Raw genomic sequence first — 144,179 nt, forward strand, 5'->3', positions numbered from 1 at the left:
GCTGCTAGAGGTGGTAGGCAGTGTAACTGCTATTGTCAAGAGTTCACTTCAGGAAGTGGTCTTTCTTGTGGTAACAACAATGAGGTTGGTAGGAAAACCTCACCACCTGGGAAAAGCAGAGCAAGGAGTCAGAAGACCAGGATTCTAGTCTTTTTTTTTTTGTTGTTGAGAAAAACGGGTCTTTATTTACAATATTCCAACCTTGGGGGTGGGTGGGAGCACTTTAGCTTGGAGCCCTGTTTTCCCATGAGACTCAGCACTTCCCTTGCTCCCCAAAAGGCTATAAACCAAAACCACGCTCAATAGTTTCTCATTTCTTATCTATCAGTTCTCTCCTTCAGGATCTGGGGTATGTTGTCATTAGCCTCTGTATAATAGTCCAGGAAATCATGTGCAGTGTTACACTAGGTCATGGTGAAGTCCAGGAAAGGCACAAGTCCTAAGAGAGTGTCCTTTCCATATGTCCCGAGCTCTAAGAGTCCAGATAGAGTCCAGGTCTGCAAGGAGGATTCCAGTCTTGATTTTGTTATTAGAACTTGAGCAAGTCCGAAATCCTCATTCAGCAAGCATTTAACCCAAATAAGACAATGCATGCCAAACTGTTTCTGTAAAATGCTACACACAAACAAGATGCTATTACAAAAATTGGGAAACTTTCATTAGGAGGGCAATTCTTGTACATGAGAGAATGTCTTTCTGAGGCACAGTGCTGCTGCTTTACACTTGAACATTTAAAAGCAGGCACTTGAGGGATTTATCTGCATGCTTTGCTCCAAAGTAACTTGCAGGCAACTCAGTCAATTCTTCCTTTCCAGGCACAGCAAATGTTGGTGGCAGTTATTTCTGGGTAGCAGAATTAAGAGTTGATTCTTATTTTATTGTTATAGGGTTCTGCATTAAAAAAATAACAAAGTCATGGACATGTGACATAGTGGAGAGGGTTTGGGGAAACAGAAGAGGTCTGGTGTGGCTGGAAGGTGGGGTGTATGTGGAAGTGATAGATGGGGCAGGAACTCAATGATGGCCACAATGGAATGTTGCTCATGGAGTCCTTTTATCAAAGGCTATTAAACCATTCTGTTCCATGTTTAAAGCCTGAGCTAACAAAGTGTGGTGCCCAGACTAGCAGGATTGACCACACCTGGGAACTTGTTATAAATGCAAAACTTTATCCAAGACATATTTGCATTAGAAAATATGAGGGTAAAGCCCACATCTATTTTAATAAACTCATCAGGTGACTTTGATGCATGTTGAAGCCTGAAAATAACTGATTAAAAGTGTTCCCAAGCTGGCCTTGACTGGTGTGGTTTGGTTGAACATCATTCCACAAAGGGAAAGGTCATTCAGTCAATTCCTGGTCAGGGCACATGCCTGGGTTGCAGGTTTGGCCCCTGGTCAGTGTGCATTTGAGAGGTAACTGCTGTTTCTGTCCCTTCCTTTCTCTCTCTCTTCTGCCCTCTCTAAAAATTAAAAAAAAAAAAATTGTTGTCAAGTTGGGACAATGCTCCCTGCCCCCAGTGAGCAAGCAAAAACATGGCCTCAATTATCTATTAGCCCGCCCTCTTGTGTGGGGTTCCCTGGGTTGGTTCTCGAAGCCCAAGAGAAGTCCTTTTCTCTGACGTAATGGCAATGAGGCGAGGACTTGCCTCTGAATGATTAGTTGGAATTTTATTACAGGCAGAGAAGCAGCTGAGAGGGGCAGACTTCACAGTCTTTGCTCAAATCTAGTTGATTCTCTCTTTAGGTTAAAAAGATCTGGAAATAAGCCAAAAGAAGTTCTCAGAAGGCACTGGGTCATCTAGTTCTGGGGTGTTACAATGTGTCCCTTGCTGGTTCATCAGACTTTGTGGCTGCCCTGCTTGTTCCCATTATCCAAGGACACAGCCTCCCACCTGGGCATCCCACAGAACAAGGAGGCCAAGGGTACATTGAATCTGACTCTCAGATTCCTTACCAGAAGCCATCTCCACTTCACCTGCACTTCCTCTACACTCAGACTACCTGGAATTACAGCCATGCCTGTATGCCTTGTCTTCCTTACAGTTTAAAGTGCTCAGCATATACTAAAGAGCTCAATACATGATAGTTTTATATTCTTATTATTTTGTTCTAAACAGGGGAGAAGAGGTAAAGGGCATCCTAATTGGGGAACAGGAGGGTTGGCTACATAATTTTGGGGCCTGGTGCATAGTGAAAATGTGAGGCCTGGTTAGGGAGCTAAGATATCAAACTTCTTCCCACGGGCCCACTACCCCAACCCATGTCTGATGAGCAATGTCAAGAGATCACAACCTCATGCAGGGATATCAGTTGGGTGGGCGAGAGGCCCCTACTGACTCACTTGCCAAAGACCATCACCAAGACCCTGCCAGCCCAGGGCAGGGATCACTGCCACAATGTCCTACAGGGAGGATGCCCAACCCTGACCTTCCCTACTCATGCAAGCCCTGGCTGGACTGGAGTGCAATGAAGGAATGACCAGTTGTCGCCCAGGCAGAGAGTAGCAACTGTCATGGTGTGGGAATGGGGATAACCAATAGGCAAAAGAAAAGCCACAAAACTTATTTATGTTAAAATATAGTAACATAATTTATATAGAAAAATTTGAAATACTCAACCATATTAGTTCTAGAGCTGCTATAACAAATAACCACAAACTGACCTAAAGCAGCAGAAATTTCTTCTCTCATAGTTCAGGAGGCCAGAAGTCCAAAAATCAAGGTGTTGTCAGGCTTGGTTCCTTTTGGAGTCTCTGAGGGAAAAACCATCTGATGCCTCCCTTCTAGCTTCTCCTAGCTTTCTAGTTGTCAGCAATCCATGGCATTTCTTGGCTTACAGATGTATCACTCCAATCTCTGCATCTGTCTTCACATCACCTCCCACTCTGTGTTTCAGCCTTCCCTTTCTATAAGTATACCAGTCATTGGATTTAGGACCCACCCTAAATCCAAGATGATTTCATCTCAAGATATATAATTATATCTGTGAAGACTTTTCCAAATAAGATCACATTCTGAGGTTCTAACTAGATGTAAATTTTGGAAGGGCACTATTTAACTCACTATAGGATAGTAAAAGGAAGAAGAATAAACCACCCATGTTTCTGCTACCTGGAGCAAACATTGGATAATACCTTAGGGTATCCTTCCAGTGTTTTTCATGCATAGATTTAGCTTAGGTATTTATTTTACTTGATGATGATCTTTAGATATATACAATTTTCTGAAAGAAAAATTTAATTTAGAAAGATGATCTGCTCAAATACAAGGTGTTGGAGCAGTTTGTCCTGGCTCCCAAGAGGAGACTATGCCCATTTCATCTCAACTTCCTGTTCAGTGACCTTATGTTGGTAGCTTGAAATCAGCTGTGGTGGGAGTGTTTACACTATAGAAATTGGCACAGGCTACAGATCAGGGTTTATTTGTTTATTTTTAGAAGAGCCCATTTACAAGCACATCAGTGTATTCTTACCTGGCAGAAAAGAGAGAGAAGACTATTCTAGTCAGAGAATATAAGACACAAGGCAGGTTGACATGAAGGGCCTGGCTTGTTTGGGAAAGCCAGCCCTTGACTGTCCTAAAGAGGGACTGACTGGGCAGTGGTAGATGCTAAGGCTGGAGTGAAGGATGGAAGGCTGCATTATGGGGGTTGGGGGCCTGCATTGGGGGGTTGGAGGGGTAAGCCCTCCAAAGGTACTGCCGGTTGTATTTTAGAAAGATAATAGTTTGGTAGCAGAGTAGTTGGTAGATGGGTAGGCAGTGGGACTGAGAACAGGGAGACTAGTTAGGAGGTACCTGTAAGAATACAGGTGACAACCATAGAGTCTTGACAGAGCATCTCCCAGTCTCAGTTTGTGCTGATCTCAAGACCATTCTAACAGCAAGATTTTCTCTGGACCTGAGCCCAGCTAGTCTCATCAGACCTTAAGTAAATGAACAGTACAATTCATGCTAATAATTTAAAACTTCAAATATCTGTTACACTAAGAAGTCAAGTTCCATTTCAACATATCTCTGGAACCGTGCTTATAGTAAACAAACCTCTTTATAGCCTGAATCTCTATAAAAACAAAAAGACAAACAAAATTTGGTTCTCTCTGGAGAGTACAAGGCTGTTTATTCACCAGCTCCCATCTAGAGGGTGGAAGAAGGTTGTCAGAATTTATCTAGCATCTTGTTGCTCTTCTTCCCCAATTTTCCTCCATTCTCTTCTAAAACACTTTCTCCTTCATGGCAGTACCAGTTTTCTTACCAATCAGCTCTGTGGGTCTTCTTCCTAATCCTTGATGTCCTAAGGACCCAGATCACAGTGTTTTTGCCCAACCCAATTTCTGTGTTATCCCGGACAACTTCAACTATGAGGTTGATCCACCCTTTATCTGTATTCAAAGTTTCCTGATCCCATGATTGAGTTAATAGATCTGTATTAAATTTGTATCCTTTAGAGAATACACTATATCTTCCAGCACTCCTGGGATATTTACCAGGAAGCAGAAGTTATTACTATTCTCTAAAATCTTTGCTAACACATCGCTCTTCCACTGTCTCTTTTATTTTTCAGAAATGGGCTCTTTTGAGGACCATGCCATCTGATGATGACATTTTGTCTCATCTATGAGACAGATGTGGTTCAAGGGTGTGTGACCAGGGTAGTAACACAGGGGCCCACACTCAGAAGGGCTCTGAACTTGGTTTAATGCTCTGCTGTTGTCATCTTTAAAGTCTCGATAATTCTGTCTTTGAACTTGTGTTTAATAAGTGAAATCCAATGGGACAAATGGAGCATGCATGTGAACAGAGGAGATATATGCCACATCTGTATTGCACTTATGGTGCCCCCATAGCACAGAATTCTGGTGGACTCATGATGTATGGAAGTTCAGTGGACATTAAGTGGTACAAGGTAAGTGTGTTATGTTTATGACTGAGTAAGTGATGGCATTTATAGCCCCACAAACCACACTTTTCTGATTAACAATGTGTTTTAAGTACAGAAAGAAGGCATTTAAAAAAAGAAAAACAATCAAGGAAGCCTATCATATCTTTTATAACTGTATCAGCCAACCAGTTACTCTGAAAATGATAACATGGAAGGAAAGGGAACGATTGGGCAACTCATAGTTTCTTTCCTTTCACTTCTCCTTTACTCATCAGTAAACCTACAGTAAAGAGTGTTGGCAGAAATAAAAATCAGATGAATTAGTTTTATTTTGGTAAGAATGAGACACATATGTCCACGGCAGTTACAAAATACAAATTCTGTGATTTCAGGGAATCTGTGTATGAGTTAAATGTTTTTATGTGCATTTATAACTGGCATCGCACAACATAAACAATAAAACTCATGATAGCAATTTAAAATCTTGATTTTTCTATATGCAGAACATTCAATAGCAAATTTAAAATATCATGGCAAATTAAGAGAAAGAACGTATAAGAAAGAAAGAAAGCTTTATAGACTTTCTCCACCCATGACCCACAGACTTCTTCTCCACCCCAAGACCTGGTATCATGCACTGCAATTTCAACATTCATGTGATTGATCCACAGCCCAGAGATATATGTTTTAGAAAACACAATGTATTGTCTTAAGATATAATGTTGTATATACATGAAATACTCAGAAAAAAAAAAGATTCTATTTTAGATGAGGATGTTTATTTCAATACTTCTTAAAATTTGACATAATATATATGAAATATAATGGAATGCAATGTCAACTCTTCCCTGAGTCTTCAACCTGTTGGCCTGCCCTGCAGATTATTGACTTGCCAGCCCCTCTGTTGCCTGAGCCAATTTCTTAAAATAAATCCCTCACTTTATACATACACATCTTATTGATTCTGTTTCTCTGGGGAACCCTGAGTAATACAAGGTCCTTCCTACACTATTCTTCACTTGTCCATTTCTATGATCACATCTGAACCAGGTCACAATCAGAACCTCACCACCTCTAAAATCTTACACCCACACGGAACCTCACATGCCACTCTCAGACTCTTACACCTACATCTAAATCTTTCTTCAGTCTCATTGAGAGTTCCAGACTGTTGTCCTTCCATTTTCATACTATCCATCAACCCTCTTCTGTCCTTCTCACCCAGATTAAGCTTCTACAATCCATTTTCTCAATCACCCTCATGCCCCAAATTTCTACTCCCTTCCCCTTCTCTTTTTGCTTCAACTGTCCTGACAATCTCCAACTCTGGGTCAGCCTGGCCAACTGCTGTCTTCACTTCTATTGCCTCATGATTGATGTGTTAGTCAGGGTTCTCCAGAGAGGCAGAATTCTTCTACATCAGGGAGATGTAATTTTTTTCTCTCTTGGGACGTCTGTTAATTGATTATGAAAAATCATTAGCTTTACTCAAAGCCTATTGACTTTTAGATGTAGTATTGCATCTAAAAAATAATTTGACCAAATATTTGTGCACTATAGGCTAAGCAACTTGACATGTAAAATTAAATATCACAGCTGAGTAGTTGGAGAAACCCAAATTTTCACTTAGAAAATATTTAGTGAACACCTAGAATGACTGTGATGAGAACACAAGGATGGATACAACCTACTCTTTTTCCCTCCAAGGAACTCATCATCAGAGTGAGGTGAAAACAAAAGTAAACATTTATAATACAAGGTGATGAGAGCAGTGATGGTAGGCTATGTATTATCTGCCTATAAGATACACAATTTGATATGAATCTATCAAATCAACAATCAGATCAAGAAATTTTGGGTCCAGACTTAGAATGAGTCAACCACATGGTTAGAGTTGTACAAGATGAAACAGAACTTGGGTTGAACAAGAAGTTGACAATTGAACTGCATCTTAAAGAACAAGTAAGAATTGGGTAGGTAAAAAAGGCAGAAGAGGGCTTCCGGCCAAGATGGAGGCATAGACAGACATGCTGCGTCTCCCTCCACAACTAAGAAGAAATACAACTACCTCAAAACTAGAAACAACCAGAAGTTCCAGAAAATCAAACTGCATGGAAGTCCAGCAAACAAAGAAATAAAAGAAGAAATACTCATCCAGGCAGGTAGGAAGGGCGGAGAGGACATGGTGTGGTGGTGGCAGCAGCGGTGGCAGTGGCAGGCCAGCAGAAAGCAGTTACATGTTTTAAAAAGTCAGGAGGGACACCTGGGGAGCATTCCCAGCTCCTCACCAGACCTTGCAGCTTACATCCCAGCACCAGGGAAAATCAAGCCTCATTGCTTCTGACTGTGCAGACCAGTAGGGGTTGGGGTGGAGGCAGAACTGCTGGTCTCTCAGCAGAATCTGTTTGTTTAAAGGGCCCCATATGATACTAGAATGTCCTCAGACCCACCCACTCTGGGAGTGATGGCCAGGACAGCAGCTGGAGGGGCGCCAGTCCAGTGTGGAAGTGGGAGAGGTGCTTGGAAAAGGGGCGAGTGCTGGGCAGGTGGCATCGTTTCCTCTTGGACCCCTCACCCACATACAGTGCCACAACGTGATGAAACAGGTTACCCCGTACTGATGAATCCCTAAGGCTCCACCCCTTACAACATAACAGGAGTGACAGCTCTACCTGGGACACGGAGGCAAACAAACACAGGAGCCTGTAAGAATGAGGGGACAGAGAAGTATGGCCCAAAATGGGAAATGGATCAAGGTTCCAGTGGGAGAACTAAGCGACGAGGAGATAGACAACCTAACAGATGAGGGGATAGACAACCTAACAGATGCAGAATTCAAAACACTGGTGATAAAGATGCTCACAGGCTTGACAGATATGCTTGAGTATGGCAGACACCTAAGAGAAGAAGTGAAGGCTATGCTAAGTGAAACGAAGGAAAGTTCACACAAAACCAGTGGTGAAGGGAAGGAAACGGGTTCAAATCAATGGTTTGGACATAAGGAAGAAGAAAAAAACAGTCAACCAGTGCAGAATGAGGAAGCAAGAATTGAAAAAAATGAGGAAAACTTCCCAAATTTTGCAAAGGAGATGGACATACAGGTCCAGGAAGCACGAAAGGTCCCAGGTGAGCTGTACCCAGAGGGGACCAACCCAGGATGCATCATAATTGAAATGCCAAAGGTGAAAGATAAAGACAGAGTTCTGGGGGCAGCAAGAGAGAGGCGGAGAGTTGCCTACAGGGGGGTGCCTATAGGACTATCAGCTGATTTCTCAGAGGACACTTTGCAGGCAGGAAGGGACTGGCAAGCAGTATTCAATGTGATAAAAAGCAACCTACAACTAAGATTACTCTATCCAGCAAAGCTATCATTTGGAATGGAAGGGTAGATAAAGTGCTTCCCAGACAAGGTGAAGCTAAAGGAGCTTATCATCATTAAGCCATTATTATATGAAATGTCAAAGGGACTTACTTAAGAAAAAGAAGATCAAAACTATGAATACTAAAATGACAAAAAACTCAGAAGCATCAACAACTGAATCTAAAAAATAAAAACAAAATCCAACTAAGCAAACCAGACTCAGAACAGAATCATAGGTAATGGGGATCATTTGGAGGTTTATCAGCTGGGAAGAGGGAGGGGGAGAACTGGGGAAATGGTGCAGGGATTAAGAAGCATAATTGGTTGGTACAAAATAGGGGCATGTTAAGAATAATATAGGAAAGGGTGAAGCCAAAGAACTTATATGCATGACCCATGGACATGAACTAATGGGGGTGTGATTGCTGGAGGGAAGTGGGGTACTGGGCAGAGGGGAGCAAAGGGGTAAAAAAATTGAAACTACTGTAACAACATAATCAATGAAATATACTTTAAAAATTAAAAAAAAAAGGGCAGAAGAGGACAGGGCATTTCTGGTTGGAGAGTGGGTTGATGGGGTAGAACATAACACTAGTTAAGAATCAGAGATAATGTGGTACATCAGGAATTTATATTATTGAGTGAAAAGGTGGGGAAAACAGAAGGAATGATTCTTGAGTTCCATAAAGCAAGATATATTTACTGGGAATGTGCTATTGCCGGGTTCTAAGCCTGTGTACGGGTGTTAGTGGAGAGAGGGTGCAATGCTGGGCAGAGTGAGGTGTTTCTGCCTTCACAGAGTGAACAGGCTGGGGACACACACATGTGCACACACACACGCTCACACACTGGGGGTTGTCTTTTTTAGTTATATGTGTCATGTGTTTGCAGTGCTGGGGGAGGGGAAGGCCAGAGTGAAGGAGGACAGCAGAGAGGAAAGGTGCAGCCATAATGTAAACAAAGGTTCAAAGGAGGCTCATGGGAACCCAGTTTCCATTATATTAGGAAGAGACCAAACTTGCTGGATGGCAGAGTTTGTGTCAGGAAGAAGACTAGGATGTGGTGAAATAGGGAGAGTGATGAATACAAAGGTAAGTAACTTGGACTTGATCCTGTGTGCAGTGAGGCTTGATCAAAGAAGTAATATTGTAAAAAAGAAAACTTTAGGTGATATGTATGGGTGTAGGAAGAGTGTCTGAAATGTAGAGCTTCTGAGGGTGGGGGGGAAGATTAGGGGATGGGGCCATATTATGACAGGCTTTGAATGATAAACTTAAGGTTTGGCATTTATCTTTCAGGCTAGCATTTAAAAAATGTTTTAAAGTAGTGGAACTCTTTGTTTAAAATAATCTTAGCAGAAGTCCAAAATATCCAATCGATAAAAGCAGCTATCAGGCTTGCCTGACTTAAAAAGCCCCTGTTGAAGGTGATGGGGATATGAGAAAGTTGTCCACTCCATTGGCCATGTAGAATCTAGATTGGCAGGGGGGAGGGTGGAAGCAGGGAGCAGGGTTAGAAAGAGATGGCAGGAGTGTGTGGGTTGTGGAGGGAACAACAAAGAGGAAAAAGCAGGTGGATTTGAAGGATTTTGAAAGGAGAAGCAACAGGGAGGGGAGAGAAGGAGGGTGGAAGGAGAGCTCTTGTTGGTAGTAGTGGGGTCAGGTTTTGGCTGCCATCAGGGAGAGGAACTTGAAAACATCTGGCCCAGTTGTGTGACCATTGTCAGAGATGGTCATTACTGCCTGTCCCTTAAACTTTGTTCAGTGCTGGGACTTTTGGGAAGAACTGTAAGAAGCTTCCAAATTTAGTCTCATAAAAATTGTAATACTATGCTCTTATTCATACAGTGTGACAATCTGAAGTAAAAGAACTCCGCCTGGCTATTAGGGAATTTAATTTTATTTTAAAGATCCAACACAGTTTTTAATATTGCTAACACTGTTCTTGAGCCCTGTGCTAACATTACCCATAGAGGTTTCTGACTGTTAAGAATTGTGAAGGGTTTGAGATTTTATGCTACTTGCAAGCTAATAATCTTGCGTCATGAATGCTGGCAGAAGACACAAAATTTCTGTGTCAGAGGAAAAGGACAGCTTTATAACAGCAATAGCAGTAGCTAGAGTGATACCATCTTTGCATTGGTTTCTCAAACCTCAGTTTCCACAGGGCGACACAAAAAGTCAGGCAATACATACACAACTAGTTGGAGAAACCTCCAGTTTAGGGAACTTGAGTCATTTCTAATGGACACTAAGCCTACCTTAGCTTTGGCCTGAAGGGATACACTATCTCTATTATACTAAATAGTAAACAAACTTGCTCATGCTTTAGAGGAATATACTATCTCTATCTTCCCAGGCTGTTTGCTATACTGACATTCTTGAAAACATAGTTTGGAATAAAGGCACAGTGGTGTCTGTCTCCAAGATATGCAGAAATGCCAGAGAAATGTGGAGAATTGCCTCTTACCGTGACTCGATTCTGATAATGGTGACAATTTCCTTCACTTCATTTTTTCTCCATTGGATCCATAATGCACAGGTGACTTTTCCAGTTGATAGAAAAAGTCAAATCTTCTAGTACACTGACATTCTTTTAAATGTCTCAAAAATCTGACTGCTAGCTATCTGAAGAGCTTAAGGGAAGTTTGACTTGTGTGTACACAGTTAGTTTAATGATTCTTCACTGATTGGGTCTTCAAGTTACTTTGATTTGTTTTACCTCAAAATTCTTAGGTCCCTTACTAGGTTGAAATTTTATAAAATTAGATCAGTCTTATTTACTTGGTCCCAAATGCCGAACTCATAATTAAGAGAGGTATGAAGAATGTTCAGAAACTCTCTTAAAATTTTTTCTCAGATTTGAGAGAAATAAAATGCACGTACAAGCTTTACAGGTAAGACTTGTAAAATAGAACAGCTGACATACCCAGATGAAAGGTTTTATGAGGCAGTGAAAGAGAGTAAGATTCCACATCTTGAAGGTCCTTCTAAGTTACCAGTCTTGTTACATTATAATCTCACCAGACTGCAGATTCACAGTCTGGCACCTTCAGATGAAGATGAGTTGTAGCAACAGCCTCAAAGAAGGGATCAGGCAAAGTCAATGCTCTAAAGAGGGGTAGGTATATCCTCAGCCTTTTTTGAGGTAGAAGGGCTCAGGTGGAGGCTCTATTCTGTTGTAGTGGCCAGAGACTGTACATTGAGTGAAATTTACCTTGTTTCCGTTATACTGACTGACTGAATGGGGGATCATTATCCAGACCAAAGGCAGCTAAGTGGAGATAAAACATCATGAAGCTCAACCCATTGAGAGATGGGTTGGAGAAAAACTTAACTTATTACAGGGGAGCCATATTGGGTGGGACAAACAAGCTCAACCAATCCTTTCTGCTGAAGAGTACAAATGTCAGATCCACAGAGAGATGTTGGCATGCCCCTAGTAAGCAAAACTGTTGGTGTTTCAGTTCTCCTTGAGCCCAGCATATGTTGGAACACAGACAAACTGGAGTTAAGAAGAATAAACATCCTATATGCTTTCACATTCCTTGTTCTGAACCCATCCTGAAATCTTAGATTATAAGATTATTAAACCCTGAAACAAATAAAGGGTCTTTGAATCAACATGTGCCTAGACACAGAATCAGAGGTTGAGAATAAATCGAGGATTTGCCCATGCTTGAGAGCTGAGAGCCAGGGAAACAAGTCATTCTACTCCAGCCCAGGACACCACAAACACCAGCAGACACTGGTAAAGAGTGAAATTGTCTTCGCTATCTCTTCTGTTAAAGACGGAGGTGAGGACTTGTTTCCAGCTGCTCTGGAAAAACTTTATGTGGTATGATCCACATGTGTGGGAGACTGAAAAATTTCAAACACATTTGAAAATAAAGCTTCTTTGTCCACCTCCTCACCCGCCCGCCACCCCCCCCCCCCAACTTGGAGATCTCATCCTTTCCCAGGACTTTAAATGCAACCTTATGCTGACTACTCCTGTATTTTATCTCCAGCCAGATCTCTGATACCAACAAAAATTCATAAAACCAGATGTTTACTTGTCATCTCCACTTAAATTATCACAAGCATTGCAATTTAGCATGTTGAAAATGTAACTCTGGATCTACCCACTTCTGTTATCCCTTATTTCCCTGTCCCAATAAATGGTACTACCCACTGACTTAAGCCAGAAACCTGGGTCATTCTTCACCACTCACACCCAATCTACCAGCAGTTATTTTCAGTTCAGTCTGAAAATGTGTCTTGATTCCATCCATTTTTCTCTTTCTGCAGCCCCTATCATTTGCCAAGTCACCTTCATTTTTGGTCTGGTTAACTCAGTGGCCTCCTAACTGGTTACCACATCTTATTCTGCTTTCTTTTAACCCATGCTCCAGACAGTGTCTTAAATATATGTATACATTGAACCATGTCACTCACCTGCCTAGTACACTGGAATCTTCCCATTGAATTTAGAATAGAAATCTCATCCTCCTCTCACGGCCTTCCACAGTCTCCATGAACCTGAGCCTCATCTCATACCCCACCCCTTCCTTTATGCTGCCTCTATTTTGTACTTCTAGTAGTGGCTTCTCCTTGCCAAAATGTTTCCTACTCCAGAGCATTTGAGCATGCCTTTTCCTCTTCTGGAAGTCTTTGTGGGCCCCACTCTGCCTGGCTAGCATCTGGGGGTACCATGTTTGCACCTGGGGCTGTGCATCGAGACACCCTTTGTTCCTGACCACACAGTCTGAAATGAGCTGCTGGCTTTATACTCGCAAGGCACCTTTTTTTTTTTTCATAGCATGTAACATAATTTGTATTATATATTTACTTGGGTTTATACTTTTCAACTGTCTGTCTTCTCCCTAAACCATCAGCTCCATGGGGGTAGTAGGATCACACACCTGTCATGTTAACCACTTGTCTCTCTGGGCTTGATACAGTGCCTGGCATGATAGGTAGTCAGTGAATTCTCATCAAACGAAAGAAAGAAAGAAAGAAAGAAAGAAAGAAAGAAAGAAAGAAAGAAAGAAAGAAAGAAAGAAAGAAAGAAAGAAAGAAAGAAAGAAAAGAAAGAAAGAAAGAGAAAAAGAAATAAAGAAAAAGAATAACAAATATCTAAAGGAGACAGGGTCATAAAAGGCTGGGTAAGGAAGAATGAAACAGTAGCACAGCATCAATATTGAGAAAACTCAAAGCTTGACCTCCTGGGTGTTTCTCTGAAAAGTCCCATCTGTCAAAGCTCTTAGAAGAACTGTGTGCTGAGTGTTCTCTAAGTGGGGATAAATATTAACACACTATTGTTACCCTGAATGTAAACTCAACCTGTACTGTACAAGTTGAAGGCCTTATCTCTTGATGTGAAAACCAGACAAGCAAAATAGAGATTGGTAGGCTCTACCTCAGCCAGGCTGAAACACTGCCTTTCTCTCTTCTCTTATTTTCCTACTTTTGCCCTTTCAAGCTGAAGTGTTCTGCCTCTGCTACTTATTTATTTTTTGGGTGCTCCCTTCTCCATGCCAGAAGGCTGCTCTTTCTTTTTGGTCCCTGTGTTCCAGAGGGGTCTCAGGCATTCTGGCCCTTGACTGAGGGCATGACTGTGAAATCAACAACTGCTGTACTCACATCTTTCTCCCTGGCCTTGCTGACTGTCTTGGTTAGAGACCCCAAACTGCCTGCCTGCCCCCAACCCCAACCTGCACTGGGTCTCACCGATCAATATGTCATCTTTGAGACCTGAAGCCCACTCTCTGAGGCCACACGTAGCTCTCTCTCAAGAGGGAGGGAGAGCCATTTCTCACGCTCCTGTGGTCTGAAAAAGCAGGCATTACTTCATCACTAAGTGCCTAGAAAAACCAAACCCCAGAATAAAAACAGACCTCTCTATAGTCTCTTTCTACTTCCTTTTTAAACTTTTCTGTGTTGTTTGTTTGTATATACAGTCAACAAAATTTAGAACCATATTCAGTGGACACCAAAGTTTCTGCTGGAAAAACTGGTAACATTTGATAATATTTATTATTGTTATTTAAAATTTTACTTTATTTTATAATGATGCATATACTTAAATATTCAATGGGTATAAAAATGTAAACAGGAAATGTTAGGTCTCCGTCTCATGCCCATACTTTCCTCACTTCCCCTCTGCAAGTTTCTTGCATAACCTTCCTGAGATCTTCTAGGCACTTGAAACATGCATATGTTTTCACTCTCCTTTGCCCCCCACCCCCATTTACATTGTTCTGCATCTAGCTCTTTTCTCTGAACATTTCTGCATTAATAATCCAAAAACTTTACAGCTTTTTGTAGCTGCATAGTGCTGCTTTATTTGGACAAACTACAATTCACATTAATGAAATGATATATGTAATTTCACAAATATTGTATTTGTGAGTACATTCTTAGAAATCTAATGGTATGCTCATTTCAAATTTGATAAAGATTTTCAATTGCTTACTGGAGAAATTTATGAGAGTGCCTGTTTCCATACATTTTTGTCAGTATATTTTCTAAAATCTTTTAATGTTGTCCATCTGTGAGTTTAACAATGTATTGCTGTTGTAATTTTAATTTTTCTCATTATAAGGGGTCTCGAGTATATTTTCATGTTTAGAGCATTTATATTTTCTTCTCTATGAACTCTTCATATTCTTGCCCGTTGTTGTTTCCAAATGGGACAATGATCTTTTTCTTAGTGATTTGTAGTTTTATTTTAAGGAAGTTTGTTTGTGATGAGTTTATCTTGAGGAATTAAAAAAATTTTTAATGTAGCTAAATTCATCTTTCTTTGGAGTCATCTGGGTTTTTGCGTGATGCTTAGAAAAACTTTAATTGGAAGTTATTACCAAAATTATCCCATGACTTTTTCAAATAATTTAACTTCTTTACATATAAATTTTTGCCTTATTTGGAATTTATTTTGTTATAAGCAGTAAGACAAGAATCCAAATTAATTTTTCTTCCCAGATGGCCACCCTGATGTTCCAACACCATTTATTAGTTAATCCATCTTTTCCTTGCTGATTTGAAAAACTACCTTCGGCATATACTAAACCCCTATGTATCTCTGGGTCTATTTCTGGACCTTTTACTCTGCTCACTGATCTATACAATAAAATCTGGCTGAATGTTTTAAACTCTTTAATGTCTATCATATATCAAAGGGGTTATAACAAGATTTTAAGCTAGTGTTAGGGATGCTTTTGATATCTGGCAAAATGAACTGGGCCATATGGAGACTAAATCCTTAATCCTGACCCAAATCAGTCTTCATTCAGCCCTTTGCTAACCACAACGAAAGCGGTTCCGACACCTAAGGAGCAATGGGCCAGAGAAGTCTAGACACCACATCCTGCTCTCAGTTAAGCCTCACAACCACCCCATGAGGTAGTAGTTCCTTGGGTTATTTTTGTTGCAAGAAACAGAGGCTCACTGGGGCTGGTCAAATAATAAGGGGTGCATTGTTCTCCTATAGAAATAAGGAGACATGGATTGCAGTCATCTTGTCAGGAGAAGCCCCACAAGGCTCACAGGAAGGTCTTTTTTTTTTTTTTTTTTTTAATAAATATTTTATTGTTCTATTACAGTTGTCCCAATGTTTTCCCCTTTGCTCTCCTCATCCCAGCCCTCTCCCTGCTCCCACAGTCAATCCCCACCCTGTTGTCCATGTCTGTGGGTCATTCATACATGTTCCTTGACTAGTCCCTTTACCTTCTTTCCACCCATATCCCCCTCCCTGCTCCCTGCTCCCCTCTTTGTTCTGGTCACTGCCAGTCTGTTTCTCTGTTTCCATGCTTCTGGTTCTATTTTGCTCATTTGTGGTTTTGTTCATTAGGTTCCTCTTATAGGTGAGATCATATTTGCACTACTTTATGTACTTTAAAAACATAAGCATATTTTACAAGGGTGAATACATGTATATTTGAGGACCGTTATCAAAGATATTAGAATGCTGGCCTATGACAAGGGCTGGGAAGAAAAAAGTTGCAGGTATCAGGGTTGAATGGTTTAAAAAAATAAAAATGAAAAGAAACTACAAGTAGAGGGACCTTTCATGGTGGGCGAGTATGTGCTGTGCATTAAAGAACAGCAAACCATTTATATCTGAGATCCTTTAAAAAATCAAAAGTCAAAATGTAAGAGACCAGGCAGAACCCACAGTTAACTGGACTCCTTGAGACAGGTCTCTGGTTGTTGGGCATGTTCCTTGGGGATTGATTAGAACTCAAAAAGGTAGCAGTGGGCCCTTCTCATAGGAAGGATAGAAAGTACAGGGCAGCTGGGTCTCATGGACACTTAGCTCCTGTGATTCAAAGTAAGGACTATGGATTAGAGGCATGGCCAGTACCTGGGAGCTTGTTAGAAATGCATTCTCAGGTCTCCAGACCTGCTTATGCAGAGTCAGCCTTTTAACAATATCCCCAGATGATTAGAATAAATTATTAAAATTTGAGGACCTCTGCTCTAGGATATATATAATCTGGAAAGTGGAAGGTTGCTTAGGATCCAGTGTAGCTCGGCCTACACAGCCATCTCATTGCCCCTTAACAGTGGTTATCACAGCTTTGACTCTAGAACGGAAGCAGTTCTGAGTGGTGACAAGGTTTAGGATGTTGCCTCAGAGACAGTGGCCAGAGCACAAAGAGGGTAAAGGTCACTGGATTTGAAATAGTCAAGAAGCTGTGAGGCCATGGTGTTTGGCAGTGATCCATAATGCCACTGAAGTCACCCAGGATTCTTCAGGACTCAGAGAAGAGAGGAAAATTATGATCTAGGTACCCAGGGGGCAATTAAAGAGAAGGAGTGACCAGACATCAATAAAATGAGAAAGGACCTGGGGTGATCTGGCTGGAGGTCATGAGTCTTAAAGGACTCTTACATAAGTACCGAAGCAGCGTTGACCTGGGAATACCAATCTCACGTCCCAGCCGTCATGGTGGAGGTTTGTGGGAGGAGAAACCTCTAGCGGAGAGCCAGGACACAGATGAGGCCCAGGAATGAAGAACACATTCTGTGGAGAAGCTGAGCATACATGGGGATTTCTGGGGCTCAAAACTGGGGCTCCAGAAGGAACACTGTAAATATTGTGATATGAAAAGAGAAGGTGGAAATTAGATGGAGGAAAGCAAAGTTGGAGCAACCCAGGGAGGACATATAGGAAGAAACAGAAGACTGGAGGGATGCCAACATTTTGAGAATTGTGTCAGCTGGGATAAAATAGGTTATAGTGCTGTAATAAATGACCCCAAATCTTAGTGGCTTAAACCTACTTCAAAGGTTATTTCTTGCTTATACTACTTGTCCATTATAGATTGATGGAGACTCTGCTTCATTTCACCCTCAGTTAGGGATCCAGGTTGACAGAGACTCTGTGTCTGTGCTTCTATGTAACCAAAGCTCAACATTTGTGTGCATTTACTGGAGTTTTCATTGACCAAAGCAAGTCATGTGACCATATCTGAATTCAAAGGGACAGAGTTATGCAATCATACCATGAACTTAGAGGGAGAACTAGAAATATTTTGTGGCTAGAACTAATGATTACAACAGGTAGTAACTATAACTTATAAGGATGTGAGCCATAGGGTGAATTAACCCTAATTTAAGTTTTAGAACAGAATTCTGGGACAGGGTCATGTTGGTATGGAAACCAGCTGCCATCCAGGGGAAGTGGATGACACCAGTCTATGCCTGTTCTGGAAGGTTTTCAAGATATTTCCAGAGGCCTAGTAACCAGAAATCTACACAGATACGCAGTTCCCAGGATGGCATGTCAACCCTGCTTTTTGCCATAATAAGTTGGTCTTTGTAATTAATGGTTTTGTTATTAGGTCAAAGAAATATTGTATAAATAGCTATCTCAGCAAAAACCAAAGAACAGAGGTATATTGTTCTTCTGGATGTTTTAGCTGATACTTTAATCTTGACTTCCTGAACTCCCATGTAGCCTTGAGATACCCAGCAATGTTGCAAGCGGGAGCAGCCAACCTCCCATTTTCCCCTGTGGTTAAAATCCTACCACACTTCTCTCTCTGTTAAGATTTAGAGAAGCATATTTGTAATGTTCTCAGACTGATCAGTGAACAATGTCCTATGGTCCTTTTGAGTGCCAGCCTTCTAGTTCTGCAGAAATATAACTATTAAATAAAAAATGTTAGCCCCACTGGGTTCTGAAACTGAAGTATGTAATTGATTGTGATTAGACCACCAATTTGTAATTGCCCCACTTGGATTACTCTGCAGGAGGCAGATGCTAGACCCCAGCATCCATGAAATAGTAATGTAGGGGACATTGTTGGCTGCCTACCTCATCCCTTCTTCTCCCTGAAAAAAACCTGATACAGTTTGGGATCCACCAAATGGTCAGAGGAAGGTGACCCTGTCCTCAGATCTAGGAGTGAGTCCTGATTAGTCTAAACCAGGGTGTCTCCGTCTTGGCACTCTTGACATTTTGGGTTGGATAGTTCTTTGTTGAGGAGGTGTCTTGCGTATTATAGGATGTTGTGTCATATTTCTGCCAGTAGCACCCCTGACTCCAGATGAAACAACCAAAAATGTCTCTAGATATTGTCAGACATCTCCTGGGAGGCAAAATCCCTCCCAGTTGAAAAATCACAGTGTAAGCCAACCACAATAATCCCATTCTTCTTTCTAGGTAACTGTTTTAATGGGTACGTAACAATTTGGCTAATGAGATCAAGGGGAAAGAAGACAACTGGGGAGTTTTAGGAAATATTTTTTCCTTATGTGGAAGAGACCCAGGAAGAGATACTTCCTTTTCCTTTCTCTGGATCCTATAGTTTGTGGATGAAATCTAGACACATTGTGGCCTTCTCATTATCGGCATGAAAATGAAGCCAACTCATGAGCAAGGCAGGGTCAGGAGATTCTTAGGAAAGCAGGGCCATAGCCCTGACACACCTAGTCTGGAGCCTGGCCCACCACCAGGCAGCTTTTTTTATTTGAAACAACAATTATCTTTATTGTTGGATCCAGAGTGTTCTGTTCCTTGCACCTGAAACCACCTGAACTGAAGTTATCAGGAGAGTGTGGCACAGAGAGGCAGGGCCCTCACTAATTCCTGCTAGGACAAGTGCCCTCTTTATTATAAGTACTGTAATACATTTCCCATAACTGAAGTATTAAAGTGACAAGAGGTGAGGAAGTTTAGTTGGGTTTTTGGCAAGTTTATAAAAAGAAAGCTGAGCTCCTGCTGTTGAGAGGGGAGGAAGGAGGCCACTACAGAAATAAGAATCAGCTCTGGCTAGTGTGGCTCAGTGCATTGAGCACCAGCCTACAAACTGAAAGGTTGCCAGTTCAATTCCCAGTCAGAGCACATGCCTGTGTTGCAGACCAGGTCCCCGGTTTGTGATGTGCAAGAGGCAACCACACATTGATGTTTATCTCCCTCTCTTTCTCTCACTTTCCCTCTCTCTAAAAATAAATAAATAAAATCTTAAAAAAAAAAAAAAGGACCAGATGCTGCTGAGTCAGGAACAGTAAAAAGATCAAAGAAGTGCAAGGGGAAAGCTGGTCATAGCAGGAGGAAGAGTCAAATTTAGATGTCCAGACTGACACAGGTTAATCCCCGAGACTGAAGCCCAAACACCTAGAGTCACACCATAGCTGTGATTTCTATCATTGGAATCACAATGGAATCACCGGGGGAGCTTTAGAAAACACTGATACCTGAGTCCTACCCCGAGACATACTGATGTAAGGCATACTGATGTAATTGGACTGGGGTGTGGCTTGGGCATCATTTCAAAGTAATAAGAAAAAGAAATCAAGAACCTGTTAAGCCTCCTTACTTTAGTCATCTGAGTTCCTTGTACATTTAATTTCCTAGACATTTTGTCTTTTTGTTCACTATTATAATAGAAGAAAAGATACTATGAATGTTTCTTGATTGTTTACATGGCATTAGAATTTGTAAAAGCTCTCCAGCTGACTCTAATATAGTGGCTATATAAGGGCAGGAAGGGGGGATGCAGGGATGGCCTCTGGCTGTCGTCCAGGAAGACCTGTTTTGTCACTGGCATTGTTTACAGTTGCCAGCTCATGGTGATAATAAAAAACCGTGACAACGGAAGGTTTTATTATTGTTTATAATTTCTCTATAGCAAGGCACTCCTTATAGCCTGAAACCAGGGCCAACCGCCTCACCCCTGATACACCACTCTTTAAAAGAACAGCCAAGGATGAGAACCATTGTCTTGGAGTCTTTTCTGTCCCTACCCCTCACATTCAATCATTTATCAAGTCCTGTTTGGGATACGTACCTCTTACTTTTCTCAGTTCTTTCACTTCTCTGTCCTGCTCTAAGCCTAGTAAAGACTTTCAGGATCCTTCTCCAGGACTTGGTCTCAGTCCCCACCAACCTGTCATACACTTTGCATCCAGCCCAGGTGCTGTGCTAATGGGATTCTGTCACTTTCCTTTTTGCTAAGCCTTCCCTGCTTGCCTGCCCATCCTCCCTCCTGCCAGTCCTTTCAAATCATCTCTCTAGACCAGAGCACTGCAGGTCATTGGGAACAAAGCAATCTCTTCCATGTTCCGGAGACTCTGTTAAGCCTCCTTATTTACTCTAGTTATCTGAGTTCCTTGTATATTTAAATTCCTAGATATTTTGTCTTTTTGTTCACTATTACAATAGAAGAAAAGATACTATTAATGTTTCTTGATTGTTCACATGGCATTAGGATTTGTAAAAGCTCTCCAGCTGACTCTAATATAGTGACTATATAAAGGCAGGAAGTGGGGGATGCAGTTTTTCTGTTTTTGACATCTGGAATTTTCTTTAACCACTGAGTTCTTATTGTGTAGAAGACTTGATATCATGAATGATGTGTTTAGGAAACTGGTATTCAGGGTCTATTATGTACCAGACTCTGAACTAAAGGCTTTGCATATTCATCTCATGATCTCTACTTTGCAGAAGAGGAAACTGGGGCTCAGAAAGGCCCAAGGCCACACAGTGTTCCCATGCCAATTTCAGCATGCCACCATGCTCTTCTCAAATGAACTGTTTGGGTGATACATGGCCCTGTGGCCCTCAGAATGAAAGAATCAGACAAGATAGCCCTCAGTGTTTGGAATGGCATTGGAGGGGAGCCTCCTGGCAGTATTTCACAGTGATCTTTTTTTTCATTTACTGTGACACTGACTACCTCTGGACAGGGAGTGTATTTCAGAATTTGTGTAGAGAGGCTTTAATCATGTAGCCCATGTCAATTCATCGATAGTACATTTTCCTGGTGTCATTTAGCCTATTGACTACTTTCTCCTTAGAGTATCTCCCAATGACAACAGATGTCCTATTTTTAAAGCTTTTTGATATATTTGGGAATTTTAGGAAACCAATTTGTCTAAAGGCACTTGAAACTTTCCGATGCAGCATATTCAGTGACTACTGGGTGTTAGAAACAAGGACATAGTGACTCCCAAACCAGTAAAAAGTCATTAGTAACAAAGGGCAAATGTAATTAAAGGGTCTTAAGGGCAAATGTAATTAGAGGGTCTCTGAGAAGGGAGCTGACAGCACTGGCATATCTACAAACCACAGAAGGGGCATTTAGATAACCATGTTAGATTGTAATTCCGGAGTAACCAGTAATGGAGAAACGGGGAAGAAGGAGAGGGGAGGGGGAGCTAATTGCGTTAGGGCGGGGAAGCTAATCACTCTCACTTTAGGGCAAAGAAGATAATCACTTTAGGGTGGCAATTTTAGGGTGGAGAAGATAATCACTTTAGGGTGGCAATTTCAGGGTGGAAAAGATAATCAATCACTTTAGGGTGGCAATTTCAGGGTGGGGAAGCTAAGACTATGAAACCAGTTTCCTTTGTCTACTTGGCGTGCACATTCTCCTGGCTGTGAGGGTGCGCCCGGCTCTGCAGACTCGCGAATAAAGGCCTCGCTTTACTGCTCAAGTCCTGTGTCCCAGTTTTTATTGTGAGCGTTTCTCACACTGGGTATGGTGGATGTTTGTCAAACTCTGGGCTTGCCCAGTCCCTTTGAACACACTTCTTACATTTGAGGACTTCTCTAAGTTATGACTCCTGACTTCCTGGGCCTGCTGTTCTGGATCCCTTGCAGCTAGGGCACAATCATGTGGTGCAGGCTCTGGCAACCAGCTGCAGAATGTCAGTTTGGAAGCAAATACCATAAAGAAGGAGGTGCTGTGCAGAATTCCTTCTAGCAAGGATGCTGACAGAATCCAGCTGTTAAAGGTGGTCGTGGCATGTCCTGGCTATAAAACCCTGTGCCCTGCATCATAAGTGTGGGCAGAGATTCCTAAGCCCAGGGGCCATAGCACTAGCATTTTCACTGGTGGAATTTAATGGTATAACTTGGACATCACTCTTGGATAGCTATTCTCTAAGCATGATTCCCTGGCTCTCCTGAAGACCCTGAAAAGGACTAAATACTCTTCTGTAAACTCCCTTTCTGCTTAAACTAGCTTGAGTGGGTTCTGTTTGCAAATCCGACTGATAAAATGAGGTTGTTGCATATCCTATGGCTTCAGTTTTTCCATTTTAACTGCTTTTCAATGCCTTTCTTTCCCAATCTTCCAAATTAATACATTATAATGAAACTATGAAACACAAGAGATTATGAAGATCACTGGGGCTCAATATTAAAGACAACATAATGTAAGGAGTCCTAAGTGTTTATATTTAGGGCAGGCTCACCCTCAGTCTTCAAATTCTCTACATAATTCCACAATTATAAGATGCTGCAAACTTGATAAATCCTAATGAGAAAAAAAAAAAAGAAAAGAAAAGAAAAAAAGAATATTTGGCAAGTGGAGGTCTTTTAGTAAAGAGAACCTTCCCAGGACAGCTCCCCGAAGCCTAGTTGCCAGGCTCAGGTCAGTCCCATGTGAAGCCAGACCCAGCCTGGTATAAAGGTTAGCACTTTTTTTTAAATAAAGATTTTCTTTATTTATTTTAGAGAGAAGGGAAGGGTGGGAGATAGAGAGGGCAAGAAACATCAATGTGTGGTTGCCTTTCACTCACCCCCAACTGAAAACCTGGCCTGCAACCCAGGCATGTGCCCTAACTGGGAATTGAACCAGCAACCCTTTGGTTCACAGGCCTGTGCTCAATCCACTGAGCCACACCAGCCAGCGCTAAAGGTTAGCCCTTTTATCCATCAGACCATCCTTGGCTGACTTTAGCCTGTGCCTCTGTCTTTTCCTCCTTCAAAACTCTATCACATACAGAGAAACACACACATTTAGTTCTCAATGACAGACTTTTCCATTCTGCAATCATTGTTTTTATGTATGGATTTTATACCTTTGATTAAAGAGTTAATCCTCTAGGGACAAGAGTCACATATTGTTTTTATTTTGCATTTCTCACAGCACTGAGCAGACTGTCTAAACATTGTAAGGGTTTGTTTAATAAATACTTGCTGATTTCTTTCTTTCTTGGGGCTATGGAGTCTAAATTACATGGATATCTCATCAGTCTTCAATGAGAGAGTGAGAGAGAAAGATCAATAAATAATAAACTCCAGGCATGAAGTTTGGAGCCAGAAAAGTTGAAGATACAAATCTCAGCCTTGTGTGAGTAACACACCTTAGTTTGTCATGTATGAATTGGGCTAAAACAATACTGACTCTAACCACCTCCCGGGACTGGGAGGTTCTTCTAATTTTTATTTTTTTAATATGTTTTATTGATTATGCTGTTACAGTTGTCCCAATTTCTTTTCCCTTTGTTCCCCTCCACCCAGTGACCCCCTCCCTCCGGTTGTCCCCCCCTCCTCAGTCCATGCCCATTGGTTGTGCATATAGTTCTTCTCAACACCTTCCTATCTACTCCACTCACTCCTACTATGCCTCATAATTCCTGTACCATCACCCTCCCTTACCCTCCTCCCCCCTCACAGCTGACCTCCCCCCAAAATGTTCCCCATACCTATAATTCTTTTCCCACTCTCGTTGCCTACTTAGTTTGCCTTTGTTTTGATTCCCTAGCTTCTGTTGTTGGTTGTTGTGATACAGTTTCCATTTTAATGTTCATAGTTTTGATCCTCTTTCTCCTAAACAAGTCCCTTTAACACAGCGGTTCTAAACCTGTGGGTCGCAAACCCTTCGGGGGTCGAACGACCCTTTCACAGGGGTTGCCTAAGACCATCGGAAAACACATATATAATTACATATTGTTTTTGTGATTAATCACTATGCTTTAATTATGTTCAATTTGTAACAATGAAAATACAGCCTGCATATCAGATATTTACATTACGATTCATAACAGTAACAAAATTACAGTTATGAAGTAGCAACAAAAATAATTTTATGGTTGAGGGTCTCCACAACATGAGGAACCGTATTAAAGGGTCGCCGCATTAGGAAGGTTGAGAACCACTGCTTTAACATTTCATATTACAATGGTTTGGATCTGATGAACTTCTTCAGTTTTACTTTGTCCTGGAAGCACTTTCTCTGCTCTTATATTCTTAACGACAGCTTCGCTGGATAGAGTAATCGTGGTTGTAGGGTTTTGTTTTTCATTGCTTTGAATATTTCTTGCCAGTCCCTTCTTGCCTGCAGAGTTTCTTTTGAGAAATCAGCCGATAGTCTTATTGGGACCCCTTTGTCTGTCATTCACTTCTTCTCTCTTGCTGCTTTTAAGATTCTCTCTTTATCCTTAATTTTTGACATTTTGATTATAATGTGTCTTGGGGTGGTTCTCTCTGCCCTGGGTCCAGTTTTTTTTGAACTCTCTGTGCTTCCTGGACCTGTAAGTCTATTTCCTTCCCCAAGTTAGAGAACTTCTGCTTCATTAATTTTTCACATAACTTTTCAATTTCTAGTTCTTCTTCACCTTCTGGAAACCCTATGATTCAGATGTTGGCCCGCTTATAGCTGTCCCATAGGTTTCTGAGCCTCTCCTCCTTTTCCTCACTTTTCATTTCCTTTTTCTGCACTGGTTGACTGTTTGTTCCCTATGTTCCGATTTGTTGATTTGATCCCTGGTTTTCTTTCCCTCACCGCTAGATTCGTATGTATTTTTGTTCATTTCAGCAGGACTAGCCTTCATTCATTTTCTGTCTTATTTAAGATCTGCTGTTAGGTCTGTAAGCATTTGTATAACCAAAGCTCTGAACTGTGCCTCAGAAAGATTTCCTATCTGCTAATCTGTTAGATTAGAAATTTGCTGTCTGGTCAACTTTGTCACTGGGATCTCTATCATGATCTGTGCCATCCTGACAGTTTTGTGTTTACCTTTGCTTCCTGGGCGGGGCTGTCACACCTGCTATGCTATAGGGTGCAGAGCCCCGTGCACTTGTCAGTACTAGGTGACCCTTCTCACCACGCCGTGGCGTTTTTTGTGTGGGCGGGGGTCCAAGATGTATTCCTGCTGTTCACTCTCTGCTGAGAACTTGGGAGTCTCCTCCTCCATCCCCACTCCCTCTGGGCCTCACAGTCCAAGGTAACGGGGGTCTGCCTTCCCCAGCATTGGAATCGCGAGCTGACGGGTCTGGTCTGCAGCAGGGGGTGCTTCCCAGGTGCTTCTTGCCTCCCCTTAAATACGGGTATCTGTGCTTACCTCCATCCCACGAGTGTCGCTGAAGCTGCTGCTGCCAGCACAGCTTGACCCCTCTGCCCCAGCTTCGCCCCTCCTACCCATCCAGATGAGCACCACTTCTTTATAACTTCATATGTTGGACTACCATGTAGCTTTATTTTCTGGAACTTCTGGTTATTTTTGGTTTTGCATTAGTTGTGGAGGGAGATGCAATGTGTCAGTCTAGGCCTCCATCTTGACTGGAAGTCAGGGAGATTTTTAAGAGATAATGTACACTTAAAGTATATTGTGATTATTATCTGGTCTACAGAAAATGGGACCAGAGAAGGAAGTGGAGAAGAAACTCTAAAACTTACTGTGTAGAGAATCGATCATAGCTGACATGACCTATTGGGTTTGCTTCCTCCTTCCTGGGTCCAACTGGTTTCACTGGACTATTGGGTTCCCAAGTATATTAAGGAGCATGCATCCTCCTCTTCATCAACACTCCTAACCAAAGCTATCAATTCTACCTCAGACTTAAAAATATCTAAACTCATAGCCCGATGCCTTGTTGCACCCTCCCCTGGGTTCAGGCCCTGGTCTTCTCTTACAGTTTTAGCTGATTTCTGCCTCTGGCCCCTCATCCACATGGAAACATTTCTTGCTCTAAAAAAAGCAAAGCTGATCATCTTAACTCTCTAAGCTCTGTTGCATATCTAGATTTATATATCGATGATGTTTCTATATCTAAAGGGGGAAGCCCAGTTATGAGGCTGTTGCAATCAAATGAGAGATGCTAGGTGTGTGAACTAGAGTAGCTGGAGAAGCTGGAAAAGATTTGAGAAATAATATATAAAATGATAAACTAGCTCTCTCTCTGTATTGTTAAACAAACTGTGAATCGTGGTTATCTCTAAGATTTCTTCTATTCCTTCATCCAACAAGTATTTATTGCAAGCCTACCTACCATGTGACAGACACCATTCTAGGCACTATAAATATGAAGGGACCACCTAGAAACAGATCCTGCCCTCTTGTAGCTGGCAGTCTAGTGAGAAGAGAGAGAATATATAGAAAATCAATGGGAAAGCAACGTGTGCCATGTGCTAGTGACCTGGGGATCTACTTGAGATAAACTGGTCAGGGGAAAGTCCTCTGAGGAGGTGATACTTCAGCTGAACCTCAATGAGGAGGAAGAGTGAGCTGGACACAGAACTGGAGAAAAATATTTCAGACAGAAGAAAAAGGAAGAGCAAAGGCCCTTGGGTGAGAGTTTGGCATTTTAGAGGAAGACATGCCAGTGTGAGCACCAAGCAGAGTACTGGAAAAGTAGTATGGGATGGAGTGAAGAGTGACACAGGAACAATTTCTATATAAAGACTTAGTGGTCCTTGTCAGTGGTTTAAATTTTCTTCTAAGATTGGAAGCCATTAAGTGGCTTTGAGCCAGGAAGAGACATGGAATGGTTTATACATTAAATAGTTCACTTTGACTCCTGAGTGAAGGAGAGACTATTGAAGCCAGAGTAGAGGCAGATATGAATGGATGTAAGGGGCAAGGTAGGACGGTGTGGTATTGGTTCTGGCTAAGTTGTTGCTAGCTTGACTAGGAAGTGTCCAAGGACACAGAGAAAAGTGGTCAATTGTAGGATTTATTTTATGGGTTAAATTGACTGCTTGTTGATGGAATGACTAGATACGAGGGTGAGTGGCAGGAAGGAATCAAGGATGACTTAGGGTGGATTGTGATGCCCTTTGCTGAGACAACTGGGAAAAGAATAGACTTGGGAAGAAAAGCTGAGTTCAACTTTGGATATGTTAAGTATGAGATGCTAGCCACTTCAGTGGAGATGACAGATTTTGTCATCTGGAGCTCTTGGGGAGGTCCTCACTGTAGATTTACATGTGTGAGTCATCAGCATGTAGATGATATAACAGTCATGGGGCTGGGAGGGATTACCAGGGAGGGTATAACTACATCAGAGAAGAGGGAGGAGGATAGTGCTCCTTCTGAGTTGCTTGGAGAGTGAGGTTAGAGGGAAAGCAGGAGAGTGGAGCTTCCAGGCTCCAACAGAGGAAGGTGTGTCCAGATGGAGAATGCTGTCAACTGTATCCCTGAGAGGCAGAGGAAGACAATAGCAGAAAAGTGATGAGAACACAGGATTTGGTAACATGTAGGTCATTATGGTGACCATGACAAAAGCATTTTGGGATCCAAACTGCACTGGAATACAGAGAAGAAGGGGTGAGAAAATACAGCTGGCAAGGATATATAGCTTTTAAGAAATTTTGCTAATATGCTGGATCAGGGATGCTTTTGCTTTTCCCGTTTGTATGTTTTTATTTTCCAACAACGACCATTTATTATTCTATAATATGCACATTGCAGGTAGCACTCCATTTGTGAGAAGGAGAAATTCCAGTAGAACATGACAGAACTTCATTTTCCATCCACTGGAACCTCTCCATCTCCAGGCTTGCTATTCTTCACAAGCGCCAATGTCTTGTCTGTTGCAGTGATTATTTCATTCTTACCAGCTTTCACCATATATAAAATTTTGGAGACTGGTGCCAGGCATCAGCTGTGACTGGGGCTCCCGCTACTCTCAGCATCTGTAAGCCACCCCACCCCACTCTGCACATGTCCGGGATCATTCAGTTACCCACTTACCACCCACCCAGTTTCACAGCTGCAGACAAAGCTCATTTCCTCCTCCCTTCTACTTTCCAGGCTGGCTGGTAGAGCGGCAGGATGCGGTAACAGGGAAAAGATTAGGGGCTCAAAGTCAGACGCACACGGGTTCCTTCCTCCATCTGCCATTTATTATCAGTGTGACCTTGGGCAAGTCTCTCAATGGCCCTGTGCCTCAGTTTCCTCACCTATAAACGAGGTTAGTAAAAGCCACATCCTTTCAGTTTTAGGAAAGAAGCAGCTGCGGCGGCTCCCTTTGCATCAGCGTAGCAAGGATAATTGAGCCAAAATAGGTGAGAACTAAGATGCTTCAGAAATGTGACCCGCCAGTGGAGCCCCTCACATGACCGCGAGTTGCCATACAGTATTTCCCAGCACAGGGCGTGTGCTGGTCGGGTGACCCGTCTTTCCAGTCGCCCCACACACCAGGTTTGTTATCACGCGGCCCCCCCCCGCCCCCCCCCCCCCCCCCCATAGCTGAGCCTGACGCCGGCGGCGGGTCATGCGCCTTTCCTCCCTAGCCTCTCGCCACGGACCACACGTCCCATCCCTGCCTCTCCGCCCCGCCCTCAGCCCCGGGCGCGCCCCTCCGGCTCGCGGGCTCCGGTGTCTGAGCCGCCGCGCCCACGGGCCGTGCGCGCTGATTGGCTGAGCTGAGGCGGCGGCCGGCCCGGGGGCACACACACCCTCTTCGTGCAGCCAATGGGCGTGCGCGCGTCATTGACTGGGCGGCCCGCGAGCCGGCAGCCCCTCAATAAGCCACATTGTTGCAAGAAACTCTAGCGCAGGAGTCCCGGGCCGCCGCTGGCAACGACGAGTCACCAAGTCCATTAAGATCCGCGGGCGAGAGCAGCGAGCGTGTGAGCTGGAGAGGTCTGATCACCCTAGTGAAGCCGGGCTGCGATTGTTCCCAAGTTGAGCCTTAGTGACCCTGTGACCGAAGTTAGCGCCTTGACAGCAGGGCAACCCGACACGTCGTCGGGAGTGATTTTTGGGAGCCTTCTAGCAGTTGTGACTCCCAAAACCTGTTTCTAGAGACCTGGGACCCTTCGTCCAGGCGCGCCATCGCTGTTAGACTTATAGTGGGCTGCTCAGCCTCACCGCTCCCGGTCGCGCCGCCAAATCCGGGTATAAAGCTCTCTGACCGCTGCGCCCTCCTTCCCCACACGCGCTCCAGCCTTGGTTTCCCAACTCCGCGCTTCGGGCCGTGGCAAAATGATTGCCTCTCATCTGCTCGCTTACTTCTTCACGGAGCTCAACCATGACCAAGTGCAGAAGGTAAGTAAGCGCGGGCAGGGGTGGCTGGCTCGCTTCTGACAAAGTTGCGTGGTCCCCGGACCTCTCTGTTTCTCAGCCGAAACTCTCCTTCACCCTGCGGGGACACTCTTCTTCCCCATTCGGGGAGGAGGACGTGGAAAAAGTTTGGGCGGCTGGGAAACTCCTGGGTACAAGGAGTCAAGTCCGCTAGGCAAGGGCAGGCAGGTGTGGGCGTGCGAGGCTCCAGGGATGGGGCTCCCCACCGCTCTCCGTTCCTACCTGCTACTCAGAGTGCGCTCGCGGTTTTTTTTTTTTTTCCCCTGGAGGGGTGGGTCACCTGGTTAATAGTCTTAGACTGATGGGCCCACGTGGGAGGATCCCCTGTTTAGCAGTCCGAGTTCCGGCGAGAGCACGTGGGGAGAATCGTGGCTGTGGGAAGAGGCTCCGCTGCTGCGTGTAGGGGAGTAGGGGGGTGGGGAAAGGAGACTCCCGCGCTAAAGGACAGCGTTTTGGGGAAGTGCGGTTCACTTTGGAGTTCCACAGCCTTGTGGGAGTGAGCTTGGGGTGAGGCCGACCCGGGGAGGAGCTGGGAAAGAGACGGAGGAACTCCGCCCGCCGCGCCCCCTCCCCGGAACTGAGGTGCCCGGAACTGAGGCTCCGCGAGGGGCGTATATCTCCCCCCACCTCGTCTGCCTCGGAACCTCCCCGTCCGGGGCCCCCAGGGCCCGCCTCCAAGTGGGGGGTGAACTTGGGATGTTACTGCTGGCACGCCTATGTTACTCGGAGAGGACCAACTACCCCCCAAGCCCATTCCTCCCGTCTCACTTGAGATTTTTGTCGTTCCAAAGACGAGCTTTTTCTGCCCTTGGCCCTGACCTGTCTGTGCCCACCTTGCTCTCAGTAGCTACTCCCGGCCACCACCAGCTCTATCTTAGGCCGGGTCATTTACATAAGAAAGAGCCTCTGGCCCGGCCGGGAGCCTAGCTCTCCGCGCCTCCGGGTATGGGGTGGGGGTGGGGCCTCGCTGGACCCGAGGCGCTCTCTCTGGGGAGAATTTTCTGAAGTGCTCAGGATTTCAGGATTGCCTCCTGCCACGGGGTTCAGCTAGGGTTTAACAAGAGAGGATGGGCTGGGGCGGGAGTGGGGGTGGGGGGTGTCCTGTGCTGCGAGGCAATGACGGAGCATTGCTCAATTACATACTTGAAGTTTCTGGGAAACTTCATTTTTTCGAAAAATGTCTGGACATCATTTGGTGGGACAACCAGCTCGTACTCCCATTCTGCGATCCTGAGAGCAAAGGATAGAATGGTGGGGTTACTGTCTTGGTGTTTGGTGGCAGATGAACCCCCAAATAAAAGCATGACATTTCATTACTCAGGCTCAGAGTAGGGAGCAGAGGGTGGCTGTCTGAGTTGAGGTTTACTCTGTTTATCGTCAGCTGTTACTCTCATTCCTGGGATGTGGCCCTGCTCTGCACTTTAGTTCAGTTTATTTAAGAACATGTCTGTGAGCTGGCAGCATTTTGGCAACCTCTTTGGGCTTCTCTGCCCAAGAAGTGAGTTAACACTTGCTAGACTGTCATCTCTTGGCAAGTCCTAAAATACGCAGCTGTAGTATCTTGAATCCAAACTGAGGATCTTCTCTGTTGGGCGAATATTGGCCCAGGACATTTTATTATTTTACAAATTCACTCTTTCCCAATCCAGAGGAAGGAGGTTAGGACGACAACTGTGGAGCTGTACCGCCCTCCTGGCCTGGAAGGGGGGTCATCTCTTTGGAGAGAGAATTAGGCAGGGTATCTGGAAATGAGTTTTAATCTCTGTTTTGTGGGGTTTTTTTTTTTTTTTTGTTTGTTTGTTTGTTTTTTAACCACAGGACCCTGAGCACATCACTTTGCCTCTTTGTACTGTCAGTTTCTTTTTGTAAACTGACATGACAATAGTGACCTTGTCCACTTTATGGAGTTGTGATGATTAAGCACAGCAATGAGAAAACGTCCCTCTTGTAGGTTTCTTGATCCTTGCAGCTCCCTTTCTGTCTGTGAAGTGTCTGGGGGACACTTGGGTGTATTTTCTCTAAATTTCCAAAGGGGGCAGAGGTGAGTCAGGTCATTAACTCCTCAGGTGTCAGAACCTGGGACTTTGCCTCCTGGCTTAGGTGTGTACAGCTGATTCCAGCTGCAATTACATAGGAAGTAGGAAGAGAATCAGAGAGAATATTTTGGAAGCATCTTTTCACGTTGCTGCTGGAAGGAAGAATTAGGAGAGAAGGAAGACACTTGCTTAATTTTGGAGTCTTTTCAAAAGGCCTTGATTTGATCTCTCAGAAATCCCAATCTCACATCTTCTGGGTTATAGTCTGAGGCATGGAAAATGTAGGTTCACTTGTCCAGAACTAGCCCCATCAGAGTCACTTGTCTCTTGATGGACAAGTCCAGTGTTTTGTGCCATTAAAAGAGGAGTAAGGGTTATTTGTTCCTTTTTGCCGATTGAAACTTTGAAACTCAAACACGTCACAGCATCTATTGTGTACCAGAAACTGTTTTAAGCTCTTTACATATGTTAATTCATTAACATTACCAACAACTCCATGAAGTAGGTACAATTTTAGTTAGTCCTCACGTAATGATAGGCTCTATGACTTTAAGTTAAATGATGTATTATGTAAAGAGAGACAATTTGTCTTATTTGTTCAACTTGTAACCTAATATTTGGTATCCCAATACTGTCTCTTCCCTGCTCAGAAGATAACTGATGGTAGAAGGAATATTTTGTAGCTTTTGTAAGGTTTCACTTGTTTTGTATTGTCAAACTTCTGTGTCAGAGAGCTTTAGGAAGCACTTTTTCTCTTTATCCTGAATGAATTAAAATTCCCTCAGAGGCTCCTCAGACAAAGCGAATATATTTTTTAAAAAACATTTTTACTTTTCAGCACCCCAAGGAGTTTGAGGGCAGTTAGGGGCCCTTTTCCAGGGGGAATCAAAACAACACAAACCACAACAGTTTTCTTGAAAAACCTGGCAGTCAGAATAGGGAGATATAATGTACTAAGAACTGAAGAACCCCAGAAAACTGGCTTTCTTTGTTCACATACTTCTGGTTTAAAAGACAACTCTTGATAACAGGTTTCTCATTATCATTGTGGAGTTTTGAAGTCAGCAAGTTTGGTTTGTTTTCCAACACTGTGTGTTGTCTGTCTTTGCCTTTCCAAAGCAGTGGGGGTGGGGAGTGGCAAATCATATCCCAGAGTTCATTGGCTATGTCTTAACAGCACACTCCATGGGTCACAGGGCATGCTTCCTTGCACTCCAGTGGCTGTTTCTGTTAACTTCTAAAGCAGGTCTCTCCACCTCAGCACATTGACTTTTTTTGGATAAATTATCCAATGTGAGGGACTATCCCAGCCTATCTTAAAAAGCAAGAATTCCACTCTACCCAAATTTACAGGGGCAAAACCTATTTTGTTTTTACTCTTCCTTTAGAGCATTAGTTTTCAGCTATTAGTGATCCACCTGCCATTCCCCCCAAGTGGATGTTCATGATGTTTGAGGACAATTTCTGTTATCACAAGGCAGGTGGGTGGTAATGTGTTATTGCATCTAGTCAGTGGAGGCAAGGGGTGCAGCTAAACATCCTGCAATGCACAGGACAGCCCCTCCATAGTAGACTTTTCTGGCCCAAAATATGTATAGGTTGAGAAGCTGCATTAGAAGAACATGGCCCACCCATCCTCTTTCCTCCATTCCCTTCCAGTTTTACAGTGGTTGCACAGCCAGTTAGGAGCATAGCTGTTGGTTCTCAGTGTGCCATATCATAGGCGGTCATGGTGGGAGCGGCTTTTTACAGAAGATGAATTTAAGGTGAGGTCTGCAGATCCATAGCAGTCAGTGGATGTCCATTACTCCTGGCTGAATGGTGGGTTACCTGGGTTACAGGTTTTCTGTCCTCAGCCGGAAGAATGTGAGCAATATAAGCATTCCCAAGAAGCCAGTGGGAGAGAAGTCTTCTCAGTTGTCCCCAGGAGAGTCTCACCCTCCTATTGCTGGGGTTTCCATGGAGGCCAGGCATCCGCTAGGTTTCTGAACAAGGCAGCTATGTGCATTGGATGAACATGAGCTCTGCTGCTGACACCCAGAGAGGGACAGTTCAGCCGTCACTGGGAGAGGCTGAGTGGTGAGGTATAAAACTAGGCTCCCTGGGATCAAATCCTGACTCACTATCGAATCAGCTGGTTAATTTAACCTCTCTAGGCATATTTCTTCTTCTTGTAAAATAGAGAGCACTTGGATAACACCTTAATAGGGTTGTTGTAAGGATTAAGGAGAGTTAACATATGTGAAGCTCTTAGACTGTGCCTGACACATGATCAATACTTTGTGTTCAATAGTAGTACATAAAGAAAGATGCTGAGATACCCTACTGTGCTAATCCATCTGGACAGGAGCAGAAGAGACCCTGCTTTTTCCCCAAGGGCTTTTAAGGCATAAAGGTTCTGACCCATTTTAGGTTCTGTTTGATGTCAGATTGGAGTGAGGTTCTGACCCACTGACGCTCTCTGTCTGATGTCAGATTGGGACAGAGGACAGGGAGGGCAGAAGACTGGAAAGTTCCTAAAGCCAAGATATAAGGAAGTGTCCTCATTGTCCTTCGACTTCTGAAACTTTCCCTTTTCTGGACAGAGGAGATCCACCTTTAGCTCTTCTTCCAACTGCTTTCCTTCTTGTCCTCTGGGGAAATAGCACCCCTACTGAGGAGTCTCTGGGACACCTTGATTATCGATGCACCTCAGGTTGAAGTGTCCTCCCTGGGAAGCTATGAGAGACACAGCTGCACTGAAGAATCACAGCATTAGTTCAACCCTTTCTCACTGTAGAAACCTAATCCCCTCCTCAGTGCCTGCCCCAGAGGGCAGAAGGACAGAGGCTCTTAGGGCAGCTGCTGAGGCCTCTTTTGCTGGAATTGGCCAGTGAGACACTTGGCTCATCCCTCTTCACATCTGCCCCAGACTTTGGTTTCCCATGGGAGAAATTGCTTGAGCAGCCCTGTGCTGTCATAGGTAGGTCATGGGAGGTTTTGCTCTCATTGACTCCCTAGGGTTTCACTGGAGGAAACAGTCATTCCCACATTCTTCTGGCACATTGGGTGGAGGGTCCCTGGCCATTTTGGGCCTCAGCAGAGATTTTTGCCCCTCATATATATATTCTTGGCTGCCCCTCCTGACACAGGGATACCTGGGGTTCTTGACAAAGTCAAGGGGACCCCTTGAGTGGAACCCACACTGCCCTCATCACTGTGCAGCCTTTGTCTTGTCTAAACCCTGTGGGGAGTCTTGGCTTTGTTCCCTTGGGAACAGGAGCCAGAGAATCCTGGTTCCCCTTGAGTGCTGCCCTCTTTCAATGGTGGCCGTGCTTTTGCACTTTCATCTGTGGATCTCTAGGCATTTTCTTTGACATTGCTTCTTAGAAGTTACTTGAATCAAGACTGAGAACTTGGCCTTGGGAGCCCCTTGTACCCACTCTCCTAGCCTTCCTCCCCACCCCTCCTCACCCTCAGCTCTGTAGTCCCTCCCCAGAGGCTGTCCCTGGTCTTGAAAGGCATTCCTAACCTCTTTATTCTGGTATTTGCATATTGTCTGATACAGGAATTAAGTCAGATAAGACATCTTAAATTAGGGTTAAATGAGGGCATTTGAAGCTGCCACTTATCCTGTTTCCCATTTGAGGGACTTTCCCCTCCAGCTACCTGCTTCCTCCCCAATTTTCCTGAATCAACCCCTCCCAATGAAGCCTTCCAGCCATGTCCCATCAGTTCCTTTTCCCCCCTCAATTCCCAAAGGTCTTAGAACTTCTTACTAAGTGCTGGGCCCTGCCTATGTGCTTTACTGTAACCCAGGCCTTCCTCAAGCAGCCCTCCAGGGTAGACATTATTATTATTACTTTTTTTCACAGTAGACATTATTATAACCTGTTATTCAGATGAAGACACCAAGGCACAGAAAGTGACAGTAACTTGCTCAAGGACAAATGAGAATTCATCCCCAGACTGGCTGACTCCAGAGCCCAGGTCCTGAACCCCAGCATGGGGCTCCCCAGGACAACTGGAGATGGCCAACTGTGTTTTGGTTTCACAGAGTTATGAGCAAGGTGACAGTTGAGAAGGGAGACTTTTGGGATAATTAGTCCAATTCTTCATTTTATAGATGATTAAAAATAGTCCCTTAGTGCTGTGTATTTGGGGGCCAGCCCAAGTTTACATAGGACAAGCTCCAGAGCAAGAACCTAGTTGCTTGATCCCCATCCTGTTTCCTTTCAGCACCATTTGTCCATCATGAGCTCTTCTTGTCCATCATTCATTCAGGTGTGGGCTTCCCAAGAACAGAGGCAGAATATGCTTTGTGGCCTGTACCTTGGATGACCCTATAATTTATTGTCCAAACTCAGCCACTGTTGGGAGTGAAAGGGGGGCTATTAATAGTTATGCTGCTACAACAGTGTAAACTGAGATTGTCCTCGGCAAATGGGACCTATGGTTACCCTGCCTATGGTGGATGTAATTGTGGGGTTGGTAGGGCAGACTAGGAAGGTCTAGGGTTGAACGTGGTGCAGAAGCACAGATCCAAAGGGATTAAGTCTAGCAAGTGGACAGTGGGCACTAAATGGGAGTGGGGGATATCCAGGGGATGCAGAATCTGATCCTTAGGGGACCAAGGGTACTAGTCAGGACAGACAGGTAGATGTAGAGGAAATTGTGCTGCTGCCAGGATCATGGGCAGCAAAGACTCAGGCTGAAGAACAAGGTCAAGGTCAGAGCCCCTGGGCAGTCTGGAGTAGCCAGTTCTTTCCCTTCACCCAAGTTACTGTCCTCCTTTCTTTGGCACTCCATGACCCCTTGTATGTAACCATAACAAATATGTCTTGAGGCACTTCTGGCCAAGATGGAGGCATAAGTAGACACACTTTGCTTCCTTGTACAACCATAAGAAGGATTATATCTACCTCAAAAAAAAAAGCAACCAAAACTACCAGAAAGTAGAACTGCATAGAAGTCCAACAAACAAAGATATAAAAAAGTAATAATCATCCAGACAGTGCCACAAGGCTGTGAAACTGGTCACCCAGCACTGATGAATACCCAAGACTCTGCCCCTTACAATGTAACAGGTGTGACAGCTCTACCTAATACACAGAGGCAAACATTGGAGCCTGTCAAGTTGAGGAGACAGAAGCATGGCTCAAAAGAGTGAGCAGATCAAGACTCCAGAGGGAGAACTAAGCAAGGAGGAGATAGCCGACCTAACAGATGCAGAGTGTAAAACACTGGTGATAACAATGCTCACAGAAATGATTGAGTTTGGCAAATGCATATAGGAAGAGGTGAAGGCTACACTAAGTGAAATGAAAAAAAAATCCACATGAAACCAATAGTGAAGGGAAGGAAGCCAGGGTTCAAATCAGTGTATTGGAACATAAGGAAGAAATAGTCAACCAGTATAGAATGAAGAAATAAGAATTGAAAAAAATGAGGAGAGGTTTAGGAACCTCTGGGACAACTTTAAACATACCAACATCTGAATCATAGGGACACCAGCAGGAGAACAGGAAGAGCAAGAAATTAATAACTTATTTGAAAAAATAATGAAGGAAAACTTTCCCTATTTGGTGAAAGAAATAGACGTACAAGTCCGGGAAGCACAGAGAGTCCCAAACAATTGGACCCAAAAAGGACTACACCAAGACACATCACAAATAAAATTCTAAAGGTTCAAGATAAACAGAACCTTAAAAGCCACAAGAGAAGATAGTTATCTATAAAGGAGTTCCCATAAGACTATCAGCGATTTCTTGAAAAAAATTTTTGCAAGCAAAGAAGGAACTGGCAAGAAGTATTCAAAGTGATGAAAAGCAAGGACCTACAACCACAACCAAGATTACTCTATCCAGCAAAGCTATCATTTAGAATGGAAGGGCAGATAAAGTGCTTCCCACACAAGGTAAAGCTAAAGGAGTTCATCATCACCAAGCCATTATTATATGAAATGTTAAAGGGACTTATTTAAGAAAAAGAAGATCAAAACTATGAACATTAAAATGACAACAAACTCACAGCTATCAACAAATGAATTTAAAAAACAAAAACTAAGCAAACAACTAGAACAGGAACAGAACCATAGATATGGAGATCATATGGAGGGTTATTAGTGGGGAGGGAGAAGGGGAAGAATGGGGGAAAAGGTGCAGGGCTCAAGAAGAATAACTGGTAAGTAAAAAATAGACAGGGGGACATTAAGAATAGTAAAGTAAATGGAGAAGCCAAGGAACTTAAATGCATGACCCTTGGACATGAACTAAGGGAATTGCTGGAGGGAAGGGAGGTATTGAGCAGAGGAGGGCAAAGGGGAAAAAATTGGGACAACTGTAATAGCATAATCAATAAAACACACTTAAAAAATAAAAAGTAAACAAAAAAACCCCAAATATGTCTTAAGCACCTACTATATCTCAGTACTGAGATAGCTGCTAGCCTCACACATATGAAGTTGGGAACATGTAGTCAGTGCCTTTAGTCCTCTGGTACCAGTGAGGGTGAGAGACACAAGGTGTCAAAAGTACATTGACCTCTTGGGAATTTGGGAAAGCATTTGTGGAGAGGCCATTTGTGCTGGGCCCTGAAAAGGCAAGTGAGGGTTTGTTAGGCCAGAGGAGGAGGGTGTTCTAGGCATAAGGTCAGCACATCCACCTGTTTCTAATTTTTGCAAGACAAACATTCCTTAGAACTGTACTGATGTGTGTGATTTTAGTTATTATAAATCAGTATTTTATTACAGTGAAAGAAACTCTCTGCTCTCTGCCCCTTCCCTTCAGTTTGGAATTATTTGCTGACATATTTATGCCTCCCACCAATAGACGGAGCCCCTTACAGGCAAACGGTGGGGCCTTCTTGATGCCAGTATCCTAAGTGCTTGTCCCTGGCACATTCAATTTAGTTTTCTGTCAATATGTGTGGATAAATGAACCGTGCCAGGAGTCATGCATACCTGGGACATATTATTTTTTTTTTGCACTTCTTTGCCACACTCAGAACAAAATGAAGACAGAAGGGTCCTGGGATGGGTATCCCAAATGCCCATCTCCTGGACTGATGACAGGTGCTGCTGCCTGAGGTCTATCTGGCTGTGTGCAGCTTCGAGCAAGAACTGGAAGAACCGGAAACCCTGTGACTCACAATGGTGCAACAGGATCCTGGAGGAGTGCCTGTAGTCCCACACTTACCCTGCCACCCCAGGCTTGTTACTACACAGTGCTTCAGAGCTGAAATCTCCCTGAGGTGGCATGGCAGGCTCTGGTCACCAGTCAGGGTCCACCTTATCCCAACTGGAGAAAGTGTTGTGGCAGATCTGTTACTTTTGGTTAGCTGCATTTCAGAGGACAGAAGCCATAAAGAATCCAGGATTTGCTGTGTCTCTTCCTCCCCAACATCTTTTCGTTGCTCTTTGCACAGCCTTAGTCCTCTCAGGAGTCTTTGGAAGCATTAATATTAATGAAGTCACTGACAACAGGTACCTGGCTTTCCTGGGATGGGCACACCTGTGCCCCAGGTTAGAACATTTGATTGGCCACCTGATGTATGGGTCCTGCCAGGGACTTGACAGGTAGTTTGGGGAAGCTTCTCCAAGCCTTGGTTACCTCATCAAAGATTTGTGGGAAAACACTGGCAAAGGAATAATGCAAAAAATATGAAATTCTCTCAAAACTAAGTTGCAAGCAGGTATGAGCACATAATCACTGGAAGGCCGAGTGTGGCTGCCTTTAGATTATGGCTCTCCCTTCATGTTTGACCTCTTTTGAACTCTGATTTCTTTTGGTCCTCTGACCCTGCATAGTGGGTAGACTAGGGCCTAGTCAATGCCTTGACCTTTTTTCCTCCCATACTTTGAAGTTGAAGTATAACATATGCAGGACACTGAACATACCAGGTAACCACCACCCAGATCCAGTATAAATCAGCACCAGCACCTACACTAACCATCTCTTAGTGTAATCACTGTGCTGACTTATAGCAGCATATATCTGTTTCTGTATGTAATATAAATGCACTTAAATATGGTGTGTCTCCTATTATGTCTGGCTTCTTTCACTCAACTTTATTTTGTGAGATTCACCTGTGTATGTTGTTACATGTGGTGGTAGGTGATGCATTCTTATCACTGTGTAGTATCCCTGCCCTTGCACATCCAACCCTGTTTTGACTTGTTGAATTCGAGCAGAGAAGAGGGTATGGTGCTTCCTAAAATTCTTATGAGGAGGCTAGGTTGCAGCCTTGGAGATATATATATATATATATATATATACACACACACTCCTTGGCTACATATATATTGCCTGATTGTATCTTTAGGACAAGAACATGAGTACTGGGAAAGCTGAAATTCAATCAGTTAGTCTGCTTGGGGCCTAGAAGAAGCCAAAAGGTAGGAATTAGCTAGTGTCCATCCACCACATCCTGGAGAGAGGCTGTAGTTATTAAATTAGAGGTACCTAAAGACTGGAGAAAGGAAGTCCAGCAGTGTCTGTGTCCTTGGCCCTGATATTTATATATTTGTGGAGGTGCTTTCTTTTTCTTTTTTCTTTTTAAAAGATTTTATTTATTTAGTCTTAGAGAGAGGGGAAAGGAGGGAGGAAATGAGGGAGAGAAACATTAATGTGCAAGAGACATCAATCAGTTGCCTCTCGCATGCCCCCAACTGGGGACCTGGCCCACAACCCAGGCATGTGCCTTGACTGGGAATTGAACCAGTGGCCTTTTGGTTCACAGGCCGGCACTCAATCCACTGAGCCACACTAGCCAGGGCTGGAGTTGATCACTGGAGTTCATTCTCCTACCAGGAGGGTGTTTCCTGTAGAAATGAGCATTTGCTCGATCATGTATTATGTGATGCTGACTAAAAGGTTTAAATGATATGATTCAGCTTCTGGTAAAAATAATTCCTAGAACAAGAGTCTTGGAACAGGCAGGGTTGATTACCAAAAAACTTAAGACTAAGGATAATTCACTAGAGTTGAGTACAGAGCTCTGAGCTTCCTGACAGTCAAGGCAAAAAAGGACAGCTCTCCTTGAGTCAGTCATTTTAATTTCATTGGCCCATAGACTGAAGCACAGCAAGTCTGGGCAGCCAGATTTTCTCATGACATTAACCCTACAGAGAATTGACTGGTGAACAACACAGCAACTTTATACAGTGGGGTGCTCTTTATTATCCTTCCTATAATTCCTTGATTAAAAGTAAGAGGATTAAATCATACTAATTATGAAGGCATTGCATTTAGGAGGTAATGTCATATAGTGATGGCAAGTAGCTTTCCGGTCCTAGAATTCAAAATCTCCTTCCAGGATTTTGGACTTGCCCACACCTTCTAAGCCTTTTCATATGATCTCCTTAATGTCTCCAGGTCAGCATATATCCACCGACTTGTATATGCACAATATATTCTTAGCCCAGGAGCTTTTGTATATGCACAATATATTCTTAGCCCAGAAGCAAGCTCCCCTGAATGCTCGTCTCACAGGCCACTTATTCACACCTGTGACACTTGCCATGGGTGCTTGGCATTGTGCTTGACTTTCTTATCTGCTGAGACCCATCCCTCCATTCATTTCAGAGACATTTATTGTGTCTACAATATGAGCTGAGTTCTGTGCTCTTATAAAGTCCTAGAGAGCAGGAATCTTGATTTCTTTTAATTTTTTAAAATTTTGTGTGTGTGTGTGTGTGTGTGTGTTGTATGTGTGTTGTATGACCATCACCACTATCCATTTCCAGAATTGATTTCTTTTGAAATTATATTCTAGTTTGTACTTTGCATAAACAGTTTTCAATAAAGGCTATGAAATGGGAGAAGCTTGATTCCCTACAGTAGTCAGAGACTTAGAGATTAAATAGTATGAATCTTAAAGATTTAGATGTTGAAATATAAGGCTTCTTCTAATACTTCCCTTTGAAACTGCCCAAGATTTTCAAGGTAGGATTTGCAGTACTTTGTATAATAAACCGTCAAAGTTGGAATAGTGCTCTCTTTTACATATAAATAGTTGGATCAGGACCATTTTTCCACTGGGACTTGAACTAGGCACTAGCCAGCAGCTGTTCAACTAGAATTGGCCTGCCGGGTGACATGGGCCCTTCCAGACCTGTAGGAGGATTGCCATTTATTGTTTTTGATGATAGAGTAAGGTGTTTGGGGATCCAGATTCTAGTCTCAACTGTGTGGCATTGGTCAAGGCTACTCTCTGGCCTCAGTTTCTCTGAGGTCCCTTTCTGGCTCTCACCTCCAGGCCAGTCCTTTCAGGACTTCTCTGAACCTTGCTGGTCTGTGTCTGTCCCACTAGGCCACTGTACACCATCAAGTGGAACTTCTACCAGGGTGATCCTCTGCTCCCTTCATTCCTTGCATCATTATTATGATGTGATTTCCTCTCCTTTTAGTGCTAGTCAGGAGGAAAATGTGGACCCCTAAAGAGATGGGCTTCCCATTTCAGGTGTTATCCTATTTCATAGAGAGTATGGAAGTAATTTCCCTTTAGACCTCCTCCTGCCCCTACCATAATTTTGTAGAGGAAATAGGCATGCCAGAGTGGTGTGTTAAGAAAGAAACTGACCAAAATTGCTCAATGAGGAAGTTCTAACCTCCTCAAGATTGCTACGTAGATGTCTTCTGAAACTGTAATCTCTTTTTCTTTAATACACATCCTTGTCTATGCAGGCAGGTGGCCTTCCCATACTTTATCCGGGTTTTGCTTCTGGCCTGCTTGTGTTCCCCCAGCCTGGAATGACCCCTTCTTTCCTTTTCTAAAACAGAACTGGCCCAGTGTGATAGGCTACACACTCACCACAGAAAGAGAAGGGGCAATTTGGAGAAACAGCCTCTGTTTTGTTAACCCTGAATGTGGCTAAATAGAGTTAAGAAATGTCCTTGATCCAGGGGTGACACTTGGCAGAGGGTAGTTTAGGAGAAGAGAAGGGGTGCAAAGAAAAGAAGAGTTATAGAGCTTTATGTTCATTACCCCATTTATGACAATGACTATTGTATAGGACTAGTCAGCCTGTTTTATAGGGAGGAAACTGGGGCTCAGACAGAGGGTGACTCATCCAGTGTTACACACCTGTACAAATACTAGAGCCAGGATTTGAACACTGATTTTTCTGGTGCCACAGCCTGTACTTTATCATCAGCAGCTACAAAATGAGGGTTGCCCTGAATGATTTTGGTTTGGTAATTCCCAATTAAGTACAAGGTTTGTTTTTCCAATTGCCAGCACACAGGATCAGCCCAACATTATTTTACACTTAGCCTAATATTTTAACTACTGACTTTTAAAGGTCCCAGGCAGAAAAGTGATAAAAATGACCATAAGCAATGTTGATGAGTCCACAGCTCACCATTATCACATTATTGTCATGGTGGATACCAGCCCAAAGAGAGGGGAATATGTCTGAACACCCAGCCCTAAGGTGCCAAATTGATTAGTGTGGAATGGATCTTTGGAATTCTTAATGTGTTTTTTAAAAAAAACTCTTGAGAGTCTAGGGACAGTGACCTTGGAGAGAGAACTGAGAGAGCCATCAGGATCTCTGTGCTGAGTCATTCCCCATCCTGTAGGAGCCATCTTGCTCAGGCAGAGCACTCCCCTTTAAGTGGCATCAGCCTGAGGAGAAGCAATAGCCCTGCCTGCAGGAATTACTCTGCCACGCCCTGTGGTGCTTAAACCTGACTGCTGATTACAGATTGACTAGATTAACAAGTGAAGGAGACAGCCACAGATTTTGGCTTGCTGGTAGTCTTGAGCAGGCTGCCTAGGGCCAGACTGGAACACCATCTGACATCACCAGGGGTGGATCCAGAAAGAAAATAGTGGTAAACACTGGATACTACTGAGATGAATTCCCTCACAGTCTTCTTCAGGATTTGTGTTGTTTTCTCTCCTGCATGGTTTTTTAACCATTCCTTTTTTGTCCTTAAAGTTGTGCATATTATGTAACTAGTTTTTATATTATAGTTTATTTCAAATTTCATATTTTACTCCTCCCTTCTATTACTGCATTTTACCTTCTTCTTTGCTTATTTTCATTTTAAATTTTATTTTCTCTCCTGTTATGACTTGTTTCCATTCCATACTCTTAACTATTTCTCCTCCCCCCCCACCTCTCAAAACCATTTTCTTGTCATAGTCATCTCACATTCTTTTTCCTGTTCTTAAAATACCCTTATACTCTCTCCGCCTTTGTCAGTCTTTGCTCATTGGTTGTGATCATGGTGGTTGTTGCTGAATTTCTTCAATTTTATTTCTAGATCTTCACCATTTTCGTATTTCAAGTCAAATTTTACCATTCCCCTCTTCTACTCCATTTTGCCTTCCTCCTGCATTTTCTTTTTTTCATTTTAAATTTAAAATTTTCCCTGTCTTAACTTAGTTTTCATTCCTCACTCCTAGTGTTCCTTCTCTCTCTTTCCTCAAAATCACTTCTCTTTCCTCTAGATATCTCTTAAGCTCCTATAAGGCTATCAGCTGATTACTCAACAGAAACACTACAAGCCAGAAGGAAATGGCCAGAAATATTTCAATTAATGAAAAGCAAAGGCCTGCAACCAAGACTACTATACCCAGCAAGGCTCTCATTCAAAATGGGAGGCAAAATAAGGAGTTTCCCAGACAAAAAAGGCTAAAAGAATATATCTTCACCAAACCAGCATTGCAAGATTCTAAAGGGAGGGACTGCTTTAAGAAGATGAAGAAAAAGAGAGAGGAACATGGATACAAAGGGGAAAAATTCACAGTGAATAAGTACCTATCAATAGTAACCTTAAATGTAAATGGATTAAATTCTCCAATCAAAAGACATAGTTTAGCTGAATTGATAAGAAAACATAACCCCATAAATATGCTGTCTATAAGATACCCACCTCAAAACAAAAGATCTACACAGACTGAAAGTGAAGGGATGGAAATAAATGTTTCAAGCAAAAGGACATGGAAAAAAAAAAAAAAAGAAAAGCTGGGGTAGCAATACTTATATAAGATGAAATCAATTTCAAAACAAAGGCCATTGAAAGAGACAAAGAAGGACACTTCATAATACTTAAGGGAACAATCCATCAAGAAGACATAACCCTTGTAAACATATATGCACCCAACATAGGAGTATCCAAATATATAAGGAAAATCTTGGAGGACATCAAGAAAGATATAGGCAGTAACACACTCATAGTAGGGGATATAAAAAAAAAAAGTTTTTTTTTAAAGGTTTCAGATTTTTATTTTATTTTTTAAATTTTATTTTTATTGTTTTTCTATTACAATTGTCCCATTTTTTCCTCATTGCTACACCCCACCCAACCCACCCCTTCTCCTACAGTTGATCCCCACCCAGTTATCCATGTCCATGGGTTATTTATACTAGTTCTTTTACTAAACCCTTCCTCTACTTACCCCTCTTCTCTCCTTCCCCCTCCCCCCTGATAATTGTTACACTGTTCCTTGTTCAATTTTGTTCATTTGTTTGTGCTGTTCATTAGTCTCCTGTATCAGGTAATATCATATGGTATTTTTATTTCATTGCCTGGCTTATTTTGCTAAGCATAAATCTCTCTTGTTCCATCCATGTTGTCGCAAATGGCAGGAGTTCCTTCTTTCTTTCTGCTGCGTGGTATTCCATTGTGTAAATGTACCACAGTTTCTTTAAAAGTATACTTTATTGATTATGTTGTTACAGTAGTTTCAATTTTTTTACCCCTTTGCTCCCCTCTGCCCAGTACCCCACTTCCCTCCAGCACTCACAGCCCCCTTAGTTCATGTCCATGGGTCATGCATATAAGTTCTCTGGCTTCACCCTTTCCTATATTATTCTTAAATTCCCCCTATTTTGTACCAATCAGTTATGCTTCTTAATCCCTGCATCATATCCCCATTTCTCCCCCTCCCCACTCCCAGCTGATAACCCTCCAAATGATCCTCATACCTATGATTCTGTTTTGATTATGGTTTCCTTAGTTGGATTTTGTTTTTATTTTTTAGAATCAGTTGTTGATAGTTGTGAGTTTGTTATCATTTTAGTGTTCATAGTTTTGATCTTCTTTTTCTTAAGTAAGTCCCTTTGACATTTCATATAATAATGGCTTGGTGATGATGAACTCCTTTAGCTTTACCTTGTCTGGAAAGCACTTCATCTGCCCTTCCATTCCAAATGATAGCTTTGCTGGTTAGGATAACACTGGTTGCAGGTTGCCTTTCATCACATTGAATACTGCTTGCCAGTCCCTTCCTGCCTGCAAAGTGTCCTCTGAGAAATCAGCTGATAGTCCTATAGGCAGCCCCCCTGTAGGCAACTCTCCGCCTCTGTCTTGCTGCTCCCAGGACTCTGTCTTTATCTTTCACTTTTGGCATCTCAATCATGATGCATCTTTGTGTGGTCCCTTCTGGGTCCAGCTCTCCTGGGTCCCTCTGTGCTTCCTGGACCTGTATGTCCATCTCCGTTGCAAAATTTGGGAAGCATTACTTATTTTTTTTCAATTCTTGCTTCCTCATCCTGCACCGGTTAACTGTTTTTTTTCTTCCTTATGTTACAAATATTGGATTTGAACTCCAGTTTCCTTCCCTTCACCATTGGTTCTGTGTGGATTTTCCTTCGTTTCACTTAGCATAGCCTTCATTTCTTCTCTTATGCATTTGCTGTACTCAAGCATATCTGTCAAGCCTGTGAGCATATTTATCACCAGTGTTTTGAATTCTGCATCTGTTAGGTTGTCTATCTCCACATCGCTTAGTTCTCCCACTGGAACCTTGATCCATTTCCCCTTTTGGGCCATACTTCTCTGTCTCCTCATTCTGACAGGCTCCTGTGTTTGTTTGCCTCCGCATCCCAGGTAGAGCTGTCACTCCTGTTATGTTGTAAGGGGCGGGGCCTTAGGGATTCGTCAGTACAGGGTGACCTGTTTCACCACGTTGTGGCACTGTATGTGGGTGAGGGGTCTGAGAGGGAACAATGCCTCCTGTCCAGCACTCACCTCTTTTCCAGGTGCCTCTCCCACTTCCGCACTGGACTGGCGCCCCTGTAGCTGCTACCCTGGCTGTTGATCCCAGAGTGGGTGGGTCTGCGGATGGTCCAGGACCATGGGGGCCCTTAAAACAAGTGGACTCTGCTGAGAGACTGTCAGTTTCTGCCTCTGCCCCAACCCCCACTGGTCTGCACAGTCAGAAGCAATGAGGCTTGATTTTCCCCAGTGCTTGGACTGTGAGCTGCAAGGTTTGGTGAGGAGCTGGGAATGTTCCCCAGGTATCCCTCCCAACTTTTTAAAATGTATGACTGCGCTTTCCACCGGCCTTCCGCCGCCTCCACCACACCACATCCTCTTTGTCCTGGCTCCACCCCTCCTACCTGTCTGGATAAGTATTTCTTCTTTATATCTTTGCTGGACTTCCATGAAGTTTGATTTTCTGGAACTTCTGGTTGTTTCTAGTTTGAGGTAGTTGTATTCCTTCTTAGTTGTGGAGGGAGACATAGTGTCTGTCTACGTCTCCATCTTGGCCAGAAGTATGTACCACAGTTTTTTAATCCACTAATCTACAGATGGGCACTTAGGCTGTTTCCACCACTTGGCTATTGTAAACAGCGCTGCTATGAACATAGAGGTGCATAGGTTCTTTTGAATTGGTGTTTCAGGATTTTTCAGGTATAATCCTAGCAGTGGAATTGCTGGTTCAAAAGGTGTTCCATTTTTAGTTTTTGGAGGAAATTCTATACTGTTTTCCATAATGGCTACACCAGTCTGCATTCCCACCAACACTGCACTAGGGTTCCCATTTCTCCACATCCTCATCAGCACTTGTTTGTTGATTTGTTGATGATGGCCATTCTGACTGGTGTGAGGTGGTATCTCATTGTAGTTTTTATTTGCATCTCTCTAATGGTTGGTGCTGTTGAGCATTCTTTTATATGCCTATGGACCCTCTGTATATCCTCCTTGGAGAAGTGTTTATTCAGGTCCTTTGCCCATTTTTTAATTGGGCTGTCTGTCTTCTTTGTGTTGAGACAGGTAAGTTCTTTATATATTTTGGAGATCAATTCCTTGTCTGAGGTATCATTGGCAACTATGTTTTCCCATATGGTTGGTTCCCTTTTTATCTTGGTGATATTTTCTTTTTCATAGCAGAAACTCTTTAGTTTGGTGTAGTCCCATTTCCTTATTTTTTCCTTTATTTCCCTTGCCTTAGGAGATGTATCAGTGAAGATATTGCTATGTGGGATATCTGAAATTTTCCTGCATATGTTTTCCTCTAGGACTTTTATGGTGTCACATCTTACATTTAAGTCTTTGATCCATCTTGAGTTTGTTCTGGTGTGTGGTGTAGGTTGGTGGTCTAGTTTCATTTTTTTGCATGTCGCTGTCTAGTTCTCCCAGCACCATATGTTGAAGAGGCTCTTCTCATTCCATTTTATGTTCCTTACCCCTTTGTTGAATAATGACTTGACTGTATAGACCTGGGTTTATTTCTGGGCTCTCTATTCTGTTCCATTGATCTATGTGTCTGTTCTTATGCCAGTACTAGGCTGTTTTGATTACAGTGGCCTTGTAATATAGTTTGATGTCAGGTATTGTGATTCCTCCTATTGTGTTCTTCTGTCTCAAGATCACTGTGGATATTTGGGGTCTTTTTTGGTTCCATATAAATGTTTGAAGTATTTGTTCTAGGTCTGTGCAATGCGTTGCTGGTATTTCAATAGGGATTGCACTGAATCTGTAAATTGCTTTGGGTAGTATGGATATTTTAATAATGTTGATTCTTCCCATTCATGAACCTGGTATATGCTTCCATTTATTTGTGTCTTTCTTAATTTCTTTCTTCAGTGTTATGTAATTTTCAGACTACAGGTCTTTTATCTCTTCGGTTAAATTTATTCCTAGGCACTTTATTTTTCTTGTTGCTATAGTAAATAGGATTTTTTTTCCTAGTTTCTATCTCTGATATTTTATTGTTGGTGTACAGAAATGCCTTTGATTTCTGAATATTAACTTTGTACCGTGCTATTTTGCCAAATTCACTTATTAGGTCAAATAGTTTTTTCGTAGGGTTTTCTATGTACACTATTATGTCATCTGCAAATAATGACAGTTTTGCTTCCTCTTTTCCAATTTGGATGCCTTTTATTTCTTTTTCTTGTCTGATTGCTGTGGCTAGAACTTCCAAGACTATGTTGAATAGGAGTGGAGAGAGTAGACATCCATGTCTTGTTCCTGATCTCAGGGGGAATGCTTTCAGTTTTTATCTATTGAGTATGATGTTGGCTTTGGGTTTTTCGTATATAGCCTTTATTATGTTGAGGTATGCTCTGTCTGTTCCCCATTTGCTGAGTGTTTTCATCATAAATGGGTGTTGTACTTTATCAAATGCCTTTTCAGAATCTGTTGACATGATTATGTGGTTTTATCTTTCATTTTGTTTATGTAGTGTATAACATTTATTGATTTGCGAATATTAAACCATTTTTGCATCCCTGGGATAAATGCCACTTGATCATGATGTATGATCTTTTTAATGTGTTGCTGGATCTGGTTTGCCAATATTTTGTTGACGATTTTAGCATCTATGTTCATCAGTGATATTGGCCTGTAGTTTTCTTTCTTTGTTGTGTCTCGACCTGGTTTTGGAATTAGGGTAATACTTGCTTCATAGAAAGAGTTTGGGAGTCTTCTCTCTTCTTGGATTTTTTGGAATAGTTTGAGAAGGGTAGACGTTAGTTCTTCCCTAAATATTTTGTAAAATTCGCCTGTGAAGCCATCCTGTCCAGGGCTTTTGTGTGCTGGGAGTTTTTTGATTACTGTTTCAATTTCACTCTTTGTTTTCAGTCTGTTCAGGCTTTCTGCTTCTTCTTGATTCAGTTCTGGAAGATTATATGTTTCTAAAAATTTGTCCATTTCCTCTAGGTTGTCAAGTTTCTTGCCAGATAGTTGTTTGTAGTAATTTCTTACAATCCTTTGTATTTCTGTGATATTAGTTGTGATTTCTCCTCTTTTGTTTTTGATTTTATTTATTTGGGTCCTCTCTTTTTTTCCTGATGAGCCTGGCTAAAGGCTTGTCGATTTTATCTTTTCGAAGAACCAGCTTCTACCTTTGTTGATCTTTTGAATTGTTTCTTTAGTCTCTATGTCATTTAATTGTGCTCTGATTTTGATGATTTCCTTCCTGGTACTCACCCTGGGTTTTGTTTGTTGTTGTTCTAGTTCTTGTAGCTGTAGGGTTAGATATTATTTTTTAAATGAGATTATTTTATGTTTTTTAGTTAGGCCTGTATTGCTATGAACTTTCCTCTCAGGACTGTTTTTGCTCTTTCCCTTAGGTTTTGGGCTGTTGTGTGCTCATTATTATTTGTTTCCAGAAACTTTGATTTCTTCCTTGATGTCATTGTTAACCGATTCATTATTGAATAGCATGTTATTCATTCTCCATGAGTTTGAATGTCTTTGAGTTTTTTCCTTGAGGTTGATTTCTAGGTTCAAGGCATTGTGATCTGAGAAGATGCTTGATATGATTTCAATTTTCTTGAATTTGTTGAGGCTTGTTTGTGTCTTACCATGTGGTCTATCTTTGAAAATGTCCCATGTGCACTTGAAAAGAATGTATATTTTGCTTCTTTGGTGTGAAAATATTTGTATATATCAATTAATTTCACTTGATTTAGTGTGTTGTTCAATGCCTCAATATTTTTGGTGTTTCTTTGCTTCAAAGATCTGTCCATTGTTGATGATGGGGTGTTGAAGTCCCCTACGATGAATATGTTGTTGGTGATAACCTTCTTGTAGTCTTCCAAGATTTTCCTTATATATTTGGGTTCACCTATGTTGGGTGCATATATGTTTCCCAGGGTTATATCTTCTGGATGGATTGTTCCCTTAAGTATTATAAAATGTCCTTCTTTGACTCTTTTTATGGACTTTGCTGTGAAATCTGTTTTGTGTGATGTAAGTATTGCTACCCCAGCTTTTTTTTCATGTCCATTTGCTTGAAATTTTATTTTCCATTCCTTTACTTTCAGTCTGTGTAGATCTTTTGTTCTGAGGTTGATCTCTTGTAGACAGCATATATGTGGGTTATGCTATCTAATCCATTCAGCTACCTTAAGTCTTTTGATTGGTGCATTTAATCCATTTACACTTAAGGTTATTATTGACCGGTATTTATTCATTTCCTTTTATACCTGTGTTCTTCTCCCTTTCTCCTTTTCTTTTTTTGCTTACAGCATTCCCTTTAGCATCTCCTGCAATTCTGGTTTGGTAGAGATGTATTCTTTTAGTCTTCCTTTGTCTGGGAAACTCCTTATTTCACCTTCCATTTTGAAAGAGAGCCTTGCTGGGTAGAATAGTCTTGGTTGTAGGCTTTTTTTTTTTTTTTTTTTTTTTTTTCATCGTTTGAAATATTTTTTGCCATCCCCTTTTGGCTTGTAGTGTTTCTGTTGAGAAATCAGTTGATAGCCTTATCGGAGCTCCCTTGTATGTTATTTGCTGTTTTCCTCTTGCTACTTTTAGGATTCTCTCTTTGTCTTTCAGTGTTGCCATTTTAATTATGATGTGCCTTGGAGTGGGCCTTTTTGGGTTCATCCTCATTGGGACCCTCTGTGCTTCTAGAACTTGCATGACTTTTTCTCTCATCAAGTGAGGAAAATTTTCTTTTTCAGTCAGGTTTTCTATCCCATGCTCCTCCTCTTTTCCTTCTTTTATCTCTATGATATGGATATTGTTTTGTTTCTTGTTTTCTTGCAGTTCTCTTAAACCCTCTTCATTCTTTTTTAGTCTTTTTTCATTTTGTTGCATTGTTTTGGAATTTTTTTCTATGTCATCCTCTAACTCACTGATTTGATCCTCTGCTTAATTTAGCTTGTTTTTGGTTGATTTTACTGTGTTTTTCAGTTCAGATATTGTATTATTCATTTCTTCCTGGTTCTTATTGATAGTTTCTATGTTCTTTTTTATGCTGGTATAGTTCTCAGTAAGTTCCTTGTAGCTTCCCTGCAGTTCTTTGCAGTTTTCCCAGAGTTCTTTGTAGTTCCCCTGGAGTTTGTTGTAGTTTTATTTGAGTTTGTTGAGTTCACTGACCTTCCTCATTACTATTGTTTTGAATTCCATGTCTGATAGTTTGCTTGCTTCTTTTTCATCTATCCCTCCTTCTGGGAATTCCTTCTTTCCTTTAGGTAGGGTGTTGTTTCTGTTTGGTGGGGTGTCATTCTGCCTCCTCATTTTGGGTACTGGTCTTGTTTCTGCTTCTTAGATTGATCTGCTTTTATTTTCTGCCTTTATGGTGTGATCTTCTTGTATACAGTTGTTTAGCTGCTGCCTCCAGCTGGTGCCACCTAGAGGGGAGCAGTCTGCTTAAGTGATTTCTGCCATAACACTGGGGATGATTCTGTACTGGGATCTAATCTGCTGCTCTCCCAGCTCTTTCTTGAGAGCCAGCACCCAAAACTTATTACAGAGTGCCTCTAGTTCACTTCACCATCCTTTGGCCTCAGCTAGGGACGAGTGCACTCCCTTGCTCAGGCCAGGGGTGGGTTGACCCATTGTGCACCGGGGCAGGCAGGTCCAAGGTGGACTGGTTGCTCACCTGTTCCGGTTTAGGGGGAGGTCTCTGCGTGCCGGTAGGTGGGTTTGTTGTGTGCCTGTTGGGGTGGGCCTGTGGGTGCCTGGGCACGGCGGCCAGCAGCTTGGTTTTACACCTGTTGGGGTGGGTCGGGGGTGGCTGGCGAGTTGGTTTCACATTTTTTGCGGGTGCCTGTATAGTAGAGGATTCTAACACCCCATTGCCAATTATGGATAGGTCTTCCAAGCAAAGAATCAACAAAGATATTGTGGCATTGAACAACACTCTCGATCATATGGACTTAATTGATATATACAGAACTTTTCACACCAAAGAAGCAAAATATACATTCTTTTAAAATGCACATGGAAAATTTTCAAAGATAGACCACATGATAGGACACAAAACAAACCTCAACAAATTCAAGAAAATTGAAATCATATCAAGCATTCTCTCAGATTACAACAGCTTGAAACTAGAAATCAACCTCAAGGAAAAAACTCAAAGACATTCAAATTCATGGAGACTGAATAACATATTATTAAATAATGAATGGGTTAACAATGACATCAAGGAAGAAATAAAAAAGTTTCTGAAAACAAATGAAAATGAACACACAGCAACCCAAAGCCTATGGGACACAGTGAAGGCAGTCCTGAGAGGGAAGTTCATAACAATACAGGCCTACCTAAAAAAGATAGAAAAATTTCAAATACACAGCCTGACCCTAGATCTACAAGAACTAGAGGAACAACAACAAATCCCAGAACAAATAGAAGGAAGGAGGATAATCAAGATCAGAGCAGAATTAAATGACATATAAATCAAAAGAACAATAAATCCAGGAGCTGGTTCTTTGAAAAGATAAACATTATGGACAAACCTTTAACCAGTCATCAAGAAAAAAAGAGCAAGGACTCAAATAAATAAAAGCTGAAACAAAAGAGGAGAAATCACAACCAATACCACAGAAATACAAAAGATTGTAAGACCTTACTATGAACAACTATATGCCAAGAAATTTGAAAACCTGGGCCAAATGGACAAATTTCTAGAAACATATAATCTTCCAGAACTGAATCAAGAAGAAGCAGAAAGCCTGAATAGACTGCTAACTAGTGAAATTGAAGCAGTAATCAAAAAGCTCCCAGCACACAAAAGCCCCAGACTGGACAGCTTCACAGGCAAATTTTACCAAACATTTAAGGAAGAACTAACTCTTCTCCTTCTCAAACTATTCCAAAAAATTCAAGAAGAAGGAAGACTCCCAAACTCTTATTATGTGGTCAATATTATTCTAATTCCAAAACCAGGTCAAGACACAACAAAGAAAGAAAATTACAGGCCAATATCACTGATGAACATAGATGGCAACATCCTCAACAAAATATTGGCAAAATGGATCTAACAATGCATTAAAAAGATCATACACCATGATGAAGTGGATTTCATCTCAGGGATGCAAGAATGGTATAATATTCTCAAATCAATAAATGTAATATACTGCATAAACAAAGTGAAAGACAAAAATCTCATGATTATATCAACGATGCTGAAAAAACATTTGATAAAGTACAGCACACATTTATGATAAAAATGCTAGCAACATGGGAGCATACCTCAACATAATAAAAGCCATATACAAGAAACCTGCAGCCAACATCATACTCAATGGGCAACAACTAAAAGCTTGCCCCCTAAGATTGGGAACAGGACAAGGGTGTGTAATTTCACCACTTTTATCAACATAACATTGGAAGTTCTAGCCATAGCAATTAGACAAGAAAAAGAAATAAAAGACATCTAAATTGGAAAGGAGGAAGTAAAACATGTCATTATTTGCAGATAACATAATAGTGTACATTAAAAACCTTATAGTTTCCACACAAAAAAAAAAAGAAAACTACTCAAACTAATAAGTGAATTTGGCAACAGAGGGATACAAAGTCAATGATCAGATATCGAAGGCATGTTTCTACACCAACAATGAAATATCAGAAACAGAAACTAAGGAAAATATCCCATTTACTATAGCAACCAGAAAAATAAAATACCTAAGAATAAACTTAAGCAAGGAGGTAAAAGACCTATACTTGGAAAACTATAGAACACTGAAGAAATTAAAGATTGGAAGAATTAACACCATTAATATGTCCATACTACCAAAAACAATCTATAGATTCAAAGCAATCCCTATTAAAATACCAGTGACGTATTTCACAGATTTAGAACAAATATTTCAAAAATTTATATGAAACCAAAAATGACCCCGAATAGCCAGCCTCAGCAATCTTGAGAAAGAAGAATAAAGTAGGGTGGGTCACAATACCTAATCTCACATTGTACTACTAGGTCACTGTAATCAAAACAGTTTGGTACTGGCATAAGAGCAGACACATAGATCAATGGAACAGAATAGACAGCCCAGAATGGAAACTAGACAGAAGTTACCAGGAAATAGATTTATCTTGGACTGAAGAAAAGCTTTCCAACACCTACAGCTAACCAACAATAGAAGCTAACCAACTTTGAGAAGTAGTGAGCCTGTCATGCTTGCAAGCACTCAAACTGAGGTCCAGTGACTTATTGGGGAGAGAGAGACAAACTAGACAAACTTGAATGCTGTCTGTGTTGAGTGGAATTAAATTTGTTTTCCCAAGGGCCTTTACTTTCTAAGAGTATTTTTTTGTTGTTGTACTTCTGTCCCATGTACATTTGGTATCTCTTAAATGACTTTCTCCCATGACTTTGGGCCTGATGCTCCCTCCCTCTCTGGCTGCACTGTTGGTGAAATTGGCAGGATTCTGCAAAGTGCATTCACTTCCTCCCCATTCCAGGAAAACCTTTGTATGGAGACTGCTTTTCATTTTCTGACTTTTGTCTCCCTTGGCCACCTTTCATCCAGCACAGCAGTGCTGGCCAAGGCTGGGTGGGCCCCAATGGTGTGTTTAGGAATCTGTGACATTAGGTGATTAACCATCCCTTCCTGATAGGCCCTAATAAACTTAGGGTGGAGACAGTATTGTGCTGTGTAAGAGAGGAAGTTTGGGCGAAGGTGCTATAGTTGCATTTTCACACCTGTTCCATATCCTTTCTCTTAGTTTCATGTGATGGAGATGAAGTTGAGGCCCTGGGTTCATCCAAAAAACCACAGGGAAGAGGGTATCTGCCCACACTAAGAGGATCTACAGGCCAGGTGAAGGTGCTGGTACCAGGGATCAGGCTTTAGAGCTAGACACACCTCATTTCTAGCTCTGCCCCTCACCACAAAGTGAACTATTATGAAAGGACAATGGAGGTCAAGTCAGTAAAACCATAGGTTAGTGTCTTACAGGTAAGGTATGCTTGATAGAAAGTTAGCTGCTGTAACTGTCAGTATCACTTTCATCTGCCATTGAACGCTATAAGATGATTATAATCTGTTGGGTAAAGGGCATCTGACTGAGTAAAGGTTGACTGTTTAACTTGTTAGAGTCTTTGAGGGTTAAAGATGAGAAGTAGCAACTGGATTTCAACAAGCCTGTCACAGCTTAAATAACAAAGTTAAACTAGGATTGGCCACTGTAGAATTGTGGCCGTTCCACCTTTGCTCTTTGTGTACATGACCTCACATTCCAAGGAGTGATGGTACAACCTCTTATTAAGAAGGGGCTGAAGTCCCATGCAAGAATTGTCTTGCTTCCTTTGCAACACCCAGGGCCATCTATTGAATGGGCAGTGGATGACAGCAAGGCTCTAGACCTCTCCTTTTCTGTTTGGGAAAGTAGTAATGTGGGAGCTTCAACTTTGTCATGTGTCAAACTCATGATAATGGGCAGAGACATGTCTGCTGCCCCTGCCTCCCTATGACTTTCCCAGCCAGCTCCATGAGCCATGCCTGCTGCTATTTGCCCTTTGTGTCTACATTGGGGGATGATTGGAAGGGAAGATGGCCTTGTAATGGGCATGGCTAGCCAGAGTATCCCACAATGCCATTTGGCCTATGTAGACCCTGTTGTTGTCCAACAGAAGAATGGCATTCATCTAGCAGAGCAGATAAGAACACAGATGATTCACACTGCCCAGTCTAATCCTGGCTTGGTCCTTTGTATTTGTATGACTTTGGGCACATTTTCTTCCCCTCTTGGTAGAAGGTGGTTGGTTATAACACTACTCACCTCACAGGGCTGCCATGAGAATTTAAATGAGTTAATGGGTAAAAACATTGAGAACAAGGTCAATGCCATGTATGGGTCTGCTGGTATTACTATTGCCCACAAGGGCATCCTGGGCTGTTCCTGGATGTAGCCTGGTGTTGGCTTCTGATATGGTGATCCTGGATTTTGTACATTCACACCAAGATACGTAAGCCATGAGGCAGCATTCTTGGACCAGTCCAGGTGTCAGTGGGTCTGAAACAGGCATCCCCTGCTTTGGTTAAAGTTGTCTTGAGCTTGGGGGTCACCAGAGATTTGTCTATCACTGCACCAAACCAAGAGGGGACTTATCTGAAGCTACACCCGCTGACCTCCTAGGGAGCCTCAGACAACATTGTGGGGGAGGCTAGGTCTCTTCAGGAACACCCTGGCTCCCCAGAGTTGGAGGAAACCCATATCAGTGACCCAGCTCGGGCTGGGGCTGGTGTCCCACCACCTGGGAGACTGAGGCAGACAGTGGGCTCAAGGCAAGTAAGGTGTCAGGAGCCTGAAATCAGAAAACAGAATGGATGGTTGGATTCTTCCTGATTTAGACAGGTGGACTTAGTCTGGGGAAGCTCTTTAATAAACACTGACAGCAATGAGTTCTGGGAAATTTTCATTTCTGCAAATTGGAAACCCAGCATGACAAGCCTGGTTTCTCTGATTGGCTGGGCAGGGTGGTGAGGAGAAGTGGCCTAGGGCCTTTACCACTTCTCTGCTTTGACTCACCCTTTCTCACCCTGTTGGTGGATGGTGTCTACCAGTTTTGTTGTATTGTAACCATGTCTCTGTTTTGAAGAGGGCTGGGTCGATTCACTAGACTCCTTCACCTTGTTAGAGCTGCTTTTAGCATTTTACTCCTGACTCTGATCTTCACCTTTGGGGATTTTACAAGAATGTTGAAAGATAAGTACTTATCAGGAGATTTGAAATGATCTGAAAAGGGCCAATCTCATTATTCTATAGAGGCAGAAACAAGCCCAAAAAGAAGGATGTGCCCCAAACCCATAGGGAGTTAGGATATAGCCAGGAAGAGAGCAAATGTGAGCAAGGACACACAAATCCTTTTCTTAAAGGATTAACTACTTCTTGCTGGTTCTGTGGAAATCCTAGGCTACAAATTTGGTTAAAAGAAAATCTAAGAAGAGCTGACTCAAAACGCTGGAAGGTATAATAGGCTATACTATTAATGAGGACATTTGTCTGGGAAAGCTAATAAAAATTTATGCTGCTTTGTCAGAGTTGGGTAAGGGCAAGGGAACATGTGGACACTAACTTGTGTTATCCTCAGGAATAACACAAGTGATGGTCATCAGCCAGGCTTTGCCTTTGGGAATCCTGGAGTTTTGGAGCTGGGAGGAGCAGTGTCCCTTTTGCTCTCTCAGTGTGCTGTCAGGGCTGGGAGGACCACAATCTTCACACCTTTAGGGCATAGCTGGGGCCTGGCCCAAGGCTCCTGATTTTCTCTAGCTGCATTGTTCATGGCCAGCAGCCTCCCCTGTCACGGACCCTGCTGCTGAGAATAGGGATATTGTGGAAATCTGTGCCTTCTTGGATGAGTTTCTATCTGATCTTTTCTTAGTAGTAGAAAACTGACAATATTTATGGTTGAAGCAGACAGGTACTTCTAAGAAGGAGACTGTCTGAGAAGGACTCCTGATGTTATTTCTTCTCCTGGTATTACATCTGGGAAAAGTTCATGTAAATTAATGTTGGAAGCAAGATCAATGAAATAATTATGGAAAGCTGCCTTCATCTCTGAGGAGAGGAGAGGTCGCATTACTGTTTATGTAGGGTCTCTATTGTGTGTCAGGAACTGTGCTAGGCTCCTGGGGTGCGGAGAGCAAATAGACATGGCTCTTCTTGCCCTTGGTGCTTATATTTGGACACTAATAAACATATATTGTCAAATTGTGGATGATTTTGTGAAGGGAAAAGCCTGAGTTCTTAGAATAGCAGAAGGACTATTTTATTGGGACGATTAGGGAAGGCTTCCATGAAGAGAGGCTTGAAGGATTGGTAAGAGGTCAAATGGCAGGTGAAGAGTGGGATAAGGAGTTGTAGATCCCTGTGAATAGGCTCTGAGGCAGGAAGGGCAAGTTGGGTGAGTTGGGGACTGAACCAAGGATAAAGTCTGCACAGAAGTGTAGAGGCATGCATTAAGTTTAGGAGGTGGGGAGAGGCCAGACCGTACAGCGCCTTGGGAGGATTTCCAAGGGGTTTGGTTCTAATGGAAAGCCATTGAAAGGTTTTAAGCAAGGGAATAATACCAGAGTCCAGCTAAGGGTGGAAAATGAATGGAATAGGTAAAAGTAGAATTGAGGACTGTGTAAGTCCAGGCAAGAGATGGAGGCTGCTTGGTCTAGGCTGAGGGGTAACAGGGTTGGCATGACTGGCCTTGTGAGGTGCGTGCGTGGGGAAAACAAGAGATGAGGGTTGGTAATGAACTCTGGTTCAAGGGATGTCTTAAAATTAAAGCTATTTTCCTAATTTTAACATTTAGTTTAGTTTCTTTTAAGATGAAGTCCTGTCAAATGGATAACAGATTTTGTTCTTTTGAAGGGTTGAGTGATGTTCTATGACATAGCTGCATACCATAATTTCTTTAACTTACAGGTCTCTATTCTTGTTTTCCCCCTTTCACAGGTTGACCAATATCTCTATCACATGCGTCTTTCTGATGAGACCCTTTTGGAGATCTCTAAGCGGTTTCGCAAGGAGATGGAAAAAGGGCTGGGAGCTACCTCCCACCCCACCGCTGTAGTGAAAATGCTGCCCACCTTTGTGAGGTCTACTCCAGACGGGACAGGTACTACACTGTGGGCCAGGGAGGTGGAGGGTATGGCTCTGACTGTTCCATCGCTGGTGGGAGATTTGGGTGGCTTTGCTCAGGGACCTAAAAAATTTTATATCAGTGAAGGTTCTTTGGTTTGAAGCCTAGTTAATTAAGCATACAGCAGATTTAACAAAGACTATGGGATGAGTCCGACAGGAAGACTGGGAAAGCAGGCAGCCTTGGCCATCAAGGTAGAAGTATATCCTTGTCACCCCGACCAGGGCCTTGTTGTCAAGTGTTTGTTTCCCACTGATGTCCTGAGGAAGGCTGCTTGGCTGTTTGGGATTTTAAGGTCCTGTTGAGATTGCTCTCAGTGATGGTGATGAACAACAAATGTACCTAAGATGGTCACAGCCATGGGCCCTGGCAGTCTCTGGCCCACCTTATCAGCACAGGCCATAGTCTTGCTGGAGAAACAGTGCAGTACAGATTGTCCTAGGTTGTTTTGAACTTCATGTAAAAAGAGTATTACAAGTCCAAATAAACTTGGGAGAATGTGAAGAGCCACAGTGCATATTAAGGTATTAAAGGCTCTGAGGTTGTGCAATAACTTCAAGCTTTGTTTAATCCCCTTATTTGGATTCAGAATTCCTATTTCATGGTGCACCACCAGGCAAGTGATTGAATCAAGGCAGAGGAAAGGGCCATGGTCGAGACTGAAACTGGAAGGTGGATTGGGGCCAGATCGCAGAAGGCCCTGCATGGCTGACTAAAACTTTAGTCTTTCTTTGGTACTGGGGAGTAGCTGAAAGGTTTTGAGGGGTGTGACAGAGCTATTTGGTGTAACCGGTGTCATCAACAGTATATGCAGATGGAGTAGGGGTGATGGCAGCTGGTGGAGTACAGGACAGTGGTCCGGGTGGGATATGGTAGGCAGGGCAGAGAGAGGAATTTTCGGTGATGCCAGGATGTTGAGCCCAGCTGCCTAGGGGTGGCAGTGTCCTCAGAGAAGGGAAGGGAGCCAAGTTGTGTCACACAGCTTGTTTCATTTAACCTTCCCAGTAACCGTCCATTTTATTTTTTAACTAATTAATCAATTAATTAATTAATTATTTTTGGGACCCCCCCCCCCCCCCCCGCTCTGTAACAGTTCCTCCCTCTCAGACTTAAGACCCTTTATAATCTTATAAAGGACAATGGGCGAAGGTGTCATGCTCCTCTAGCTGCTTCAAGTTGGACATGGTCATTGTCCTACCTACCCTTGGGTCCAGAAATCCCTGATAAGAGTTGGGGTGTGGAGGGGAGGGTGGCCTTCCCACATGGGGAAGGATCTTGCAGACTCCAGGTCAGTTGGCTTTACCCAGGCAACGGCATGCTCGGTTTAACAAGCTGGCGTCCTTGTTGTATTCCGGGGGCAACAGAATTGGCAATAAGGAATAACCCTCCATTTTAGAGATGAGGTATCTGAGGGGTGAAGGCTGTGGGACGGCTACCCACTTCTAGAGAGTGGGAGAAAGAGCCCAAGAGGCAGTGGCCAGGGCAGCTGAAGAACCAGGAAGTCTGAGAACATGAGGGAGGAGAGAGTGCCAAGGAGCCGGTCACTAGTGAGGCATCTGCAGAGAAGTCCTGGGGGTGGAGGTGGGGTTTGGGGTTGGGGAAGGAGAAGGGCTTGTTCACACGCCAAGCGTCTTCAGTATTTCCATCACACCTATGTCCTTGAGGCTTACCTGCCTGAGCACCTCTAGGGACCTAGTTTGTCTAACCAGAACTTGTACCTTTCTATGATTCCCAAAATAAGTATGTGTTTGCCAAAGCCTTGGGACCCAGCCTGGAATCAAGCAAGGGTGTGACCTTGTTCAGGATTGTTCTGAGTGTGTGTGTCTCAGCCCTTTAAAAGAACTCCTTGAGGTGAGGGGCCTCCCCTAGTTCTTGAGTAACCCTTGTATGCCCTCTAGTCTGGCACTTATTGTACCTGCCCTGCCCTCTGACTAGTGGCCACACTTGTTTCTATTTTACATTTTGATAAATTTACCAGCTCCTTAAGGCCAGGGACCTTGTGTTTATTTCAGGCACTAGCACTAAGCCAGTACTTGAATATTTATTACATGTATATTTATGGGTAGGGGCTTTTCTGAGCTCCTACCTGCACTAACTCATTTACTTTTCACAAAACCCTACAAGGAAGTAGGTACAAATTTTACCTATATATATATATTTTTAGATGAGAAATTTAAATCACTTGCCTAAGGCCACACAGCTAATGAGAGGCTGAGCCAGGATTCAAACTCATTAAGTCAAGCATCAAGACATGTGTGTGAGCACAATCAGAGCAACACAGTGCATGCTCTGCTGAGATTTTTTGAAATCAGATTGGGTTTGAATGTTTGACCAACAGCACAGGCAGGTGAATAAGTTTGCTGGAGAGAACTAGGTATGGGATAAGCTTTTTTTCTTCTCATTGCTTTCCTGAGATTGGAGGCACAGAGACCCCCTCTGTCTCTTGAAGTTTGCACTGGTTGCTGCACTGTGTGGCCATTAGTCTCCTTCCCTGGTCTCAGGGCAGAGTCCTGGGAGCCCATCTGTGTCCCATCTCTGCCTCAGTGTGGAGGGGCAAGTATGCTTTTGGCCTTTGTGAATGTGAGTTGCCTGGATTGAGGACAGGAGCCAGGGGCCAACTCCTGCATCTTTCTGGGGCTGAAGGGTCTGGGGCAGGACTTGTCTGCCTGACCTCCTTTCCATGCAGAAACGGTGAGACTCTACATGACTTTTGTGAAACCCAGAGTGCCTCTTTATAATTGCAAATTCTACAGTGTAAATGGAGATGGTGTGTGAAAAGAATACTGTGTATTGATGTTTTATTCACTTAAGCAGAACAAGTGCCTCCTTAAAGAACTGGAGACCAGAGGATAGGAAACTCTGCCCCCACACCCTTGCTGGAGGGCTCATGGCCAAGCTCTTTATCCCCACTCTCTGGGACTCAGCCTTTTCTCCTTTGTAAAATGACAGGTGGACCCAGCAGACCCAATCTGTTTGCATGTGTACTAGAATTAGTGTGTTCGTGTATTTACACACAAAGTTCCTTGAAACACTATAAAAGGGAAAAACCCAAATGTCCATCAGTGGGGCACTGGATAATTAATGTAGAAAACATTCTCATGCAACCCATCCCCAAATATGAGATAGATTTATCTGTATTTATATGCTGTTAAGTCATGTATATATGTGTACAGGTGTATAACATTTCGAGCATATATATTGAACTATTGATACTGGATATCCTGGGATGTGAGGTTGGCAATAACTAGTTAAGATGAAATGTCTGTATAATATGACAACTTAGCATTTCCAACTATAACTTGAATAACTCCCCGATGAACTCAATGAGATGTGTCCAGGAATGCTCATAGCAGTGCTACTCATGACAGCACTTTGGGAATAGTTTATGGAAGAGTCATGTGATGTTGTACTATACAGCATGGTACATCAATGAGCATATATAAATATGGGTATGTCTAAAAAACAATGAGCAGTACATTGTAGAAGGACATGAACCTCATAGTAGTTGAATGTCAATGAAAGAAAGTCGATCAGAGCCATGCTATCCTTGCTTATGGACATATACACATCATAAGATTATCTAAACTGGGAAATGTACACCAGGTTAATGATAGGTACTGCTTCTGGGAAGAGAAATGGAACTGCAGAGGGGAATGTGAGAGTGTGTAATTGAAAGTGGTCGATATCAAGGCTTTCAATCTTATATTTTGTTAGTTGGGGCTATGAGTTATGAAATGACAGCAAGGACCAGGGATGATTTGATAGATAAAGCCTATCAAAAATGAAAATTCTGAAAACTCCTAAAGAAAGATCAAATAAAGCAGAAATACCTCTGAGGACATAAGTTGGGCCACAGAGGGATTTTCCCTGTACCCTCCACTAACAAAACATCTTCACTCATATCTGCTTATATATTGGGGTCTTGTATTTAAAAATGAAAATTCTCTTTTTTTATTGGTTCCCCAGTAAAGTGCTAAGAGGAGTAGAGTATGTAGGAACTGTGGCCTTCCCCTGGATGGGGCCTTGCTGGTGCAACTGATTCCTGGCCCAGGCCACCATCTGGGTTCTGGCGCTGTTACTGGTGATTGTCTTTCACAGAAGGCTGGAGGCCCTTGCTCAAGTGGTGTCTTTTCCACACTGGACTTACTCAGAACTTTTTCCAGCTTATTCCTTTTCAGCATTACTTTTTAAATCTAGGAAATTAAACCTTGGATCTAAATTTCTGATCTAGAGGGACCTAATCTTCAAAGCAGTGGCTCCCTAACTTTTCTGGATTACATATGGCCAGAAACACATATGTATGGATATTGATATACAGCTGATACAAATTTCAGGGGCCAATGTTTATTCTTAAATGTGATGCATTCAGATCTCTTACCTTCTAGTCTTTAAAAAGATTGCTAATTATGACCCACTGAAATTTTTTTCAGCTTGCAGTTAGAAAGTCACTTCCTTTAGTGCTCCTCACCCAGTCTTGTTCTAGATAGGCTGGTAAATTGGTTATGTCTTGCCAGGGATGAGAGGTGGTTTCAGGCTAGTGTGTGGTGAGGGGTGAAGATCAGAATTCTAGGTTTACATGGGGTTGAATTAAGGCTGCTTTAGAACATTTCATTTATATCCCAATCCTCCATTTTTTATTTGTAAAAAGGAAGCATCAGAGGGTTGGCTAAACTGAGAATGAATAGAGAATCAGATGTGTGACCTTCTGTAAAGTGTCCACAACCCACCACAGCAAGAGGCATGCCCAGCACAGATTTTATGGAGAGAAGATTGGTGAGCCTCCTGAGGTCCTTTTGGAGGGAGTAGGTCTGAGGGTTCATCCCCATCACCAGAGGCCCTGCATTTTGGAGTGAGGACTGGACCCATTACACTGAAGGAAAAGGAACCCCACTTTATGGTATTGAGTTCTTGTCGGCAGCCACTGAGTCCTGTGGGGGCTGATTTCAGAATACTTGCACTTCATAAATGAGTGGGCCACTCAGTGCGAATAAACATAGTTGGTACAGATAAAACAAACATACATAAAAGGTCCAAGAATATCTTACTTAGGTGACTGAATTTGGTGTCCGCTGGGGTATGCATGTAAAAAAGTACTCCTTATTTTTTTCCACTAAAAAGTCTTAAAATGTTGAAGAATTGTGCGATGAATATCCAAATACAGACTACCTAGATTTTCCATTGGTTTTTACTAGGTTTGCTTTATCACATTCTTCCACCCTTCTAGTCACCAGTCCATTGTTTTATTTGAGGCATTGCAAATAAATTGCAGAAATCAGTTCAACACTAAAACTTAAGCATTGTTAAATAGAGTTCAGTATTTTTTCTTTTGGTGCAAAATTTCATACAATGCGATGGTAAATCTTAAGTATCACCTGATGGTTTGACAAATGTATACACCTGTTTAATGCAGCCCTCATTAAACAGAAGACATTACTGTCAGCCCAGGAAGTTCTCTCCTGTTCCTTCCCAAGCAGTCTCTGTCCCCAGAAGCAAACACCATTTAAGCTTTTCCACATCTATTAGTTTTGCTTGTTCTAGGACATTCCATAACTACAATCATACAATATTTTAGCTTTATGCAAGACTTGACTTACCTGTTGTAATGTAGGCTTCATCCATGTTGTGTGTTCATTCCTTTTTTGGGTGCTGATGCCACAGTATGATTGGAATCCTTATATGACATGAATATTGACATCCAATTTTTGCCTAAAGCTGCTGTAAACATTGCATGAGAATTTCCTCTTTCTGAACATTTGTTTTCATTTTCTTGGGTAAACAACTAGGAGTGGAATTTCTGGGTCATAGAGTTTGGGGTATATTTAATTTGTAAGAAACTCCCAGATCTTTTCCCAAAGTGGCTAAACCATTTTACTATTGTACCAATGATGTATGAGTGTTCCACTGGCCCCATATCACCAATATTTGTTGTCTAATTCCCTCCCACCCAACCCCACTGCCCTTTTGTTTTTGGCAGTGCAGAGTTTAGCCAAGTGTTCATTTGTATTTGCCGGGGATCTTGCTGTCTTGACCTCTCTCTAGGTGGCCCTAACCTAAGCTATGGCTATGCATGGGATTGTTGTGCCAGTCCCAACCACAGTCCTATCAGAGGTCCACCGCATACATCTCAGGGATCTGGCTTTCAGAGGACAGTTTCATCTTAAGAGGAAATGAAGGAATAATTTACCCCATTTAATGAGCACATATGACATCTGTACTAGGCTATTTGCATAAATAATCTGTTTTGCTCTCCATGCAAACTCTATAAGAGAAACATTTCCCAATTTAAACATGAAACAGTTATTGAGGGCTGGTGCTAAGGTCACATGTGGCCAATTAGTGGCAGAGTTGGGATTTAAGCATAGGTAGCTCTCACTCCATGGCCATAAAGCGTCACAGTTTACATTGGTTCATGTTGCTGAACAAAAGTTTCTAGAGCAAATCAGATTATTATCTTTTTAAATAGATCATAAATATGGGTTGGCTTTGTACTTTTTAATAAGAAGCTCAAGTAATAAGAACCCAACTGCAAATCTTTGAATAGTCTTAACTTCATGTTCCAACTTAGAAATACATTGTTTTGTAGTGTCTTTATCACCTTTGTCTTGACACTTAGATATAACAACGTCTTATAGGCAGAGTGAGACAAAAACTTTGCTGTATTAATCGTCTGACCCTTCCCTAGTTCCCTGAATTGTGAATTATTTCCATGGGTTAGTATATTTCCATCCTCTAGCCAGACTTAACCCCTTAGAGAGCAGGGAATGGTGATGGTAATAGTGATGACAATAAAAAATTGTAGGCTTTTTAAATTCCAGGTACTGTGGTAAGAAATATACTTGAGCTACTTCATTAATTCTCACAAAACACAATGCTAGGCATTTTGAACCCCATTATATGGAAAAAGACTAGATTAGAGAGGTTAGGCAGTTTTCCCAAAGTCACGTAGCAAGCAAGTGGAAGTGTTGGGATTTGAACCAATGCCCGGGCTCTTGGGCACACCACTAGTGGTGTGTTATCTACCCCTTTCCCCCATTGCTAATGCAATGCATTACTTTTTCTATTAGTAACTCAGAGCTAGTTGTTTAGCTCATTCAATGAAGACCACTCCAAGGCTGGTCCTCTGTGGTAGCAGTGTGCTGAGCTGTCTTGTGCCCTGCCTTTGAAAAGTGAAATTACCCTGAGGAGATAAGGCCTGCACAGATGAAATGATTACAGAATGATATGAGTCATATAGTGCAAGCACATGACATGATAAAGAGAGATTAGGCTGGTGATAGATTGTATGCAGGCTGGTAAAACCCTGAAAGGAGCCCTTATCATGGTTGTTCAGCATTATATCAACAGCCAGACAGTGGAGATAGATCAATAGCACACACACAAATTAATAAGTGGGTTTATACGGTACCTACAATATAAACTGAAGACTGTATTGATAAATGGCCTCCATATAGTAGTAGCTAGAGTTTATTAAACATTTACATGTCCCAGGCATTGTGCCAAACACCTTATGCTTTCTTTGCATTGAATCTTGATAAAAAACTTTGTGTGTGTGTGTTTCCCTGGCAGGAGAGGTGCTGGCTATACAGGAGGTTATTACTATCCCCTTTTACCAGATGACGAAATCTGAGTATCAGATTTCTAATAATTTACCCTAATCATATGGTTAACACATGTTAAAACAGGATTTGAACCCAGGTCTACCTGGCTGTAAATTTTAATGCACTCAGGACCTACACAATATTGAAACATAATCATGTTTTAATCCTTTGAAGAGTGGTTTTACATCTGTGGAGCTAATATAGTAAGTACCTCTCTGTGACTGGCACATACTTTGAGCTTAAGAAACATTTCCTGATATAGAAGTACCAAGAAAAGGTGTATTTCGATGGTGTTCTGGTTGCTTTTGGCAGGGACCAGGGGGGCATTTACAATGTGTTTATGTACTACAGGCCCCTTCCTTCAATCAGAGCAGCTCTATTTGTCTCTATTACTACCTTTTGACATTTGACATCCTGTTGCTTAAAATAGTTTGAAAACCGATGATATAGAAGATCAGATTTCCCCATCTCTTGACTGTGGCAGGCACCAGCATTAACTGTCTATGCGATTTGATACCTTTAATAACATGGAGTTACTTTACTTCTGAGCTATAGAATGGAGATCAACATTGTATTATAATGTAGTAGCTGAGACCTCAGAGCTTAAAAAGAGGCCAGATGTGGTCGTGACTGCTGGTTCCAGGCACATGGGAAACATGCCTTGAAACCTGTGTCTGGAAAAGTTAGTTTTGCTGGATTACCTCCTCAGGACCTGGAGATTTATCTCTTTAGTTCTCTCAATTGGAGTCATGTTGTACATTCTTAGAGCAGTCCATATAGGTGTCCAGAAGGCACTAGAAAACTAAAGGATAAATAAGGTCTCTCAACCCAGAGCCACACCATTGAGGAAAATCAGAATGTCCAGGGCAGTCAGCTGTAGCTCCTGGAAACATTCCTGTTTTATAGGGTAGGTAGGAGTAGGTCCCTTTGGGGGACCTTGAATTATTATAGACTCACTTCAGGAACTCAGTGTGAAAGGGTGGCTGTGTGTCTCTGACCTACCTCAAAGTTCAAGGCTGCATGCCTGGGGCAGTGGGTAACAGGAAGGCGTGTTGCCCCATTGGTTGGCTCTAATATGGTTCTCAGGTGACCAGCAATCTGATTTGCCCAGGATTCTCCTAGTTTTAGCACCGAAAGTCCCACGTGGCTCATGGGCCAACCACTGCTCAGAACAGTTTTTGAACTCGTTGACTTTGATGCCTTTTAGTGCTTCTGCAGTTTTTTGTTTCACCTCTTCTACATCAGCAAAACATTTCCCGTTGAGGACTTTTTTCATCTTGGGAAACAAAAAAAGTCACTCAGGGTGAGATTGGGTGAATAGAAAGGGTGAGGCATGGGGGTCATGCTGCTGAACACGCTGCGTGGTGTGGGCAGGTGCACTTGTAAATCAACCATCATTAAATGGGCAAATATGTTGAAAGAGACTTCAAAAAAAAAAAAAAAAATTCACTGAAGCCGAACACAGTCTCTCACAACAATGCCACATAATATACTGATACAGATGGGTTCCCAGAGTACTCACCTAGCAGGGTAAGCTTGTACTACAAGGGGCCTGCCCTCCAAAAAATAATTCTGTCCATTTTTTGGGGGGGGTTCTCCCCTTATAGAGCACTCTCATCCCTCTACTTGCCACAGCACGTCTATCTAAGTTCTCCCTTTTGCCCTGTCTAGTCAGGGACTAAGCTGCATATAGCACCAGGCAGCTAAGAAGCTTTTAGTAACTGTCTTCAATGCTCAGTGATGAAATAACTAATCACAGAATGGGAAGCATTTGGCTGGCAGAACCTAGAACAGATTCAGTGTTTGACTCTAAAACAGTAATTTTTAAAACATTTTTTAAGTAGTGAACTCCACTCTCAACTTAAAACAGAATGAAATCTTTTATGTTGAACACCATCTGTAAGACAGTTAAGAGCAGGGAAAAGAAATAAAATTGAAAGTGAGGAGGTGGGAGGTGAGACTGTGCCTTATTTGGCCACCCTTAACCCCCACCAAGGCAGACCTTGCCACCTTCAAGGATTCACAGAATGCCGGGAATGCTGCATAAAAGCCACTCGTTTAAAAGGAGGCTTCTGGGGCTTGTGGTTCTGAAGAAGTAGATTTAATGACCCAAAGAAGCCTTGGGGTGAGAGGTGGAGCTCTGGCTCTAGCCCTAACCAGGCAAAGCACTGCTACTTCTGAGCACAGTGGCCTTCGACAAACGGGCCCTGCCACTTGCTTACAAATACAAAACCAAACTAAACTTGTTTGCAGGCCACTCTTAGAGCCACAGCTGGTACACTGCTCCAAGCGCCTGATGAGAGGAACAGGTGGAGATCTATTTTAATTAGTGACAAGTACCTAACGATTGAAAATAAGCCCTGTTAGAAAATTCAACTGGCCCTTGCCCCTCATCCTTCAAAAATTGCATGGACATTGTCAGGTACCAAGTCACCTTTAAGTGAGCAATATTAACAATGCTGGAACTATGGCCTGCTTGAATATATTACCGATGTTGTATCATCAACTAAGATGACGGTGACTCTCATGTTCAGGCAGTAGTCAAATGCCATCTGAGTCCTCCTCAGAGACAGGTGAGTTCCCAGGAGAAATAGAAACCCCTTTATCTTGCTGACCTTACGTACTTGATAAGAGCCTCACTGAAAGTGGGCAGAATGGTAGTTCAGGATGGGAAATGAGTCAGCAAAGCAACTGACAACCTGAATCTTAACTGTTGGGCAATCTCATGGAGGGCAGCAGGACTTTCCTGTTTCCAGTTCCTCTGAACTGTGGGCAAGCATCACTTCTTTGGGCCCTGTTTTCTTTTAGTAGAGAGTTGGTACCTTTTTTCTTTTCTCTCTCTTTTTTGATAGTTTAATTTTTATTGTATTTTTTCCCATCCACTTATCCCTCTTATACCCTCTCTTTTTTCTTGACTATTTTTGGAGGAGATACTTTTAATTAGAAGGACCTTCAGCTGAGAGGGTTTGGAGAGTATCCAGTAAGGCAGGAACAGAGGTTTGGTACAACTGCATGAGTTGACACCTATTTGTGGCTATGAAAAAAGCTTGTATCAGTGAGCTTCAGTGGGTCCTGGGTTCCTCTGGGGAGAAGGGCATGTCACCTCTTGCCAGTGAATGTATGTTTACCATCTCCCATTCAAGTCTTAGAGCATTTGGCTGTCTAATAGGCCCAGAGAAATGGGCTGTGGTTGCCAATAAAGATTAGGGCATCTTTGCTTTCATTTCCACCACGTTATGGCTTACTTGCTTTCTTCCTGGATTCTGTGATGGGTCATCCGTGGCTTCCAGGACCCAGGGCCACAAGAGATGTGGGTGTGGCACAGAGAGACAGGCATGGGGTTTAGGGTCAGCCAGTAGTCATGACCCCTGAATGACCTTAACTAAATGACTGAATTTGTGAACCACAGTGTGACTTGCTCTGACACCCAGGCCAGCTTGGAGACTGCTGGTAACCTCTGGGTTTTATGCTCTTGGCATTGTGAGTGAAGAAGCCCTTATTTGAGGCTTTATGACTTTCCCTTGAGCAGCCTCCTTGCTCATTGCAGTAGTCAACTTTGCTGGAGAGCCAGACCTGGATTTGAATATTGGTTTTCTTATCCATAAAATTGGGATTATAATGTGCAACAGGGTTGTTGGAGATTAATGAGATAATGTTTATAAATAAAGTGATTGTCACTTAACAAATGTTAGTTCCATTAAAATCATCTGCATGTTGGGCCTTCAACTAAATCTCTCTCACGCCTGCCTCTGTCTTCCATTGTTTAATTATCACAATAATCCAGATGCCATTTTTCAAAACAGTCACATGAAATAGAAGATGAATTTGATCTTTTACATAAACCTATGGTGAAAGTTGCTTCCTTTATTTTAGCAGTGGTGGTGACCACATTAGGAGGAATCAGAGAGATTTAGAAAGAGTGGTGAACTAATATAATCTTCAAAACTTCTTGAGACACAACATAAAACCCAGAAATCATAAATATTATGGCAATATAAAAATTAAACATTTCTGCATGGCAGGAATACCACAAACAAAATTAAAAGACACATGTCACTGGAAAAAATAATTACAAATATACAATTAACAAAACCATTTTTCTTAATATACAAAGCTTTTTTAGATTATTAAGAAAATGAGTTTTTTTAAAAGGCAAAAGTTGCAAATAGAAAATGCACAGAAAAAGAAATTCAAAAGGCTAGCAATCATTCAAAATGTCTAACCTTATACAAAAGAAAGTGATTCAGTTTAAAAGAGGCGATACCACTTTTGACCTGGGAGGTTGGCAAAGATTAATCACTGTATAACATCGGGTACTGGTGAGAGTGAATCCCACCTGCTGGTTTGTGTGGAAAATGGTTAGAACCTTTTGGAAGATAATTTGGCATTGTCTTCCAAATAAAAACACATTCTTAGAACCAGAGATTCAAACTGTTTTCTTAGACTATCAGTTAACAGCCTCCCCTGTCTTGAAAAAATAAATATACCTAAGGACACCCAATAAACATGAATAGTGCTTACTTTCTGCAATAGGAAAAAAGAGATGTTTGCTTTTCATTTTTCCACTTTTGCACCATTTGAACTTTTTCTTATCAGATGTTTTTACTTTGTTATTTTTTAAAAGCTAATATTGTTTCCCAGACAAAACAGCATGCTTAACAATAAGAGAAACCTTACCTCTGACCTTAGGGTCTCATATAAATCCCACAATTGGCATTCAAACATTTTAACAATGAGCAAATGCAATATGAGATGTTTTTTGAGTACATTGTCTCCAATAACAACTGAAATCACTCCGCAGAATGATCTCTCTGGACCTCACTGGGCCCTCTACCATGCACCTGTGTACTTTCCTGCCCCAGAGCCTTGCTCCTCCCCATCCAGTGTGACTGTCCTGGGCCTGTAGATGCGATCCTCCTTCACACCCCATCACACACTCACTGTCTGCTCTGGGCTTCTGGAATGTCCTGGAAGAGTCACAGTGGAGACAGAACTTGAGTAGGAATAGGAGTAGGTAGGAATTGGAGAGTTTGAGAAGAATTAGGAGCGGAGCTACATAGTCACACAAAGGATTAGTAATGACGATGATTATTGACAACTTACTATGTACACATATATTTACATACAACATGTTCTGTATTTAATGGAAGCTTCATGACCCCCAGGGGAAGTCAACATTATAAGCCCCATTCTACAGATGAGGTGACAGTGCTCAGAGAGCACATAGGCAGTGAAGCAGCTGAGCTGGAATTCAAAACAAAGTCTGCCCATCTGTCTCTAAGGCCCAGCTTTTAGCTGCTGTTCCATGCGTGGTGTGGAGGTGAGCACTAGGAGGAGAATCTGTTCACTCTCTTGAGGAGTCACTTTAAGATTTAATTCCAGGAATCATGGTGCTGGGCTGCCTCAGAAATCATGGACTTTGGAAAGAAGATAGTCCTTGGCTATGGTAGTCATGCCATAGAGGGGACCCCCCAAAAAAACCCAGAATGTATTTATAAAAAATAGTGTATTTTTTTCTTACATGTTTAAACTCTGACCACCTTCAAAGTACTTTCCACTTGATGCAATACACCTATCCAGACATTTTTCCCACTGCTCAGAACAGTTTTTGAACTTGTCAATTTTGATGCCTTTTAGTGCTTCTGCCTTTCGTTTGTTTGTTTGCTTGTTTCACCTCTTCCACATTGGCAAAATGTTTTCCTTTGAGGAATTTTTTCATCCAGGGAAACAAACAAACAAAAAAAGTCACTCAGGCGATCCGTTGAATAGGGAGGGTGGGGCATGGGGTTCACGCCGTTTTTGGTCAAAAACTGCTGAACACTCAGCGCGGTGTGGGCAGGTGTGTTCCTAAATCACCCATCATAAAATGGGCAAACATGTTGAAAGAGTCTTCAAAAAAATTTCACTGAAACCAAATGTGGACACTCACAATAACACCAGCCAGTACACTGATAGAGATGGGTTCCTAGAACACTCACCTAGCCTAGTGGGGGAAGCTTGCACTACAAAGGGGCTTGCCCTCCAAAAGGTAATTCCATTTTTAGGGGGTTCCCCCTCATATTTGTGGAGATGGTGCTGGGGAGGAGGGATGCAGAGGAATGTCTCTTTTGGTGGAGTCTGACAAGAAAGCAGAGATGACACTCCATACTGGGAATGGAATTATCAGCAGAAGTTTATTTTTTATGGTTTCCCTTCAGTCCATTAGGAAATACTACTGCAAAACCGCCATTCTTGATGGAGCTGTGCTTCTCCAGTGAATTGAGCTGGGCTGGCCTTGAATCATGGTGAACCAGTGGCAGCCTAAGCTGTCTCAATCCCCTGCGGTTGCCGATTCAGAGGATTGCATGTGTCCTGGGCTGCAGAGTGCTGTTGCAGGCAGTTGTCTTTGGTTTTCTTTTTTATTCCTCATGACAACCACCACATAGATTTTCCTACAAAATATGGCTGAGGTTCCACTCCCTGGGGGGCGGGCTCAGAACTGGAGTGGCTGGGAAAGCTGCCTAAGGCCATGAAGGGAGCAGTCACCCAGGTGGGGTTGAGGTTGTCCCAGCTCTCCAAAAACTGTATAGCTGGTAAAGCAAGGAAGGGGGCCTCCAGCTGCCTGGGAGGGAACAGAAAGTTTGTATCCCTGTGCAGGAATGCTGCAGTCGCGAAAGCAGATTCCAATGGATTTTCTTGGACAGGTCTCCTCAGTCTCCCCCCGCCATGTTGATTTTTGTTTTTCAGTCTGAGAGGCAGCCCTAACACTGAGCCTGGATGGCTCAAGTGTGGGCATTGGGCAGTGTTTGCCAAGAGTCTGGATGGAAAGTTTCTTTTACTTATTGCGTGTGTCCTAAGTTCTTGGCACTGTGCTGGGTGCCCAAGGCACATTTTCTTTTTTTTTTTCCCCTCACAACAACCACACAATGTATGACATTCCCATTTTAGAGATGAGGCAGCTGAGGCTCAGAGGCTCAGGAAGTTGTGTGGCCAGAGTTCTGACACAGGTAATGTGGGTTCCAGTTCTGACATTCTCCATGTATTGACCACAGCTGGGTGGAGGCAAGTCCCCATGAAATCTTGTGTGGACAGCATTCACCCCAAGTTGCTGCACTGGACCATAGGGGATGTAGGGTGTTCTCTCAGGGAGCCAGGCAGATATGGCTTTTCTCAGGGCCTGAGAGTGAGCTGCTGAGGGGGCCTGGGCATGGAATAAACCCTGGATGGTTCACTTAGAGCATTTCCCTGACCCTCCAACCCATTCCACCTTATTTCAGTGATAGTTTCCCACTGGGAAAAGGGCTGTTGACATACATGCCAATCAGTGAATCCCCAAGGAAATAACCTTGTATCCTTGAGAATGTGTATAGCAGGGCAGCGGAAGAGTGGTGGAGCCATTACTGGTTGAGGAGGCTGCTGAGGGGACGAGCCTGTCTCTCTTCCCCAGCCCTGACTCTGGCCCCTGCATCTCTTCAGCACTTTCATGCTATGCCATACAATGGAGCATGTCCCTGCAGCCAGCTATATTACCATCAAGAGTATGCATGTTTTATGTCTGCATTGCTTATTTCCTGGGGGGGAAGGGACTTTGCCTTCCTGGTGACACCTGAAGATCTTGATTCACTTGTGTCTGTGGAAATTCCCTTTCCCCTCATCCACCCCAGCTCTGTGGCTTGTCTGAGTGGAACAACTGACTGGCCTGACTCTTGTCTTACATACTCTTGGGTCAGCATTTTCCCACATTTGAATAAGCCTGGAATTTTTTTTTCTGAGGGGCACCTGCTTAGTTTATTTGCTAGGTCCCTTAATTTATAGCCATTTGGACGCTAGTCCACTCCATCACATTGCTATCACTGTATGTGAACATTAAAAGTAAATTTTGTACAGGGATCACAATTTGGCAGAAGGCCCAGTGTCCCACAGGCCTGTAGCAACATGCTAGGTGTCTCGGGGACATGAAGAACAAAACAGAGGCACGGGCTCCTGGCATAGGCCTGGATGGGCCCCATGAGCTCCATGGGGACTTGGCTGGGAGCCCCTAGGAAACTGTCAGCTCTGTGAGGGGGTGGGTGCCCCATCATTGGCTGTGAAACTGTGTCATTGTTTATGTGAATTGTAAAAGTAATATAAAAGTGCTTAGCATTAGGAAAAAGAACCGGACAATACGTAAATGTGTATAGAAAAAATTAAGACACCCCTTTACCAGAGACTACCAATATTTATGGTCTCAGGGGTTTTAAGGACTCAATGGGTATTAAGGACTCTGTTTATGGCAGGACTCATGGGTTTTCAGTCTTGGTCTCTGTGAAGTAGTTTGATCTTTTCTTTTCCAAACTAATAGTGACCCTCCCTTCCTGTCTGCAGAACACGGAGAATTCCTGGCTCTGGACCTTGGAGGGACCAACTTTCGAGTGCTTTGGGTGAGAGTAATGGACAATGGGCTCCAGAAGGTCGAGATGGAGAACCAGATCTATGCCATCCCTGAGGACATCATGCGAGGCAGCGGCACTCAGGTCTGAACCTTCTCCCAGAGTGGCCACAGGGGCTCTGGGCCCTACAGGAGCAGGCGCTGCTCCTCCTCTGTGGTCTGGAAGCAGGAGACCCTGGATGAAGCTTGGATTTCCTGACCTGTCTTCCTGGTGATCCCCCTTTGTGCCTGGAAGCTGGGTGGGGGGCCTCCATCATGAGAGGTGCACATGGGCCAGGGAGCAGGGAGTGTGTGCATGAAGTGCTAGGGCCTGGATGAGTGGCAGTGGAAGTTTTGATTTGCCCTCTCTTTGAGGTCTGCTTGCACATTCTGATTATTGAGGAAAGCCCTCTGTCAGGAGGCTGGGCCCACACTCCTGGACACCTGGTTGTTAGTGGTGCCACTGAATGGTGAGTCAGTAGAATCCATGATTGTGGTTTGACACTGCCACCTGCTACTCTGGTCACTCTGCAGCCTCTTTTGACTCAACAGTTGTTATCATAGCATCACCTTTGTGGTTATTTGCTCTCTGTCTTCTTGACTTTCTAAAACAGAAGAGCTTTTGCAGACAGGGACAGGAGCCTGTTGAGAAAACATCAAAATCCAGCTTTGGAGTGTCTGTCCCACCTGGCATCACAGCGGGCACCATTGTGCTTCCACATTGGCCTCAAATCAGGCTTAGTCATCCTCCTATCTTGGTAGCTTCTTTGGCCATTTTTTATATTCAGAATCTACACAATAACAGAAGTGGATGGAGAAGAAATGTGAAATCCAAGTAAGAATCTTCTCAGTAATAGAAAAAAATGAACAAGGGTGGGATTGCCATCAAAGCAGTCTCCAAACATATATTGAGCACCTACTGTGCATTGGGTGCCGATCCTTGTTGGGAATTGAAGTCCTGCTCCTTCCACTCCAGGGCTTGAAGTCCAGTTGGACCAAAAGGAACATTCCCCTCCCGCCCACTCACCCCATAGAAAGCAGTAATATTGTGTTGAAGGGGGTGAATAACCATAAGGGGGCGAAGCTGATATGTGTGGTAGGCTGAGCAAAAGCACTTTTATGGATCTTCTCATTGTATCCTCAGACGAACTCTATGAGGCTGGGTGCTCCTGTCATCTCCACTTTATAGATGTGGGATTGGGCTTTGAAAGACTGAGTGACCTGACCTTAGGTCACAGAAGTGAGAGGGGCCGGAGGCAGGACAGAAAGCCAGAGCCATATGACCAAAGTCTGTGTTTGCACAACTCTGGGTGGTGGGCGGTGGGGTGGTGGGTGGTGGTGGGGTGGCTCTGTCTACTTTGTAGGCCACCTGATGTCATCCACATGAGTGGTGCTCCCTGGAATTAGGCAACATGTGGTCCTGGGGCTTGGCTACCTGTCTCTGCTTCCAGAGTAGGAGGCACTCCCTGAAGAGGCTGGTTCTTCCGCAGACATGAGATCCTGTGGGGGGTTCTCTCTCTCTAGAATTCCTCCAGGAGACCCCTCTTATGGAGGGGGCACTCATTGATACCACGCCAGAATATCTGGCTGGTTGGCGGGTGACAGCCGCAGGTCCAGCCATTATTCTCTGCACTTGAGTGTCCAGGGCAACTGGTATCTCTCCCCTTTTCATCTGCTGTACAAAATCCTTCCTGGGGTGTTTTTTTCTGCTCCTTCTCCAGCTGGTCCCAATCCATGGATAGGAATCACTGAAGACATTCCTGGATACTGACATTGCTGTAGGGATCACTCTCGACTTCAGTGTTGGCTCTTCTTGCTATATTTTATGCCCAGCATGTACTCAGTAAAATAGTGAATGGAGGAGGTGAAATCTGGGGCTCAGAAGAGGTACAGCCTTCTCACTCTTGGTGCCCAGTTTTTCCCAAACCAGGCCACTTCCTGGGAAGGGAATTGTGGGCCATAAGTAGAACATTTGGGGGAGATATTTTTAGACATTTAATATGTCCTAGGGGATGACATGAGGGTAAACCTGTTTTCCTTGTTTTAATGCTGGGGCTGGAGGAGGGGGACAGTGAGCATTTTAGCTCTACTGAGGTTGTCGCTAGGTCTGGTATATATAAACAAAATGTTTTAGTCCAAATTAAAAAAAAAAAGAAATCTATGAGACACATCTGGAAAAAACTGAAACTATCATGATATTAAAAAGGTTTTGAATAAATGGGAAAATGCTACATAAAAATGAAATGTAAAGAAAACAAGGAGAAAATTTAGTTATTTCACACTAAGGAAGGGAACTAATAATATATGTCTAAAAGCAGCAGAAAACCACATGGTAAAAAGACTGGAATTACTGGTGCCCTTTCCTCTTTATTTAAGGTATCAATATTTTATTTGGAGGAAAACAAATGGATTTTAAAAATAAAATTTAGTTAAAATTAAGATGAAATTACCAACCCCAAAATTTGCGAAGGTTTTTGAAGGTCTATAAACCTGGGGAGTGTGGGTCCCTGGATAAAACCTGTCTTTTTGTATGAACTTCCACTTGAGAGCAGTGAATCACAAATCATAATAGCAGCTACTTTATATTTTTAAAGTGTATTTTATGGGAGGAGAAGTGAGCAGATTCTTAGACCAATAAGGAAAAGGAAACATTTTATAACTTCATAAAATGATGCCCTTTGAACTTTTTATGGCAGGAAGGTGTTAGCTCTTTCTCCCAGCATCTTATCTTTAGGTCATCAGTTAACAGAAAAGGAGATAGTCTTTTAATTAAGGAAGCAGATGGTCCCCTCTTTCCCACATTTTTTTTTAAAAGACTTTATTTAATTTTAGAGAGAAGGGAAGGGAGGGAGAAAAAGAGGAAGAGAAACATCTACCGGTTGTCTCTTTCATGCGTCCCAAATGGGGACCAGGCCCACAACCCAGGCACATGTCCTCCCTGGTAATTGGACTGATGACTTTTTGGTTTGCTGGACGATGCCTAACCAACTGAGCCACACTAGGGACAGGGCTTTCCCAGTTTCAAAGGGGGCCGGTTCTTCTATAACCCAGCACTGTCTGATAGAACTTTTCACAACAGTAGAACTGTTCTGCCTGTGCAATATAGTAGCCATGAGCCACCTGTTACATGGAGCATTTGAAATGTAGCTAGTGTGGCTGAGGAAGTGAATTTTAAATTTTTAAAATTCTAATTAATCTAAATAGCCACAGATGGTTAGTGGCTCCTGTACTGGGAAGAGTGTTATTTATTTAATGCCTCTTCACTGCCTCTCTTTTTGTTCTGCCTCCCCTTGTTGACAGGGCAATTGGAAAGGGAGCAGTGATCACGACTGGGTGAGGGGAACCCATTTTGCTTTGATCTCTTCTAAAGCTCCTCCTCCCCCATCTCTGATGATTGGCCTAACCTTCTCTTTACACAGCCTCTGTAACCTTTTTTTTTTGACAAAGATTATTTGTATTAAAGATCATTTTGATTTAGAGTACCAGGAAGAAGTGCTGGGAATTTGTATAACCATATCATAAATTTAGTCTCTGATCCACTTTCTAACAAGAACAGAACTTTTGGAATAGCTATTAGAAACACTATTTGCATATTTAAATACTTGACCTCTGCTTAAGGAAGTTCGCACTTGTGCACAAGTGAATCTCTTAGTGAAAGGACCCAGTCTTTGCTCTTGAGTTTGTTGTAGTTTAGAGATTGAGAGTTTCAGAATAAGCTGAAGTGACTTGCTGGTGATGAGACAGAGGAACAGGAGTGATGCAGGAAGCTGGCTACCTTCTAGATGGGGGTGGCCTTGTCTTCCTGGATTCTTGCCACTGAGATATCCCAGACACCTGGGGAGCCAATGGATCTCTCAAACTAGCTTGCTACCCCCCAACCTCTCAGTTCTTTTATAAATGCAAATGCCTTTTGTGGTTTGTGCAGTGGTTTTCTAACCACTGCTTCAGGATCAGCTGGAGGGCCCTACCCCCACAGTTTCTGATTCAGCAGCTTTGGGGTTGGGTCCTAGAATTTGCATTGGTGGTGGTGTTATTGCCGGTTCAGGACCACACTTTGGGAATCCCTGGTTTGGTGTAATCTTCCTCACTTCTGCCTGGAGAAGAAAATGAATATTGTTCTGCTTTACCCCCTTGGCTCTTAGTTTTGACATCTGGTCAACCCGGCCCTTGGAATCTGCTCTCTCTGGCCTCTGCTTACTTTTTGTACTAGAAAGCCCTGGCCTCAGCCTCTCAGCATCTGGAGAGGTCACCAACTTCTTTTTGAGAATGCGCCGAAGAGAAAGCATTGGGATTGGGGACTGATTGAAAGCCTGGACAATTGTGAATACAATTTTTCTTAGGTTTAGGATTTTTCCTAAGTGCTGCGAGTCTTGCTTAGCATAGTCATCGTTGTGAGGCTGCCCATCCACAAAATTCTATGTAGTTTTCAGTGCTTTTCTTGGATTCACTGGGTGTTTAATCTTATTTACTTTTAGAAATAGGGGAAGGGAAGGGGTAAAAAGGAGAGAAACATCAATGTACAGGAGATACGTCCATTGGTTTCCTCTCTCACGCCCCCAACTGGGACCTGGCCAGCAACGCAGGCATGCGCCCTGACTGGAAATCCAACAGGCAACCTTTTGGTTTGCAGGTCGGCACTCAATCCACTGAGCCACACCAGCCAGGACTCATTTTGAATTTAGAAAGCAAAGATAACTTCTTTGAATTCTACCCCCACCTCCCCCAACACACACACACACACACACAATTTTTTCTAGAATGGAGAAAAATATGTTACCTGTTTTTGTTAAGTCTCTTCATAGAATGCCAATGGAGAATGTCTCACCCACTCCCCCAATCATAGGAGACAGGGATGTTAAAATACTACTTGGCACTGAGATGGGCTGCGCTTTCTGATAAGACATTCAGTTGTGCATCAATGTCAGGGAAGTGTTGACAAGGCCACCAGAGGATGCTCTGTTTCTAGGGCATGCAATGACTTTCTAATTAGTCCTGATTATGATTTCCCCTGCCTCATGGGATTATTTTGATAATGGTATGGATAAATGATTTAAGCGGAAGGCAGTATTTAATAAGTACTAACTAGTGTTAACCTTTTATTTCTCTTGACTCATTTAATCCTTTTGGTAACTGTGATGTCAGGTACAATTATCATGCCTGGGTTATAGACTGAGCAAATGAAGACTTCACAGGGGATACATACCTTACATGCATTCAGCCAATTCTTTTCAGAGCCCAAAGTTCATGCTCTTAATGGCTGCCTCCCTGCTCATCTTCCTGTGTCGTGTGCCCTCAGCTGTTTGACCACATTGCTGAATGCCTGGCTAACTTCATGGATAAGCTGCAAATCAAAGACAAGAAGCTCCCCTTGGGCTTTACGTTCTCATTCCCCTGCATCCAAACGAAACTAGACGAGGTAAGATGAGTTCTTCTGACACTTTTGTTGCTTCATTGTTTGGGCTGGGAGATGAGGAATGACTCTGAGCCACCTGCTGCTGTGGGGTTGGCGATGACTCTGATGGTTGTGTGGATGAGGTTTGAATATTGAGAGTTCTGTGCTTCCGTGTGAGTAGGTGTGGGTGTGGGGTGATGGTGAGGAAGTATCAGAGAAGGGGGATCTTTATCCCCTGCCCCTCAAAGGACAATGCACAATTCCACATGCATTGCACATTATCCTTGTCCCTCTTAGGGAAACAGGAGTGGGAATTTAGTGAGGAACTCCTTTGATCTAGTGTTGTGATAAAGATCTTTGTAAGAAGATGCCTGGGGAGTTAAGACAGAGGTTATAAGTATATTATTTTGGCACTTCTATAGCCTGCCCTTTTCACTTTTGGGTGCACTTGATCATGAAGAAATCATTTAACTTCCTTTCTGGGACTTTAATGGGGCTTGGACTTTCCTAGGCTAGTTAGGAAGCAATATATACATTCAAACATGGCTTTACTTTAGCCCCATGGCAGAGGGCTCCACTATGGTTGTTTGACGAGTATGGTCTGAGTTTTACAAAGAATTAATATTCAAATTAATATTCAATCTTTGGTCTTTTCCCAGAGTTTCCTGGTCTCATGGACCAAGGGATTCAAGTCCAGTGGTGTGGAAGGCAAAGATGTGGTTACCCTGATCCGGAAGGCCATCCAGAGGAGAGGGGTGAGTAGGAGTGGCAGGGATGGGGAGGCAGGAGCTTGGGGTCTGAAGGCTCTTTTGGGTGTACTCTGAAGCCTTCCCCAGTCTGTCCTCAACAAAGTGTGAGGACTTTCTGTTGTTCTAAAGGTGAGGTTTTTTTTTTCTTCCTCCCTGCTATGTTTACCCAATAATATATTTATTCTTTCCAGTTTTATTGAAATATAATTGACATAGAGCTCTATATCAGTTTAAGATGTACCACATAATGAGTTGATACACATATATTGTAAAATAATTAGCATACCAAGAATCTTATAAATGACCAGAAACCTTTGGGGTCTTTAGGTGATCATAATAGATAAATAAAATTAGCCTTGGTGCAAGGAGAACCCTTTAGTTCTTAACCTGAAGAAAACTTCAATATTATTTTCAAATAAACAAGTGGGATGATGTTGGCATTAGGGTGGAATGGGGCAGAGAGAGGACCAAATAAAGGTCACAGAAGAATAAGACCTTCTGGGAGGGAGAGGGGGGAAGAGAGATAAAGAAAAGAAGAAAGAGAAGACAACAAGGATGACAAGATGGTCTGTTCTTAGTGCAGTGATGGCTACCAACTAGACCACAGGGCTGCTGTTGGGAAGTTCTCCCTGATGAGGACAATCAGGGTGGGGAGTGAGATGCAGCTGTTAGACTAGAATGGACCCAATTTCCAGCTATGACCTTCTCTGGTTTCGAGTAAGGTTCGTCAGGATGCATCCCTGTTACTCTTGAGATGTGTGTCTTGGTACTCTTTCTTTGCATCTTGATATTTGTGACCTTTGTTTAATAGTGAAGGTCAGATCTCTCCTTGTGTCCCTGCAGGACTTTGATATTGATATTGTGGCTGTGGTGAATGACACAGTTGGGACCATGATGACCTGTGGTTATGATGACCAGAACTGTGAGATTGGTCTCATTGTGGGTGCGTGAGGGGCTGGTGCTGGCCAATGGTTGGGGTGTGGGCTGGAAAGGGGCAGGGGTCCCTGGCCTGGATGTTTCTTTGTACTTCATAGTGGAAGATAATGGTGTGGCTTCCTTGAAAGACCAAGCCAGTACTTGTAGTGTTGGGGGTGTTAGCAGAGTAGACCATGTTGGGATACCCAGGAGTCTGCTCTGAGCAATTCCAGCCACCCTGGGCAGTGTCAGGATGGTGGGTGCTGGGGAGAGAGCAGTGTGGGTGCACACTGAGAAGTCCCTTGTTTTGGCCAGGCACGGGCAGCAATGCCTGCTACATGGAAGAGATGCGCCACATTGACACGGTGGAGGGTGACGAGGGGCGGATGTGCATCAACATGGAGTGGGGGGCCTTTGGAGACGATGGTGTGCTCGATGACATCCGCACTGAATTTGACCAGGAGATCGACATGGGCTCCCTGAACCCTGGGAAGCAACTGTGAGCACAGAGGGCTTGGGGAATTGGGGGATGACCAGGGCTGGGGGTGGTCCTCATTTTTGCTTTTCAGTCTTACATCCTGCAAAGGTCATCAAGGCACCCGTTAGTTATGGGACTTTGTGCTCGTCACACACATTGTGACTGTAAATTTCCGAGAGGGCTCTAAGCAAGATAGAAAAAGCAGGCATACCAAGTAATAATTTGGTTTGTCCTTCAGAATAGTAGTTTTAGAAAATCATATGCTGAGTGTGACCCTGCTCTTTCTTTCCACCTTCAATTTGTAGGTTGCCCTTAGAAACAGTTTGTGAGCCACATAGAAAAGTGTTGAGATGGGCAAAATTTGCGTCTCCAAAAGCTCCTTTTGTAACTCCCGCTCCTGTCACGGTCCAGACGGACAATGAGGCTGAGAGAGATGGTTCCTAATGACTGGCTGAGACTCTGACTCAGTTCCGGTAGCATTGCCAGTGAGCTAGGCTGACCCCACGGAATCCCAGTGCTTCTCACCCCAGCAGTACCTAGACCCAAGGCTCATGGACAAGTTGCCTAAGGTACCTCCTTGGCCACCTTCCCTGAACCTGTGGCCCAGCTGGGGCCCTGGGGTGAACTGGAGGAAGGGCTCCAACATGTGGACCCTGAATTTTATACTCTCCACCCTGGCCAGACTTGGTACTTAGTTACTTCTGACTCTTACAAAACATTATTTCACTCTCACAAACATTTGCCACATGTCCCTTAAAGATCTTGAAATAGGATTGCTGCAAGCTTTGAAGGCAATTACAAAATGTTTTGAGCAATTCTGGCCCTCTCTAGTCCTCCCGTTGCTGGGACAGTGGCAGGAAAGCTTGTAGTGCTGATCTCTGCTTGGAGAGGAAAATCCAACCTTACCAACTACTCAGCAGTGGGGGCCTTTTGCTTCCAGGGATAGTTCTTGCTTCCTCAAGGACACGTGGTTTATTTAAGGCACAAGCTTTCTCACATGTGGAAAAGAGAGTCCATTTACTTGTAACTTTCATAGGAACATACTGACTGTGTCTGCCATGACTGGTGGGGAATTTATGAACTGAAAAGTCACTCACTCAACGCCTGCCTCCATCAGTGAGGCACACCCACCCCATTCCAAGGAGCCATATGCCCTTTGAGGTGTCAGAAGACAGAATTTATAGCCCCGCTTTGGCAACCCACCAGTGGCTTAAGTCTCAGACAAATCAAATCAAAGGTTGGAAGGACACACACTAGTGTCAGCCACAGTGGCCACAAAGTCATTTTGGGGTTTAAATAGGACCTTTTTTAAAATTCTTTTTATGTTTCTAAATAAATACTTTCCAAATGTTGACAGAAACAAATTGTTCTAAAAAACTGGAATTAAAACTTTAAAAATCTGCCCACTCTTCGGAGCCCCACTGAAACCCTCTCCTACCTCCTGTAGGGCCACCTGTTTCAGAGAACCTGCTGTAACATACACACTGAGTTCCTCGCTATTGAAGGGACTGCCTCCCAGGCCCATGGGTTGTGCTGGCACTTAAACCTTTCAAATGCAACTTCTGCTCCAGCAGTTTAGCCAGCTCTCCATTTAGCTCTAATTCTGCATACTTGACCCCAAGGTCTTCAGCAAGTCACTTCCTGAGGGCCCATCTTCCTCTTTTGTAGATAACGTCAGGAGACAACCCCTGCTGTGGCCTCCTTGAGAAAGCCTGGCCTGCAGGCCCTGGGGGCCTCCTCTCCCTAGGACCCAGGTCCTTTCTGAGATATCAAGTAAGGGCCTTCCTTGCCAAAAAAGAATTGTAAAGACTTGGTTTCTGTTGTCACAAAATCGGAGACAGAAAAGACTGTCTTCCAAAGAAAACAGTGCCATCTAGTGTTGATGAAATAAATTACCCCACTGCCCTCCTTGCTTGGGGCTGGTCCTTAACTAAACATACCTTTATCTTATCACCTGCCTGCTCAGAAACTTCCAGCATGTCTCACTCCCATATTCCCAAGAGACTTTGTGGCATTTGGAACCACCCCTTCTCAACTGTCCCAACCTGTCCTTCTAATCTTGCTCCATTACCCCTCCTCTCCTGCCACCCTTGGTGGTTTTCACACTTTTCTTAGGAATCCACAGAAGGCCTGCAAGGGGACAGGGACATTGTGAGGTAATGAGTTGCTGGGCCTGTACATCACCCCCTCACCCCAATTTAATTAGAGTGACCTTTTTTTCTGGTAAATAAATGTTGAAGTTCATTCTACATTAGGTTTCATTTTCAAAAATCACTTCCTTGCTACTGAAAAAATAATTAAGACTCACTACCTTACAAGTAACTTACTTTACCTAAAATTCAGATTATTCCAAAATTTTCCATAGTCCTTGGATGTTTCATATGCCTGCTAATGGCCCATCCTTCTTCATAGTTCAAGGTCCACCTGCCTGCAGAGACAGCCCAAGCTCCCCCATTCCTCCAACCCTGCCCTGAGCTGTCACGTTATACAACTCATTCCCAGTCAGTGCCACATAAGTTAATGCTTCATTGTGCATCAGCCTTAAACAATTGTTGAAATTTAACATGTGTGTGTTACCTTCATGGGGAAGCTATGAGTTCATAGACAACAGGAACTTGATTTGTTTTCTGGTCTGTACCTTCTTGCAGATTTGAGAAGATGATCAGTGGGATGTACATGGGGGAGCTGGTGAGGCTTATCCTGGTGAAGATGGCCAAGGAAGAGCTCCTTTTCAGGGGGAAACTCAGCCCCGAACTCCTTGCTAAGGGCCGTTTCGAGACCAAAGATGTTTCAGACATTGAAGGGTAAGCTTTCAGGTTCCTCTGTTTGCTGAAGAGTTGACAGGAAGCTGGGGAATGAGGAAGGGGCACTGACCCTTGACCCCTCAAATATGGACAGCAAGAGGGTCTTGCCCAACATGGACCATGGCGGACCTGTGACCTGATGTCACTTACCAGATAGTCTCAACTCCTGTCTATTTTGAGTGTGCTGACTACCAAAGTGACTCATGGTACTGGGATAGACTGACCTCCAAATGCAGAGATGTCACACTTATATTTCTGCTTGGCTTAATGCTGGAAGCTCCCAGTGGCCCCTTCTGAGTTGACTCATTTGCATCTGTTTCCATTCCCTTCTTCTGAAGCTCCATTAGTGATTCTCAAAAAGGGCTCCATTCTGACCCCTGCTTCATAACAGAAAAATAGGCCCTTGGATGGCCCTGAGATATACCCATTTAGTTCCAACAGGTAGAGCTGAGGCCTGCATTTCATGAGATGGCAGGGGTGGGAGAGAGGGTGTCCTCATTTTTGTTTTTCAGTTAACAATATCCAGAGTTGGGCTTATATCCTGTTCTTGAGATTCCTACTAGTGGCTTGAGGAGGCCCTGCTGTTTCAGGGACCAGAGAGTGGAGAGGAGGTGATTTTGGTGTCATGGGAGCAGTGAAACAGTTCAAATGACTCAAAATGGAAACTCTTGAAGGAACTATGAGATGAAAGTACTTAAATATGTGAGGCACTTAGTTCCCCTTAGAAGAGTGCTGCTCTCCTAGCACCAGCCCTTCATCATGGTCTTCAGTGCAGGTTGAAATAGTGGCTTCTTCATTGTGAAACACAAGAGACTCTGACTGCTTTCCAGAGAGTAGGGTAGGCTCCACAGCTGGGCTCACATGGTCAGAGGTGGTAAGTAGCAGAGGCACCATTCCCTCTAATGCATGACACAAGCAAACATGCAAACTCACATGTGCACAACTCCATGTATAAAGCCCCTGAGAACAGGGCCTTGTCCTTACCTAGTATATGCATAAGAATTATTAGTTTTTCTCATTGGGTCAAGAAAGAGAGGTGCCTGTAGTACTGGGGTGTGTGTATATGTCTGTCTAGGAGAGGAGCCTTAGTTGTTTTTCCTCCTTCTTGTTTAAACCCCTCTCCCCCTGTTGGTAGGTGTCTGTCCTCACTGAGAGATGGCGTTTGCTGAAGCTGAGGGGTTTCCTTGTCAGTCCGCACACCCCTCTCCCATTGGCCACAGTGGATTGGACACATGCCCACACACTGTCTTTCTGTTTCCTAGGGACAAGGATGGCATCCGGAAGGCCCGTGAGGTTCTGGTGCGGCTGGGGATAGACCCGACACAGGAGGACTGCGTGGCCACTCACCGGATCTGCCAGATCGTGTCCTCACGCTCAGCCAACCTGTGCGCGGCCACCCTGGCAGCTGTGCTCCGGCGCATCAAGGAAAACAAGGGCGAGGAACGGCTGCGTTCCACTGTTGGGGTTGATGGCTCTGTCTATAAGAAACACCCCCAGTGAGTCAGCATTTGGGACTCATAGTGATGGGGCTCCCAGAGCCCTTGGGGACCCCTGACAAGCTTGAGAGAGACCCCACTGCCCCTTCTACATTCTGGGGCAGTGGAGATGGACTTTGTAGTTGAGGGTCTTTGTAGAATAAAAGCCCCCAGCTGGGAAGTGGGAGCTGAGAGGGTGTTGTTCTTGGTGTGGGTGGAGGAGATTTCTGAAAGCTACTGACAACCAGGGGCCATTCTGACCCCTGCTTCATGACAGAAACAGGGGCAGGGTTTACTCAGCTCTCCTGGCCACTTAGGGCTCTTGTTTCCACTCTCTTGTCTAGGAGTAGTGTTTCTCTTTACTTGTTACTTTGTCTCTCTCATGATTCTTGATGGTCCTTTCAGGTGCTGTGTCCTCTGCTAGGGCCAGGGGCCACCCCAACCTAGTGGGTTATCAACCTCTCTGGCTGACCTGGGTATTGAATTGATCCAGCCCTGCCCTTCATGTTTTGATCTCTTGGGTCATAAGTGCCAAAATATGCAAATTTCAGTTGGGACCTAGAAGATATCTATCTCTATTGTGTCCACTTACCTATCATATTCACCTATTATGGGTGCCTGGTCAATAGGACTTCACTGACTGAATTGGTTGATGCTTAAGTTCTCAGCCCTACCATTTCCTGGTCTCCTAGTCCAGTGCTTCGAAAACTTTTAAAAGTGCATGTGGATCACTGGGGCATTTTGCTAAGAGGCTGGCTCTGATTCAGAAATTCTGGGTGCTACCCAGTGGTGCTGTGGGCCCACAGACCACTTGGTGAGGTCCTGGAGACCATGGTTCAAAGCAGCCACCACCCAAGAATTTCTTGCTGAGCATACCTGTTCAGACATTTTTGGGATCTTTGGCAGATATTGGCCAAAGAAAGGCCAAAGTCCAGAAGAGTATTTCAATTTTTTCTGATTTGGGTCTTTCCCAGGCAGCATCTAATGAAATGAGTGATAAAACATGGATAGTAGTTGGTGTCAGAATCACCTGATTCCATTGTGCTGCTCCAGCAAAGAGGCTCATACATGAGGCAGAGGAGTTGTGGCCTGTGGAAAGGGGGGGGGGGGGTGTCTATGTGACTGCCTGCAGGGGATAGTGGCTTCCTAGGAGGGTCCTTGCTTTTCAGCAGGCGTTGGACCCAGCCAGGGTGGGCATAGTTGATTATGTGAACTTTTATATAGTAACCCCTAACTTGGGAAACGGTGGGGAGAGGATGTTCAGGGCAGCATCTGCTTCTGCAGATGCCTCTTGGCATTTGTGCTGAGATGGTGAGCGAACACCCCAACCATTAGCACCATTGACCCTAGCTGTGGACACTCATCTCTTAACTCCATCTCAATGACTGCAGTTTCGCCAAGCGTCTTCATAAGACCGTGCGGCGCCTGGTACCTGACTGCGATGTCCGTTTCCTCCGCTCTGAGGATGGCAGTGGCAAGGGAGCAGCCATGGTGACAGCAGTGGCCTACCGGTTGGCTGACCAACACCGAGCCCGGCAGAAGACCTTGGAATCTCTGAAGCTGAGCCACGAGCAGCTGCTGGAAGTCAAGAGGAGGATGAAGGTAGAAATGGAGCAAGGTCTGAGCAAGGAGACTCATGCCATTGCCACTGTCAAGATGCTGCCCACCTATGTGTGCGCCACCCCTGATGGCACAGGTACGTGGCAGGGTTGCCACCTAGTTCACCACTGTGGGCCTTTGTCCTGGTGTTGACACTCTGGGAGGACTCCTTAGTGCTAGCATTGAATGTTTCCACCAGAACATGTTTTTCCAACTATAATACAAATGCTCTTCAACTTACAATAGGGTTCCATCCCAATAGACCCATTGTAAGTCAGAAGTGCATTTAATACACCCAACTTACCCAACATCACAGCTTACTTAGCCCAACCTACCTTAAATATGCTCAGAACACATACATACATTAGCCTACAGTTGGGCAAAATCATCTGACACAATGATTACACTGTGGGGTGCTGGTTGTTTACCCTGGTGATTGCATGACTAGGAGCTCTGGCTCACTACCGCTTCCCAATGTCACAGGAGTATTATACCATATATCACTAGTCCAGGAAAAGATCAAAATTCAAAATATGGATCTTATTGAATGCAAATTGCTTTTACACCATTGTAAAGTCAAAAAATCATTAAGTCAGCCCCGGCTGGTGTGGCTCAGTGGTTTGAGCGTCATCTTGTAACTGAAATGTTGTGGAATTGATTCTGTGTTGGGGCACATACCTAGGTTGTGGGTTCATTCCTGTTGGGGTCACGGTGCTTGCGACTCCTGTTCTGGACATGTCCAATCCCAGTCTGATGTGTACGAAGGCAACTGATCAATGATTCTCTTGCATCAATGTTTCTCTCTTCCTTTCTCTCTCTAAAGCAAATGAAAATGTCGTTGGGTGAGGATTTAAAAAAATTGTTAAGTCAAACCATCCTAAGTTGGGTACCATCTGTACAGGAAAAGTCTAGTGTTCAGCAAGCTCAATCAAGGCTTCCTCTGATAAAATTTGTACAGTGATAATAGTAAATGCTTACCATGCATCTAGAGCACTTCTCTAAGCACTTAACACATATCAATTCATTTAATCTTTACCAGTTAACAGAGATTAGTTGTTATGGTTGACACAGAACTAAGGCATGGGGAAATGAAGAAACCTGCCCAAGTTCACACAGCTGGAAAATGGCAGAGCTGGGATTTAATCCCAGGGATTTTGGTTCCAGGGACAGTTCTTTTAAGCCGTAAATCAGGGAATGGCACACTAAGGCCCACAGACTAAGTCTGTCCCACCATCTGTTTTTGTAAATAAAGTTTTATTAGAACACAGCCATGCCCATTTGTCTACATATTATTTATGGATGCTTTGCATTACCATGGCAAAGCTGTGTGGTTGCAGCAGAAACTGGCTTACAAGGCCTAAAATATTTACTGCCAAGCCCTTTACAGAAAAATATTGCTGACCCCTAGTCTACACCTCATAACTAAAGAAATGGCAGTTTTTTCCCAGTTCCTAGAAAATGATTGTTGAGCAGCCAGTGTAGCACAATTGGTACACATTCCAGAAGCTGAGACTGGAGTTTGGTCCCTGCTCTACACTCTCCGGCTGTGTGCCCCAGAGCAAGTGACTCACCCTGGCTCAGCCAAGTCTTGCTCCCTCATCACAGGGGAATGCAAGGCCTCCCTCCCTGGGCTGCCTGAGGGTTGTATGAGCACTTTGTGAGTCACAAAGCACATGGTGATTGCCCAAGGAAGGAGGGTGTTTGACTGCCATTCCTTCTCTATTCCAGATCCTAACATAAGGTGGCATTTGATTTAGCACAAATAGCATGTTTAGATATATTTGAGTGCACAGTGTCACCCTTTTCCTTGTTCTGCAGAGCTTGTAACTTCTGGGTCCCCACCACTTGAACTCATTTGAGAACCACTAAGGAGCCAGTAGGTCTCTCTGGTCCCTGGATCTTATTTTCTTTACTGTTAGGTGAATCTCACAGTCCATCTCCCCTGAGGTTGTCGAGGGAGACCCAGGAGATCTCCCCATTAGAAGAAGGTGATTTAGACCCTATTACTCTCTGATGTGGTCAAGTGGTGATGCCCCGGTCATCATCTTCCTGGGTTTATTTTCCAGAGAAAGGTGATTTCCTGGCTTTGGACCTTGGGGGTACCAATTTCCGGGTCCTGCTGGTGCGTGTGCGGAATGGGAAGCGGCGCGGAGTGGAGATGCACAACAAGATCTATGCCATCCCACAGGAGGTCATGCATGGCACAGGGGATGAGGTGAGGCAGGTGGCACCTCTGGGAGGGGACCCCAGTAGACACTTACTTTATGCCTGGGAGAAGAGTGCTTCCCCTGCTCACCATGGTCCTGGGGAGGGCTCGGTGGTCTAGGACCAAGGGCTAACCTTACTCAGGATTACTCCTGGTCTTGTATTTCTCCTGAGTGGAGACCTCACTCATGCTCCAGCCTTGTGAGGGGAAGCCTGTCCTGGCCAGGCCCCGCCTCCTGCGAGCCCAACTTCTCCCTGCAGCTCTTTGACCATATCGTCCAGTGCATCGCGGACTTCCTCGAGTACATGGGCATGAAGGGCGTGTCCCTGCCCCTGGGCTTCACCTTCTCCTTCCCCTGCCAGCAAAACAGCCTGGATGAGGTAACAGGGCCTTTCTGGAGGGCTCTCCTATGGGCTTTATTGACTCAATACCAGCTAGAGTTTGGAGCAGGTGAGAAAGTTGAGCTTAGAAGAGGAAAAGGAGGGCGTGAGTTGTGAGGAGGGGACTGTTGGTGGGAATGAGTTAAGTCAGAGCTGGTGGATGTTAAGTAGGTTAGCTCAGTTGTAATAATCAATCTTTGGGATTGATTATTGATGCTGCTAATGAAAACTTTAGTCAACAGCTAACATTTTGAAGCACTTTATGCAGGAACTATGCCAGGCTTTCTATACACATTGTCTCATTTAACCCTCACAGCAACATATAAGGTAGGTTTCTGTAGACCCATTTTGCATAAAGAAAAACAGGTCTATAGAGACACCAAATATTAAAATCTGCCATTTCTTAGGTTTCAAGACCAAGACCAGTTCAAATAGCTTGGGAATGGCTAAGCCACGATTTGAATTCTAGTTTTCTAACACCTAAGCCCATGCTCTTAATCAAGCTCAGTTGCTCCTGAGGTCCTTGTTTTAAGTTCAGGGCATTTTCATTCATCATCCTATCATTTGGATGCCCTCACTCTTCTTTAGTCTCACCTTTGCTTTTCATTCCCTTGGATGAATGAAGCAAGTGGGGAAGACTGGTATTCCCAGATATTCTGGACATAGGTGTATTGAGAAGTGTCAGAGAGCTGAGTAGGTGATTCTCGTACTTGATCAGGGTCCATACTTGGTATATTAGATGTCAAATTACTGTAATTTAAGCAGTTGTTCTGTGTCTTCGTCATTGTGAAGCTTACGTGCATGGTATAGGTGGATAGTATGCTGTGGATGGAGTTGCCAGGATACCAAAGGCACAGTTCCTGCGTTAGGTGCTGATAAATAAACTGGACTGATGGAGCAAGCTCAGGAAAGCTGGAACTGCTGTTTGGAATGCAGCAAAAGCCCTGAGGACGTGGGGTGTGATGTATTCTGAGCACATACGTGGAGGATATGAGGAATCCTTGGATCATCCAAGTCAGAAGAATGGGTTGATAGGGAAGAAGGGCCAACAGACCTGCAGTGTGGAGAAGGGCACATAGGTTGGAACAGTCACAAGTTCAGTGAGCTTGGCTCAGTGGCGAGGAAAGGACATGTTTTCCACAGGGTCCCTGGAACAGCAACTCTTGTGTTGCTCAGCTGAGTTTTTATGCCTTCTGCTCCTTGCCTCTGAGAGTTAAGTTCACCATGTGCACTGGGACAGTTAAGGTTTTGGGATGTATTGCATTAAGAACCCTGCCTAATCCAGTTCTCCCCAATATCTGTTAACATTTGTCTGATGTTAACTACTCCAGTGTTGGTTTTAGCTTTTCCAGTTTCTTTGTCTCAACACATTTAATTTTTTTGGTGTTAGTGCTTTGGATTTCCAGAGCCTTCACATTTGCATTAATTTGACAAAGGGAATTATCAAACATGTGGATAAATATTTATGTGATATTTGATGAGGTATTACCTATTGTAACAAAGACATCAGAAACAAACCTAATTGTTCAATGGTCAGGAAATAATAAATTATGGGCCATTCACTGCCTGGTACCTGTGACTAATTTTTTGAAAGAAATTTCAATGGTATGGGAAAGTACTGGTGGTAAGACTAAAAAAACTTTTTAAAGAAAATGTTATCTCTATACTATATAAACATATAAAAATACAAATTAATAAGAAGATAGAAACATAACACTCCAGTGTGTATACTTCCAGGCTTTTCCCTCTAAACTATTTTAAAAGTTTTACTTTATTTGTATGCCAACATGTTAGATATAGGTTTGTATTTATCTGGAGGCTCCAAGACATGTTAACTGTTTTTGAATCATAAGATTCCAGATCTATATGTCCTAAGTTTCTACAGGGACCATGTGTTCTGCCTAGAACTGTAAAAATTTAGAGCAAACAAAGCAGAAGCCAGGCTCTGCTTTGGTGAGATTGTCCCGATTGGTGAGAAAATCAGCAGGTGCTTGAGGCCTGGAGGCTTCAAGCTGCATTGCCTAGCCAGTGGCCTTGGGCAAGTCTCCCCAGCTGTTGAGGCCTCTAGTTGTCTTAGTTCTACCTGAATAATGTTACATGAACATTTTATAAACCCAAAAGTGGCCAAAATCCAAAATGTCATCAGAGATGTAAAACTAATTTGTAGACAAGAAAATTGGGTGGCGATAAACACACAGGTGTTTGGATGTGGGTGTGTAAACCAGGACTCTGCTGGATTTACTTTGCTTTTCTGAATCTCCCATGATCAGAACACAGTGTGACACATTTAGGTTGACTATTGATACCAAACATCTGGGCCATGAAATGCCAGGCTGATAGGCATGAACAACCAAACTAGGTCTGGAAGAACCATTCACGTCGGTGGATAGTGAGCGCACAGCCCATTTATGATTCTGGCATCTTGGGGGAGGGGGGCCTGGATGACCTTCACATTTGTTTGTTGATGGAACCAGGGAACAACGTCCTTTCTTTTTTGAGCATTTCTCTCCTGTTCAGAGGCACCATGTTATCTGCTCCTGGAGGGACTGATGACATGGCAAAGGGCCACATTAAAGATGAGAGGGCTATGGGGAACTCCAAGGATCCTAGACTGCTCCCCTCACTGGGATGGTGGTGAAGCCTAGATGTCACCCCAATTATGGGCAGCACACTTGTTCACTGTATCCTGGAGTTTCAAAGTTCAGAGACACACACTGGCCCCTCTGTTGTAAATACGGGTTGGGGACAGGGCCACAGCCTTTCTCAGTGAGAGAAACAAGCATGTAGAAATTAGTTCCTGGCAGGGGCAGTTGTGTGGTGTGTGTGGCCCATCCACTGGAGCCGGTGGGCCTGAGGGTGTATCCTGCTCCTCTTTTTCAAGCTGCAGGCCTTGGGCAAGTTGCTTCACAGCTGTAGTTACCTATAAAATGGGCATGATAATAAGAAACATTTTACAAGGTTGCTGTGAGGATTAAATGATGTTAACACATGAAATGTGCTTAGCTTACTACCTGGTGCATTGTAGGCACTCAGGAAATTCAAGAAGGTGTAACTCGTTTACAGTCATTTGTGAGTGAGATGATTGGTTACTAAAGAGAATATGTATGACCTGTATAAGGAAATGACCCAGGAGTCCTTCTCTGGTATCTTAATTACCGCTCCTGTGTGATTTTTAGAGCATCCTCCTCAAATGGACTAAAGGCTTCAAGGCATCTGGCTGCGAGGGTGAGGACGTGGTTACCCTGCTGAAGGAAGCCATCCACCGGCGAGAGGTGGGAGAAACATGGCAGGGGCCCTGGACTGATCTGTACACTCAGAAAGTGGGGGAAATGTTGAGCATGGTTGAATTGGTTAGGGGGGAGAATGAACTTAGTCCTCCAGCAATTTGTGAGTCTGCTGTGTGCCAAGCCCTGCTCTTGGCACTGGGGATTCAGGAATGTCCATAACACATTCCTGTACTATAAACAATCTCCTGAGCTACTATCAGTGCTATAGAGCTATGAAGAAAAATGAAGTTGGGTAAGGACAGAGTGAGTGGGCTGGGGAAGGGCACTCTTTTAAATAGTATAACCAGGGCAGGTCTCTGAGGAGGTGACATTTGAGCAGAGACCTGAATGAAAAGAGTGAATGAGCCATGCTATGTAAGTTTTATATACACATCAATCTCCTTTGCAAGTGTCTGAAGGGAAAATATTGTGGTTAATTTGTGGACTGGGGATCTACTTTTGCCATCTCAGGAATTTGACCTGGATGTGGTTGCCGTGGTGAATGACACAGTCGGGACTATGATGACCTGTGGCTATGAAGATCCTCACTGTGAAGTTGGCCTCATTGTTGGTAAGGACCTAGACTGTCCTTCCCACATGGGGACACACAGCCTCAGGTGGGTGGGAGGCAATGCTTAGTAAGACCCTGATGTGTCTGTGATCGGTAGGCACTGGCAGCAATGCCTGCTACATGGAGGAGATGCGGAATGTCGAGCTGGTGGATGGGGAGGAGGGGCGGATGTGTATCAACATGGAGTGGGGAGCCTTCGGTGACAATGGATGCCTGGATGACCTCCGCACAGAATTTGATGTGGCTGTGGATGAGCTTTCCCTTAACGCTGGCAAACAGAGGTAGGCACCCAATTGTGTGTGGTCTCTGGTACGTGTACTCCAGAACTGGCAACGAGAGTGATCAGATCCTCTACAACAGCGAAGCCCACATTGCTCTTTCTCTTGAGATGTTAATAGAAGGGATTTCCTTGGAAAGGTTTTTTTGTCCAATACATATGGGAAGTTCTGGGTAAAGTCCTTTCCTCCTGCTGCTTTGTGATGCTTTCAAAGCCCAGTTGGGAAAACAAAGGGTGACAGTATATTGCAAGGAGAATTTCATATGGGGACCTGGTCACACAGGTTTTAGAGGGATGAAAAGACAAAAGGTGGGCACTGAGGAATACAGAGTTAGTACATGTAAGAAGCAGCACCCACCTCTAGGACTGTGAGAACAGGTCGTGGAGGAAGTGCTGAGACCTAGGTCTGGGACAGTGGGGAGAACCAATGATAGGCGAGCCATGGATGCCACCAGGTTGAAGAAGCAGAAGCATTGCTGGGGTGCAGCAAGCAGGAACAGGAAGCAAAGAAGAGCAGACCTCTTCCTCTTCCCTCTATCCAGGATGTAGTGCCCTCTGTTGTCAGGACTGGACGAGGGGCCAGTCCCAGCACCACAAAGCCCCTACTATGGTGTGGGGGAATCTGAGCTGCGAGATAATAGAGTAAGATCCAGCACGTTTCCCACTAGGAAGATGTATTGTTTCTTAACTAGATTAATCAGGGACCAATGAACTGCATAATATATTTTGTAAAACATTTATCTAGAGTAGAGGTCACAGGCAACATTAATGATGGACACAGACTTGGGTAAAGCAAGTCGGAATAATGATGGGGTCTTGGTTGAAGCCGGGGACCTCGACTTTTGTAAGGCACAATATATTCAAAAGACCCTCAGCCACTAAGTAGTCACATTCAGTTCTGGTGTCCAGGTCAGGTCTCCAGCTGGCACTTGTTACTTGGGTGATATTGATTAGGTCTGAGGAAAGCATGCTAAATGCCTAGTGAAGTGAAGGATTAAGACTCCTACCTTCTCCTAGAAGTGTGGTAGCTTTGGGTATGTACTGTTTCTTGAGGAGTCAGGAATTAAGCCTTGGGATGAAAATGAGCCCAGAAGGTGGGGTCAATTCCAGGGAACCCTATGGGCCTTGGACACTGTAACCAACTTCACCGAACACCAGGAATCCTGCTCAAGTGAGTCAAGTAGCATTTCCTTTCCCACCAAGGGGAATCTGCATGCCCTCCACTTTCAAATATGTTGGGGGTGACTTGACACATCCCAACCACCTTCCTACTTAATCTCCGTGGATGTTACTCACATTGCAGGTTTGAGAAAATGATCAGTGGCATGTACTTGGGCGAGATTGTCCGAAACATCCTTATTGATTTCACCAAGCGTGGGCTGCTCTTCCGTGGTCGCATCTCGGAGCGGCTTAAGACAAGGGGAATCTTTGAAACCAAGTTCCTGTCTCAGATTGAGAGGTGAGAATTTAGGTCCCAGAGTAGGGTGGGACCATGTTCTCCTCAGCTCAAGTCAGATCAGGCTGTGGCTTACACAAAGATCAGTTTAGTTGCTGACACATCCATATCTATATTGTTAGACAGGGGACCCAAGAAACCCGACATTTATTTATAAAAAATTGTGTATTTATTCTTACATGTTTAAACTTCAGTCACCCTCAAAGTACTCTCCATTTTATGCAACACACCCATTGAGACTTTTTTCCACTGTTCAATAACAGTTTTTGAACCCATCCGTTTTGATGCCTTTTAGTGCTTCTGCTATTTTTTGTTGTTTCACCTCTTCCACATCAGCAAAATGTTTTCCTTTGAGGACTTTTTTCATCTGGGGAAACAAATAGAATGTCTCTTGGGACAAGATTGGGTGACTAGGAAGAGTAGAATACAGGGTCATGCTGTTTTGGTCAAAAACTGCTAAATGCTCAGCACAGTGTGGGGAGTTGATCTCGTAAGTTACCTGTCATGAAAAGGGCAAACACGTTGAAAGAGTCTTCAAAAAATTCACTGAAGCTGAATGCAGCCTCTCCCAACACCACCAGCTGGTACACTGATACAAATGGGTTCCTAGAATACTTACCTAGCAGGGGAATCCTGTACTACAAGGGGCTGCCCTCCAGAAAATAATTACCCCCCCCTTTTTTTTTGGTCCCCTCTTGCATATTTCAAGCATCTTACAGACAGTTGGCATTTTAAGTGAAAGCTTATAACATTTCCATGAAGAATCATGCTAAGCTGGCATAAGCCGATGCAAAGTAATATTGGGTTTTAGGTAAAATATCAAAGTTAGAAAAATATCTGCTCATAAGATGCAAATCAGAATGCAGAGGAAGATAACCTATTAAAGCACTTATGCTTGGCTGGAGGGTTCTTCCTAACTGCCGGCTGCAATACTAAGGCACCCGGGACTGAATGAAGGTGGCTGTCAGGCAATGCAGAAGGATGCCAAGTGGTGGCTCATAAAGCAAAGCCTCCCTTCTCCAGTCTTATGGCAGAAAAGTCTGCTTCAAATCAGAATGGTGAATTTCAGAGCCCTTTAAAAATTAATGCTGTGTCATTACTCTTAAGCAAATAGAAAAACAGGAACTGACATGACTGGGGTCCAAGCTGTCTGCACCAGTGAATAGAAAGGACATATTCTACATGTCTGTTTATGTGCAAGAAGAGTATTCCAGGGTTCTTAGTTCCCTTTATAATAGGGTTTATTTTCTTCCTACAATTTTATTTACATTTGCTTCATAAATAGTACACAAATGGATTTCAGATCACTCAGGGTGAGGGAGTAGAAATGGAACACGGATCTGAGGATGTTGGCTGGCCATGCTTGTCCTGCTGACCTGTGCACAGCACTGAAAGAATGGACATGAGAGAGTTTTGCAAAAGACAGCTGCCACCTATGAGCGTTATCTCATCTTTATTATTTCCAAATAAGGGGAAAACCTAGGCAGTGAATGTCCTTTTGTTTTGAGTCTCAGTTCTGTAGTAGCATTGTCTGATCTCCTCTGGGCAAAGTAGAACCGGGGGGCTGTTTCTTTATGTTCCTGCCACACTCAGGAAAAGTCTGTGTGGTCCAGTGCAATGGGCACTGGCTCCTGAACTGTGTTCAGAACAGGAGCCACCTTGCAGGGTGATGGCCTTTACACTCAGCTCCCAATGGCCAGGCTCCTAGAGTAATGGGCCACTGGCCCCTCTCTGTACATGACTGACCACTTGCTGTCTCCCTCCTGCCCAGTGACCGCCTGGCCCTGCTGCAGGTGCGAGCCATCCTGCGCCACTTGGGGCTTGAGAGCACCTGTGACGACAGCATCATTGTCAAGGAGGTGTGCACTGTGGTGGCACGGCGGGCAGCCCAGCTCTGTGGCGCAGGCATGGCCGCTGTGGTAGACAAAATACGAGAAAACCGTGGGCTGGACACTCTGAAAGTGACCGTGGGTGTGGACGGAACCCTCTACAAGCTACATCCTCAGTGAGTGACCTTCGCACTTCCTGTCCATCTTCTCCCCCCACCCCCTACCCCCCTGTTCTTTCCTTGCTTTCCTTTAGACCAAATAATCGGGCATTACAAAGAGTGTATATAATGTATCTATTATATATTAAAGATTAATAACCAGAAGTAGGCGTGTGTTTCCCCACCCAAGTCCCCTGTGAGCCTCTCCCCAGTTGCTCTGTTCACTGTCCTGCCTGGGCTAAGTGCTGTGGTGACTCAGTCCCTTGCTTCCTTTTCCCATGTATGTATCTATGTACGCATCTCCATTGTCTTAATTAGTTCTGAACCAGCCATAGGGGAATCATATGGCATCCCTTCTTTTGTGAATAACTTTTCCCACATAGCATTTATGGCTTGGACATGCATCCACACTGAAGTATATATTTGTAGTTCATTAATTTCCAGAGCTGTACAGTGTACCTTTGTTATTCTACTGCTAAAGGATACTGGGTTACTTCTAGATATTGACTATTACAAATAGTACTCCTGTGAACATGCCAGTAAATGTATACTGAAACACAGATCTCTGGAGTAAGACTTTTCTACAGTCTAAACAGGGGCTGACAGACTACAGACATGCCTTTCTGAAATAAAATTGTATTGGAACGCAGCCATGCCCACTCACTTGTATTGTCTCTGGCTGCTTTCAGCTACCAAGGTAGAGTAGTCACAACAGGCCCTATGGCCCACGAAGCTGAAAGTATATGTACTGCCTAGCCCTTTATAGAAGGCTTTCCTACTGCATCCCCTCCCAGGAAAGAAGTATTGATTTCCCTTTTATTTTTATTCTTTCCCTGTCTGTCTCCATTTCCTGCTTTCTCAACTCCGATCACAATTTCTCTTCTCCCTTCTTCACTCATTTGCATATATTTTGAATAAATTATTTCAAAGTCAGGGAATGCCCTGGTCCTTCTCTCCTGGAAGCTTTTCAGCTAAAAGTTAAAATAATAGAGCTGTGCCCCTGGCCTGGGCAGTAGGTGGGATGGAGTGAGGATGGAGAGATTTGTCAATTGAATTGCTACCTATAATCACCAGGGTTGTTTCAAGGAGTTGAGAGACTTGCCCAGACCTTACACAGTTTGTGAAAAGAGTGACACTTGAGAAGTTCCAAGTCCCTTTTGCTGATGTTCATTGTCACTGTGGAAATAGGAGCCTTGGTCCCAGATGAGGATTGTGAAGAGGACAGGAACCTCAGACCTTGGCCTCCCAGATGAGGAAGGCAGATCTCCATCATGTTCCAATAGCAACCCCCTGAGCCTGCTCCTTTTGCTTTTAATGACATTTTGGACTCAACTGGGTCTGATGTGAGTCAGTACCACTGGGAAATGGAATGCATGGAGGCTTGGTCCTTCCCTCCAAAGTTTATGACCAGGTAATACACCTGTGCAAGGCACACTTGAGGCGTCCATGACTGTTGAACTTCTCTTTCACTGATTAGTGTTAAGAACACAACTTGCCAAAAACTCAGACATTTGAATCTTAGCTTTCCACTTACCTGCTCTGAAATAGAATTTGGGCATTTTGCTAGCAGCTCCAAGGCTCAGTTTTCTGATATATAATGCACAGTAAGTGTTTATTACATGGTAGTTGTTGTTCTTTTCTTCATCTTAATTATTCCTGGGTTTCCAGCATCACTTCATAGGATCTCATCTCTGAGGACACAAATAAATTGTGACTAAGGTTTTTTTTTCTTTGTCTTTATCCCAACTTTTCCAGCTTTGCTAAAGTCATGCATGCCACAGTGAAGGACCTGGCTCCAAAATGTGACGTGTCCTTCCTGGAGTCAGAGGACGGCAGTGGGAAGGGGGCGGCTCTCATCACTGCTGTGGCCTGTCGCATCCGTGAGGCTGGACAGCGATAGAGTCCCTGAAGTCGGAACAGACTTCCCCTGGTCCCCCCTCTTCCCTGCTTTAAATTATAAGATGTCATCCCCTGAGTCAGAGACAGACCCCTCAGCTCTTCCTTGGCAGAGAGGACCCTGCCAGACTGTGTTTTGTCTCTGTGTATCCTCACTGTAGATTTTGGTGCCCAAGCTTTGGCTCTCCAGAGATAAATTTGAAATAAGGATTTGTTCACACGTGTCATAACCATTTCTCTTAAAACTTAAAACAAATTTTAACCTTTAGTAATCCCCTTGGCCAAATTCCATGTCCAAATATAATCCTACAGGATGGGGACACTAATGAAAAGATACTGTTGCTTCACCTTGAACTCTGGCTGCTTCACCTTGGACCCTGAGCACAACATTTCTAGGTGGAGAGTCCTTCCAGCACGGGGGTTGATACTATTTCTCAGAGACCTGAGAGGTCTTCACTAACTTGAGCCTGATTCTCCCACATACAGAACGCGGGGGCAGAGGAGGGGCAGCCATGAAGGGAAATCATGGATAGCCAGGTGGCAGCCCCTCCTCAACCTCATCTACATGCATCACCTGGTGGGTTGCTGTTCCTGAAATTAAAGTACCCTGAGTCTGAGCATGCGACACCAAAGCCATTAATTGACACGTGCAAGTGGACTTGTCGCATCTCCTTATGGGTTCATGAGTCATCCATGAGCATTGGTCTGATTTAAAAAAAATTTTCCTGCAGAAGTATAAACACTGTATTTTCATTTTAACTTATGTTTGAAATTTATTTAGTTCATGAAGTACATGTGCTCCTTCATCTGGATAATGTATGTAATAATCAGTTGTATGTATGTATGTATGTATGTATTTATATATTAGTTTGTTGTATGTATAGATACACAGGGGCTTCTCAGACCTGGCCTCACTGGTAGATTGGGTAAAGGATGGAAGGTGACTGGTTACTAGAAATACCTCATTTGCCTGTGGGAAGAAAAGGGAAGCTTCTTCATGGTGAGTGAAATGGCCAAGCAGCTTACTCCCAGGTCCTCCTTTCCCTGCAGACTCTGAAAGGTGGAGAGCAAGGGAGGGAGTGAAGGAGGCTGGGTCTGTGGGTTGAAGAAACCGCAGCCACTGGTTGCTCTGTGTAGAGACTTTCCTGGGGCAATTTTACCTGAGATGTTAACCAAAGGACTCAGACTCATTGCTTAGGAATCTGCATTCTTAAGGTGGTCAATATGATTTTAAAGCTCTCTAACAAGATGAAAGAAGACACCAAAAACATTTTTAAAAAGTTGTGTCTGACCATTGATAGCAAACCAAAACAACAAAACAAGCAAAAGAATGAAGCCTCAGGGACAACACTTTTGGGGATTTGTGTCCTAGCAAAATTGGTTTTGTAAATGTTTTACAAGAAGCTTGTGGGGGGCTCTTCTAGTCTGAGCTGTTTTTATACACAGTATTTATTTTAAATAGTTGGGGAGTAGGGGGTGGGGGGAGCAGCATACAAATTTTCATACCCTACTTTTCAGGAATTAAGTTAATTCTGAATCCTTAAGCCCATTTCATTCCTGGATACTAAAATATAAAGAAGGAATGGGCTTTGTAACATGATTGAGTAGCATACAAGGGTCAAAACTGAAAGATGGAAAGACATGATTCAATAGCACCCAATTTTTGCACATTTATCAACTATGTACCGAGGACAGTGTCTAGATTGGTGTATAACTAAAGGATGCCCAAGAAATAGAGATGACTTTTAACTTTTAAACTTGACAGTTAAGTTCCATCTATGAAATCGCTAATTTTTTAAAGTTATAGCTATGTATGTAGCTGTGAAAGATATGTGGTTGGTTTCTAAAAAGAAACACTGGCACGTGCATTTTAAATGTTTGTGTTTCCACAATTAGGTGATAGTTCCTTGCTGATGCTGCTTTGCCTGATGTAAATACAGTGAATCTCAATCTTGAACTGGGATGTGCTGAATAGCAGATCTCAAGTCCTGGAGCACTCAGTCTAGCGATGTTGTCATGTACAATAAAGAACTAGTTGAATTAACTATGTGATGTTAACTATTAATAAATTTTAACATTTTCAAAATACTCCCCATGTGATTCATAAGTATTTGCAATCATGTTTGGGCATATTAGTACTTCCTGGCCAATATGGATAATTTATGGGTGTCATGATTTTGACCGTATATGCTTTGACAGGTGTATAAATGAATCAGGCTTCAGTAGAATTAAATGACAAGTTTTATTCAAGGGCCTTAAATGAATTGCAATTCAGAAAACACTACCACCTAAAACCCAGAGTGTTCTGAAGAAAAAAGTTGAGAGTTTAGAAAATAAAAAGGATATTCGTGAGAAGAATCAGTTCTGCATTCTTAGCTTCTGGATTGTGATTATCTTCCAGATATTCAGTGTTCTGGTCAAGGAAATATTCTTTCCTGACTTCTTCAGAGGGTTATCTAGAGGATTTATGTACCTAGACATTGATGTACAAATAAAAAGTTCGAAGGCTAAAATCAGATAAAATCGATTCCTCATGTTTCAGCCCACTCTGATGTAAGTAGTTTTGTTAGCTTGACTGTAGTAACTGCATTTTGTTTCTTCCCTTTTTCCTCAGAGGCATGTCTCAACCCCAGATATTTCTCTTCCCAGATACTCAGTCTGCAACTGGAAGATGAGTTTTCCTAGGCTATCTTTTAAACCCCTGGGTTTCAAACACCACTGAAGAGCCACAGCTGGCCCTGCAGTCTACTGTTCAAGCAGTTTGATTGGGTACTGGCTGGTTTCTGCAGGCATGTGTGATTCACACTCGAGATATAAAGCCCGTCTAATAAGCACTTGCCTTTGTGCTCTCCCTACCAACCTTTCCCCTCTCCCTAATGTGCAAGACACAAACCTAGGAAATGAATTCCTCTTAAGTCCCTAGTGATACCCAATGACATTGACATGACCCTGCAAGACTGACAATAATAGGGAAGAAGCTCACCAAGGGTAACAGGATGCCAAAGACGGCCAAAACAAAATTCGGCCTCACTAGTGGTGAAATTAAAATGAGACCTTGTTTTTCTAACTTCAATTCAGAGAGATAATGGGGATATTCTCACAATTTTGGGGAGGGTGCAGATTAGTACAACCATTTAAGAGCGGAAAAAAGCAATATGCATCAAAAGCATGTTGGGTAATTTTCTAGAAATTTGTGCAGAAGAAATACACATAATTGGGGACTAAGATTTAGTTTTAAGGGTATTGGCTACTGTATGACTAATAATAGCAAAAAAGGAGCACTCACTGCACACAGTGGGCATGCCCACCCTGTATCAGGGTCCAGTCAGAAAGACAGTCCGTTCTAGTTATTTCAAACACTTCAGAACAGGAGCTTGGTTATGCAGATGATGGAAGAGCTGAGAATTCAAACACTAGAGAAGCAACCCAGAGATTAGCAACATCAAAAAAGCCATTGCTATCCCACTGGATGGACCAAGGTCCAAAAACGGGAGGGGATGCAGGAGCTGGAACCATAGAGCAGGAAGGGAGGTGGGTCAAGATACCCTGGCTTCTCCCCACCCTCTGGTTTTCTACAGGGTCTCCCACTGGTTTAACCTAGTGGGAAGCCAGCTAGAGAAGGGAACCTGGAAAATGTAGTGCCTGTGACTCAGAGCAGGGGAGGGTGGGGCCTGGGGTTGAGCAATAAGAAATTGGCAGACATACTATAAAACCATAATATTATTATAGAAGAATATTTAGTATCATAAAAAATGTTGACAGCCCTGTTGGTTGGCTCTGTGGGTTGAGCACTGGCCTGAGAATCAAGGGGTTACTGGTTCAATTCCCAGTCAGGGTACATGCCTGGGTTGTGAACCAGGTCCCCAGTTGGGGGTATATTATGGTCTTTTTTAAAAAATTATATTTTAATTAAAATACATGACATATGAGGTATAATGTGTTTCCCTGAATGTCTCCTCTGCTGGACTGTGGGCATGAATAAGGTCTCCGGGTGATAATAGCCTCAATCCCATTCCTAAGCAGCAGCCCTTCAGATTTCCAGTCTCTGGGAGTTGGACACCCTCCCTGGGGCTCTGGAGCACTCAGCTCCTCTTGGCCTGCCAGCCTCAGCTGGAGGCTGCTGGGGGCAGCTTTGGTAGCACCCTGCCCAGGTCACTGCTGCCACCACTGCAGAGCCTTGGGGAAGAGCGACTCTGCCATTCTCACTGGGGTTCCCTGGTGGACACAGACACATTTGTTACAGAACAGAAGAGTTCATCCACCTGGCACTCACAGAGCCAAACACTAAACACTGAGAACTGCAGTGGAGAAATATTGGCTATTTTATTATGAATGGTACCATCCAGGAGAATAGGAAGCTAATGCTCAAAAGCCCAAACACCCCGATCACGTATAGGTTACAGATTATATAGAGCAAAATTATAAGACACCGTGGGTTCTGGGTTTGGGTCATGCTTAGAGCTGATTGGTCAGAGGTAAAGTAAGGGGAATGAACCATTTCTTCAGGTCTAGAGAACAGCTCTGAGGTTTTTTCTAGCATCTCTCTGTCTGGTATCATGGGAAAGTAGACAGGGGGTGGTTCCACCTTAGAGCTCAGGCACTGAAACATAACTTAGGTCAAGATGTTGTATTTAACCTATCAGGGGTCCCGACCCTGTGCCCATTAGTCGATTTGAGCTACTGTCTTCTGCTGCCTGGGGTGGGAGTTGCTGAATATCTGGGGAAAACGACTAGGTAGGAGAGAGAGGGAGAAAGAGAGAGAGAGGGAGAGAGAGAGATTCTAGAGCTAGGATTTGAAACTAAGTTTAATCAAAGTCAGAAAGACCCGACCCCTGGTTTCACGTAATGCCCCACAGGTTATGATACTGGATAAGAGATTGTGGAGGGAATTTTCTCAGTGTATAACCTAAACTGGGTTTCTGCACTAGAGACCCTCAAAGCCCCTAGGCCACTTGTGCTCATGGGTTTCCCTTGGGCTATCTCCCTTCCCAACCCTCACCTCCTCCATGGGCTCTCTCACCACTAGATAGATCCATCCCCTTCAAGCAAGTGAACAGCCTGCACTCAAGTCTCTTGGAGCTTGGAAATAGCTTTTTTAGCTTCTGCCAAGCCTGTCTAGCTCTTTCTGGTCATCCTTTGTTGCTTTGTTTTCTTTAGTTTGGGCTGGGGTGCAAAAGGCTAAATTACTCACACTCCTCCCCAATTCCACGAATCTTTTACTTTTTGCAAGGATTTTTCTTGCCTTTTTATTTTCTTATTGCCTTTTGTCCTCATTCCTCTTTCCCATGCTCCATTCACAATCTCCAACCATGTTACTGCGCTGATGTGCAGTTTATTTGTGTCTTTGTAAGGTATATATTGTTTTGTGTACATACTTTTTTTATTTACAAAATGCTATTGGCTAAAAGTCTTACTTTGTTTTTTTCCCATTAAGCATCATGCTTTAAAAGATTCATAGATGCTGCTGTGTGCACATATAATCCATTGCTTGTAGTTACTGTGTAATATCCTGTTGTATCCATGCTCCCATGGATGGACAGGTGGATTGACTTAGCTCCGGCTACGCAAACATAGTATCAAGAACATCTTTGCACATGTCCCCTTAATCGTCTTTGATATAATCTCACTAAGCATGTACTCAAGAGCAGGAGAGATGGATCAGAGGTTGGGCATTTGCTTAATCTAACCCCTCTCCCTCCTGCCAGATTACTTTCCTGAAAGGTTGCCCCTATCCCCCTCTCCCCAGCAGCAGATCTCTGGCCATGCTTGACATTATCTAGCTTTCTAATTTGTATTAATGTCCTGAATGTAAAGTGAGATTGTGTGGTGTTTTTTGTTTTTTTGTTTTGTTTTTTACTTCTTTTTCTCTGTGCACAGTTGTTAGAATTTGTGTTTCTCTGATTAACGATGAGTTTGAACATCTCTTTATACATTTCTTAGACTTTTAGGTTTTCTTCAGTTGATTGCCTGTTTATATTCTTTGCTGATTTTTCAATGAGTTCTTTCTTTGTCATTGCTGATTTTCCAGTCCTTGTTCTAGATATCAGTCCCTTGCTGGATTTACATATTGCACGTATCTTCTCCCAGTCTATTAATTTTGTCCACAACATCCTTTCTTGACTAAGAGTCTTTTTGTGTAATCAAATTCACTGATCCCTTTTGCTTTATGATTTATACTTTTAATCTTTTTACCCTTAGCCCACTAACATTGTCTTCTATTAATTTTATTTATAGTTTTACTTTGTATTTGATGGACTTAATGTGAAACCCTTAGAGAGTCCATCTTTCTATGTAATATTGTAGGAGCTTCAGCCATTCCTTGTAAGGAATTCCAGTCATCCCCTAAGGGACCCATTGCCTAAGCCCTGTAAAAATTTGCCAATGTCTGTTGCTAGCATTAAGTAATTGCCTCTTTGAGGCTTTTCTCTTGCAGAGAATCCGGCCTTTTTGCAGAGCTGTCTGTCCTGCAGATAATCTGGCTAAGCAGCCCACTACGACTAAAGATAATCCTGTAAATCTTGTTCCTGTTGCTGCCAGTTGCCACATACACAACTACCAGCAGCTGCCCCACCCCCACTTCCTGCCAGGGTCATTTTCCAGCCGAAGGAAAAGACCCTATATAAGCCCTGCCCTAAACCCCATTCAGGGTCGGTGCCATTTTGGAGACTTGGTCTTGGCCCGGCTGCCGGCATAAATCCTTTGCTTTCCTTATCCACTGTCTCCAAGTGGTTTGTTCTCGCTGAATCTGCCATAACAGTATCAGGTAGGGTCCAGGTGTTTTTCCATGTCATTATAGTTAGTCTGCCCTTATCCACTGAATTGTGACAGCTTTTCTGAAATACAGTATTAAGTTTGCAAGGGTCTGTTTCTTGATCCTCCTGTTGGCCCATTCATCTCTTTTGCTTGATTTTGAACCGGTAACAGACTATTTCTATTACCAGGATTTCCTAGTGTGCCTAAATATCTAGCAGGGCAAGTCTTCCTTTGCTTTCTTCTTCAAATTTGACTGTGCTAGTCATGGTCCATTATTCCTTTAAGATGTTTATAGAATCTCTAAAAGAAAAAAAAATAGCTTGAATTTTGACTAGAGTTGCAATGAATTTACCAATTTGGGGGGTGGGATTGACCTTCTGAGTGTTCACAAGAGCATAGAATGTTTCTCTGGGTATTCATATAATCTGTTCTGCCCTTTCTCTGAGTTTCAGAGTTTCTACTGTAAAGGATTTGTGAATTCTTTGTTAAGTCAATCCCCAGACAGTTTATACTTGCTGTGCATCGACCTTGATTTTTTTATATTGTCTGGTTGGTTATTTAAGGGTTTCTCAGCCTTGGCACTGTTAACATTTGGGGTGGGATAATCCTTTGTTGTGAGGGCTGTCCTGTGCATTGTAGGATGAGGGCAGTATCCCTGGCTTACACCCATCAGGTATCAGTAGCATCTCTTCCCCAGCTGCAACAAAAAGTTTTCAGACACTGCCAAATAATATTTCATTGTATATATTTGTATATATGTACCAGATCTTTTTTTACCCATTCATCTATTAATGGACTCTTATGTTGTTTCCATATCTTGGCCATTATAAATAAAGCTGCAATAAACACATGGATATATATATATATCTATATATCATAAGTCTTCTCAAATTAGTATTTTGGATTTCTTCAGATAAACACAGAAGTGGGATTGCTTGTCATGTGGTAATTCTATTTTTGATTTTTTGAGGAAACTTCATACTGTGTTTGATAGTGGCTTAACAAATTTACAATCCCACAGGTGACCTTTATTTTCTTCTTGCACAGCAGTTGTTTTTGTTTATTTAAACTTTCAAATGTTCTGGAAATTAGCACCACATGGCACCCACTGCCCTGCAGTGGGTAAGAGCACTGATATGGACAGAGGGTGACATTTGCCACTGTAGATTCTGTGGGGGACACACCCACCCTTCCTGGCCTGCTCAGCTACTCTGTAAATTGAGGGGATGGAAGCTCTAGCCCACCTTGGACATTTATTTTGTTATTTATTTGTAAGCCCCATGTGCTCCTAGCATGGTTATCTGAAACTCCTGGCACCATGGGCCATGGGCCAGGCTCAGGTACAAGCCAGCATCTCAGGAAACCTCACAAACCTGGCCCTGGCTGGCATGCATGGGTCCACCACCAGGAGTGGGGGGAGGGAGATGAGGCCTTCCTCACTGCATTATCAGGAGATGATGTGGCCCTTTCCATTTTTTAATTTAATGATAAACATTTTTTAATTTCCATAATGCTGTCTGTTCTTCAGGTTGCAAGCCCATTTCCAGGAAAAGCATTCATGAATGGCTCTAATTCGAGCGTTGAAACAAGGAGGAATCAGTATCCTTGGCAGTGTTGGGACTTCAGGCCCACTGAGGGACAACTATGTGCTCTGTTTTATAAAATGTTTTTCTTCTTAACAGAGTAGTGGGAAGTACCAGAGCCATCTGCAGGCACCTGCTGACCCTGGGGACTGGGGAGCATGTACCACTGGGCTTCAGAGCTTCACTCTGCTCAGTCATGCCAGGAATGTTCTCTCCTAGGGCCCCACACCCAACCCCCAGCCCCGGACTCTCCCCAGGGCACCAGGTCCTCCTTCTATCCTGGCAGGATTGCAGGATCGAGGGATCCTTTCCTTCGCAACTTTGTACGCATCTCTAAGCCCCAGATCTATCCCTAAGGCCATTTCTCCATGCTCCATAGGTTAAAATATCAGGAAAAAAAGGCGTTTGTGTATTATTCAGTTTATATACATAATGCCTGAAGTGAGTATGACATTTGCAAGAAATGTCACAGTACTGAAATTAGCTCTGAGCTTTCCCTCACCGACACGATGAGATGTACAATATCTGGTTTTAGTGGGGTGCTCGTCCCCTTCCCAGGAGGAGCGGGAGTCCCTGGGAGCGACACAGTCCAGAGGCCCCTGAGAAAAGGTCTCCTGTCCTTAGAGTATTGTGGTCCCACTGCTTTTCTGTTGGAGAGAACCTGGTGCCTGCCAGCCTTCCGCGAATCCTGCGCAGGTATCCACCCCACTGGGCACCAGACACGGCCCAGGAGATGGCGCCCCTGGCGGCGGCACTGTTAGCCTATTTGGCAAATACACACTTCTGTGCTGTTGGCACCTCCGCCTCAGGCGCCCTCGTGTGGCTACATATGGGAACTGTTCGCCATGTAGGAACCATCCCAGCGTTTTTTTCCTAATTATCTATAGAACCGCTCCCCTAGTGCCTCAACCTCCCTTTGAGTCTCTGATTCACCTTAAAGATTGGAGGCTGCTCCAACTTGAGACATTGAATGGCTATTTTTGTAAATAATTAATTAATTAATTTGTTGGTTTATTTATTTTATTTTTAGAGAGAGGGGAAAGGAGAAAGAGAGGGAGAGAAACATCACTATGTGGTTGCATCTCACTTGTGCCCCCAACTGGGGACCTGACGTGCAACCTAGTCATGTGCCCTGACTGGGACTCGAACCAGCGACACTCAGCTCTCAGGCTGAAACTCAATCCACTGAGCCACAGCAGCCAGGCTTGAATGGCTATTTTTAAATTTAGATTCTCCCCCCAAAGCAGACCAGTTTAAAATCATGTGTGCTTCCCTTGTTTCTTACCTTATAGGCAGTATTTCAAAGGAGGAAGGGAAGGGAGAGGGAGGAGAGAAGTTGCTAAGAAAGTTTGACTTTCCAGGAGGATGAACAGGGAAGCTGGGGTGAGGGTGGTGAGGCACAGGGAGAGCCAGCGCAGGACTTTGTCTGGTGTGTGTTTTCAGTGCACTGTTCACCCTAACCCAGAGATCTCTGGGACCCCTGAGTCCCCATTGTGCAGGTCCCCATCCAGCAGAGGAGTCCTCAAAAGTATGACTCTATCACTAGAGAGAGCTGATTGTCTTAAAGAGATGGCCAGATTTGCCAATGCAAGTGATCTACCCTGGACAGTCTGAAAAAAAAAAAAACAAAAAAACCACCACAGTTGTTTACTGTAAACTAATTATTTAATAAGCCAACAATTAGTTAAGCTAATTTTAAATCGATAATTTAAGTTTACCACCTAAATTTTCTGGTGGGAACAGAGAGCAGACTGGCCATGAAGACTTGCACTCTTGTGAAATATGCACCTGGATAGCCCCAGGCCTCTTGCTGGGATGGTTCCAAGGCCTCATTGAGCTTTGTTTGGCATCTAGCAGAACACAGAGCCTTCTGGGTGTTCTGGCTTTTCTGTGTCTATGGAAATCCAGGAGTGTTTATTTTTCTCCTGCTCACAATTTTTTCCCCCATCTTTATATCTTTTGTCCCTTCCAGCTCTCTGCAATAAATGTTCTTGCTATGGCTCAATGCTGAATCCTGACTTGCCAGTATTTTACGTGAGGGATAGTTTTATAGGAGAGTAGGAAGGAACATTTTAATCAGAGGGCGTGGGACAGGGGAGAGCTCTATGATATTTCCCATTGACAACACCTCACCAGTAGAATGAAGTCAGGAATCAACACCACTACCACCCAACGCTAAAGGACAGGTCTCAAGGCCCCTCACTGCACAAGCCAGATGCCCAAAGTCTACTGTCACTGGGCAGAGACCACCTTAAACAGGCAGAGCCAGATCTTCTCTCCATTAGGTCCAGCATCTGCCCTGGAAGAGACAAGGTAAGAAGGTAGTTGGAAGACAGATCATATGTAAGGCCTTACAAACTATTGTGAGTCTTTGGAATTTGCTTCAAATAAAATGAGAAGTCAGTGGAAATGGTTTTGAGAAAAGTAATGCCAATACTTGAGCTATATTTGCAAAAAGAGCACTTTAGCTGCTATGTAGAGAATGGGCAGACACAGAAAAACCAGTTAAGAAGCTGTTGCAACAAGCCAAGTGAGAAATGATATACCAGCAGGTGGCAGTGCCAGAGGTGAGAAGCTATCAGTCTGGATATGGTTTGAAGATAAAGTCAACAGACTTGCTAATAGAATGGACAGAGCGTGTGAAGGAAAGAGAAGATCAAAGCTGACACCAAAGTTTTTGGCCCAAGTCACTGGAAGGATCGAGTTTTCATCCACTGAGATGGGGAATGCTGGGAAAGGAGCAGGTTTTCAGGAGAAAATCAAGAGATCTATTTTGAACCAACTCAGAAGCAACAATCTCTCCAGCACCCAGACTGTGGTCTTAAAATACCATTTCTCAGGTCTGGGGCAGGAAATGTACCAACTGATCCCTGAGCATCTTGAAAAACCAGATAGCAAGGATGCTATCAGAAACAACTGCAGTCCTGTCAAAAGGACTAAGCCACTTTGGAAAGATGGGAAAATATAATGATATAATTGCAGCATATTGAAACACCATTAAAGATGTTTAAATCCGTGAGTTTATGATGATATTAAAATCGGTCATGTATTTGCTCTCTGTTGGAGAATGACAGGGAACCAACTCATTATTTTGGAAACTAGTTAATAGAGGGGAAAAAAATCAAGTATTGATCCAGCCTTTTCTGCAGTTATACCTCAGGTTAATCAAATAGTAGCTGAGAGGTTATTTCTCTTTACAGAAGTATTCAAGCTAATGAATGAAGAAAAATGGTAGATCTGAAAGTCATCATTTGGTGATCTTAATGAGGTAAGGGGCCCAGGCAGTGATCCTAAACTGCTCTGAATATGACAAAAAGAGAAGCAGACATTCTGTGCTTTATGATGGAAGGCTACACCATGATCTCTAGAATCCAAATGCCAATTTGTAGGTGATGCAGAGGAGGATGAGATATGTTGAATTACACCATGGGGCCCATTCAGCAAAATCCAAAATGAGACAAACTATATGACAAATGGCCTTTTTTCAACAAATAAAGAGAAAAAAGAGAGAAGGAAGAACCTATACATTAAAAGAGACTTAAAAATATATCAAACAATCACAGTATGTAGATCTTATTTGGATCTTTCTTTTTTAAGTATATTTTATTGATTATATTGTTACAATAGTTCCAATTATTTTCCCCTTTGCTCCCCTCTGCCCAGTACCCCTCTTCCACCAGCAATCCCACCCCCCCTTAGTTCATGTCAATGGGTTGTGCATACAAGCTCTCTGGCTTCACCCTTTCCTGTATAATTCTTTTTAAAAACTAATTAATTTTTTATAACAATAAAAAATAACAATCCCCCCTCTCAGACTTAAGACCCTTTATAAACTTATCTTATTTGGATCTTGAGTCAAACACACACACTTACAAAGAAATATGAGACAATTAGAAATTCAAACACTCACTGACTATAAGATAATATTAAGAAATTGTTATTTTCTATGAGCGCAATGATGGTAAAATGATTATGTTTAAAAATATACACTGAAATATATGAAGATGAAATGATGCAACATCTATGTCTGGAACTGACTCAAAATAATATAGGACTGGGGCAATGAAAAATAAGATTGGCCATGAGTTAGTAACTGTGTGATGTGTACATGGGGATTCATGATACCAGTTTGTCTGTCTGCTTTTGTGGGTGTTTGAAATTCTTCATTATAAATTTAAAAAAGAGAAAAGAAAATAAAAAGAAAGAAAGAATAAAAGAAAGAGAGGAAGATAGGGAGGAAAGGATGAGACAGGGAGTAAAGAAAGGAAGAATGCAAGTTTTGTTTTGGGCAGGTCATGTGTGAGCTGCTCACCTGGCATTCAGACAGATATGTTGAGTCAGTAGTTGAGAATGTGGAACTGAAGCTCAGGACAGTGTTAAGGCTAGAGAGAAGAAATAAGAAATCCTAAATTTATAAATGTATTAAAATAATGGAACTGGGTGAGAGTACCTTAAAGCAAGTATAAATAAGTGAAGAGAGATGTCACAGACTGACTGTTAAGGTGTCTCAAATTGAGAGGTCCATAAAATAAGGCAGGAACGAGCTGCAGGGCTGCATTTGGCAGAGGGGGGCCGCAGCTGGCTTGGACAAGAGCAGTTTGGGGGAAGGTGGGGCGGATTCCGGAAGGCAGGGCACAATACCAGAGGTGGTGAGCATGGCTGAGCCTTTAGAGGAGTTTTGCAAGAAAGCAGCAAAGAAACGAGATGGAGGTGTGAGTGGGGTATGAGGCTGACAGGTTATTTTTCAAGGAAGGAGGAATGATAGCATGTTTTCCTTTTGATGGGAATGATCCAGTAGAGAGAGAGAATAAATAATAATGACATCAGAGGAGAAATTGCTAGTCGGACATGCTGGATAGCCCACGTGGTCCTGAAACAGGTTCGTGATCAGGTTAAGTATGATGCATTTGGTGTTAGAACACACACATTTCTCTGTCAGAGGCCTGGATATCACTCCACTGTCCTCCCAGGGATCCTGTGAAAGTGCTGATGTTGCTTTGATGCTCACATGGCCTTTCTGAAGCGGTGTCCACTGCAAAGCAATTGTTGACTTCCATTTCCATCACTGTGTGTCCACAGTCTCCAGCAGCATCCAATAACTCAGGCTGTGCCCTTATGGCTGTCCATGATCAAGAGACAATGACGAGATGTAGCCAGACCACGCAGACCACAGGCTGGGGAAGAACATGGGGCCAGCCAGCTGGTCAGCACAGGGAGCCACACTGGAACCAGTTTCTGCCAGGGCAGGAAGTCTAGATGCTGCTTCTGGGTCTGAGGAGAAGGCCAGAGACGAGACTGGAGTTGGAGCTGGACCCAGAGCAGGAGCTGGGGATGAAGTAGTTCAAGGAGTTGTGGCCCCTGTGTGTTTTCGATCAGCACACCTTCTTTCCTTATAGACATTTACCTACACTAAATCTCATTTTATTTTCATTATGTGAATAATAAAGTTTGGTAGAACCTTCGGTAGCAATCACATATCTATTCCTGCTAATTGAATCATCCTTCCTGCCTGTCCACCTGTGGCTCCTCTAAACAAAAGCCTCAATACATGCAGCCACTGTCCACACCTTCTGCCCACAGGGAGGGGCCTAATGCAAAGTGACTTCCAATTTCCTATATCCTGGCGTTAGCTCTGGTTTGCTTAAGTGGTAACTCTTTATTTCTCAAAGCAATTTTGGACCCTGATATGGCTTTTTTAGATGCTTCATGGTATATTTGAAAGAGCCCCAGTCGAAAGGTCTAAAGATCTGTAGTTTATTTTAAGCTCTGCACTGATGAACTTTGGGCCTCACTTTCTCAAGTTTAACAAATTTTATGTTTCAGTGGTTCAGGGATTAAGAAGCATAATTGGTTGGTAGAAAATAGATAGGGGGAAGTTCATGGACATGAACTAAGGGGGGTAGAATTGATGGAGGGATGGGGGGTACTGGGAAGAGGGAAGCAAAGGGAAAAGAAATTGGGACTACTGTAACAACAATCAATAGAATATACTTAAAAATAAAATAAAATAAAATAATAAAAGTAAAAAAAATTTATGTTTCAGGTGACCAAACAAAATTCCTACCTGAATAAAACATATATTTTAGCCGAGAAGAAAGATATTAAACACATTAAAACAAATATATAACATGTCAGGCAGTGACAAGTTCTATGAAGAGACATAAAACAGGAAGTGGTGTAAGGAGTGCTGCTGCTGCTGGTGTGTGTGTGTGTGTGTGTGTGTGTGTGTGTGTGATTTTAAAGGTGGTCAGGGAAGGCTTCTATGAAGAGAAGGCATTTGAGCAGAGATCTGAAGAAGAAAGACACATGTGGTTACCTGGTGAGAACATTCCAGGCTGGAGGAACAGGAGGTGCGAAGGGCGAGTTTGAGCATGCTTGGTAACCCAGAAACCTCCGAGGTCCAGGGAGGTGGTAGGAGATTAAACTTGAGAAGTAAGGATGGGGTTGGCAAGTTATGTAGCCTGGTGATCACTCTAAACCTCTGGCTATCATGCTCACTCAGACAGGAAACTTTGGAGGGGTCTGAGAAGAGGAGTGACACATTAAAAGAATCACTTGGGCCCTGGGTAACGAACAAGTCGAGGGGGCAGAGGCAGAAAGTCCAGTAAAGAAGCTATTGCAGTTATTCAGGTGAATGATGTCGGTGCTTTTGTGGAGGTGTTAGAAGAGATCAGACTTGGGGTAGTTTGGGAAAGTAAGACAAGGTGTACTGACAGATTACATGTGCAGGGGGAGGATGATGGGGTGATAGTCATTAGTGCTGTTCACAATATTTTGGTTTCCTTTTTCTGGGCACAGAATAGGTTTGCATTTCCTGCCTCCTTTAGGTTAGGTGTGGCCATATGGTTTGCTTTGGATAACAAAATGTGATTGGAAGAGAGGTGTATGGCATTTAAGTGTGAGTAAGGGACCCTGAAACATGCCCCTTCTTCCATATCAAAGAACATGGAAGTATTTGGTCCCATCTCTAGTGAACATGGTGAGTAGAGCTCCCCTCATCTCAGGGTGGACATGAACAACAACATACACATTGTTGTGTTATGCCTCTGAGGTTTCAGGGTTCTGCATTGCTGCAGCATAGCCTAATCCATCCTGAAAAATACAGATTACAGGATGAGAAGGTTTGCTCTGAGCAACCTAAAGACTGGGATTTTCACTTCTTGAGACAGGAGAAAGTGGGAGGAGAGATTTTGGGGGGAAGACTAGGAGCTTGTTTTTGGACACACTAAGTTTGAGATGCATCTTGGGCATTCAAGCCCAGAGTTCAGTCAGCAGTGGGTACATGGATCTGAATTTCATGGGAAAAGTCAGACTGCAAATATGTACAACTGGGAGTTGTAAGCCTGAGGCCAGGTGAGGTCACTAGGAAGTGGGTGCAGGGAGATAAAAGAGTGCAGACAGTCTTAAGGCACTGAGTGAAGAGACTCAACTGTGCTGAATGTTGTTGACAGGTCACCTGAAATAAGAATTCTCAATAGACTTGTGATTGCAATGTGGAGTGACCCATGACCTCACCAAGAACCATTTAGAGCAATTTGGGTGAAGTTGTGGGAATGAAACTGATGGAAATGGATGGGCTCAAGAACGAATAAGAGGAGAGAAAGTGCAGTCTGAGTGTAAGGAACTGGTTTGAAGAGTGCTGATGTAATAGAATGGTGATGCTGGGGTCAAGGAGGTATCTTTTGATTCTTCTTTTGTTTTTATAGATGAGAGAATTAGACTACACATGTATGTTCTGAGAATTATTCAGTAGAAAGATAAAATTGTGAAGGTAGCGGGAGAGAGACCAACGGATGAAGTGGTGTCGGTGAGTTGGCAAAGGATGAGATTCAGCTGAGGCCTGCACTTGGGAACCTGCAGCCTAATCCTTCTCAGCAGGGGGAAGGCAGAACTGAGGGCACAGATGCATGTGCGTTGATACGGTGCCAGGGGTTCGTTCTGGATGTGGGATAAGGTCTCTTTTTCAGGTGTAAAAATTTATCTCAGAAATGAACTTTTCATTATAATCTCGTCATCAACTCTTTCCTATCACCCACCTTGCAGATCCGGACCGTCCTTCAGCACTGTTGATCTCACCCACTCAGAGGGTCGTGCTCTAGCGCCCTCCGTGGCCGAACCATAGCGCCGCCCCTACCCCGCTCCCGCTAACTCTCGGTCTGCAGAAGAGCCTTAAGCCTGGCGCCCGGAGGACTCTAGTTTGAGTCTAGCTTGAATTTAGCCGGCACCAGAAGGCTGCCTGTGTTTCCCATTGGTAAAGTCGGAATAACAATAGTACTTACGCCATAGGCCTGTTTAGAGGATTGAAATAAACTGTGGGTGCCAAGTACTCAGCCCATCCCCGGCACGTTAGTATTCTCACCTATCCTGATTTCTATTGTTTCCGGTGAGCTTTCTACAGCGCAGCTCTCTGCTTTAGAACCTCTACTGCTCCCTGCTGCCCTCCGGATCAGGTTCAAACTGCTTCACCCGCCAAACCAAGCCCTTCTCGATCTGGCCCCATCACTTTTTCCAGCCCCTGACCCGGCACTCCGGTAATTCTCCATTTCAGACACAGAAACTTGCCACTCTCCAACCCGTATCCTTTCTTTTTGCTTCCAGGTTGTACAAAATATACCTCTCTCCCACTCCCCAACCTGGAGAAATCCTGACCATTCTTCAAGATTCCATTTAAGTAACGAGTTTTCCTGACCTCCCTCCGGGCACCTCGGATCCAGGCTGGCTTCTTCTTAGCTTTGTTCCTCACCTCTAAGTTTGCCTGGCTTTCTGCCCGGGCTATGAGCTCCTTGCAAGCAGGAGCGCCGTTTGCGCCACGCCCCCCCCCCCCCCTTTTTTTTTTACAGTACCTTAGACCGTGCCTGGCACCAGTAAACTTCTTGGGGAATGACTGCGTTGGTTACTCCCTCCTTTGTATCCTTCTCTTTCCCAGCCCTTAGCGTTGCACATTGAATGCCTTAGGAGGTGAGATGTTATCTTTATAGCTACCCATACCACACACACGGCAGTAGCTTAATAAATGTTTAAAGAGTAAAATAGAATGAAAGAACCCGCCACCTTCCAAAACACACGTGGCATCCCCGCAGATCTCGAGGTAGCCTCCAGGGGGCGCCCGCCGCTCGGAAGTGCCGGCGCGGAAGCGTAGTTCAGGCCACACCCGTCCAGCGCACAGCCTACAATCGCTCTGGGGCCGTCTCCCACGCAAAAGGGGGTGGCGGGACGGACACGCTGCCTCCTCCCCGCAGACACGCAACCTGAGGCAGGAGTGCGTCGGCTTTCTGGGCTCCTGCATCTCTTTGCAGATATTTTAGGAATATTAATTGGGGAAGGATGGGGCTCTCCCTTCCAGTGCCTCTCCAGCGATGTCTAAACCTTGGGTGCTACGAAGTGAAGGAGTCACATCTGCTGGAGCCTGACAGTTGAACCCTACCCTCCACCCCTACACACTGGTATTCTTCTCTCATAAGAATGACAGCAAGTGCGTGGCTTGTCCAGCACACCTACTAGTTGTCAAGTATTGTTCTAAAGTGCTTTATTTATGTACCTTAACTCAAAGGTATATAATAAGATGATTTAAACAATAAAATAAAACCTCTCATTTTATAGTGAGGAAACCCAGGTACAGAGATTGAGGAACTTGGCCAAGATTGCCAGTGTTGCTAGTAGAGGTAGGGTTAGCACCCAGGCAGCCTGGTGCAGAGTGCGTAGGTTCTCCACTCTGCGACCTTGAGCGGAGTGGCCAGCTAGTGCCTGACTACATGTATGAAGCAGCAATTATTTACCAGGTACCTGGCTTTGCGAGGGGGGCGGGCAGGTGGAGGAGAGAAAGTGTCTCCAGGTAGGAGCCTCTAGGCTGTGAAGGGAGACGGAAGTGTGAGGAGAAGGATGTACAAGTAGGTGCCCAGGAGAGGAGCAGCAGGAAAGGAAAAGCCAGCCTTCATACTACCCTCCAAGGGAGCCTGCCTGGCTGTGTGTGTGTGTGTGTGAGTGTGTGTGCGCGCGCGCATGTGTGTTTCTTGTTATTGGCCTTCTTTTTTTGTCCACCAGTGTTCTAATCTTGGTGCTGGAAACCTTCAGGACTCAGTCGTCCCCCACTGCAGTCTTGTCCTGGAAGGGTGCTGGGATCCTTGTCCTTAGTGACCAACTTCCCCAGTGCTGCCTGCTGCCTACGTTTCTGGATACCAAGGACTGTGGTCCACTTGATTAGACACACTGACTCCATTGCCCCACACTTTCCCATCACCATCCTGGCCCCATAGTCAACAGCTGCAGCTTGCCTTATTCTCCACTAACTCTGCTTTCTAAGGCCCAGTCCAGACTTACCACCTAGGAAATCTTCAAGCCCTGGGCCTTGTCCTTCTGGCTCAGTCACATTTCCACTTCAACTAATGGTGCCTGTAAGACCTGCAGGCACTAGACTCTTTCCTTTTCTTCTAATACATCAGTCCCCTCATGGCTTTGCTTCCTTCCCTACCCATCCTAGATGTCATGGTTGATCCACTTGAACCAATTTTTTTGCTGGCCCCTCAATTTTTCTGTCTCCTTATAAACACTTGTTCTGGGAGTCCACCAGACTGGATCAGCCAGGATCTGCTTTCTCCACTCCTTTACACTGATGCTAACAGATGCTGCAGGAATTCACAGAGCTGGAAGGTTGGTGTCAGGTAGGACAGTCTATACTATTTGTAGAGCCCAGTGCAAAATGAGCATGGAGTTTCTTGTTAAATTTTTAAAAAATTTTAAGATAGCAACAGCAGAACTTTAAACCAACTGCAGGGCCATTCTAAGCAAGGGGCCCTGTGTAACTGCACAGGTCACATACCCATGAAGCCCTGGTGCCAGATCATAAACATGGCTCCCACCTTCACAGAGCATCCAGGGCTATCTGGTCACCATGATGTCTCAGACCTGCTGTCTCCTGCCCTCGCCATTGGCCAGCCACCACTGTGTACTTAGCTATTTCCTAACATTACAGTCCCAGACAGCCTCCCTCCAGCCTCACTTGCCTTCTGGAAGGCTTCCCTGAGTGGAAGAGAAAGACTGGAGTTACCACCAGTGTGAAAACCATCTGGACCACATAGCATGGTAGACAAAGATAGAGAATCTCTGCCATAGTGACCAGCTCAGAGGCTGGTCTCCTCAGCTGCCTGTGTGCTGCTGCATCTAGATGTCAAATAAAAAGACAGGGTGGGGAAGGAACCAACTGGCTGCTGAGCTGTCTCTCTGGCTAAGCAATGATGAAGCATTTCACATGTGTTCCTGGATCTATACCTTTCGGGGCTTTTACTTTGCTCATTTTATAATTTTTGAGACGAGGGAGTGGGCTCAGGAAGGTTAAGCAGCTTGTTCAAGGTCACATAGCTGGTAACTGGCAGTGGCAGGCTTTAAGCCCAGGTTGGCGTGAGGGCAAAGTCACACTTTTGCCTTTATAAGTCACTCTCCGAAGGGGCAGGACTAGGTCTTGACACTTACCAACTAAATTCAATCCTTCTTCCTGTCCCATTTTCTCCCTCTTCCCTATTATACTGAGTATCTTCTGAGGAAATTCAATCTCATCCTCAGAACCTCCTAAGATGACATTTCTGTTCACTGACAGTTAAAACTACCTTGGATTCAAGAAGAGAAATTCACTAGGCTGTTGTTCTCTGATAGTCCCTTCTTAGTTGAACCTCCCCTTTCCACTTGACTGGGAAGGAATGGGAAAGGATCCACCACTTTCTACTTATCAGTTGGCCAGATATGGTAAAAGTATTGTGGTTACATTTTTAAAAGAATCATTTTTAGAGATATACTCTGAAATATTAATTGATAAAAAACATAATATTTGGGGTTTCTGAAAAATAATTGGTGGGTTGGGGGGTGGAGAGAAATAGGTGGGAGTTTGAATAGAGGAAGACTGAGTGTGACCTGAGGAGTGCTGAACGTTGGTGAGTCATTGTACTCTTCCATCTACTTTTGCCTTTGTCTGCACTTCTCCATAGGAAAAAGTTTTAAAATATATATTAGGCATGAAAATGAAGAACAGTAAATGCAAACACTGAGTGCAGTTAGTGGTAGGCAGAGCTAGGGAGAGACCCTAAATTGCTAAGTGCAACAAAAAAAAAAATCACATTTCCACTTTTCTAGAATTAATTTGTAACCAGCTATTGTTTCACCCACCCCTTCCCCCTTACCATAAGCCAAGTCAGGGCGGGACCCAGTGTCCATCTCTGGGGAACCCACCTTCTTCACACCTCTTACTGGGATTTGGAGGCCTCAGCAGGATTGGATAGAGCTCCTTGGGCTTCCACCAAAGCAAGCAGCACCCTGCCAGCCTTCATTCTGTGGACACTCTTGTCCTCTCTGCCATACATGCCCCTTACCTTGACCTCTTTGCTTCTTGCCCTGGCAGAGGGTGCTTGCCTGATGGTGGTGGTGGCTACATGGTAACTCCCCTTCTAGGCTCTGCTCTGCCCATGCGGCCTCTTTTATTCTCTCATGTTACAGTCCTGGGCCATGATTACAGGAGACCAGCCCTGGCTCTGGTGGGCGCTGAGCCCTCCCCATAAGATGAGAAGTTCTCTGGCCAAGTCTGTGCCAGTCAAGGTCAATTGTTGCTTTAGACCATGCTTGGGGATCTGGAATTAGAAATTCTCTGCCCAGGCGCCCAGCCTCTTCCAGGGCTGCATGAGCAGCCTCCCCATGTCCTGTCTGGGTGGCTTGCCAGTCCTCAGAGATAGCTGAGGAGAGCAGTTTACAGTTTTTTGTTTTGTTTTTATCTTAAAAGAAAAAGGCATTTTATTTGGTAGGATTACAGTTTACCATATGAACAGCATTATAGGAAACAAGTAAAATAGATCTAAGAATTATAATTGGGGGGAGTCAAACTATTATTTGTTGATAGACTAAAACTGTTAAACTATAAAAATGTGCAGAACAATTATCAGAAGCAATTTACAATTTAGCTTACTGGCAATATTGATATTTTATCTAGATGTTAAAACTGAATAACCCTGTATAAAATTGCAACACATAGTGATTACTTGTGCTCCATCTCCAGGCCAAAGACTTAGATATGTAGGTTGAGGTGTTTGTTCCGTGACAGCTGGGTGGAGCTGGGGTGGGGAGAGAAGGTGGGAGTGATGGATAACTGCCTTCATTTATACAGAGTGGGGCAGCAGTAGGTTCACAGTTACTTCTACAGAAAATAATACAATAATCAATAAATAATAATGATATGAGAATAAGCTCTTGGCTTCATGCACTCACACGTATAAACTTACTTTGCCTCACCTCTTACAAATATTAGGTAGGGGCAGGTATGGGTTGGGGTCCTTTGGAAAAAGAAAAATACTTTGTCTTCCTACTGAATCACCCCTTTCCCTACCCTTCTCTTCCTCTTGGGTCAATTAAAAAGGCTTCTTACAGGAAAACACACCAACCAACAAATGAATAAAAACAATACTTCAAGTTATACCTACATGCAAATTGGCATAACCCATGGACTCAGCAGGCCACCCGCCAACAAGCCTTTGAAGAGGTTTTGGGAAGGGTTAGTCTCTGAAGGGGCCAAACAGGGACTGATATTTGCCTCAGGCTGGTAGGGATTGAGGGCATCTCAGGGGAAGTGAGCCTGCTGGCCCACTAGCAGTCAGCAAGTGGGAGGCTTCTCTCTTTAGGTAAGTTAAGGGTTTCCAAGCAATTGCTCCCTGCAGAACCTCCTCTCCAAACCCAATATGAGAAAGAAATGCTGTGGAGCTATTCCAGCTGAAACGGGGTTGTGGGACAGGATGGCTGCCCTACTTTGTGACCCACCCACCTGATCCCAAGGCACAAGTTGAAAACTTGCAGATCTAGGCAAGTGTACTGATGAGGGAAGCACAGGTCAGGCTGTGCTAGGTTGGTCCAGGCCCCAGAGCAGGAGCTCAAGGGCAAGGCAGAAACAAGGGGACCAATGCTGGACACTGGGATCATCTCCCATTCTCCTTGGTGCCAGAACACATAGGTAATTGCCCCCATGTTGCTGTTATTTGCCTTTAAAGAGGCCAATGTCAGAAGCTCTCTACAATGTACAAAGAACTAAGTAAGCATTGGGTGATGTCCATTAGTAAAAGGGTAGGTGAGTGTTCCTGGTCTGGTGTTCTATCTTCTCATCTACTGGGATCATCTTATTCAGACTCCCTGTGCTGGTTACAAAGGTGACGTCTGTCACCTCAGACTCACTTCTTTACTCTGTGGTGTTGGGTCTGGGATTCTTCAAACATGATTCTTTGTGGCCAGCAGGCTCCAGGATAGGCTCTACCAACAAGGTGGATTGCAAGGTTGGAGAAGGGAGCAGGGACTTGCTCCTTCTGCACTGCTTCTCGTCCCTGTGAGCATCACTCCAGCAATGACTCTTCACCTTGCAGGGACAGTTTCTTCCAATAGCAGTGTGTTCCAGTTTTCAGTTTTTTCTGCACTGCCAGCACCAGCCTCAGAAATACCAGGCAGTTACCCCTCCTTGGAGGTCAGGGTGCCAGTCTGAAAGGCCCCTCTTCCAAGCTTCTAAGTGATTAGCACCCGATCTCCTCCCTTTGTTCTCTCACCCCAGAGATGGAGATGCTTCCTGCAGTTACTGCCTTTGTGTTTATGTTGATATTCCCTTTTCAGCCTCCAATACCTACTTCACATGTTGCCTAGATTAAATTCTCTCTGTTAAAATAACTGGGTGGTTTCTATTTTTCTATTGAAACCTGACTGGTGCGCAGCCTTCAGAGACATTGCCTGGGAAGCAGATGAGGGTGTAGCTTTACCTGGCAGGGCTGCTCCGTGGAGCCTGACCTCAGAAATCTTGCCAGCAGCCCCAACAAGTCAGCCTCTATGGTGAAAAAACTCTTATCACAGGAAAAGTCCCCTAATCTAACACAACTTTTATAAACAAACTCACTCCAGGAGGGAGAGTTGAATTTGAGAAAACCAGAAGGGACCCTAAATCTTTCATCCCAATCAAAGCTGTCAGAGCTGGTTAGCATCAGAGCTAGTCAGGCAGCCCCAAAGCCGCTCTCTGCAAGGCAGCCATCCTGTCACCAAGGAAACCAAGCGTCAAAGCAGAAAACCATGAACAGGGTCCCCAGGAACCAACCTGAAACTCAATTGTCTGACACGCTTCTCATTATCAACTCTACCAAAGTGTAGCATCTCTTGCGAGAATGATTCTCTCCCACCTCAATCCCCCGTCTTCTCTTTCCCAAGTTGGGAATACACCCATCTCTGAGAAAGACATGTGCTGGCAGGCACGCCAGAATGAAGAGGGTCACTTCTTCAACAACTGATAGGGAAGGCTGCCTGCTGCCTTCACACCAGGATGTCTTTGGGGTGCCCCCTCCTTCCTACCCAGGCCCCAATGGCTTCTGGTCATTGAGGACCTTGACTGGTGGTCATATTAAGACTGCCCACCTTCCCCCACAGCAGTACCCGCATAGCATGCTCCTACCTTTCCCTCTCTCTGAACTGATGTTTGAGCACTGGATCTTCCTGGACAATGGATCCCTGGCTTCTGAAAGGTTCTGGTATTCAGGTTCCAGTGATGTCCTGGTTCTTTGGTTCTGTGGGAGAGATCAGTTAAGGGTTCATCAGTGTCACTCATGAGTGGTATTCACAAGCATTTCTCATAAGTGGTGTATCCAAAGTTTAAATTTTGGTTAGAAAAAAGAATTGCTGGTGAATCCTGCCCGGGGGAACCTCAGTGTCTTCACTGCTCAATGAACCATGGCTGTGCCCTCTGGACTTCAGCTCTGGTGGTAGGTAGGGGTGGTCTTCCATGGTCATTCCATCCCTGGGTGTCCACCCCAGGTTTGGGATAGATTTTTTCATAAAAGGATGGGAAGAATTGTTGAAGTATTGACGTTACTTATTTCTTTTCCCTCCTTTATTTTTATTGCTCCTACTTTACTGTCTCCTTCTTCAGTAGCATATACACTGTTCAAGTTTCTCCATTCTGAAAAATGGAACGAAAGAGACCCCATAGTTGACCCTTTCCTTTAGTTACTGCTCTGTTTACTTTTACAATCAAGTTCCTCAAAAGAATATACTCACCTTACTGTGGTGCAATAAACTAATGTTCCCAAGTATTAGTTCCTTCTCTGTAATAGAGTGACACAACTCTGTCCATCATGGGACTTGTCCATCCTTCCTGAAGGGATGCGTACACCCCTGCTCTGTTGATTTGGGTCTTAGCCATGATACTTGCTTTTAGCCATGGAACACAAATGGAAGTAACAGAGTGACACTTCTAAGCAGAGATTTATGAGACAAAACATATTTCCACGAATTATTCTCAAGCCTTTGTCCTCTGCCATGGGAAGAGCACGCCCCAGATTGTGGCCACTCCTTTGGCCTGGGACCTAGGATGGGAAGACACATGTAGCCCAGCTGAGGGCCTGTTCTATGAACGTGGCTATGACTACCACTCACTCTTTTTCCTGCTACCATCTTCATTTCTAAAAACTTGAGTCTTATTTATATTTAATCCCTAGTCCTTAAGGAAATTATTTTCATATAGACATGAAGGGAGTGCATCACCAATGAAGAGACAGCCATTACAGAGGGAAAGGCTGATCCATATGAGGACTTCAAGAGTCCTGGTGTATCAGAGCAGCCTTCAGATGCCCTGTTTATATAAGTGAAATTGGTAGAGAGAATATTGATACTGAGGTTGGGCCAGAACACTCGTGTATTAACAAAGTACCATGAACTAAGTCTGGAGCCTAGACGTCCGAAATGAAGTCACTGGGCCCTGGCTGATGCGGCTCAGTGGATTGAGTGCTGGCCTGTGAACCAAAGGGTTGTTAGTTCATTCCAGGTCAGGGCACATTCCTGGGTTGCTAGCCAGGTCTCCAGTTGAGGGTGTGTGAAGGGGAACTGGTTGATGTTTCTTTCACACATTGATGTCTCTCTCCATCTCTTTCTCCCTCCCTTCCCCTCTCTCTAAAACATAAATAAATAAAATCTTTTTAAAAAATGAAATGAAGACATTGGCATGGTTGGTTACTTCTGAGGGCTCTGAGGAAGGGATCTGTTCCAGGCTTTTCTTCTTGATGTTGATGGCTATCTTCCTGTTCACATAGTGTTATCCTTATATACATGTCTGTTTCCACATTTTCCCTTGTTTATGAGGACACCAGTCATATTGGATTAGGGCTCACCCAAATGACCTCATTTTAATTTAATCACATCTATAAAGACCCTATCTCCAAATAAGGTCATATTTTGAGGTATTTTGGGTTAGGACTTCAGTGTATGAATTTGTTGTACATAATTCAACCTATAACAACTAAGATTAGCACTCCCGAGAAATGAGAGGAGAGACATCTCCTCCAACATCTGGGGTAGGTGGAGTCTTCTGAATATACAGGGTGCTCTCTTCAAGGTAGAAAAGAGTTGACATTCTTCCAATCCAGGTGAATTTATTCAAAGGTCCCCAAGGCAGAGAAGAAGATAAAACAAAAACAAAAAAGAGTTATCATTGAAGGAACTATGCTCTGCCAGCTTCAGCAGTGGTAAGAACAGTTGGATGTACAAGCTACAGTGGCAAAGGTTGTCCTGACCTACTCTTTGCAGGGAGCAGCTGGGCCAGAGCAGTGGCATACTGTGTCCTGGAGACAGAAGGACACCAGCATCTTCTGTTGCAATTGTGATCAATTGTTTCATCCCAATGGGGAGCTCTGTTTATATATTCAGCTGAGGGTTACATTCTAAAGGAAAGAAAGAAAATTAGGAGCACATTAGATAAGTTGGTAGGATGCTGTGCTCTTCCCCTTCTGGTAATGACAATGGACTACTTGAAGAAGTGGAAGGGGCAAAAAACCTGGTAGGTGATCACATTTAGTCTTCTCAAAAAGTATTTTCTTAGATTCTTTGCAACCTGACCACACTGCAATTGTTTAATTAACCAAGTATCATTATTGATGTTTGTATGCCCTCCAAATTCTTATACTGAACCATAACCCCCAATGTGAGTGCATTTGGAGATGAAGACCTTTATGGAAGTCATTAAGATTAAATGAGCTCATAAGAGTGGGGCCCTCATCCCATAGGATTAGTGACTCTATAAGACAAGACACCAAAAATCTCACTCTCTCACTCTCTGCGTGTGCACAAAGAAGAGGTAATGTGAGCACACAATGAAAAGGTGGCCATCTACAAGCCAGGAAGAGAGCTCTCACCAAGAACTAAGTCTTGGAATTCTCAGCTTCTAGAACTGTTGTTTAAGCCACTCAGTCTATAATATCTTGTTATAGCAGCTCAATCAGAATAATACAATTAAGTTACATTATACATTCTCTCTTAGAAGCCATGTATCCCTATTTCTCCAGTATCACCAGTACCCGGTATGGTACCTCTCACATGGCAGGCAGATGCTCAGTAAACATTTGTGAAATAAATGAGTAATTGAAAATGAATGTGGTGATAGGTATTGTTATCCTAATTAAAAAAATATTTTTAAAGATTTTATTTATTTATTTTTGGAGAAGAGAGGGAGAAAGAGAGGGAGAGACACATCAATGTGCAGAAAGACATATTGATAGGTTGCATCTCACATGCCCCCAGCTGGGGACCTGGCTCGCAATCCAGACATGTGCCCTGACTGGGAATCAAACCTGTGACCTTTCAGTTCACATGCCAGCACTGGATTCACTAAGCCATACCAGGCAGGGCATTATTACCCTCATTTCATAGTGGAGAAAATTGACAGCTATAAAGAAATACTTAATACAACCTAGAGACACAAATGGCATTTCATTAACCAAAATTAATTGAAAGTGGACCAGTATGAAATAACATTTTCAGGCACCATCTAAATTAGGAGTTTCTTTATTGGCTTTGACTTCACTCTAGTGTGCTCTCTCTAATCAGGATCAGAGGTTTGTCAGTCTAAATCTGTTTCTTTTCATATAAATGAATGGTCTCAGAGTCCACAGACAGATACAAAGCTTAGGGAAATTTCATTGCCAAAGGCAATGTGGGGATATCAGAGAATGAGTATTTGGCTCTCTCTCTCAAGAGACCTCACAGGGTGGCACTTTCTCTGCCAAGGGTCTGGTCTCCACCCTGCTGGTTTAGAGACTGGATCTGCCAGCATACTGACTGTGGATTAATCTCTTAGCTTAAGTCTAATTAATTAAGCTTAAGAGAATTTATACATGAAACCAGAATTTCTGTTTATTAATTCACAAGGGGACTGGAACTGCTTCTGTGTCTGGAATGCTTGTCTCCACATGGCTTGCACATTTTTTTCATTGAAGACAGACCTCCAAGGAAGGCAAATTATCAGAAGGTTGCTTAGTGATCATGGATTCCAAATGAAAGATGTGAATAGAGGATTCAAATGTTTAATGGCTTAAGCTGGGAATTCTTGACACCACCATTTTTGCTATAGGAATGGTGATAGAATACAGTAGTCCCTCTCTATATCGCGGTTCACTTATCGCGGCCTCACTGTATCGCGGGATTTCTAAAAATACTATATTTAACTATTTATCGAGGATTTTCCACTATATCGTGGGGTTTTGCAGTACTGTATATGTATGTTGTTAAAGTTATGTAGGTTTAAGAGTGTAGAATATGTTTAAGAACATAAGTAGTGTTTATAAAAGTATGGAAAAGGTTAATAAGGGAGTAGGAAAGGTTAATAAGGGACTGGGAATGGTTTATAAGTGTGTGGGAAGGGTTTATAAAGTCTTAAGATATATATAAATACTAAAATAGATGTAAGGTTTCTACTTCGCGGATTTTCACAGATCGCGGGGGTGGTTTAGAACGTAATACCCACGATAAGTGAGGGAATACTGTATTCAGTCATTGGCTGAGGGGCCATTTTCAGTGGACTTTTCTTAAATGGGCTCTGCTAATGCTTACCACCATGATGCTCCTTTTCCTATGCTTTCATAGCCAACCAACCATGCTTGGAGTAGCTTTGTGCAGTTGTAGAGCTTAATTCTCAGAGGATAACCTATTTTCTTAATTTAAACATACTTGAGGAAGGCCTCACCAAATTCCTCAATAGCCAAATAGGTCTCTACTATTCTTGTGGTTCTATCTTACTTTATAAAAAAAATCTGAGGACACTTGTCAGAGACACTTGTCCCATCTTTGTACTATGCCAGATTATCAACTTCCTCCATTTGTAGATAATCTTCATCTTAAATATTACTTACTGATTTTTTGAATTGACTCACTGATTAATTCTTCCTGAGGCACAAGATTAGATAAGGATAGTGCAAATGGCAATAATGAGACAGAGTGTGTTCCTCTCCATAATGGTAAAACTCTGTAAAAGTCACCTTTAAGTATACAGAGTCACCAAAAAATTGTCTTGGTTGAACATCTGGCTGTTTCTCTCAGCAACATGTCAGGTTGATGGTTTATGGTTTTAAAGGTTTTTACACCAAAGTTCCTCTCCACCCCCACCCCTCTTTGGTGAAAAATCCATCCCTGAACACCCTTCTATCTAAATCTTACCTGTTGTCCAGATTCTCCTTCTCCATCATGAAGCTCTCTGACCTCCTCCCTTAGCCACCATCTCACTCTTCTCTGGACCTTTATAGTCTATCATTTGATCTGTAGAATCCACTACCTTAAGTTATTCTCCAGTTGTTCTCTGTGTGCTACTCCCACCTTGGACAGATTGTAAAACCTGCAGAGCCAGGATTATTTTCCCTCTCTTGTATCTCCCACGCCACTTGGCTTGGCTAGAGGGAACAGCCAATGTCCCCTCAATGCATCAATTTGACCCTACAGAAGTCCTGGGAGATGCTGAAGTAGTAGTTCCTGAAGACCATGGAGCTACTCTGAGAGCATCTGTTCGAAGGAAGAGACTTAACCAATGTTTTTTGAAGGCTTGTGAAAAGAATCTCTTCCCCAGTAAATTTATACTTTTCTCTGGAGCATGACGGACCATCCATGTTTTGCTAAAATGGTTAGACATGGAAGCTGGTCACTAAAGTATTCTTCAAAAGCTCTCAGATGACATGGAAACCATAGAACATTAGAACTGAGAGAAACTAAGCACAATCTAGTCCCACTCAAATTTATACCATAAACAATGATTTCCTGTAATGTGCTGGACGTCGTGATAAGGTGCAGAGATACAGAGATAAATGATGAAGTCCTTGCTTTTTAGGAGTGTGTGATTTCTTGAAGGGATCACAAAGAGGTGGCTTAAGGGCTCCATGGGGCCATTTCAAAATGAAAAGTTTTGAAAAACTTGAAAATTCAGAAATCTGCATTTGCAACCCCATGGCTGCTTCATCATTTATATCAGGGATTGGCAAACTTTTTCAGTAAAAGGTAGATAGCAACTATCTTAAGCTTTTTTGCTGGTGCAGTCTGTCAGAAGTACTCAGCCTTGACTTTGTAGCATAAAAGTAGTCATGGAAAATTTGTAAACAAATGGGTGTAGTTGTGGTTTTACTTTGTTAATTTTAGAAATAATCTCCCATTAGTTATCCACAAAGCTAACTTTATCACTTTCTTCAAGTTCTTGCTAAACTATCACTTTTATAATTTTTAAATACCTTTGTTGAGGTGTAATTAATATCCAGTAATCTGCATAATTTTGAAATGTACAGGTTGGTAAGTTTTGATGCATGTATACACCTGTGAAGCAATTAGCATCATCAGCATATGGAATGCATTCATCATCTGCACAAGTTTTCATGTACACCAGTATCACCCACAGCTACTCCCTACCCAGGTAACCACTGATCTATTTTTTATCACTATTGATTAGTTTGTATTTTCTAGAGTATGCACTTTTTTTTGGATCTGGGTTCTTTCACTCAGCATAATTATTTTGAGATTTGTTTGTGCTGTTGTATATATCAACAGTTTGTTGTAGTTGTGTGTTTTTTTTATAAAGATACTATTTATATTATTCTTAAAGAGAGGAAGGGAGGAGGAAAAAGAGGGAGAGAAATATCCATGTGAGAGAGAAACATCAATCAGTTGCCTCTTGTATTATGTCTCCCCACTGGGAACCTGCAACCTTTTGCTCTGTAGGACAATGCCCAACCAACTGAATCACACCAGTCAAGTGCCACTGTAGTTGTGTTTTAATAAAACGTTATTTATGAAAAAGATAGCAGTCCCAGTTTGGCTCATTGACCAATGTTTTTCATCCTCTGATTTTACCATCAATTTGGCCCAAGAAGGGATATGAGATCACAATCTCCAGTGCAGTGTCAAGTTTAGCACAGTTGTGGACAGGTGCTGGTCAATGATCAGGAGTAGGAGGTGAAGGTTATAAAGCCACTTAGAGGGAGAGAAAAGAACATCTAGAGGACTCTCAAGTGTCTGTTTAGGAGACCACATAGATGTAATCTCAGTCTCAATAGAGGAAAAGTTATCAGGTTGAGTTTGAGGTGCCTATGAGGCACTTAGGCATCTATGAAGATAACTGAGTTTTATTGTGCTATTCTTTTAACTTTACTATATGTTTGAAATTGTTATGGTAAAAAATAGAAATAATAATATAATATGGAATTTGTAAATGTAAAGTGTAAAAATAAAAATGGAATAAAAATTTACTAAAAATTAAAATTTCAGAACCTAGGAGGTAATTATCTATTGGGAAGTTGAGTAATTCCTTAACCTCCGTAGGTTTCTGTTTTTCATCTCAAATGGAAAGTGGGGTTTGACTTAAAGAATAATTTAGATCTAAATTAATTTATCAAAGACCAACCAAACAGTAAGCATTTATTAAGCAACTATTTTGAAACCATCTGTTAGGTGGTGTGGAGAGTACAAAAGAAGTAGGATTTCAACTCTGCCTCAAGGAACTTAGTGTTTTGGGGAAGACATAAGTGGTTATACACAAAGCAATCAAAGAACAACCTAGGACCTTATAGTCCTCTAGGATTTCCAAAAAGAGAAAGAGAATTGAGAGTCACTTGGCTAGAAGCCTGTGGAGGAGATAAAGTTAACAGCAACTCATTTCATTTATAATCATCGATATTTGATTTGAATACTTATCTTTAATTATATTTGTTTGATTTCTCTTATCAGATTCTGACTCTTAAAAAAGTAGGACAGTGGAGGAGGTCAGCAGGGGATAGAAGATGGGAAGGAAGTCAGGCAGGGCAAAGGTTTAGTGAGGGGACACAGGTGAAGCGGTGGTGGGTAGGTGCAGGAGCCCTGGCTGAAACATTAGAAATGGCTGTTGGGAGTTGCTCTAGGACCTGGGGCAGGGTCAAGATTAGAGGCAAGTTTAGCTTCTGAGATTCACTGAAGACTAGTATCTGAGACAAGCATCGAAATAAACTCCCAGGGAAGCCAAATATTTCTAAAAGGAAACCTTTCCTAGTTTAACCATCAGGGCTCATTAGGCAACATCTATTATAGCTCCTCTGTGTCAGGAGCCAAGTACTCATCACTCCAGCCCCACTCATTGACCATGTCTGTGGTCAAGGCCAGGAGCTTCTGGCATTCAGATCTTAATCAGCTCCACCTTCCCTCTTTTCCCCATGAAATATTAGGGCTCTCAGAATCTCCCCTCTCACCTGAAATTTGGAGTTTGGGTTGGTTGTCCAGACTGAACTTTGACACTGTCCACAGACTATTTTCATAGAAGTGGTAATTATGATGAGAGAAAAGTGGAGCCATTTTGTGTTAGAACTTTGGCCATCTTGAATAATCCATTCCTTCATTTCCATGGGGAGCATCTTCAAAGGGACTCTTTAACCCTTTGAGTGTCAATGTCGCTGTGAGCGATGCTGACAAATTTTCCCAAAAGTGCCAGCATCACTCCCAGAGACTCTTTTTTTGATGGCTATAAATGTAAACAACAATGGAATAATTCATATTTTATGTTTTATTCTTTTTTTTTGTGCCTCAGGTTATATATTAATATAATTTTTTTTCATGTTGATCCAAATTTGCATTATGCATGATCTCTACCAATGAAATACCTCAAGGAGGTAAAATTAGTGAAAACTGGTTATCCATACACAATAGAATAAAATTGAACCCTTATCTTATATCACTCACAACAATCAACTCAATGCCAATTAAAGACTTACACATAAAATCTGAAAGTGTAAAACTCTCAGAAGAAAACATAGGGGATGTCAAGCTCCTTGATGCTGGTCTAGGAAATGACCTTTTTTTAATTGACACCAAGAGCACAGGCAAAAAAAAACAAAAATAAACAAGTTGTACTACATCAAACTAAAAAGTATTTGTACAGCAGAGGAAACAATCAATAAAATAAAAAGGCAACCTATAGGGTAAGAGAAAATATTTTTAAACCATGTATCTGATGAGAGGTTAACATCCAAAATATAGAAAGAGCTCATATAACTCAATAGCAAAAACAAAACAAAACAAACAAAACCCAAAAACAAAACAAAACCAAACAAAAAACCAGATACAATTTAAAAATGGGCAAAGAAACTGAATAAACATTTTTCCAAAGAAGACATACAAGTGGTCAACTTTTATATGAAAAAGTGCTCAATAACACTCACTAATCATCAGGGAAATGCAAATCAAAACCACAGTGAAGTATCTCCTCACAACTGTTAGGATGGCTGTTATCAAAAGGTCAAAAGGTAAGTGTTGGCAAAGGTGTGGAGGAAAGGGAATCCTTGTGCACTGTTGGTGGGAATGTATTGTAAGTTGGTAGAGCCATTTCAGACAATGGTATGGAGCTTCCTCAAAAAATTAAAACTAGAACTACGATATGATTCAGCAATTCCTCTTCTGGGTATATATTCAAAGGATATAAAATCCATATCTTAAACAGATTATCTGAACTCTCATGTTCATCGCAGCATTGTTCACAGTAGCCAAGATATGTAAACAACCTGCTTGTCCATCAACAGATGAATGAATTTAAAAATGTGGCAAAAATATGCAATGGAATATTATTCAGCCTTAAAAAGAAGGAAATCCTGCTATTTGTGACAACATGAATGAATCTGGAGGACCTTATGCTAAGTGAAATGAACCAGAAACAGAAAGACAAATATCACACGATCTCACTTATATGTGAGATCTAAAAAAAAAAAAAAAGTCAAACTCATAGTATTAGAAAGTAGAAAGATGGTCACCAGAGACTGGAGGTTGGAAGAAAAGGGAAGATATTGACCACAGGGTACAAACTTTCAGTTACAAGATGAATAAATTTACTAAGAGAGTGGGTAAGTATTCTCGGGACACACACACAAACATACCTAGGGGAGGTGATAGATATGTTAATTGGTTTAATTGTAGTCATCATTTTATAATGTATACATATATTAAATTATCATGCTGTATACCTTAAATGTATATAACTTTTATTAATCAAAAAAAAGTGCCCATGGAATTCCTATTTTAATATATTTATTAATCATAATGCATCTCTTATACCCACACACACGCAAACACTCACATACTTGTGCAGTGACAAATCCATTCAGTTCTGCTGTCTCTGGTTAGAAAAGTGGGAGATGACATCTTCATGGGTGACAGAATTAAGTTGCCTCTGAGATATTTTATTCTCAGTGCCCTAAAGTCAAAGGGGTTTGCTCAGACCCCTTCCTGCAAGGGTAATTATCTCCTCATTTATGTTTGGCCTGGTCAGGCCCTGTTTGCTGTTGGAGTGATGATTGGAACTATCTCAATATTCTTCAGAACCTGATCTGTTCTGGAAGAAGGGGAAATGGGTTTTATCTTGATGGCCTTTGATCTAGGTGGGTATATTTATTCACCAGGTATGTTTTCGACTACACAGTTAAATTCATACCCTCAGCCACTCTTTGTGAACCATTTCTTCTTTATTTACAATTTTGCTATGGTAGAAAAATTTTCCTTCCTTTTTAATTTTATTTTGTTTTTCCCTTTTCTTTTCTGAATATGCTTTCTCTTTCTGATGATTTGGCTTTTAAGTGATTCAGCAATTCCTGCATCTCAAGGTTTCTATGGCCAAGCTCATGATACTTTTTTTTTCCCTTTTAAATAGTCCTATGCATTATTTATTTTTTACCTTAGCATACCATCTGTTATCCATTTGAATTAACATTTGACTCTACAAATATGTATGTCTCTATTTATGGATGTATAGATATATGTAAATATATATACACATAAATATATATACATATATGTACATATGTTAAAGTAACCAAATCAGGCCCAAGATGGAGTTGCTCATGCTAAGGCCCATGTCAGCAAACCAAAGCTTAACTAAGTTTCTATGCTTGGCTCTTCCAGAAAAGGAAGGTATGGGTCAATCAATGCTTGCTGGCTCAGCACAAATTACCTAGCCTCATTCCAAGATTTCCTTTTGCTCCAGATAACTAAACTTGTTTTAACCAATCAGCAAATGAGCAGTATAACTTTCTTGTTTCTGTTCCCTTTGGTCTATAAAAATCTTTTGTCTCATAGAGCTCTTCAGAGCTGTTTTCTATCTGCTAGATTGGATGCTGCCTGATTCATACATCATTAAATAAAACCAGTAAAATCTTTAAAATTTACCCAGCTGAATTTTGTCCTTTAAAAATAGGACAACAGGCCCCAAACAGAGTCACTTTGCCAAGTACCACATCACCAAACTGAGACAGTTTCAGCTTTCCCAGAAGCACTAGTTAGGTAATCTGTCTGATAGACTCCTACCATCCGCTAGAGGAAAGTAACCATGCAATAATCAACCTGCTTTTTTTTTTTTTTTTGCCTAGTCAGCCTTCTTGTTCCTGCTTCCTTCTGTCTATAAAAGTCTTTCATTTTGTACAGCTCCTCAGAGCTCCTTTCTACCTACTGGGTTGGATGCTGCCCAATTCATGAATCATTTAATAAAGACAATCAGATCTTTAAAATTTACTCAGTTGACTTTCATATTTTAACAACACTTATAATAATTAAAAAAATAATTTAGAAATGAAGTGTTGTTGGTTTCTTTTAAGCACACATCTAATTGATAGAACTCTTACCCCAGGAGGGTAGATGAGAAGTTTTCTTTAACTATTAGTTTATTACATAAAATGTTCATATGACATTTCTTTTTTGCATTTTCTTCTTGTAGCATTTTAAAGATAATTTTAGTCTTTTGTCTACGGATTAATATGCAAACTTCTTTTATGTGTAGCTTTTTTGAGCTTTGTCTTTGTTTCTTCTGCTCTTTTGCCACTGAATTTCAAAGACAGTAAAAACACGATTCACTTTTTTAACGATTTAGTGCCTTTCAATGCTCATAGACAGAAAGTCCTGTGTGGTCTATATAAACCTCTTTCTGTTAGTCATAGTAAAACCAGGGAAAGGAGTATGGGGCTGGACCAAATGATAAACTAGTCATGTGATGAGGAAAAAATAGGCATTGTGGGGAGAAAAGGGAGGGGAAGAGGAAGAAATGGAAGAAAGTAGGGAAAATATGAATAAATGAGAGAAAATGGGGAGGGGGGTTAAAGAGAGAATCCTCCAAAAACCAATTTGACTTAGAACATTCAGGAAGTCTTAATGAATCCTACCCACACAGTAGTAAACTTTTATTGTGTTAACTCAGAATTTAGGCCGCCATTAGTACTTACGTACTTTGACATAATTGAAATACCACTTCATGAAGTGTCCTACTGTAAGTGACACAAGAAAATGGCCATGCTTTTATAAATTTTGTGTGAAGCTTTCCAAGTACAGGAGTGTCCACAAATGTGATCTGAAGATGGACTCAGGACTTAAAGGAGGCTGCAGTGAAAATTTCAGTGATTCAGATCCCCTTCTGAAAATTGTAATCTCAGCCAAGGCTTCTTGTTCTGCTAATTCAGTCAATAGAGTTTACTACATCATTTGGAATGGAGAGTGATTTCAGATATTACCTAATTCAACCTCATTTTGGCTTCATCACATTCACTTGTCAGTGACATCAACCAAGCATACATGAAATCACGAGGCTTTGACTAGAAATAAGTGATAAAGATTTATTCAAGGGTCTTAGGTTTGGCAACCTGTAAACACAATTAAGCAATACCCAGAGTGTTCTGAAGAAGAAAGCAAGGCTAAGGGTCCTTAAGTAAAAAGTACAGTTGAGAAAAATCAATCCTGTATTCTTAGCTTCTGGATTGGTCCAAGGTAGTAATCCTCTAGATGACTGGTGGTGTAGATAATGGATGTCAGATGGTTTGGATAATGGATATCAGGAAGTTTGTACACATGAATATTCTTTCCTTAGTTCTTCAGGGAGTAATCAGAAGGTTATCTGGAGGTTTGATGTATATCCAGACATTGATGCAGGACTGCAAAAAGTTTAAGTTCCCAGGCTAGTTAAAACAAGAATATAATTGTTTTCTCATACCTGAACCTACTTAATTTTAGTAATTTAGCAGATTGATTATAGTGACTGCTTTATTTTTCCACTCTCTTTTTCAGTGAATTAACCATCTGTCTCAATTTTCTCAATTGTAAAACAAGGTTAAAATATTACCTATTTCATATAGGGTATTATGAAAATAATGTAAGTCAATATTATATACATAAATATAAAGCACTGAACCATGCACATAGTAAGTGCTTAAAAACGAGAGCTATTTAAACAGAATTGACTTAGATTAAACCTATTATTGCAAACATCAGCTCTTCCTTAATGTGTTGTGGAGGCCAATGGGGGTATGTGTGTGCTTGTTCTGAGAGACCACTTTTAGGGGTCCATGAAGTCAAAACTATTTTCTTAATGTAACCAATCCAGGTAAGTGGGTTTGTTGGCTTTTGTACAACTGAAAAGTCAAACCCAGAGGCAGAGATCTTTTGCAGAGAGGATTTATTTTGAGAAAGCCACAAAAGGAGATCAGAGCTGAGGCTCAAATCAGTCTGTCCCACCAGCAAACTACTAGTGACTTTTATGGTGGTGAGGAAGGGGTGAGGCTGCTTTAGAGAGGAGATGATTGGGTAGTCTTTAAGAAAGTCTTTGATTCCATGCAGGGCAGCCAGGCTTCATGTCTCTTCATATTACATGTGTAGAAAATGGTTAGCTAGCATGATTGGGGGGTGGCCTATTGGGCCCTTTTACAACAAACGTTCATCTGCTGGGCAAGGATAGTTGTTCTGCACAGACTAGAGCCATGGAAACTAGTCTGATCTTGTTTGGCCTGGCTGCTGAAGGGGCTCTGGGAGGAAGCTTGGTGGTTTCTCTAGAAAGACACTAAAAGAAACAGCTAAAGTTCAGTAGCATTAATAATATGAAGAGGTTACTTGCTGTTTCATTCTCATTACCTCAATAAGATGTGGTGGAGTTTTCCAGGTCTATGTGAAAAGTGATAACGTTAATATAGAGACACACAAGAGAATTCAGTTGTCTAACCCAGGCATTAAAAGTCTTCTCATGAATTCAAAAAAATAAGTTACTTGTCACAAAAATGTTAACATGTAATGTATTCATTATTTCAAGTGAATATTTTAAACCTGTTTTAATTTCTAATACAATAAATATCAATATAACCTACAGAAACAAAATCTCTTTTCGGGTCTTCAATAAATTCTAAGTGTGTAAAGGATCCTGCGAACAAAGTTTGAGAAGCAATGCTGTGATGCAGCTCTTGACTGAATAAATGTATGTGCCTTGTGAGCGCCACGTCTTGTTTTCCCGCCTCTATGCCTCTTTCTTGTGGCTTCCTGTCTAGACTGAGCTGCTTCCATTTTTGCATGCCAAAGTCTTATCCCTTACTCAAGAGCATCTTGTTCTCTTTGAACCTGGTCCAAATTTCGCGCCCTCCTCGGTACTCTCTCCTCCCTCTGGGCTCTCCTCGCAGGAGTATCAATCTGCGATGACCAAGACTCTTGAGCGTCCCGTCTGGGTTTCTCCAGATCTGAGCGCTCCTCCCAGCACCAGCACATCCCAGACCTCATTCACCAACTAAGGGGCGGTGCCTGGGCTCAACTAGGCCGGACAGCACCGGTAGGTCACCGTGACCCGAAAAGGAGGCCACTACAGTCCAGTGGCAGTGAGGTGCGGCGGCACCTATAAGGCAGCCACACAGTGCGCAGGGTTCCAACTCATCAGGCTCCCACAAGACAGGATTCCTAGGAGAGACTGGAGGGGCGAGGGGCGGGGCCTCGCGCCCACAGAGGGCGTGGCCCCCACCGCGCGCGGGAAAGGGGCTGGCGCCGCATGCGCGCGCACAGTCGGCGGCCGCGCGCAGTACGGTCGGTTCCTGGATGGCGGCGCCGGCTGCTGGAAGCGGGACGGCCCGCGAGGAGGAGGCGTGCAGTGTGGAAGGAGGGGCCTCACAGCCGCAAGCCCCGACGAGTGCACCCGGGGCTCGTCTCTCCAGGCTGCCTCTGGCACGGGTGAAGGCTCTGGTTAAGGCGGATCCCGACGTGACGCTCGCAGGACAGGAAGCCATCTTTATTCTGGCACGAGCGGCGGTGCGCTGGGAGAACGAGGGGCACGAGGATGGGGGCGGAGAACGTGGCGGGGGGCGGGACCAGCGGCGGCGGGGGCCGGAGTCAGGGTGGAGCAGCGGGAAGAAGAGGGTCTGGGTAGGGTGTGCTGAAGGCCCGGAAGTGAGAGGTGCCAGGGCAGGCTTGTGAGATGTGAGTGCAGGAGGGGAGGACGGGAGAAGTGTTATACACAGCAGTGTTAGCACAGCTGCCTCGTCCTGAGGGCGTGGACAACGGCTTCAATTTGCATCTCCAGTGTCTACCACAGATTTCGTAGGAGTCTCAAGTGAATGAGGGAGTGGCGGGTTTGCAAATGAGGGCGGAGGGACGGGTCATGGACTACTTCGGGAAGGGGGCGCGGAATAGACCTTTAGGAGGTCCAGGACAACCTTCAGCTTCCCTGAGAACCTCCCTAGTCATGCGAGCCCCCTTTGACCCCTGACCCTATTCACAAATAGGAACACTCACAAAACTAGTGCTAGTACCCATTAATACAGCAGAGTCTCAAGTAACTGTGTTTTTGTTCAACATCGTTTTCATCTCATGTTGATGAGTTGTCATAGGAACTGAACTGTTGTTTATATCATTGACCCTATGGTAAAATTGGCTTTGTTACATGGTATTTCACTTAACATCTCAGAAGGTTAAGGGAGAGCTTACTGTACACGTCTGTTTGCTCCACAGGAACTGTTTGTGGAGACTATTGCAAAAGATGCGTACTGCTGTGCTCAACAAGGAAAGAGGAAAACCCTCCAGAGGCGAGATTTGGGTAGTGTCAGTGTGGTATTTGTACTGGGGAGGCTGACATGGGAGGCTGGGTGAAGTTTTCTCTCTCACTGGTTAAGAAAGCATCACTGAAAAATGATGCCTGATGCGACAGGGTCTCTCTCTATGTTTTCTGTTGGATTGCCATGGTGCCAGAAGCCCTATCTTTAGAGGGTCTGCTTTGAGTGGTTGGGGCAGAGAAGAAAAGGAGTCTAACTGTTGCCAAAGCTGAATAGACCTCTTGATGCTTTCTACCATATTGTACCAGGCTTGACGTTTCTTTTTCCCCTAGAAATTGGAGGTTTAATTTCTGACTCTTCTTTCTAGGTGGTAACCATCATACATGTGTAAGCGTTCATGTATATCATATTCTCACTTTCCATGCTCTATTGCCAAACTGTTCCCTCATGATACCCAGAGCACAGAGTTTCCCTTCATTGAATACAGTAGTCAGTATTTGCCCAGCTTTTCTTGCTATTATAGAGAGAGAACTGATAGGTAAGATTTGGTGGTGGAGTAGAAATGGATCTCAAGATAACAAAGGGACAAATTTTATAAATTTCCTGATTTGCATAAAGTCTCTTGGCCCCTTCAGTGTGTGGGTTGTGCCTCTCGGGGGCTGATGTTCCTTTACCTTGTGTTTCAGATAATGCAATAGAAGCCGTGGATGAATTTGCTTTTCTGGAAGGTAAGTTCTCTACCAGTGGGTAATTATCTCCAGTGGTCCTTTCCATGCTAATGATCTGACTTCAAAACCTTATATAAAATGGAGGCATGGTTGGTTCTTCCTTGTTTCTGTAGGGATCATTCTTTCTCCCTGCTTCCTATTGAGATAGGAAAAACTGTCTCAATAGATGGATTCCGATGTTTAATTCCTACTTTGCTCTCCCCCTAAATACAAATTGTCCGCCTCAAATCGCTGGAAATCAGAAACAGTTGCCAACATTTAAAGGGTTACTTCTTGTTTCTTTTTCTTCAACAATCTGTGGTAAGTGATTATTTTGCTGCAGAGATTCTGTACTTGCCTGTATCTATTTATTCTTTGGAATTTTAGATTAACTCATGTACTGTCTAAAACTTGACATTGTAATAGCAAATATTTGAAATACCTCATTTTAGCTACCTTCTCGTAGAACTATTTCTACTACTTAATTTCTAAATCTGATCAGTTTACTTTTTCTTACACATATTCCAATGTATTCTCATTATCTCCTTCAAGCCTCATTACCTTTGAAATCTTTTCTTGATTTTTTTTATTATATTCATACCTTTGTTTTACATCTTTATATCAATCTAAGCCCCTGGCCCTTTTGATATATTCTTTTAAGTGTCTTCATAGGTAAATTCCCATGACCAGCTTCAAGTATTTTCTTCATTTGTAGAGTTTTCTTAAGTCTCTCTGTTTGTTTACCTATTCTTAAAAATGACTTGTTAGCTGCCTGCCTAAGACAGGCAACTTCTTGGAACTGACTTCCTATAAGGTTTCCAATCAAAAATGTTGGGAGCCTACTTTACTGCTCATTTTTAATTACCGGCTCTTCAGACATGAGTAATATGATCAGATTTGTATTTTAAAGGCATAGCACTAGTGCCCTGCAGATAATAAATTGGAGGATGCCAGGAATAGAACTGGAGAGATCTTATGCAATTTTCCATCCCAGCCTCTGCCATGGCCTGGTGCTTAGCTTGGATTTCTAATAAATGCCATTTATTGAGTGTTAGATGAGTTCATTTTCATGTTCCAATCCAATAATCTTAGTAATTGAATCCTCTGTGTGGTATTACATTAATAGATCAGAGTTTTGGCCATTTTAGCCCTTGTGGTTTAGTATATTATTTTGTATCTGGTAAAACGTCCTTATGTCTTTATTTTATTATTTTTTTAATATGCTTTACTGTTTATGCTGTTACAGTTGTCCCAATTTCTTTTCCCTTTGTTCCCCTCCACTCAGTGACCCCCCTCCTGCCAGTTGTTCCCCCCTCTTAGTCCATGCCCATTGGTTGTGCATAGTTATTTTCAACATCTTCCTGTCTACTCCACTCCCTCCTACTATGCTTCTTAATTCCTATACCATCTCCCTCCCTTTCCCCACTTACCCCTTCTTGCTGACCTCCCCCCAATATGTTCCCCATACCTATAATTCTTTTCACATTCTCTTTGCCTACTTAGTTTGCCTTTGTTTCAATTCCCTAGCTTCTGTTTTTTGTTGTTGTGATACAGTTTTCATTTTAATGTTCATGGTTTTGATCCTCATTCTCCTTAACCAGTCCCTTTAACATCTCATATAACAGTGGTTTGGATCTGATGAACTCCTTCAGTTTTACTTTGTCCTGGAAGCACTTTCTCTGCCCTTCTATTCTGAATGACAGCTTCGCTGGATAGAGCAATTGTGATCGTAGGCTTTTGCTTTTCATTACTTTGAATATTTCTAGCCAGTCTCTTCTTGCCTGCAGTTTCTTTTGAGAAATCAGCTGATAGTCTTATTGGGACCCCTTTGTATGCAATTCTCTTCTCTCTTGCTGCTTTTAAGATTCTCTCTTTAACCTTAATTTTTGACATTTTGATTATAATGTGTCTTGGTGTGGTTCTCCCTGAGTCCAGTTTATTTGGAACTCTCCGTGCTTCCTGGACCTGTAAGTCTATATCCTTCTCAAAGTTAGGGAAGTTCTGCTTCATTATTTTTTCACATAATTTTTCAATTTCTAGTTCTTCTTCTTCACCTCCTGGCAGCCCTATGATTCGGATGTTGGCCCACTTATTGCTGTCGGATAAGTTTCTGAGCCTCTCCTCATTTTCCTCACCTCTCGTTTCCTCTTTCTGCACTGGTTGACTGTTTGTTCCTTCCCTATGTTCCAATTTGTTGATTTGATCCCTGGTTTTCCTTCCCTCACCACTTATTTCATATGTATTTACATTCATTTCAACAGGACTAGCCTTCATTCCTTCTCCATCTTGTTTAAGATCCGCTGTTAGATCTGTAAGCTTTCTTATCACCAGAGCTCTGAACTGAGCCGCAGAAAGATTTCCTATTTGCTGGTCCAATAGATCATATGTTTGCTGTTTGGTCAGCGGCGTGATTGGGATCTCTATCATGATCTGTACCATCCTGACAGTTTTGTGTTTACCTTTGCTTCCTGGGTGGGACTGTCACACCTGCTACGCTATAGGGGTCAGAGCCCCATGCACTTGTCACTACCGGGTGACCCTTCTCACCACACTGACACTTTGTGTGGGGGTGGGGGTCCAAGATGGATTCCTGCTGTTCATTCCCCACTGAGAGACTGGGAGCCTCCTCCTCCATCCCCACGCCCTCCAGCCCTCACAGTCCGAGACAGTGGGGATCTGCCTTGTCCGGCGTTGGAATAGCTAGCTGACTGGTTTGGTCTGCAGCCAGGGGAGCTCCCCAGGCACTTCTCACCTCCCCTTAAATACGGATGTCTGTGCTTACCACTGTCCTGCCGCCATCAGCACAGCTGCTGTCGCCAGCATAGCTTGACCTCTCTGCCCCAGCTTCGCCCCTCCTACCTTTCCGGACGAGTACCACTTGTTTATAACTTCATATGTTGGACTTCCATGTAGCTTTATTTTCTGGAACTTCTGGTTATTTCTGGTTTTGCGGTAGTTGTATTCCTTCTTAGCTGTGGAGGGAGATGGAGCGTGTCAGTCTAGGCCTCCATCTTGGCTGGAAGTCCTGTCCTTATGTCTTTAGATGTGTATGCTCTAAGTAGAAAATTATTTTTTTTCTTTTAATCAAGACAATATGTGTGCATGCTTAAAAATCAAAGTTACCTAATGGCATATAATGAAATGCAGCTGTTGCCTCTCCCCTTTTTGTTTTTGTTTTTAGCTTTCAGGTGGCTACTTATATTTCTAAATTATATGCTTCCTCCTTGATTTACCAACTGCAGATGTTATCAGTTCCTTCTATAATAAATGA

The 144,179-nt window shown here is 43.1% G+C and overlaps 2 protein-coding genes across 4 annotated transcripts in view; both read left to right on the forward strand.

Moving 5' to 3' along the window:
- Positions 1–29,199: 29,199 nt before the first annotated feature.
- HK2 (hexokinase 2) lies at positions 29,200–102,871 on the forward strand. Its single transcript, XM_090281600.1, has 18 exons — positions 29,200–29,736; positions 59,162–59,324; positions 75,290–75,438; positions 80,629–80,748; positions 81,384–81,479; positions 82,317–82,416; positions 82,704–82,887; positions 85,515–85,670; positions 86,933–87,166; positions 88,537–88,841; positions 90,811–90,959; positions 91,211–91,330; positions 94,507–94,602; positions 95,068–95,167; positions 95,265–95,448; positions 96,748–96,903; positions 98,672–98,905; positions 100,643–102,871. The coding sequence occupies exons 1-18, from the start codon at positions 29,674–29,676 to the stop codon at positions 100,785–100,787; spliced, it is 2,754 nt and encodes a 917-aa protein (XP_090137726.1). The 5' UTR covers positions 29,200–29,673; the 3' UTR covers positions 100,788–102,871.
- A 36,334-nt stretch (positions 102,872–139,205) lies between these two features.
- The window catches only part of POLE4 (DNA polymerase epsilon 4, accessory subunit), a 13,808-nt gene continuing 8,834 nt past the window's right edge, over positions 139,206–144,179 (forward strand). Inside the window, exons 1-3 of one of the 3 annotated variants that reach the window (XM_090281601.1) lie at positions 139,206–139,461; positions 140,161–140,245; positions 140,888–140,929. In XM_090281601.1, the coding sequence (XP_090137727.1) occupies positions 139,252–139,461; positions 140,161–140,245; positions 140,888–140,929 (337 nt within the window). In that variant the 5' untranslated portion in view covers positions 139,206–139,251. Of the gene's footprint in view, positions 139,462–140,160; positions 140,251–140,887; positions 140,930–144,179 lie in introns of those variants that run through there. The other 2 variants (XM_090281603.1, XM_090281602.1) reach the window with 2 other exon arrangements.

Source organism: Furipterus horrens, unplaced genomic scaffold (assembly GCF_987537825.1).
Source record: "Furipterus horrens unplaced genomic scaffold, mFurHor1.1.pri manual_scaffold_6, whole genome shotgun sequence".
Taxonomy (NCBI): Eukaryota; Metazoa; Chordata; class Mammalia; order Chiroptera; family Furipteridae; genus Furipterus; species Furipterus horrens.

Excerpts from the sequence above, each read along its gene's own strand:
- HK2 (XM_090281600.1), top strand. The coding sequence starts at position 29,674 with ATGATTGCCTCTCATCTGCTCGCTTACTTCTTCACGGAGCTCAACCAT. Across the intron at positions 90,960-91,210 it reads TGCATGGCACAGGGGATGAG|CTCTTTGACCATATCGTCCA; the intron begins GTGAGGCAGGTG and ends TTCTCCCTGCAG. Across the intron at positions 96,904-98,671 it reads TTCCTGTCTCAGATTGAGAG|TGACCGCCTGGCCCTGCTGC; the intron begins GTGAGAATTTAG and ends CCTCCTGCCCAG.